General features: G+C 35.2%; 16 protein-coding genes, 2 long non-coding RNA genes and 2 pseudogenes across 48 annotated transcripts; 8 read left to right on the forward strand and 12 right to left on the reverse strand.

The window, feature by feature from the left end:
• Positions 1 to 4,397: 4,397 nt before the first annotated feature.
• On the forward strand, positions 4,398 to 6,215 carry LOC108823323 (peroxidase 67). The gene is made up of 3 exons (XM_018596501.2): positions 4,398 to 4,749; positions 4,867 to 5,058; positions 5,488 to 6,215. The coding sequence occupies exons 1-3, from the start codon at positions 4,522 to 4,524 to the stop codon at positions 6,046 to 6,048; spliced, it is 981 nt and encodes a 326-aa protein (XP_018452003.1). The 5' UTR covers positions 4,398 to 4,521; the 3' UTR covers positions 6,049 to 6,215.
• Positions 6,216 to 7,135: 920 nt separating this feature from the next.
• Positions 7,136 to 10,340, reverse strand: LOC108837411 (pre-mRNA-splicing factor ATP-dependent RNA helicase DEAH10-like). Its single transcript, XM_056992681.1, has 12 exons — positions 10,200 to 10,340; positions 10,065 to 10,114; positions 9,905 to 9,985; positions 9,584 to 9,800; positions 9,155 to 9,500; positions 8,873 to 9,076; positions 8,614 to 8,774; positions 8,306 to 8,491; positions 7,973 to 8,204; positions 7,693 to 7,895; positions 7,465 to 7,599; positions 7,136 to 7,383 (listed from the first exon to the last, which is right to left on the reverse strand). The coding sequence occupies exons 4-12, from the start codon at positions 9,751 to 9,753 to the stop codon at positions 7,203 to 7,205; spliced, it is 1,818 nt and encodes a 605-aa protein (XP_056848661.1). The 5' UTR covers positions 9,754 to 9,800; positions 9,905 to 9,985; positions 10,065 to 10,114; positions 10,200 to 10,340; the 3' UTR covers positions 7,136 to 7,202.
• Positions 10,341 to 14,118: 3,778 nt separating this feature from the next.
• Positions 14,119 to 15,176, forward strand: LOC108837421 (transcription repressor OFP3-like). The gene is made up of 3 exons (XM_018610470.2): positions 14,119 to 14,263; positions 14,599 to 14,643; positions 14,779 to 15,176. The coding sequence occupies exons 1-3, from the start codon at positions 14,119 to 14,121 to the stop codon at positions 15,174 to 15,176; spliced, it is 588 nt and encodes a 195-aa protein (XP_018465972.2).
• A 16-nt stretch (positions 15,177 to 15,192) lies between these two features.
• LOC108842482 (probable serine/threonine-protein kinase WNK4) lies at positions 15,193 to 19,706 on the reverse strand. 2 transcript variants are annotated; one of them, XM_018615403.2, is made up of 9 exons: positions 19,136 to 19,706; positions 18,878 to 19,047; positions 17,436 to 18,733; positions 17,073 to 17,338; positions 16,769 to 16,992; positions 16,541 to 16,698; positions 16,145 to 16,460; positions 15,797 to 16,072; positions 15,193 to 15,723 (listed from the first exon to the last, which is right to left on the reverse strand). In XM_018615403.2, the coding sequence occupies exons 3-9, from the start codon at positions 17,493 to 17,495 to the stop codon at positions 15,341 to 15,343; spliced, it is 1,683 nt and encodes a 560-aa protein (XP_018470905.2). In that variant the 5' UTR covers positions 17,496 to 18,733; positions 18,878 to 19,047; positions 19,136 to 19,706; the 3' UTR covers positions 15,193 to 15,340. The 2 variants fall into 2 exon arrangements, with proteins under 2 accessions (XP_018470905.2, XP_018470904.2); XM_018615402.2 differs by having other exon boundaries at positions 15,797 to 16,078; positions 19,136 to 19,704.
• A 176-nt stretch (positions 19,707 to 19,882) lies between these two features.
• On the forward strand, positions 19,883 to 22,449 carry LOC108842484 (malate dehydrogenase [NADP], chloroplastic). The gene is made up of 12 exons (XM_018615407.2): positions 19,883 to 20,146; positions 20,229 to 20,322; positions 20,446 to 20,532; positions 20,623 to 20,960; positions 21,034 to 21,124; positions 21,202 to 21,276; positions 21,363 to 21,464; positions 21,558 to 21,680; positions 21,768 to 21,836; positions 21,905 to 21,973; positions 22,062 to 22,115; positions 22,199 to 22,449. Exons 1-12 carry the CDS (start codon positions 19,974 to 19,976, stop codon positions 22,253 to 22,255), a joined length of 1,332 nt encoding a protein of 443 aa, XP_018470909.1. The 5' UTR covers positions 19,883 to 19,973; the 3' UTR covers positions 22,256 to 22,449.
• A 51-nt stretch (positions 22,450 to 22,500) lies between these two features.
• Positions 22,501 to 25,675, reverse strand: LOC108842483 (protein NETWORKED 4A-like). Its single transcript, XM_018615406.2, has 4 exons — positions 24,947 to 25,675; positions 24,574 to 24,618; positions 24,432 to 24,486; positions 22,501 to 24,085 (listed from the first exon to the last, which is right to left on the reverse strand). Exons 2-4 carry the CDS (start codon positions 24,586 to 24,588, stop codon positions 22,611 to 22,613), a joined length of 1,545 nt encoding a protein of 514 aa, XP_018470908.2. The 5' UTR covers positions 24,589 to 24,618; positions 24,947 to 25,675; the 3' UTR covers positions 22,501 to 22,610.
• A 1,163-nt stretch (positions 25,676 to 26,838) lies between these two features.
• LOC108842023 (methylesterase 18) lies at positions 26,839 to 27,859 on the forward strand. The gene is made up of 2 exons (XM_018614820.2): positions 26,839 to 27,402; positions 27,495 to 27,859. Exons 1-2 carry the CDS (start codon positions 26,893 to 26,895, stop codon positions 27,774 to 27,776), a joined length of 792 nt encoding a protein of 263 aa, XP_018470322.2. The 5' UTR covers positions 26,839 to 26,892; the 3' UTR covers positions 27,777 to 27,859.
• Positions 27,832 to 30,889, reverse strand: LOC108842019 (probable inactive receptor kinase At5g58300). 3 transcript variants are annotated; one of them, XM_057002586.1, is made up of 4 exons: positions 30,675 to 30,889; positions 30,482 to 30,581; positions 28,702 to 30,062; positions 27,832 to 28,621 (listed from the first exon to the last, which is right to left on the reverse strand). In XM_057002586.1, the coding sequence occupies exons 3-4, from the start codon at positions 30,041 to 30,043 to the stop codon at positions 27,984 to 27,986; spliced, it is 1,980 nt and encodes a 659-aa protein (XP_056858566.1). In that variant the 5' UTR covers positions 30,044 to 30,062; positions 30,482 to 30,581; positions 30,675 to 30,889; the 3' UTR covers positions 27,832 to 27,983. The 3 variants fall into 3 exon arrangements, with proteins under 3 accessions (XP_056858566.1, XP_018470319.1, XP_056858565.1); XM_018614817.2 differs by lacking the exon at positions 30,482 to 30,581 and having other exon boundaries at positions 30,675 to 30,888; XM_057002585.1 differs by lacking the exons at positions 30,482 to 30,581; positions 30,675 to 30,889 and having other exon boundaries at positions 28,702 to 30,401.
• Positions 30,890 to 31,477: 588 nt separating this feature from the next.
• LOC108842021 (26S proteasome regulatory subunit 6B homolog) lies at positions 31,478 to 33,833 on the reverse strand. The gene is made up of 6 exons (XM_018614819.2): positions 33,286 to 33,833; positions 32,946 to 33,176; positions 32,709 to 32,867; positions 32,374 to 32,526; positions 32,143 to 32,226; positions 31,478 to 31,808 (listed from the first exon to the last, which is right to left on the reverse strand). Exons 1-6 carry the CDS (start codon positions 33,736 to 33,738, stop codon positions 31,674 to 31,676), a joined length of 1,215 nt encoding a protein of 404 aa, XP_018470321.1. The 5' UTR covers positions 33,739 to 33,833; the 3' UTR covers positions 31,478 to 31,673.
• A 3,167-nt stretch (positions 33,834 to 37,000) lies between these two features.
• LOC108837578 (agamous-like MADS-box protein AGL62) lies at positions 37,001 to 41,729 on the reverse strand (annotated as a pseudogene).
• A 7,040-nt stretch (positions 41,730 to 48,769) lies between these two features.
• Positions 48,770 to 50,991, reverse strand: LOC108837449 (histone-binding protein MSI1-like; annotated as a pseudogene).
• A 12,218-nt stretch (positions 50,992 to 63,209) lies between these two features.
• LOC108840829 (uncharacterized) lies at positions 63,210 to 65,452 on the forward strand. Of its 8 annotated transcripts, XR_008942902.1 has the most exons (4): positions 63,210 to 63,698; positions 63,787 to 64,171; positions 64,267 to 64,340; positions 64,426 to 65,452. It is a non-coding gene; the product is annotated as an uncharacterized LOC108840829 (long non-coding RNA). The 8 variants fall into 8 exon arrangements; XR_008942897.1 differs by having other exon boundaries at positions 63,787 to 65,289; positions 65,367 to 65,452; XR_001947992.2 differs by having other exon boundaries at positions 63,787 to 64,725; positions 64,998 to 65,452.
• A 6,294-nt stretch (positions 65,453 to 71,746) lies between these two features.
• On the forward strand, positions 71,747 to 73,578 carry LOC108843203 (uric acid degradation bifunctional protein TTL). 3 transcript variants are annotated; one of them, XM_018616330.2, is made up of 4 exons: positions 71,747 to 72,110; positions 72,215 to 72,316; positions 72,685 to 72,823; positions 72,951 to 73,578. In XM_018616330.2, the coding sequence occupies exons 1-4, from the start codon at positions 71,811 to 71,813 to the stop codon at positions 73,376 to 73,378; spliced, it is 969 nt and encodes a 322-aa protein (XP_018471832.1). In that variant the 5' UTR covers positions 71,747 to 71,810; the 3' UTR covers positions 73,379 to 73,578. The 3 variants fall into 3 exon arrangements, with proteins under 3 accessions (XP_018471832.1, XP_018471834.1, XP_018471835.1); XM_018616332.2 differs by having other exon boundaries at positions 72,954 to 73,578; XM_018616333.1 differs by having other exon boundaries at positions 71,748 to 72,110; positions 72,993 to 73,578.
• Positions 73,579 to 73,851: 273 nt separating this feature from the next.
• LOC108843204 (uncharacterized) lies at positions 73,852 to 75,705 on the reverse strand. Its single transcript, XM_018616334.2, has 8 exons — positions 75,580 to 75,705; positions 75,442 to 75,492; positions 75,206 to 75,339; positions 75,079 to 75,117; positions 74,860 to 74,985; positions 74,535 to 74,641; positions 74,362 to 74,433; positions 73,852 to 74,295 (listed from the first exon to the last, which is right to left on the reverse strand). The coding sequence occupies exons 1-8, from the start codon at positions 75,622 to 75,624 to the stop codon at positions 73,949 to 73,951; spliced, it is 921 nt and encodes a 306-aa protein (XP_018471836.2). The 5' UTR covers positions 75,625 to 75,705; the 3' UTR covers positions 73,852 to 73,948.
• A 939-nt stretch (positions 75,706 to 76,644) lies between these two features.
• Positions 76,645 to 79,399, reverse strand: LOC108821998 (YTH domain-containing protein ECT2). Its single transcript, XM_018595015.2, has 7 exons — positions 79,273 to 79,399; positions 78,931 to 79,104; positions 78,762 to 78,841; positions 78,343 to 78,669; positions 77,492 to 77,989; positions 77,153 to 77,365; positions 76,645 to 77,069 (listed from the first exon to the last, which is right to left on the reverse strand). The coding sequence occupies exons 1-7, from the start codon at positions 79,319 to 79,321 to the stop codon at positions 76,821 to 76,823; spliced, it is 1,590 nt and encodes a 529-aa protein (XP_018450517.2). The 5' UTR covers positions 79,322 to 79,399; the 3' UTR covers positions 76,645 to 76,820.
• Positions 79,400 to 81,525: 2,126 nt separating this feature from the next.
• LOC108843375 (uncharacterized) lies at positions 81,526 to 85,019 on the forward strand. Of its 13 annotated transcripts, none has more exons than XR_008942511.1 (13): positions 81,530 to 81,850; positions 82,066 to 82,139; positions 82,280 to 82,465; positions 82,639 to 82,721; positions 82,799 to 82,875; positions 82,965 to 83,041; positions 83,141 to 83,224; positions 83,311 to 83,388; positions 83,616 to 83,697; positions 83,779 to 83,939; positions 84,032 to 84,085; positions 84,221 to 84,357; positions 84,840 to 85,019. It is a non-coding gene; the product is annotated as an uncharacterized LOC108843375 (long non-coding RNA). The 13 variants fall into 13 exon arrangements; XR_008942513.1 differs by having other exon boundaries at positions 84,221 to 84,309; positions 84,730 to 85,019; XR_008942508.1 differs by having other exon boundaries at positions 81,531 to 81,850; positions 84,730 to 85,019.
• Positions 85,020 to 87,717: 2,698 nt separating this feature from the next.
• Positions 87,718 to 89,410, reverse strand: LOC108841243 (VAMP-like protein YKT61). 3 transcript variants are annotated; one of them, XM_056994604.1, is made up of 7 exons: positions 89,285 to 89,410; positions 88,944 to 89,155; positions 88,757 to 88,854; positions 88,512 to 88,616; positions 88,320 to 88,385; positions 87,996 to 88,082; positions 87,718 to 87,870 (listed from the first exon to the last, which is right to left on the reverse strand). In XM_056994604.1, the coding sequence occupies exons 2-7, from the start codon at positions 89,134 to 89,136 to the stop codon at positions 87,820 to 87,822; spliced, it is 600 nt and encodes a 199-aa protein (XP_056850584.1). In that variant the 5' UTR covers positions 89,137 to 89,155; positions 89,285 to 89,410; the 3' UTR covers positions 87,718 to 87,819. The 3 variants fall into 3 exon arrangements, with proteins under 3 accessions (XP_056850584.1, XP_018469521.2, XP_056850590.1); XM_018614019.2 differs by having other exon boundaries at positions 88,944 to 89,186; positions 89,285 to 89,372; XM_056994610.1 differs by having other exon boundaries at positions 88,944 to 89,171; positions 89,285 to 89,361.
• A 194-nt stretch (positions 89,411 to 89,604) lies between these two features.
• On the forward strand, positions 89,605 to 92,913 carry LOC108837467 (glycerophosphodiester phosphodiesterase GDPDL6-like). The gene is made up of 8 exons (XM_018610513.2): positions 89,605 to 90,073; positions 90,185 to 90,481; positions 90,563 to 90,672; positions 90,755 to 91,253; positions 91,336 to 91,656; positions 91,749 to 91,891; positions 91,963 to 92,434; positions 92,530 to 92,913. Exons 1-8 carry the CDS (start codon positions 89,908 to 89,910, stop codon positions 92,832 to 92,834), a joined length of 2,313 nt encoding a protein of 770 aa, XP_018466015.2. The 5' UTR covers positions 89,605 to 89,907; the 3' UTR covers positions 92,835 to 92,913.
• A 343-nt stretch (positions 92,914 to 93,256) lies between these two features.
• On the reverse strand, positions 93,257 to 99,568 carry LOC108839663 (formin-like protein 13). The gene is made up of 17 exons (XM_018612415.2): positions 99,162 to 99,568; positions 98,231 to 98,931; positions 97,846 to 98,067; positions 96,300 to 97,759; positions 96,090 to 96,207; positions 95,934 to 96,005; positions 95,746 to 95,844; positions 95,616 to 95,657; positions 95,445 to 95,525; positions 95,310 to 95,360; positions 95,136 to 95,217; positions 94,968 to 95,062; positions 94,804 to 94,875; positions 94,603 to 94,719; positions 94,190 to 94,258; positions 94,038 to 94,104; positions 93,257 to 93,925 (listed from the first exon to the last, which is right to left on the reverse strand). The coding sequence occupies exons 1-17, from the start codon at positions 99,232 to 99,234 to the stop codon at positions 93,471 to 93,473; spliced, it is 3,876 nt and encodes a 1,291-aa protein (XP_018467917.2). The 5' UTR covers positions 99,235 to 99,568; the 3' UTR covers positions 93,257 to 93,470.
• Positions 99,569 to 105,168: 5,600 nt separating this feature from the next.
• On the reverse strand, positions 105,169 to 110,784 carry LOC108843187 (phototropin-2). 5 transcript variants are annotated; one of them, XM_057002589.1, is made up of 22 exons: positions 110,233 to 110,390; positions 109,572 to 110,104; positions 109,307 to 109,489; positions 109,136 to 109,227; positions 108,896 to 109,049; positions 108,516 to 108,738; positions 108,365 to 108,435; positions 108,138 to 108,244; positions 108,010 to 108,059; positions 107,829 to 107,933; positions 107,700 to 107,759; positions 107,534 to 107,623; positions 107,372 to 107,448; positions 107,185 to 107,269; positions 107,026 to 107,106; positions 106,843 to 106,946; positions 106,686 to 106,735; positions 106,361 to 106,593; positions 106,189 to 106,240; positions 105,994 to 106,106; positions 105,758 to 105,898; positions 105,169 to 105,297 (listed from the first exon to the last, which is right to left on the reverse strand). In XM_057002589.1, the coding sequence occupies exons 2-22, from the start codon at positions 110,054 to 110,056 to the stop codon at positions 105,172 to 105,174; spliced, it is 2,682 nt and encodes an 893-aa protein (XP_056858569.1). In that variant the 5' UTR covers positions 110,057 to 110,104; positions 110,233 to 110,390; the 3' UTR covers positions 105,169 to 105,171. The 5 variants fall into 5 exon arrangements, with proteins under 5 accessions (XP_056858569.1, XP_056858570.1, XP_018471815.2 ...); XM_057002590.1 differs by lacking the exon at positions 105,169 to 105,297 and adding an exon at positions 105,400 to 105,672 and having other exon boundaries at positions 105,763 to 105,898; XM_018616313.2 differs by lacking the exon at positions 105,169 to 105,297 and adding an exon at positions 105,400 to 105,672 and having other exon boundaries at positions 110,233 to 110,389.
• Between the last annotated feature and the right edge of the window lie 12,158 nt (positions 110,785 to 122,942).

The following is a 122,942-nucleotide window of genomic DNA, read 5'->3' on the forward strand; positions in this document are numbered from 1 at the left end:
AGAATTTTGTCATCTCCTTAACGTTGTTGAGATTTAAACATGTCACTAATTAATTATTACATACCCACTCAACGAGTGTGTACATCCTACTTATTGATTTCGAAAACCATAATATATATATCTTCAGGCTCAATATATGGCAACAATCCTTATAAAAAAAAACTATCATCGATGGACAATCTTCAGGCTAATGAAAACTTTTTACAAACTCAATCTACCATTTTTTTTTTTTTTGAGAATTGACATCAATCTACCATGACTTGCCAACAAAATAAAAGCAAACACTCAAAACCTAAAAGTGGACCTCGCATTAACTCAAAACTAAAATCATTTGCATAAAATTACAAACTATTTGTGGTTCAACTTTCAACAATCCACGTGAGAAAATTAGATATGTTTTCCATGTATATCTGAATTAGGCAATTGAGAGATGATGAAAATGTAGAGGAAGGGCACAGTAACTGGAAGACTACTGATAGATCACTTCACCTAATGATTCTTTGTCCGTTAACCTCTCATTATCACTTCCATCTTTCTTATAAGATTTTTTTTTTCTCACCTATCTTTGAAAATTCAACGTCGTCTCAATTTGAGAAGTTTATATTGGATTTGAGTTGTGGTATGTTGATCATTGATATTGTCACGGTAAATTCAATATCAACAATGATTTTTTTTGTTACTTTTCAAACAACATACATGTCATAATCACTATGTTTTTCTTCTTTGGTGGGTGTGGCAACCTCTAACGATAAAACTTACAAAGTATACTAATTAAGTTTAAAGTCAGAGCAGATATATAGTCGCTTAGTCTTCCCATCGATATAGTCTCTATTAACGGTTAATTTATAGGCGGCGTTAGCCATCTTTTGTTTTCTAGGTTTGGTATCTATAATAACAATATTTTTGTTGAAGTAATGTAGTTGTAAACGGATATATGTTTCTACATGAAAAATGAAAGGTGAAAAGACTGAGAAAGTCGTGGTTGCATGCATGGAAGGTCAGCTACTTCTGCCAAACTTGTATTCTTCCCTCGATTAATTATATGATCTCTGCCCCCGACATGGATTGAGATAGACTGAAATCACATACTGATATCAATCAACACTGCGGAAAGATCATAAATCATTTATGCATTCGTAGTTTACATTTATGTCTGTTTGATAAACTTCTTTCAATTTGAACAAGTAAGAGCATTAGTAAACTCGGTCTATTAGGCCATGCGCATTGGTGAACCGCAAAGCTCGAGTTCCTATGCTTCCCATTTAATTATTTTATTCTGTTTTTTCGTTTGATTCTTTAAAAAAAAAAAAATAATAATTTTGGTCTAATCGCGGGCCGCCACGTCATGTGGGGCCCGCGTAACAGTGACGAACCGGGTTCACCAGGAAGGCGCGCGACGAGCGGAGTTCATAACTATTTAATTATTTTAATATTTTTCTTTCTCGGTAATCGTGTGAACTCATCACTCAATCCTTCAATGCAGCTGTCCTTAGCTAGGGTTCTTAACTTATGATTTGAATTTTTTTTTAAAAATATTTTTCAGTTAAGAGACGATTCTTATATCTATTATTTAAGAGATGATTCTTAATTTTTTTAGTTAAAATCTAAGAAAAGTTAAAAACCATCTCTTAGTCGAAGCTAATAACTTCAGTTAAGAAACCGGAGTTAATCATGATCTAAGTGAATGTATTTTTGTAGCTTTATCTTCATAAAAGTGTATTACTATTGTCCTATAACATTTTGTAACGCATCACTCCCTACAGCTAATATGTCTCATATAGAGCTGGATCTCAAATTTTGGGAATTTGGAATATTTTTAAAAAAAAATTAAACTAATTTTAATATAATTTGAGGGCTTAATCTATGTAAAAAGCTTTCAAAAAAATGAAAGACTAGGGTCAATGTTTTATTGGACTGTATTCAGATCCGGGCATCTTATGTGATGGTTTGTTTATCATTTTTAAAGTCTTGAAATATTTATTTACTGATCCTTACAATCATTACATGATCTTTTCATGTAATTTGGTTTTACTCTCACAATATAGAAACCATGTGCTGATATATCTATCACCTATCATTTGACTGTCCCAAGTTAAACACATTTAAATTTGGAGTTTCCAGGTTCGATGTATACCTGGCAAAAATAAATTAATAATATAAATAACCAAATTAATTCTATTAAACCATTCTACATATACTACCATATACCACAAATCAAATATTACAACTTGTTTTGTTCCATCGCATCAGGCATCCTCATCAAGACATCAATTCATACTAGCCCAACCCAACAAAAATCAATAAAACCCAAAAGTGTGCATGACTCATCTGATTTGAAATCGATCAGACCAAACAATCATTTAAAAAAGTGTGATAGGAATGTCAAATTGAAAATCGAGAATAAACTTGATTAATAGACAGTTTTTTTAAAAACTCGATTTAATATACATGGATTTGATTATTTTGCAATTCCCATCAAATTTAATTGGGTTTGTTGGATTTGGAACCAGGTTATCCGTTCTGGTTCTATATATGTCTGAATGTCCGATTAATTAGATTCCAATTCATAATTGTTAGGCCTCGATTGGTACAGCTGATGAATAAGCAGTAGCAGTATGCTGTAGAAACAGTATACTACAGAAGCTGTATGCTCTTATTAAAATTTTTAATAAGATGATTGGTAAAACAGTAGCAGTATATAATTTTAACCGGGCTACTTGTTAAAATTACTTAACTGGATCTGATGTAGAGGGCTGTGAAGGATGCAACATTTTTTTATATATAAAGATTTCTTTTAAAATTATATATATTAAATTATGATATATATATTAATAATATATTTGTTATTAAAATAATGAATCTCAATTAATAACATAACTTAAATTAAATTTTAAATGTGAAATATTATTGTTTAAAAAAATGGTTTTTAAAAATATAAATTTATTTTTGTATATAAAATAATTTTGAATATTATTAAATAAAATAAATAAGATATAAATTTATTTTTGAATATAAATAATTTGAATATTATTAAACAAAATAAATAAATTATCATATATATATATATAATATATATATATATCTTTTTATATTATATATTAATATATAAAAGAGATATAATTAATTTATTTTATTTACTAATTTCAAAAATTATGTTTATGTCGATAATTTTATTTTAAAAAAATAAAATTTACAATTAAAATATATATTTTAAAAATAATATAATTTATATAATTAAATTATATTTTAAATGTGAAATACTATTTTTTAAAAAAATATATTGTAAATTTATTTTATAAATTTCTGGATATAAAAATTATTTTATGATATTATTAAATAAAATAAATGAACTAATTATATTTATTTCTTAAATTTATAAATTGTAAATGCAAATGCTCTTCCAAAAGCTTCATATGAGAGCATTTGCCAGAGAGCATTTGGAGAGCATTAGCATTTAGTAAATGCTATTCTAAATGCTATTCTAACAAATGTTGATTGGATAATGTGGAGCATAATGCTAATGTTAATGCTCTACCAATCAAGGCCTTAGTAGTGGTTAACTGGTGTTTTGAGAACTGAACTGAACTGATCAGATCATGACTCGTTTTTCTAACTGGTTCCGGATTATGCTAAAAACTGGTAAATTTGGTCAAAAACCGGCCAAACTCGCTAAACTGGTGATCCGATTAAATATTAAAATTTGACTTTTTCAAATTTAAATTAAAAATAACTAAAAATTATAAAATTTAAAAAGATTTCATAAAAAATCATATTATTTTATTAAATATATATCTAAATAAATCAATTTTCATCAAATTTTTATATTGTTTTTGAAGTTTTTATTTTATTTGCACATCATTTTTAGATTCTAATAATGAAATATTTTTTTATCAAAATAATTTATAGTTATACACATATACATAGTCACTTATTAAAATTAGATTAAACTTTAAAATATGATTGAATCAGTTACACCGGTGTGACTATTGATCCAACTACAATACCGAATCATTTTCTGGTCTGGTTTTTAAAAAAATATCGTGATTAACTAGATTGAATCTATGCCCCATATTACATGTGTCATTTCATTTCGAAGAAAGATTTATAGAGTTAACCAAATTTAACCATGATGTTGATATGGCGGCCAGTAATAAATTAAAAATGTCTAAATATGCTGAGATTAAATGCGTTATAGCTTAGATTATTCCCCCTCCCCAATAATAAACCCAGCCAGCTAATAGAGAGAGTAAATGATTGGTAAAAGAAATATAACGGATAATGTGGTGAGAAAAGGGAAATGAAAACAAAGGAGTTGGTAGAGGTGGCGTAAAAGGACCAAGTAGATTACATATGTATTTTTGATTGTTAGAAATGAAAAGAGTGATAATATTTGATAAGAAACTTTTCTCCGTAAATAAACAACACCTACGTTTAAGCAAGTGACCTCTATAAAGCCCCAGTCTCTTGCATGCTTTCTTGACCAACAACTTCTAAAACAAAGAAAATTAGAACGCAAACAGAATGGGGTACAATAATAAGCAGATCATTAGTATGCTAAAGGTATGGTTGATGATGGTGCTGATGATAATGGGGACCCAAACCCATGCTCAGCTGAGCAGTGACTTCTACGCAGAGAGCTGTCCTTCACTATTTCCTGCCGTGAGACGGGTGATGCAGCGGGCGGTGGCTAAAGAACGCCGCATGGCTGCTTCTCTCCTCCGTTTGTTCTTCCATGATTGTTTCGTCAATGTAAGTCTTTTTTTTTGAGTAATGAAAAAGGTTGCGTGTGTGACATGTTCCCATGATTATTCCGATAATACCAACTTTGAAAATGCTAAAAAATGTTGGTTTATAATGGTTTTATAGGGCTGTGACGGATCCATATTGTTGGACGACACGTCCTCTTTTAGGGGAGAGAAAACTGCAGGACCCAACAATAACTCTGTCAGAGGATTCGAAGTGATAGACAAAATCAAGTTGAGGGTTGAGAAACTCTGCCCAGGCGTCGTCTCATGTGCAGACATTGTCGCCATCAGTGCTCGTGACTCCGTCCTCCTGGTTAGTACATCTGCATGCATTCACTTTATCACATACATATATATGTACTTACTGATCGTTCAGTGAAAATTTTGTGAATACATTTTAGATAGCTAAACAGCAATATTTATGTTAATTTTTTCAAAAAGAAAAAAAAATATTTATGTTAACGTGACAAGGAAAACTTAGTTTTCCAATAATATGAAATTAAACAATTCATAAAAAAATTCCCATAAACTGTATTGTATGATTGATTCACTATATACTAAAGGAGGTTAGTATATTTTCTCATGTAAATCATGGTCGGATAGAATTGTTTCTCGTAATATTATTTCTACATACTATTTTGGTTTTATGGACTATCAGTTTCGAACTTTAGCCCAGAACTTATTTAATCTTTCAAAACATTAAAATCCTCATCAAGTTAATGTTTACAATCTGATTACGTAGTTAGGTGGGCCTAGATGGAGCGTGAAGCTTGGAAGACGAGACTCCAAGAAGGCAGGCTTCTCAGCTGCCAATTCAGGCGTCATCCCTTCTCCATCCAGTACACTTAACAACCTCATCAACCGATTCAAAGCCCAAGGCTTGTCCGCACGTGACATGGTCGCTCTCTCTGGTGCTCACACCATTGGACAAGCCAACTGTCTCACTTTCAGGAACCGTATCTACAATGAGAGCAACATTAACCGCTCTTTCGCCTTAACCAGACGTAAGAACTGTCCTGCTACCTCTGGCTCTGGCGACAACAAGAAAGCACCTCTTGACATCGGCTCTCCCACAAGATTTGACCATAGCTACTATAATCAGCTTCTCGATAAAAAGGGTCTCCTGACGTCAGATCAGGTCCTTTTCAACGGCGGTGGCACGGACTCATTGGTCAAAACGTACAGCCGCAGTCTGAACACCTTCTACCGTGACTTCGTGAGGGCTATGATCAAGATGGGCGATATCAAGCCCCTTACTGGATCCAATGGTCAGATCCGCAGAAACTGTCGCAGGCCCAATTAAATCTCTTACTATAAAAGCCTGTGAGGATCAATAATCCTTATTTTCCAGCAATTATTTCATCGAACTGTGTTTATTTTTTATTTGTTTTTGTGTGTTTCTTCTTCGTCAACATAAAGCGAATGTTGTCTAAAAGTTTGTTGCTATAAAGTTTTCATTTACTTTCTCAACTTCTCTCACTTTGGCTCTAGAAGAATTATTCAAAGCCATAAACTTTAAATGCAATTGTGTAGTTGATTTGTTCTAAAACGTGATTATTCTCCCAATCATCCTAAGATACCTTAATAATAAATGGACCAAATATATAAGATAACTCTAATCATTTATATATACATACTTACATTAGTTATCTATAATTATACTGTATGAATAAGAGTATATATTAAGTTTTTCCAAAAAAACAATTATGATTTTTAAAATTTTATAGATATTATATTTTAATATTTGTTTTGTTCGGAAAATCTACTAATATTTCATTTAGTTTCTTTGGTTTTTATCGGTTAGATTGCATGTGGATTTTGATGGTGATAGCTGAATTTTCAGATCGTCTCTTGATCTGTCTGGGGTTAGCATGTTTCGAGGTTTTAGATCTCCAAGATGAACTAGTAGTGGTTATCAAGGGTTGTTTAAAGATAAAAGTGTAAAAATACTGTTATCAAGGGCTGTTTAAAAGCAAACCAATTATAGGGCTGTTCCGTCTCTTCTGTTCCATCTCTTCTGTGTCGTTTGTAACCGGATCCAAAATTCCCGGGTTGAAATTAATATATTAATAATTAGACAATGGGCAGATACAGTCATGCAAAACATAGTGTGGTTGGAGACAAATGGTGATATTGGTAGAGTTACCTTTCTACCTTAGAGTATAACAAGATTGCTTCCTTGTTTTCAGAGTGGTCCGGTCCGATTTTTGCTTTACACAAAAACAGAGTAAATGAGGTTTTGGAGTTCTGTAAATTTTCAATCATTCGCTTTGATTAAACAAACACAAAAGGAACATAGCCCCTTTTGCGTTTTGAAGGTTATATATAAACTACAAAAACGGCAATAACTCTTTGTTCAATAAATAAAAAAATAGAACAGAATCACTAATCCACATCACAGAGAAAGCTGGTTGTGTTATTGTAAAATTTATTAGGCTGCAAAACTGAACTCTAGGATCAGTGGTTTCTGTTTTGTAATGATGAGGAGCCAGCCAACCATAAGGGATCAATTCTCGTCAGGTTCATGATGTACTTCTTGCTGGTTTGCACAAGCTCGTTGAAGATAACACACTCTGGATTGGAATGGAACAAAACAGAAGCTGGGTGGATGTGCACAGTCTCACCACTTTCCAAAGCCCTGTCAAAGACATTACATGATTACAAAAAAGTTTTCTTCTCCACATCTTTAAACAACAAATGAACCATTAACTATATATACCTGTATGTACCATCCATTTGTCTCTGAGCTGCTTTAAGGAAAAACGATGCAGCAAGACATCTACGGTACTCGAGCATGTTGTTTCCGCATGAAGACACATTAAAACCCATCCGTTCAACGTTCCTACGAATTTGTCTGCACAACAAAGCATATACGTGCATAACTTTCAAAACTGATCATCACAAGACGGAACCAGAATCATGTGCAAAAAAGAAGACAATGACAAACCTATAAATGTGACGAGCATGTTTCAAGGAACTGCTATTCACGAAGTTGTCCTTACACCAGTCTCTCATAATTTTATCAACTTCGGCTTTACTGTTTTCCGCCTTTATCTGCTCCAAGAAGAACTCATTCGACTCTCGATAAACACTAAGATAAGTTAGATGATCCCCTTCAACGCTAGCAAAGTGGTTTCTTGAAGTTCTTGCCTGGCGAAACAAAGATAAATGAACTTTTATATATATAAAGAAGAAGAAAAATGAGAAGAATCTCTCTACTCACTCACCTCTTCTCTCTTCTCACGAGGATAATAAAATATGGGCTCAACAGAGAGCATTGCAACAGTGATTAACATTTCCTCAAGACAGTTGAACTGATTCGCCAAAACTAGAGCTCTCGAGTAAAGTGGATCTAGTGGGAGCCGTGCCATTTGATGACCAGCTGGTTCTTCTAGTTTGTAATCATCAGTCAAGGCACCAAGCAAGTGCAACTCCGCCAATGCTTTTACAATGGCGCTCCTGTTTAAAAACATCAGATGACAAAATATCTTAGATCAAAGTCTTTTAAAAAAACAAAGCAATTAAAAGAGAATAGATACTTCAGCCAAAAGGAAGTGTACCTGGATGGTTTATCTATAAAATCAAATCCAAAAATATCATCGTATCCCAGACCCTTGAGCTTCAAAATGACATTAGAGAGATTGCATCTCGTGATCTCTGGTTTGGTTGAATCCTCCAGCTTCTCAAATTCCCTCTCAGAATAAAGACGAAAACATTTCCCAGGACCCTCACGTCCTGCAAGTCCACTAAAAGGGAAAGAAAAAAAAGAAAGAAGCTTATAAAAATTTGCATGAAAACTTCAAAACTCTATTAGCTAACCATCAAAAGTGGAAACATAATTAAGCGAATACAGTAACATGGTGGTTACCTTCTTTGACGAGCCTGTGCTTTTGATGCTAAAACAACATCAAACGTCTCCATTCCTTTGCTAGGATCATAGGTTCGTGCCTTAACCCACCCAGGGTCTACCACATATCTTATTCCAGGAATTGCAATCGATGTCTCCGCTATATTTGTGGCCAAAACCACCTATGAAAAAAAATACCTCAAACTGGATTAGTATCAACCGTTTCAACCAACATATACAATGACTAAACCACAATGTTGCTGAACTGAACATTTCTAACCTTACGGAAACCAATAGGCGCAGGAGCAAAAACTCTCATCTGCTGCTCTGATGGACGTGCAGAAAAGATAGCCAGTGGAAGTAGCTTCCTCTCTTCTTCAGGTAAATGCTGAAGCCTTTCTTGGACAAGTCTTTCAACAGATTCAATCTCATCTTCTCCAGTGAGGAAAACAAGTATATCACCTGGCTTCTCCTCCAAATGAATCTTTACAAAAAAAAAACAAATGTAAAATTAGATTTAATGTTTTAAATGCTGGATAGGGTAACAAGCCGATCAATTAACCTGAAATATAGTGATGACCAAAGCTGCATCTGTCACAGGACGAACAGTGTAAAGAATCTCCACAGGAAACTGTCTCCCTTGCACATGAAGAGCTTTGGCACCACCGTAATACTCAGAGTATACACGTGCATCCAAACTTGCAGCAGACATGATTACCAGCTTTAACGGAGATACTTTTCTTCCTTCTTTATTGCCAATCTCACTTCCCTCGTTAACAGCCTTTGACCGATCCAGCTGCACCTTTTTAAGCAAGGCCAGTAGAACATCAGTATGAACGGTCCTCTCGTGGGCTTCATCCACGATAATGACTGAATATCTAGAAAGAAGCGGATCCACCAAGGCTTCTCTGCAAATCAGAAACAACAGTGATGAGAAGAATAATACAGGATTATTACCATCAAAGAGCACCATAAAGTTTATATAATTTACCTCAGCAATAAATCATCAGTAGTGTATATTAACCTCGTGGAGCTAGAAGTAGTATTATCAAACCTAATGGAGTAACCAACCCTTTGGCCTAATTGAACATCACACTCCTCAGCTACCCTTTTAGCAGCAGTCACAGCAGCTATGCACCTCGGCTGTGATATCCCTATCATCTTTCATTCCCGACAGAATCCAGCATTGAACAGAAACTGAGGCAACTCTGTCAACAACAAAAAAAAAAACATATGATGCCAACTTGGTCCAGAAACTACTTGAGAGAGAGAGAGAGATTTGAGATCATAAGGTAACTAAAACAAAACTTACGAGTAGTCTTCCCACTACCGGTTTCACCAACAATAATCAGAATATCATTATTTTGAACCTCCTCAATAAGACGTTTCTCCACTGTTATTGAAAAAAAAAACAATCGTAGTTTAGTCTCCACGGATGCAATTATGAATAGGGTATGTGAAATAACTGGCACCTGAAGCAATAGGAAGAGACTTCCTATGTTCTGCTATCTTCTGCATCATGCTGTGATACGCCCACATTGAAAAATCGTTACTTTTTTTTTGCCTTGGGAATCAAGTAAATTGCTCTAGAAAGTAGAGAGACTAACCTGAAGCGAGAAGCAACTGGAGATTTAGGGTTCTATTAACTGTTTAGTTACTACAGAGCTCTTGTGTTCTCCTTATGCGCCCGTTGGTTCGGGTTTTGATTTGGGACAGCACAGGAAACGGTAAGGCCTGTGCAGGGCCGGCCCTGGGCTAAAGCTCATAAAGCTAGGGCTTTAGGCGCCAAAATATATATAAAAACAAGGGGCGCCAAATAATTGCCATTAGTTATCTTTAGTCAGTTGATTTTTAAACTTCTACTTATTGCATGAGTAGTCAGGTTCGATTACCGAATCCACTTTCTTAATTTCTTTTTTTCTCTTGCAATAAATGAAAGAATATTCTTTCATTTATTGACTGTTTCAAAGTACATTTCGTTATATTTATGAAATATTCATTTAATAATCGGACTTAAAAACAAAACAGAAATCTAGTTTCCTTTTCTAATCAGTGTCATCTCACAAACTCTCATACCATTCCCATTTATTTTTCTGTATTTTGCAAAACTAAGAACATACATGAAATTTATTGGGTCTTATAATCAGCCAACTAGATAATATATAGAAAACAAATTGGTGTAATATGAACCAAAGATTTAAGCAAAAAAAATATATGAACCAGATATATTTTCTGGTGATTTATTAAATAAGAAAAAACTTTTTAGATCAGTATTTTATCGAATATATTAGATCAATCTTAACATATTACCAAAAAAAAAATATTAGATCAGTTTATTAGGTTTCTTAGCAAAATTTAAGCATCATACAAATAAAAACTTTTGGTTTTTCTTGCTGGTCTAAAAAAGTTAAAACAAATAATTTTGTTACTAAAGGGCATCATTTCTCTAATGCGCTTTAGGCGTCCGAGAACTCCGGACCGGCACTGGGCCTGTGTTTGTGTTCTTCTTATACTGGAAAACCGAAACTAGGTTTTGCAACTTCCTATGTTAGTGAAATAAATGATTGATAATGTCCACATATTATTTTAGAATACCAAGAAAAATATGCAAAAAATACCATCTATATTATTAAAATAGAAATACACTTTGAAAATGCTTCTAAGTTTTTGAAGTTATTTACATATGTGACTGAAGTAATAAAAGTTCCCTTAGTTTTAGTTGTCTTTTCTTATTTATAAATGCATTTTACTAACTAAAATTTAAACAAAGAAACACTGCAACAATAACTTAAAGTACTTTTTAAACATTAATGTAGATTTGTTATATTCGTTGGTTTAGATTGAATAGAAATATTTAAGAATATTGTTTTAGATGGTTTGTTTAGATTGAAAAGAGATGAAATATTTACATAAAAGACTTGAAAATACATATATTAATAAAATATTATCACTATCTTTTAAATATGAAATAAAATTTCAAACCATATGATATAAATATTGATTAAAAAAATATAAAATTTTAGACTTATTGTTATACTATAACAATAAAATATTATCACTATCTTCACCATCCATATCCACCAAATCCAGCATATGCATCATCTTCACGATCTGGACCATCGGCTATTTGTTCATCAGTGGCTATCTCTTCTTCATCCTCATCAGTATTCTTTTTTTTTGTCTTTATCTTCATACTTAGAAAAAAAGAAAATCAGCTGCCAGAAGAAATCGAGTATAGACATCCCAACCTCCGCAAGTAAGCTTACCACACTTACGCTTCGCAAGCATGCTTGATCCTCAGATTGTCTAGCCAAATCAGATTGATCCCACGAGACCAACAGATTGATTAATACTCTTGTAAAAAAGTAATAAGAAGAGACAAAAAAACATGAAACAGAGACCAATAGATTGATTCCCACGATGAATCTCCTCATCAGGTATAACAGCAAATCGACAGCCCAGAGTCACGATTTGGTAACGCTTAAAATCAAACCTTTGGTAGAACGGTGAAACTCGATCCTTCTAAAGCCACCTTGAGGGACGTCAGGGATTCCGAGATCTGCTGCATCTGAAATATCTGAGTCGATGTTGTCACTGTCACTGTCCAAGTAAAGGGGAATTCCTGCCAACAATAAGTTAAATGTGAGCATGTTAGTTTTGGATATGAATTCATATTACTTATTTAAAATATGTGACCGTATGTTTTACTATGCAAAAATGCTGTTGTGTATTTTGATAATGTTTTCATCAACTTCCTTTATCATTCACTTTCTTTCATGTTATCAATACTAGGTCCGTATCCGCACATATTTATATTTTCTTCTTTTTAGATAAATATGAATATTGTTACTGTACAAACTTTGTAACATTAGAACTAGGATAAGATTTTGGATTCTATTTTGTTAATGTTTAGTTGATGATTTTGTATGGTCGTAAATTGTATTTTTTTTTTGTCAACTATTTCTTTCATTCAACTTAAAACACAAAAGTTATAACATTCATACATTCAAGGCTAAACTTTGCCAGAGAAAAAACCTGAACATTATCAATACATGGAATGAAACTAAAAGATAGAGGATTGAAGAGAGTAGCAAGGCTTCTACCGTCATGGAGAACACCTGCGATCTCGTTCATGAGATTTTAAATTTTAAATTGATCAATACTTTAATTTTTATATTCAGTTCTCAATACAAAATATATCAAATTATACATAATTTTATCAAATTTACAAATCTAAGAAAAAAATAACTAATAGATATAAAGTTTCAGTTGTGTTGGTACTCAACTTCACTGCTTCGGTGCTGAAAAGTAAAGTTGGCGAATGAGAAGACAAGTGTAAAGGAACATAATGGAGAAGGAGACAGAGGAACAAGTAACCATCTCTGCCTTATTTAGCCATTAGATTGACATTTTTTATGTGCGTAGACGGCCAATGACGTTTAGTTTCCTTTTCATCTTCTTCTTTCTTTCTTTTTGTTCTGTCTTAAAAAGTGAGCAGAAATAAAAAAGAAGATCCTTGAAAGATCTGCATGTCTTCGTTTATAGAAATGGCGGTGTTTGTATTAAAAGGCGGTGTTTTGTTTATACATGTCTTCCTGATTGTCCATCTATGCGGTAACGTGGGAGAAAAGTAAACCAGAATGATCAGTTCTGGTTTAGGGCTCTAGAGTTTGAGAGTTTGTGTTTTGTTTCTGTGAGCAACTTTTTTATACACTGATTGTAGCATAACTGAGATCGCATTCCTTTGTTTATATTTGATTCACAGACTCTTACCACTAAGGCATTCTCATGAGGCCATCACTCATGAGCTACCACAAACTCTCAAGTAGTGTTCTGTCTCTGCCTGCTTAAGTTTTTGTAGATTAGATGGAAAACAAACCAAGCGTCCTGGCCACCAAATACGAAGTCGGGAGAGCTTCGTTGTGGAGCTATACGAGGTCATGGCGACAAAAACAAGGATCTACTTCGTTATGGAGTACTGCAAAGGCGGAGAGCTTTTCAACAAAGTTGCTAAAGGGAAGCTGAGAGATGACGTTTCTTGGAACTACTTTCACCAGCTCATCAACGCTGTTGATTTTTGCAACAGCAGAGAATCTGTTGCTTGATGAGGATGAGAATCTCAAGGTATCTGATTTTGGTTTAAGTGCTCTTGCTGACTGCAAACGTCAAGATGGTCTCTTGCACACTACTTGTGGCACTCCTGCTTATGTTGCTCTTGCACCTTAAGTGATCAATTGAAAGAGATATGATGGGACAAAAGCAGATGTTTGGTCTTGTGGTGTGGTTCTGTTCAGGCCCGGCTCTAGGGTAGTGCTGATGGAGCAAGAGCACTGGGTCCAACAATTTTTTTCAAAAAATTCAGGGGATTTTAGGGTCCTAATTTCAAAAACTAAATGTTTTAAAAGGGTCCAAATTTATAAAATTGATAATTACTGATTTTTTTTCTTTTAGCACCGGGCCTTTAAAAGGTTTGAGCCGGGCCTGGTTCTGTTGGCTGGATATCTCCCTTTCCATGACTCTAACCTGATGGAGATGTATAGGAAGATTGGAAGAGGAGAGTTTAAGTCACCAAGCTGGTTTGCACCTGAAGTAAAGAGACTGTTGTGTAAGATGCTGGACCCTAACCCTGAAACAAGAATCACTATTGCCAAAATCAGAGAGAGAGTTCATGGTTTAGAAAACGGGTTACACATGAAACAGAAAAAGATGGAGAAACGAGTCAAAGAGATGAGATTCAGGGTTTAGCTTGCTGTTGATGCTCTGTTTCTGTCTCTGAGGGGTTTTGGAGTTAAATGTCCCTTATTGGGCTTTTGCTTGACCTTATGGGCTTTTGGTGATCCTATGCTGGATTGTTGAGAGAGAATGATTATTAATAATGTTATGTTAAAAGTTAACGTCATTAGAGGAGAAAGCGTGGAGTTCACGTCAATATGGTTGTGCTATCCACGATTACCCCATCCGACCAGTCTTATTTAACTTTAGAACTTTTTGTTTGTTTCTTTATAGATTCTGGATTGTCAATCGAGGAGAAAGGTGAAATTTGGGAGTTGGGTGAGAGAGAGACAATGATTTGCCCATTTAAAAGAGACAAAACAGAGGAACAGAACAGAACAGAACAGAGATATAGTGGACCCCAAACTGAATCCTCTTTTACTTGTTTTTTTTTGTTTTTGTTTCTACTGACAGAGTTCATAATCCTGTCAGAAATGAATCAGAAAATGGGGACTCACAAGTTCAGATTTTCAAACATTATTCCTCACTCATGGCTCTACAAGCTCAAAGGAATCAGCAGAAGTAACAGAAAATGCCTTCCTTCTTCTCACAAACACCTCTCCTCCACTGATGCTTCTTCCTCAAGAAAGCTCCGTCACACTCTTCGTCTTTCTTCATCAGCTCATCACCCTCAAGGCTCTTCTTCACCTCCAAAATATTCTTTCAAGAGGAAACTCAAACGTAAAACCGTTTACAAGCCATCCTCTGCATATGAAATCTCTGATTCCACCTTTGAAAACTCAAGGGAGTATCATGACATTATCATCAAGGCTTTCGAGAAGACATGGTCTCATATGACTCACCTCACCTGAGAACTCCCTCTCACTGTAAACCAAGCGCAGCCTTTTCACAACTTTATCAAACACACGTGTAACCTTTTATAGTTTTGAAGCAGCAAGCCTTGTTTTTTCACACTACACTAGAGATATTATTACATGAATAAAGATTTACAGTATTTTCAAACTACGGGAAAAACCTAGCGCCTTGAGCTCGGTGGCTTCCGGGAAACCGCATAAGGTGACTGAAACCCAACTGTTTCCACGTCTCCAACAGTTCTGATCAACCTTCTTTTTCTAGCCTCTTCCATCAGCGACCGCTGCAGTAACTGCCCCTGCACGTCTGCAAGCGACCGGTTCCTTGGAAGTGTACGGTTGTCTGAACTGGAACTGGAAGCCGCGTACATGTTGGCTTGCCCTGAATGTAGATGATAGCTTTCTTCGGGGCAAAACCTCGTCACGCTGTGAGTTCTGTTCACAGCAGAAGGTTGGGAGCTGTGTTCATCAACAGATATGTAGTTGAGGTTGGAGTAAGACCCTGTGTCGGTAGAACTTTGAGAATGCGTCTCATCGTGAATATCATCTGCATTTTTAAATGTTCTATCAAAAAAAAAAACATATCAAACACACTTGAATCTGTGCGTTACTTTCCATACCTTGTAGCCAATCTTGACGGCCTCGTGCCATGTAGTTCGAGAGTGAAGCTTGAGAGAATGGTGAGTGGGAGGATGAAGAGTGATAATCATGAGGGGTTTCCTCACCTTCCTCGTACCTCAAACCATGCACCAAAGAAGAGATCTCTCCATCAATCATTTCAGCAATCTCGACTGGATCCCAATCTGTGATCTCCAGTTCTTTTACCAACTCCATTGCAACCTCAATGGAAGTATCATTCATGATGCGAAAGGGGAAAGCCACTTTCTTTGCCATACCTGGAACTAAAAAAAATAAACATTTATGTGACTGAGCGCTAACAAAATGATCAACTAAGTTCCTTTTTTTACCATTTTCATCTGCGATTATTACTTCCAGTGAGATTGTGTTATCTTCAATGTTCAGCTCCCCGGTGATGATCATCTGGGTCCTTCCTAACTCATCATCATCTTCCAGCTTCAGTCTGTCCATTTCGTTCTCATTCAAGAAGGGCTTCAGATTCCCAGCCCCTCTCGCGTACACCATCCAGGACTCGTCAGACGAGAGAAACGGATCTTGCAATAGTTCTCTTGCTGACACTCTCTGTGAGGCAGGCACGAGGCATTTCCTGATGAAAATCTGTGCCTCAGTGTCTTCAACTCTATAAAAGGCGCTTGGTAGCTTTCCCTGGAAAGAAAACATTACAAGGCTCATGCCTGGTTCAAATGATAAGCTTAATCCATATGCTCACAGATCAAAAGACATACCGAAACAACTTTCTTGTAAATGTGCACCGGACTGTTGCACTCACTATACGGGAACTCAGAGGTGATCATCTCCAAAAAACACATACCAAAGGAATAAACGTCAATGAGCTCATTATAGTTCCCCTCATATAATTCTGGAGCCATGAACTCGGGAGTGCCTACGCAAAAGAAGCAATGACCAAGTCTAAAACCATATGATTAGAACGACAAGGGAGAACAAACGATTACCGAGGACACTATGGGCAGAGCGGTCCTCCCGCAGCATTCTTGCAAGACCAAGATCGCCAATTTTTACTTGTCCAAGATGCCCATTAACAAAGATGTTATCACACTTGAGGTCTCTGTGGATAACAGGAGGGTCGTGCTCGTGGAGATAAACAAGCCCTTCCAAGATCTGCCGAGCCCAGGACTTGATTGCTCGGATATCTATCCGCAGGTACTTATTTTTGTACCTGCACAAAACGAGACAGCGTCATAACAATGCAAAGACAGAGCAAATCTTTTCAGAAGAAAAGGTGTAAAAGAGAATTACTGTCGGAGGGTCCCAGAAGTGAACAACTCGGTGATGAAATTGAGAGTATGGGAATCAACATCGATCCAAGAAGTGTAGAAACGAATGATGGATTTGTGGTTGAGAGTGCTGAGAAGATGAACCTCAGAGTAGAGCCTCTGTAGATCAACAGAGGAACGTAGAACCTCTTTTAGCTTCACCTGGCTCCACGCTACTTCTATTCCAAGCTTCTCGTCGATTGCTTTGTACACCGTCTTCATCGCTCCCCTTCCAAGAACTTCTTCAAACTGTTCCAGAATAAAAACCAAGTGTTACAAAAAGGTCTAATTTGTAAACGTTACAGCATAAAACTGTTCCAGCATAGAGTATGTTTCCTCTACTTACACGTCCATATCGACCAGTCGGATCGGTTTCTACATACTCCGAAACCTGATTCATGTTCATGGTTGACCAAAACTCAGATTGATGCTCCCAGAAATGTTTGAGACGACGAGATAACTCTGGTTGCCAAAAGTCGTCCTATAACTTCTTATTATTCTACTTCATCAAAGAAGCGTCGGCAGCTAATATGTAGAACAAGTATACGGCCTGAGTCACCAATGCTTGCATCACTTAATATTATAGAAAACCTTTCATTTTCATTTTTATTGAGCCAGTTGTAATATATACATAACTTTGAAAAATCTTAGTTGCCAATAAAAAATATACTCGAGCATTATTTTAAAATCATCAAACGTGCACCATTTTTGAAAACCACATGGCTAAACAAGCTAAAAAGGAAAAAGAATATGCCCGGGACTGTTTTGTGAACCACAGATACAATATCAACGATGATAAATAGTTAAAAAAAACAAGAGTTTTCTTGCTTGAGGAAACTGCACGATTCAAAAGAACCAATTATTAGTTTGGTGGGCACAAGAAATCCAAAATATTAAAATTAACAAAAATAAAACGACAAAAACGAGGGGAAAAGTCAGAACAGAAGTGGTGAATAAGACAAGAATAGAGTGACAGTGACCTCACCGTTGAACATTTTTTTTTGTTGGCGGCGAATTCCTTCAGCCCTCATGGAGTTCTAGGTTCTGTAATGAACTAGCAACATAGACCAAATATGCATTAACCAATATAAATGCTCATCATCTTACTTCCGAATGTTAACAGACAAACCATAGATCTAAATGGATATGTTATGCATACTTGACTACTGTTTTGTTGTGGTTTGAATGTTACTTGAAACGTGGAAAAGTAGAGACAAACAGAACAGAAAAAAATGAAGAGAAGGATGGAATATATCGCCAAAAAGAACAGCAGTATAAGTTTGACACTGACTACAACAAAAGGTTGCAGCCAGAATTGTCCCACGAGAATATCATTAGTCTGTTCTTTCATCATTACCATTTACAACATAAACTGTGAATGACATGTCATGCAGGCAAAAGTCCACACCAATTATAACCCAATTATCCTTGTAAAAGATATTACTCCTACCGAACTAAGTTCCTCTATTTGTCCTTCAAATCCACCTACCAAGTTACAACCTTGATATCACTCACACTTTCGCATATAACTTAATTCAGACAACTGATGAGTATGAATGTACAAAAAAGGAGATGCTTACCTCAGTACTCTCTGCGAATACTGCAGGGTTTGCATTCTTTATATCTTTCCATGATTTACCATACCTGCACAAAAACAAGAAGAAAATGATAATGCTATAGACATGTAGTGAGCCAAGCGCAGGCTTTTGAAACTTGATTAGGTCCTAGATGTATCAGTGATGAGTATTTGCTAATAGAGTACAAGACTTGGCAAAGCGAGTTGCATACTATTTTACTCCTTCCCTCAGAGGCTTCCACTTATTTCTTTCGCCTTCTAACAGAGGAGTCTGCGTTCTTCAATGGGGATGTATTCAGAGGAACGGGGGTTGTTGGTAGACGAGCCAAACTCTGCCAGAACATGTTCCCCAACTACCCGAACCTTTCTCACTTGCATTATCCTGTTGCTTCACAATTAAACCACAACTTCATGAGCCAAAGAACAAGAAATTAAGAAAGCATCTTGAAGGAAAACTCACAAATACCCACCTGTGTTTCACTATGGTCTTGACCGCTTGTTCCAGTCCTATTAAACAGAGCAGGCTGAAGAGTGACATCTACGGAGTGGTCAATTGCATTGCACATGACTAGTGGAAGGATCGATTTGTAGTTGATTCTCTAACAAACGCTCCTTCAGCTCCATAGCAGCCGTTTTGTCCCCCTTATCAACACTTGGTTCATGCTCCTCGTCTGCATGTTGTTCACTCACCTTATCAATCTCATCATTCTCCAGACTTCCCACTCCTTCAGCATCCATATTGTTCCCGTGACCCTCATTGTCGTGATCACTAGTGTCCCCTCCGTTGCGAACACTATCACCCTCTGCGTTGTTCTCTCAGCTTCATGCGGAAAGGTACCTCGGATCAATGAATCGGAGATGTCTCTTCAGCTTCATGCAGGTCAGGGGAATCTTTAAAATTCGCCAACCAATTCTTTCGATAACCTCCTCCTCCATTTTGAAAGCTTCCACGATCAAAAGTTGTACCTTCCCGCTGATGGCCGGAGAAGACCAATAGCTCTCCGATCAGGGGTTACGGATATTCTTTAATGGGCCTTAAGTTGGGCCTGAAGTTAAAGAAGATATTCAGTGTAGATCGCAAATAGTTGACAGGTGTTATGATCTGAGCTTTATATTCCCAATCTTCTTTCGCCGGCTTCACGCGCTGGGCCTTCCTGAAGTCAACTAACAGACACGTGTCATGATCTGAACCTTAAATTCTCCCAATCCTCCCTCATTTCACTAGCTTGCTTGGCGCGCTCTCTGTCTTCTTCTCCATACTTCCGTTTTCTGACTTCTCACTTTCACACAGTTTGTGTCTGTGCGATAATGGCCATGATGGCAGAGCTTTCAACCCCCAAAACGACGTCGCCTTCCCTCCACTCTTCGTCTCGGCTTCGTCTCTCTTCAAAATCGCATCTTCCAAACCAGTTTCGCCATCTTCTTCTCCCACCGCTCCACACAACTTCTAACTTCAAAGTCTCTTGCTCTGTTTCTCAGAAGTAAGTCTCTTTACGCCTCCTAATTATTCAAGTTTCAACCTTTTATCTGATCAGATGCTTATTTTGAATTTTATAATAAAAGTAACCAAGCACCTGTTGCGGTTCAAGACAATGGATCCGTGAAGACGAAGAAAGAGTGTTATGGAGTGTTCTGTCTCACCTATGACCTTAAAGCTGTAATCTTACCCTCTATCTCTCCCTATCTTCTCGTGAGACTGGAGATATTAGTCTGCTTGTCATCTTAATCTGCAATATGCTTTGGTTTTGAGTTACCATGTGTGATGTGTGTGTGGTTGCAGGAAGAGCAGACGAAGTCATGGAAGAAGATGATCAATATTACAGTCTCAGGTGCTGCAGGCATGATCTCAAACCACCTTCTCTTCAAAGTAAGTTGTTCCTTCTTTCTTTCTTTTTCTTTAATTACTGTTTCATCAGATAGGGTTACTTACCAATCATATGGTCTTTATCTTGTGTAGCTTGCTTCAGGTGCAGTGTTTGGACCAGACCAACCCATTGCTTTGAAACTACTAGGATCAGAGAGATCAATCCAAGCTCTCGAAGGTGTTGCGATGGAACTCGAGGATTCCTTGTTCCCCTTGTTGAGAGAAGTTGATATAGGAACAGATCCATATGAAGTCTTCCAAGATGTGGACTGGGCTCTTCTCATTGGTGCAAAACCTCGAGGCCCTGGAATGGAACGTGCTGCCTTGTTGGACATCAATGGCCAGATCTTTGCTGAGCAGGGCAAAGCTCTTAACGCGGTTGCCTCTCCTAATGTCAAGGTCCTTGTAGTGGGGAATCCTTGCAACACTAAGTAAGCTAACATTCTTCCATTCACCACTCTTAATCATCGCCCAACATCTTAAATCATTTTCTCTTCTACTTAGTGCCTTGATCTGTCTTAAAAATGCTCCCAACATTCCTGCAAAGAACTTCCATGCCCTCACGAGGTTGGACGAGAATCGGGCTAAATGTCAGGTACCACATCTTACTCGCACATATATGTGATTATGTGCATTTTTTTCATTCGTATGATTAGAAATTCTATTTTGTAGCTTGCTCTTAAAGCAGGCGTCTTCTACGACAAAGTATCTAACATGACCATATGGGGAAATCACTCCACGACTCAGGTTTGTCTTAACTTGCTCTGGTGTCCTTTGTTGTTTGTTTATCTGTATCTTGGGGATGTTTCTCTTATCTTTGAGAGGTGAATTAGGTGCCAGACTTCTTAAATGCAAGAATCAATGGTCGGCCGGTGAAGGAGGTTATTACAGATCACAAATGGTTAGAAGAGGGATTCACTGAGAGTGTACAGAAGGTAACATGGCGTTTCCTCTGATATTGTGTTGATTTCTGCAATAGGAGATAACACTATTGGCTGACCAAGATGATTTTGTGTTTGTGTTTACAGAGAGGTGGCTTACTAATTCAGAAATGGGGTCGGTCTTCTGCTGCTTCTACTGCTGTTTCCATTGTTGATGCTATCAAGTCTCTCGTGACTCCTACTCCTGAGGGTGATTGGTTTTCAACTGGGGTACATATTCTCTTACACGCATTTAGATAACAGCAGGGTAGATTGGTTTAGACTTTGATAGGGTTGTTGTGGTAATGTAAATTATAGGTGTACACAAATGGAAATCCTTATGGTATTGCAGAGGACCTCGTCTTCAGCATGCCATGCCGATCAAAGGTATGTTCTATCCTTGTTACTTGCATGCTTTTCTCTAGTGGTAACTCTCAAACCTGGTTTCTTTCCAGGGAGATGGAGATTATGAGCTTGTTAAAGATGTAGAATTTGATGACTACCTTCGCAACCGAATCGCCAAGGTAACAAGCCTTCTTAGATATCAGTCTTTTGAGGGTTTTGTCTCTAAATGCCAGAAGTTAAACTGAGATAAATGACAACATTGTGCAGTCTGAGGCGGAACTGTTGGCTGAGAAGAAATGTGTTGCACACCTCACAGGAGATGTAAGTATTTGTCTTGTTTATTCAAAATAAAACCATTTTGATAGGTAGCTAACTTTCAGTTGCTTCATGGATGTGTACTTCAGGGCATCGCCTTCTGTGATCTTGGTCCGGTAGATACTATGCTTCCTGGTGAAGTTTGATTTTTGAGGGTGGTGAGCATCTCAAGTAAGCACTCTCTTCTGGGTTGTTAGCTTACCCTCATTACTCATGTTGATTGTTCGAATAAGTTAAAAGAAACACTTCTTATTTATATAATGCGTCAAAAGTCATATACAGTAGTGTTTGTAAACTAGATAATGCCCATATCTAATGTCAAACACAAACTGTTCCTAAATCTTTTGATCTTTTATTTTTCTTTTCTTTTAATTAAACAAACAAACCCCCCAAAAAACAGCTCTTTCTATATGTGAAAGAGCAACAAAAACAAAGTTACAAATAGTATTAGATGCTATACATCAGAATCAAAAAAAAAAAAGCGAAAAATGGAGAAAGATCTTAGTGGTCGATGCCCTGAATAGGCATTGTGTGTAGTCTCTTGCACTCGTCTTTGGAGTAGTCCAGTGAAAAACAGAGTTGTCTTATCACTTCCCTCTTCTCTTCTGCTACTTCCTCTAGCTCACTCCTCAGCTTCTCCACCTCCTCCTCCATCTCAATCGTCTTACTCTCTTTTGCTTTCATTTCATATTCAAGCACAGTCAGAGATGATTCAAGCTCACTCATCTTTTGGTTTAAAGTCTCTATGCATCTCTCTTTCTCTTCCTTCTCCACTGTCAGCGCCTCGATTTCTCCCTTCAGCCTCTCCTCCTCTTCCATTTTCTCATTGCTCACCCTTCTTATCTCCTCTTCAAGGTAACGCACTTGTGCTTCCAGCTCGCTAAACTGCTCGTCGCGGTGTGTTTTCTCCTCCAACAGGCTGGATATCTCGTCTTTGAACTGCGCCTTCTCCGGGAATATCTTCTCCTCTGCGTCGGACAGAGCTGTCTTCAGATCCCTGAGCTCATGGTCTCTACCTGCTAAACTATGTTTCAACATGGAGACTCTGTCGTGCAGCTTCGCCACCTCTCTTCTATCTGCGGTAGACTTGCTTTTCCACGCTGCAGTCTCTTTCTGCGCCGACTCCAGCAGGTTCTGGAGGCTCTTGAGCTTAGCGTCATCAGACTTGCTCTTCTCAACTTCTCTTCTCATGATGCCGTTCTCTCTCTCTGCCTCCCGGAGCCTCAGGTTTGCAACTCTCAGCTCTTCAGACAAAGTCTCAACGTCCATCTCTTGTCTGGAATATTCTTCTCCTCCTTCACCACTCTCCTGCTCGTCGTCATCCAACACAGACGGCAAGTACCTAGCGAGCTGATTCTTCAACATGAAGATTTGGTCTTCTGAGTTGAGTATCCTCTCGTTTGCATCTCTCAGCTCTTGCTCACAAGCAGCGAGTTTCGCTGGATAATCAACAATCTTGCTCTCACTCTTCACCCTTGTCAGCGACAAGCCTTCGGTGTTACCTTCGAGCTGCATCTTGAGTCTCTCTTTGGCTTCACGTAGCTCAATCTCGAGATCAGCGACCCTCTTGGTCATGGACTGAAAATCAGAGCCAACGGTCACGTAACCGGGGTAACTAGCCAGAGAAGATGTATCATCCCATTCCTGTTCGGAGTCGGTAACGGAAGCGACATCATCTACATCTTTGTGATAAAGATCAGAGGGAAGGCCTCCTCCGTTATTGCCAAGGAAGTAGTCAAAACCAGGAGCACGGCGGGAAGGAGGACGGCCTAACCTATTGTTGTTAAGCTCAGTAGTGAGGTCAGAGGAGGAGAGGTCCTCGTAACGCTCGGCTAGAGAACGGTACATACGGTGAAACTCATCGACCAGGCTTATAAGCTCAGGTCTCTTCTGGTAATACATCTCTGCCTTCTTGGCTAGCGAATCTGCGTCCTCTTCTATCAACTTCACCATTTTTTTCACGCTCCTGTCCATGTCTGATCATCACCACACATACATACACATTTACATCCTTTTACAAGAAACAAAGTTGGCAGTGTATATATTTTCTTTTATGAAATTGAACATGTTAATAAACGAATGAAGTCTCGCATAATTAACTAATATATAAAGAATTAGAAACAATCCACTACGTTACCAAAAAAAATAATAGAAACAATTCGTTAATAGCTAATTGATTTTAGTTGGAGAACTATGATAAACTTGAATTTAATATGGTATTAGAGCATGAGGGGGGAGTGTTAATGAATGAATGCCCGAATTTAACAGAACACATGCTATATAACAAGATAATGACACCAATTAGATGGACTGACTACTCACCATCGAGATTATGCTCGAGCCACCTGTTGTTTTTCATACTCTTCTTGGAACGAAACTGACAAATCCAAGAATCAAGAATGAGAAACTAAGGTTGATCATTGTGGTATTAAATAAAGGAAAGCTTATATATTTTGGATGTTACCAGATCATAATCCATTGCTGCAAAATAGATGGACCCTAAGCAAAGCTGGAAACACACAAGAAACAGTCATATGAAACAATGGGAAAAGAAGACAAATAATAACCGGGCTTCGTAGCCTGGTGGTAATGGAACCTCGGCTGAGGTGCCCGCCACCCAGCTTCGAAACCCGGCCACAGCGATTTAACATCCTTACTGCTGGGGCGCTGGACCCCTTCGGGGGATATTTGGGAAAGTGGCTGCCCAGACACCAGAGATACCAAAAAAAAAAAAAAAAAGAAGACAAATAATACAAAAAAAAGATAGTGTAACTGTTGAGAAAGAATCATGACAATATATGCAAATACGTATACACAGAAAAGAACAAAAGGAGAACCTGATACTAAGAAGAAGATGCAGAGGCTTGCAGAGGGAGATGTGCAATGCAAGGAGCTTTTTAAAGTCAAAAAGAATGTTTGCACTTAACAAAGATATTGCGGACAGGTCCTAACTTGTAACGTGGCCAAGTGATTTATGTATTAAGTGTATGTAATTTTGAGACTTAATACACAGTGTCCATATGGTGATAGAAGAGGAGTATACTTATAGAGGGGGTTGTAATTTGACCTCTCTCCCACTAATCCAACCGACTATTAATTCATTAAAGTAATAAATGGTCATCCAAGACTATTTCCTCACGTTTTAGTAGTATTTATTATTGTTATGTTGCTATTCACGCATACTCGAAGGTGGATCATCATCCACTCAGAATATCAATTTTGCAGACCTTGAATACTTCGAATGCCTTTTTCTATTCTTTCTAGTCTTAAAATCACGTCTTTTTTTCGAAATGTATTTAAATGGGAAGACTTTTTCAGGGTTTACGGGAAGTAATCGCGTTATCTCTGTGTCTTACTTCAAAAGGCCAATTCAAACTTTCTTTTGTGGCGCTCCACTTCCTTTTAGCTTTTCATTGCACTTCAGATTTAATGCATTAAACATTACGTATTATTTATTTTTAAAAACTAAATTTTCAACTGCTGACATGCACAACTGATTACCCTATATAAAATTTCGACAAATACTTTTTATGTTATCGTTTAAATAAATGTAATTGTTTTGTGATAGCTGCTAGATTTAAGATAGTCTTTTTGATTAGTCAGTGCAAATATACAAGTATAATCTGGCAGATCCTTTTTTTTACCCAAATCTTAATGTGAATAATAAAATCATAAAACAAAGATTGTAACATCATAATACTTGACTATTTTGTTTCATATTTTATTTAAAAGTAATTATAGGAGTATAATGTTATTGTTAAAGAAATGTCAATCTAGTGCTTTTGGTAACGACAGGTAAAATACTAAAATGTTTTAAACTTATATTTAAGAAAACTGGGTCGAGAATATTCTTAGATAAATATAAACTGTACGCATTTTACTTCACCAAACTTCTTTGATAAGTATGAAGCATGCAAAACCCTTGAGTAATTTTAGTTCAGTTTATTTATTTTAATTTAATTATCTATTTTATTTAGTTTTGAAAAAAAAATATCTCTTGGTTAGAAACTTATAGCGTACAAACAAGAAAGGAGAAGAGTGTTTTACCAAAAAAAAGTAAGAAAGGAGAAGAGTCAATAGTGATGTGGGGGACCAAAAGGAGAATACCCATATTCAAACAGAAAGCATATAGATATTTTTCAAAACAGAACAAATTAAAACTGTATTACGGAAGCTTCATCCAACGTACTTCAAATCAGAATCAGAAAATCGTTTCTAAATTAGATAATATTTTTATAAACATAATTTGTAACTATTTTTACAATTATTATATGAAGTTAATTGAACGGATATAAAATTATCAAAAATCAATAAGTTATTTTTATTTTTAATTTGAATATCACAATTTTTAGTCATAAATTTTATAAAATCATTCTTAAATTTTGTATAAATATGTAGTTTGATATACGTTCCTAACACATCTACGTATCATTTTCGATTCTGTGTATCCGCTTCCGATTATGTAATATAGGTTTTGGTTCACTTGTTCTTTGGTTTCGAATAATATGGACCTCCAAAGTTTGCTTCACTACACAACAAGAGTTCAAGATGAGACAGACAGGTAAGGATAATGACGAACGTGATAAACGTTGTTAGTTTTGACAAAGCAGCATTTCACAGTGGTTAGGTAAAGACAAATCAGCATTTCACAGTGGTTAGGTAAAGACAAATTGACATGATGAGTCGATGACAAACACATCTCAGCCATATAAACAGATATTACCTAGCTACAAAAGATACTACTAGGAAGAAATACTAATTGTATTAGAAAAAGATTTTGAAGATGAGTGAACATCATTTTGTGTTTGTGCACGGTGCAGGGCATGGAGGATGGTGTTGGTACAAGCTCGCCAATTCACTGAGGAAGAATGGTCATAAGGCCACTTGCATCGACCTCAAGGGTGCTGGGATCAACATAACTGATCCAAACACTGTGTCCTCTCTTGATGACTACAACCAGCCTCTCTATGACTTCCTCTCCCAACTTCCCCTCGACAAAAAGGTCATTCTGGTGAGCCACAGCGTTGGAGGAGGGAGCATGACGGCTGCCATGTGCCAGTATCCTTCCAAAGTCTCCATGGCTGTTTACGTCGCAGCAGCCATGGTCAAACCTGGTACCGTAATTCCCCCAGTTCTCAAGGAAGTATTGAAGATCTGTTCAGGGCTGATTGAGTCGGAAGCTGAGAAGATATGGGACTTCACTTTTGGAAACGGACCCGAGAACCTCCCAACAAGCATGATGATGAAACCTGAGTATGTCCAGGACAAGTATTACAACGAGAGCCCTATGGAGGTGATCTTTTATTACCAAACTCTATATTATGATCTTTGCTTATAACCTTTTTTTAAAAGAATCTTTATTCATCCATTCATGTATATAATCAGGATTACACACTGGCCACCACACTTCTGCGCCCAGCCCCTGTCATGGCATTTGCAGGCATAGTGGATATCCCAGCAGCACCAGAGGCTGACAAAATCCCAAGGGTCTACGTTAAGACAGGCAAGGACCATATGTTCCAATCAAGTCGTCAGGACTTAATGGTTACCCTCTGGCCTCCTGCTCAATACTTCCTTCTTCAAGAGAGTGATCACTCTGCATTTTTCTCCCAACCTGAAGCTCTCTATAAAATCCTCCTTGAAGCAGCCTCATCTATCTCTCCCTGATTTCTCTTTACACATCTATCTGGAACTCCTCCAATTCTATCTTTTTAATAGCTAATTGAATAAAACTGGATCATATTCATATATATCATGAGACACAAGACAAGATCCAACAATAATTGCTATGTAACGGCGTCTTACTCCAAACAATCAACAGAAAAGACTTACAAACTCAAAAGCATAGAAATAAAAATGGGGCAATAATAATAATCAAGGGGTGGTTTGAACAATAGAGTCCTTGGGTTTGCTATTGTCATCCGAAGATGGCCTTGTCTCAGAAGATTCTGAAACTCTTATCTCTTCAATCATCCTAACCACATCGTCCATGGTTGGTCGTACCTCAGCCACTTGAGCCACACACGCCATAGCAATCTGCAGCATCTGCACCATTTCTTCTTCAATGTTCTGAAACTTCATTAGCTCAACATCAAACACCTCGCTTGTCCATTCCTCTCTCACCACTGACTGCACCCACCTCGGGAGATCAACCATGTCCTCCCTACTTGGCGACTGCACTGGAGACTTCCCAGTCAGCATCTCCAGTATAAGTACACCGAAACTGTAAACATCTGATTTATGAGTGTGTTTCCTTGTTTCTATCACTTCTGGTGCGCGGTAGCCTGCACCTCTCATTGCAGCTACGGGCACAGCCATCAGTGGTGTCAGACCATAATCAGAAACGCACACATCACTCTCCTGCTTCATAATCACATTTGAGGACTTTATGTTTCCATGACTGAACTTTGGACCTCCAACTTGATGGAGGTGAGCTACACCTCTTGCTGCAGCGAGAATGATTCTCAGTCTGGAGTCCCAGTCTGGAGGCCTTCTCTCACTTCCCTGGTTACCTGCCATGACATCAAAAACCAATCTAAACCCAAGGAGGTAAATATAAAACCATTAAACGAAGATGGGTGAGAAGACTAACCGTGAAGGAGTGATGATAAGTTTCCACCAGGGTAATAGTCACAAACCATGAGCTTCTCATCCTTGTTGTAATAATAAGCACGAAGGGGAACAACGTTAGGGTGTTTCCCAACTCCACTGATAATCTCCATCTGCTGTTCAAATTCCTTCTTTCCAACTGCCACTTCCCTCAGTCTTTTCACCACAACGGTAGTGGATTCCTCTAAGACAGCCTTGTATGCTGTTCCATAACTACCTTTTCCTAGTACTTCCGCTGATGCCCTTAACAAATCCTCAAGATCAAAGTTATATGAGCATCCTTCAAAGAACACCAGCTTATTCTTCTCAGGTTCTTGTACCCCACTTCCAAATTCTTGCTTTGCTTTCTCAGTCAGAGTCTTTGTGTTTGCGATGCTGTCTTCCCTCTTGTCCTTTTTCTTGACACAACAGTATAAGATAATTGCGCTGACCAAGAGCAGCAGGGCAGCCCCGCCAGCTGTAATGAGTATGAAAGTGCTCATGTGTAACTTCCTTTTGGGACCTTCTTTGTGAGGAAACGGCGGCAATGGAGGAGGTGAGGAGACGGGAGGGGTGAGAGGAGAAGGGCTAGAGGGAGCGGCACATGGTTTCAGGGGAAGTCCACATAACAGTGAGTTTCCAGCAAAAGATGAACTTGGAAACTTACCAAGTGCAGAGGGTATTGAACCATTAAGATGATTGTTGCTCAAGTTTAAAAGTCTCAGGCTGCTTGTATCCAGATTAGGTATTGGTCCAGAGAGTTTGTTGTTTTGGAGACTCAACTTTGTCAGTTGCTTCTGGTTTTGTAAGGTTGTTGGTATCTTCCCGGTGAAAGAGTTGAATGAGAGATCCACGATACTGAGGTTTTGGGACAAAAAGGTAGGAACCTCACCGGAGAAGTTGTTATGTTGGAGATAGAGGTAACGTAGTGAAAGGAGAGATGAAACATCAGGAGGAAGGTTACCACCAATGAGGTTTGATCTCAAACTGAGAGTTTCGAGTGATTCTAGTTTACCAAGTGTGTTTGGAGGGATGGTTCCCACGAGTCCTATTCCAGGAAGGCGGAGAGCGAGAACACCAGTACCATCAGGAGTGCAAGTGACACCAACCCATGATTTGCAGATATGGTTAGTGGAGTTCCAGTTGAGCTTTCTAAGATGAGGAACAGAACCAGCAAAGGAAAGAAGAGCTTGCCTATCCGAGTTCAAATCAGCAATAGCAGAAGAGTAGAAAGTAGTTGTGACAAACAAGAAAGAGACAAGACAAGTAGACAAGAAGCCTCTTGAGAGTTTCAAGGTGAAGATTTGACCAGCATCAAACTGGAAATGGAGCTGCATCGTCAGCATGACTACTTCCTGTCCCCTCCTGCTTTAAAAGAAAATGAGAAGATGATGAGCAATTCCCAGTCTGATCTTCAAAAAGTAAGTTGAAAACTAATGCTAGAAACTACTATATAGTTCTGAAAGAAGTAATTATATCAGGAAAAACAAATGAAGATGCTATAAATTAGATCTTCAAGAAAAAGTATGACACTGTTTATCTTTATCTTTTATCATTGGGAAATGCAAGAGGCTAAAAATAAGAAACTGAAGCATCCAACTAAAAAGAAAAGGCAAAGCAAAAGGAATAAAGCTAAAGAGCCAAACTTTAACACAAAACTTTGATGAGCATTTAAAAAAAGCAACTTCTTTTTGTCAAAGGTATAGAGAAAGAAGCAGAGGCGTGTCCATCATGTGGACAATGTCGCTAAGTAAATAAAGATGAGTTTGAGTGTTCAGTTTTACCGGAGTTGTTGAACAAACAGCCTTGTATTAAGAGCAAAACAGGGTATTAAACAAAAACCACGTCACTAAGACTATACAGTCTTGAAACTTTCCTACCCACCTAACCGGAGAACATGGAGCGAGTTTCAGTATAATTCCACAACTAGACAATTATAGAAACTTACAAAAGAAGAAGAGAGAGAGAAAGATAAACCTGAGAGAGTAGTACAGTGGGCAATGAGGAACTCAGGAAACCAGAAGAGGAGGCAATGGTGAAATCTTGTGGATACTATACTCGATCTTGAAATGGTGAAAGAGAAGAAAGAAGAAAGGGCAATGCGTGTGGGGGCTAGTGGGAGAGACGGAGAGAAGAAGCCAGAAAAGGAAAACTAAAGTAATGGAAGAAAAGTATAGTGAAGTTAAAGAAAAGAGACGTATTTATTAAGGATAACACAGTTGAGTCGTTAGACTAAATCATGTTAATGTGTTAAGACCGCAACAAACGCTAAGAGTAGAGAGTGACCCAGAGACTGACCAAGTCTAAGATTCTTAAGATATAACAAAATGACAAATACACTCCGCCAAACGCAAAATCTTGTTACCAAAAAAAAAACCTAGATTTTTATATTTATATTCGTAAAGTAATCATTTGGTAATGGTAATAATAGTCCTGACCTGTCCAACTACTCTTGTTACTATTTTCTCTCGATTTGCATCATTCTTGATTGTGAAAACCATGCCAAAGTGAAACTAGTCATGTCATCATCTACCAAATCCCAACAGAAGATAAACCCAGCTCGTTCTTCTTTTGCCAACCACTTCTTGATCATCACTGTTTCTGTCTCTGTCTCTTTAATCAAAACAACACATTATTATTAGTAGTACTTGGTGCTTCATCTTGTACCATGCTTTTCCAATTCTCAGACAACATCATCCACTGTTTTTCTTCTATATGGAACTGTAAGAAGCTGAGAGAGCTCAATGAATTAGAGACGTAACTTAGTTCATAACTTCATATATTGAACTGCCACTTTTTCTTATAAACTGAACTGTAAAAGCTGAGAGGCTAAACACAAACATAATTGAATTTGAGCTTCATACACTAGAGATATGCAACGAAGCTCATACATTAAACTGCATATCCATGTCCATAAAATAAACAAAAGGAATTTTAACAACACAGCATACTCTGATTCCCGACTCCGCTTTCTCCTCACTTGTAGAACTCAAAGTCCGTGTCTGGCTTCTTCACATTTGAGCGGTAACCCTTCTCGAAATCCTTAGGCAATATCACGTATCTGTTCTTACGCACTGCATGCATTCCAGCTTCCTGGCAGATTGCTGCTATCTGCATTGTTCAACATAAAAATTGAATTAATGTGTTGTCTAATATCTATCATCTTTGGCTGCACAATCCTCATCTTTCATACAAGCCTTCTAGGGTCAGTTCTCATGTACATGACCGCCAGACTAGGTAAACCAAACCATCTTATTTTCAAGGTTAGATTCTCAATAATTCAGTTCAGGGCAATGATGTACAAAGACTGGAAGACTCAGCTAACATCCACACATAATGCCCAAAACAGCCCTCATTAGGTGGTGATCTAGAAACTATGGATTCTATATATACATCGAAAAGCAACTCTAGTGGGAAGCGTAGAATATAAGTTAGCAAAACTAACCTCAGCAGCGCTAATTTTATCAGGACGTGAAACATAGTCTTCCAAGTCAACCTCATCGCTGAGGTTCATTTTGGCAGTGCATACCTACACAAGGAGAAGACAGTTATAAGACAGAAACTGTGACAAACATAAATGTGTTGTACTTATTGAGAGATAGAGCAGTGAACACTTTCTTTAAGAAATCTTTTGGTTTCGTATCTCTTTCACAAGTACTTGTGGTAGTTATCTTACCTGGAAAACAAGTCTCTTTTGACGTCTATCGGGAAGGGGGAACTCAATCTTACGATCAAGTCTTCCAGGACGTAAGAGCGCAGGATCAAGAGTGTCTGCCCTGTTGGTTGCCATTATGACCTTGACATTCACGGTCTGGTCAAATCCATCCATCTACATCGAATTCAACAAAACAAGTTTAGAACACAACTCAATCTGAAAGTCAGGCATCATGCCACTTATTAAACGAAGACGAAAAGACAGTTCTTTTCTAGACTCTATCAGTCTACAGCATAAAATCTAAATTAAACTCTAAAAGAATATCAAAGATAAGCTTATTTGTTTACTGTTCACACCTGATTAAGTAGTTCCATGAGAATACGCTGAACTTCCCTATCAGCTCCTGTTTGAGCATCAAACCTAGCAGTAGCGATTGCATCAACCTCATCAATAAAGATAATAGCTGGAGCATTTTCTTTAGCAAGACGGAAGACATCACGAACCATACGAGGTCCCTGCAATAGAAAGGCAAGCAACTCAGACATCCAAACAGAAACACCCACTAAAACCTCAAAACAATTTAAAAAGCTTACCTCGCCGAGGTACTTCTGCACAAACTCAGAGCCAACAACCCTAATAAAAGCAGCGGTTGTATGGTTAGCAACAGCCTTAGCCAACATAGTCTTCCCAGTACCAGGAGGTCCATAGAGCAACACACCTCGCGGAGGGTCAATCCCAATCTGCTTATAAAGATCGTGATGTGTCAACGGCAACTCAACAGCCTCACGAATCTCCTGCTTCTGAATATCACATCCTCCAATGTCCTACACAAACACAAAAAAAGCCAACACCTTTCAATAACCCAAACCCTAAAAATTCGAAAAAGGAGGAAACTTTACCCTAAAAAAATTCAAAAAGGAGGAAACTTTATACATTGTAGGAGACGTCAGGCTTCTCAGACTGGCTAAGAAGCGAGATACTAGAGTCAGCCTCAGGCGGCAAGACGTCGACGAGGGCGTTCGAGTGGCGGTGAAGCGCGACGGAAGCGGAAGGCTTCAGGTCCTCTCTGTTGATGGTGCTGAGAATCCTGACGTAGTAATTGGAGCCCGTGGTGGACCCCACGATGCCGTTGTTCTGATCGACCATCTCCATGAACTGGCCGATCACTAAGGGCACGGACTGGATTCGTTTGACCTCCTCCTGAGCGCGCAGGAGCTCGCGTTTGAGGTTCTTCTGCTCGTCTTTCACGTACTCCTCTTGGATGTCGGTGAATTCTAGCTGACGTTCGAGGGATTTGAGGCGGGAGTAAGGGTCTTCCTCGTCGTGGGTGGAGAGATCCGTTAGGGAGGGAGATGGTTTGGGGTCGAGAACCATCGCCGCGGCCATTTGTCGGAGAGATCTAAACGGAGTTTCTGGAGTGGGAAGGAAGAAAAGTTTCGATTGCGAGAAGAATAAAAATAAATAGTGACGAGCGATTTATCCAAACCCCATTTATGGGTGGTCTCCTTAAGAAGGTATGGGCCTTTGGTTACTAGTTCAGGCCCGATATATACATTTTTTTTTCTTTAAACAAACGATAAATTTTAATGGGCTAATTGGTGAGATAGCTTTTTTTTCAAGTGAAATTAATAATCTAGCTATGATTTTGACGTAATTTAATGTCAGGCTTTTTACACCTATTCTCTACGGTTCTACCCTCTCATTTAATAGGTTACCAGTTACAAATTATAAATTAAGCGACGTCGTAGTTTTTGAAAAAAAAAAACCATCCACGTATAATTTTATTGATCACATACATATACAACAAATTTTCTATTCTATATCATCTAAATAGTATAGGATTATAATCCTACCACAACCACTAAATACTATACATAATCCAATCTAAATCTCTAGATATTAAACCTTATCTCACTCCCACCACAACCCCTAAATAATAAATCTCAAACCCTAATCAGTAAACCATATCATCTAAATAATATAAGATTAACCCAAATATAAACTCTAAATCTAAATAGAATGAAATATAATAAATAATATAACACTAATCCATAACATACCCTCTTAACTTATAAATACTAAACCCTAAATTCTGATCACTAAACCCTAATCTAAATGTAAACCTTAAACTCTAATAAGTAAACCCTAAACCCAAATATAAACCACAAAACCTAAATACAAATCCAAAATCCAAATAAAATAGAACAAAATAAATAACATAGTACATATTAGTGAAGGTATGGAATCTCTATAATTGCATGGAAAAAATTAATTTTAATCCCAACCATACTTTCTCACTTTCTAAATACTAAACCCTAAATTCTAATCACTAAATTCTAATCCAAATGTAAACCCTAATCCAAATGTAAACCTTAAATCCAAATATCAAAATATATTTCTAAACAAATGGAATGAAACATATTATTTTAGACTTCTATTCTATATGCTTATAAATAGAATAGAATACAATAAATAAAACTACTGTTCATCTTCTCCTACACATACGACAGAGATTTATTCAAATTAAGATACATACATGTCTTGGCGTCCTTGCGACTGCCGCTTATAAACTTTGAGAAATCCCCCATTTCCATCATCGAACTTCCTAAACCGTTCTTTTTCTCCACAAACTTTTCCGTAATCGTAGTGGGTAGCATCTTCATCACTCAAATCTGCTTGATCTTTCTATGTTTTACCATTACTTTGTTAGCTATGTGAGAGTAAGTATAGCCACGTCTTTTTTTTAGAATCATTAGTTATTAATTTAGATTATAATTGTTTTGCAGGTTTTACCGGTAAAATAAAAGGGTAGGATGGCAATATTATACAAAAGACACATTGTGTATCATTATATTAGGGAAATTGGTTATCTCATGAATTATGCTTTTTTCTTGGTTATACAGACCAATTTCCCAATTTTAATCTCAGCTCGAGATTACAAAAGAAATTATAGAATAACTGGAAAACAACAAAAGATACGTGGAAACACGTTGGTCCAGTGGTTTGATTAAGGGTTCAATTGCTTTTACATCCGGAGGTCATGGTAGTAGAATTGTCGGCTGTAAAATCGTCTTTGTAATATTTTCATCATTGTAATAGCATAATTAATCGATAATAATCGATTCAGACGTTAAAAAAAGAACTGAAATAATACGATTTAGAAAAAAGAGAAGAGTGAGGAAAATAGTCGGAAGAGACTACATATTGGTCTAGATATTTGATTGAGTTGAATTTATATTTTGATTGATCGATACTCCCAAAACGTAGTTTATACATTTATTGTATGCAGAAATGAGGTCAGTAGATGAATATGTCAGATGCTATTAATGGAATTATGGGACTGTATTAAATGAAATATGATTAAATAATCAGTCAGCATCTTTTTTTTATGAAATAATCCCAAGTGAATCATTTTCTATGGCAGATTTTATCGGGAGCAATAGCAATAAATGAAATACTTTTCAAGAGACATATTGGGAATAATCATAGCTGCCCAAGATGTGGTCATGAAGAGAAAACTATTAATCATATGATTTTTACATGTCCTCCAGCCGTGCAATGCTGGGCCCTCTCAACGATTTCATCGGCTCCAGGGATTTTTCCTTCACAAAATATTTACACCAATATAGATTACCTCCTTTCAAGGAATAATATGGGTGGAGATATGGAGGAATTAACCAGGGTTTTTTCATGGTTTTATTTGGTATATATGGAAATCGAGAAATATGAAACTATTTAATGGTCGCGATTTCTCACCATTGGACACGACAGAACTGGGAATACGAGAATGTAATGCTTAGTTTGTGGCGAAAGCACCACATAATTCATAACAAGGAATCCCCAAACCACAAGTGGAAAGGATGGATTTTACAGCTTCAAGATGGCTCAATAGATCTACTTGGCCTTCAGGGCTGCTACAAGCAAATCTCGCCACTGCAAACTGAACTGAAGAGTTTAGTTTGGGCATTGAAATGTTTATCTCGCCATCAACAGTTTTTTTATTATTTTGTTACTGATTCCCAAGAGTTAGTCAAAATGATAGCGACACCAGAAGACTAGCCGGCCTTTGCAGCTGAACTCAATGAATTCAAATCTCTATGGACGTCCTACCAGGACAGACAAGTGGTTTATCAAGACAGATTCAGTAACACTCAAGCTGACTTCCTTGCAAGGCACGCTCGAACAAGGAATCATGTTTTCTCACATGTTAACACGTCGGTGCCGTACTGGATTGACACTAGCAACTCGTTTCACGGATTTCGTACTAAGATTTATCTTTGTACTCTTATTGTGACAAAAAAACACAAAAATGAATCTATCAAGGTATCAATTTATTAGTAAGAGATATTAATATGATTACGGAGAGAATAATATTGCCTTAGTTGCCGATATTGTATTCAATGTATATGTACTAATATGACTATTAATAATAATGTTGTATAGTTAGAGAGAAAGGTGGAACCAAAAAATATTAATGAATGGGTGCAACAACATTATTTAAGTAGATTTTTTTCAAAATGATTCTCTTGTAAGAGTATAGATAGATGCGACAACATTATTCTTAAAGAAAAAACCAAAATACTTTAGATAAAAATGAGGATAACAACAACATAATTCTGAATAAGCAAAAGAAAGGGAAACAACAGCATTGGATTAAAAGAAAACACAAAAACATAACAAAGGAGAAATGAGTAAGAAGATAAACACAACATACTTAGGAGAAATGAGGATAAACTAGAACATGTTTGTCTAAAGACTTCAACTGAATCACATCAATATTAATCAGATCTAGGCTGAGGAGGGTGGCCATCATGAGGATGTTCATTTCCAGATTCATTTGGATTGGGATGACTGGGGAGAGCCATGTTATGTTTTAATCCAGGGACAAATTCCTCAACATAGTTTCCAAATGGTGATGGATGATTGGGGAGAACCATGTTATGGTCGTTTAAAGCATTCACGTTCACCATTCTTCTTTTCTCAAACGGGTTCAAATTGGGGTCGATATTAATACCACCATCAACCCCAAAAGGAGAATTACTAGAGTTTCCCGCATAAAAGCTTTCGGAAGCTTCATATGTCATTTTTTTCTTCAAATTTTCAAGTTCACCTTTTAATTCTATGGCTTGACCTAAGTCAAGTCCTCCAATGGATTCTTCCAACAAAACCTCTAGTATTTTGGAATTTTCTCTTAGTTTCTTCAACTCCTCACTCGTTTTCTGCTCAGGTTCTAGTTGGTTCATCACCTGCATATATAAAAACTCTTATTAATTTTTTTTTGTAAAACCCTAGTTGGTGATATCTCAGAATATTTTTTCGATGAAATATACCTACACTAAATTAGTACAGAAGAAATATATCAACAAGAATATCGTTTGTGGCATCAAATTCTACAGCATTTTATTAACATTTATTTTCCATATTATGAGTATATCTACTCTAAATAAGGAGAAATATGTATTTTATATAGTATGTACATTATTTATGACAGCTAATATAAGAATAAACTAGATTTCGATCCGTCCTTTCAAAGGGCGGGTATATATTTTACTTTAGTTTTTTGTGAAAAAATAATTTTTATATTTGAGTTTTTTTTGTAATAATATTTATGTTTAATATTAATTTAATTTGATAAAATAATTAAATAAATCAATGAAATATATAGTTGGACATAACATTTATCAATAGGTCATGTTAATGTTTTAGTAGAATATATATTGAAAAATATATATCTGCGCAGATTATAGATTTTATAATTTTCTCAAATGTAATAATATTTCTGAATAACACAATAAAATTACCTCAGTAAGAAGATCTTTCAGATTTCGAATTTTAGAATTTTGGTGGATTTCACCAAGTTGTGTATTGGGTTGTGGGTTGTTATCTGGATGGTCATTATTTTCGAACCGATTTATTATAGTTTCCACCTTCGAATGACCAAAAGAATAAACTTTTACACAAGGTGAAAACTCAATAATAGTGATACGAGCATCACAAAGTGTGCAAAGCTCACTAGCCTTTTTGAAAAGACCATTTTTTCTTTTGGAAATCGTAATTTGAAGGTTATTTTCTTTCTCTATTTTGACCATTTTTGTTTTTTTGACGACCTTTACTTTTTTTTATTGTGTTTTCTATTGATAACTGGAAAATAATATATTGGTTGGTGTTTATATGATGATGAGACTCTGATTATTTATAGCAAATGTCACATACGAGCAGTCGATGTTTGAAATTATCTTAAAATAATTTTATTTTACTTTTGCTAGGTTTTATATTTGAATATATGTTTACCATTTTGATACATTTCAATATCTTTATATTCCATCAATATAAGGTATGCAATTCTTATTTATTTGACTATAATCTTTGATTTTTTGTCAGTTTCCCATTAAAAATATGAAAATGTTAAAGTCAAATAAGAAAGAATTGCATACCTTATATTGATGGAATATAAAGATATTGTAATGTATCAAAATAGCAAATTGATATTCCAATACAATGTATCATAATCTGATATATTTGACTATTTATGATATCTATACTAATATTTTTTTTCTTAGAACAATTATAGTGAAGGTGTTGAATAAAAAATTCAACAATTTAATTATTAAAATTGTCACATTGCAGGAAGAAATTTTAAGATGAAGATTATTTGGCGTTGAAAACATTTAACAAGTTAAATAAGGAAAAAGCGGAGACCACCGACACAACATGTCATATTCTAATGATTTTTGAAAATTTCTTATCATTGTATTATTTAAAAGCAATTATCTGATTATATATTATAATTTATTTTTATATGATATTTTATAGAAAGAAATAAGTTTCATTTAGATTAAGAAAAAATAATAATTATTAATTGATAAAATAGAGTATTTAATTGTATAATTGAATGTGTATTCAGTTGTTAGGTTGAAAAAATGATCTCGAGTAAAAGTAGGGTGTTCGAATCTTAATACCATTATCAATAATATTGAGGGGACAACCTCAGCTAGGGCATTCCTCGTGTTGACAAATAAGCATTCTGAACTTTAATTATCTAACATTGTTTTTAGGCTGAGTTTACATGCTGTGTGCGCTACATTCTAAATGAACGGCTCACATAACCAACAAATGCTGTATGTGTAGGTTATAAGTGACGAAGTCAGTGATTCCAAAGGTGTTACAAACCGTCGAACTATCATAGCCTTTAGTTTCAGAGTATGCTTACGCTTGTTATCGAGGCCAACAAATTGATAAATTGAAAGACTTAAATTTCAAGTGGCTCATAGATAATCAATTAATAATAGATACGTTCAGCCTCAAATAAGGCAGCTTGGTTCCCTCTAAAGCACATATGAATGCTATCTACAACCAAGTTCTCAAATTGTAGCAGACATATTTAGGAGTAATCTAGGAGTCAGACCAATATTTTTATCCCAGGAAAACATTACCCTTGAGACGCCGATATTCCAATTTTCCAAACATATGCATCCTTTCATACCATCCGCTACCAACAGCACCTCTGATTCTGGTAACCACCGCTCCAGAAGGAAAAACCAAGAATCTGCCGAGATCCTTCCTGCATACAAAGCCTTTGACTGCATGCCGAAACTGACATTTTCAATGTAAACCTGCAGTACCAGAAGATGAAAAGAGCAAGACATAGCTATGTGACAAAAACAAAAACAGCACCCCTACAATAGTAGTAGGCTAATGGCTACATATTTAATATATTCTTTGTTCATATTATGTATAAAATACATTTTCTGACACTTCTTTTGTCGTGGACTTAGAACATCTCCAACCCTAATGCATTTTTTACTTCATTTTGCAATAAATTATGTAGTGGGATTAGATATCCTCTTAGTGCTTCAAAATAAAGATGCTTCTGCAAAGAGGGCAAAACGTTTTCCGAGGAAATACTGAGGAAACCAAGTTTCGCGTTTCCTCAGTATTTTCTCGGTGTTTTGTCAAAAATTTCCGAAGAATTCATTTTCCCTCGGAATGTCCCTCAGAATACCGCTGTTTTCTTGTAGTGGACATATACGGAAACAATTGCGTCTGGATAGGAGAAAAACCAAACTAAAACAATGTCGGTGAAACCTAGAAGCATTGTGTTGTAGCCTTACTAAAATCATATTTATGACATGGAATGCATGCTTGAGCATGGCGTCCAGCCTCTTCCCATTGTTTTCATAAACGCAGCTCATAGTAATATTTATAGTTACAATCTTCACATATATATGAGGCCTCAGGTCCAAATAAACCAGCATTACAACATCCACAAAAATCTGCACTACTAAACACTTCAAATCACCCCATCTAAACACTAAAATATACTCGTATGTTTAACATGGAAATAAATATGAAGTCTGTCAGATAGCAACACTTCTTCTACTTCTTCTTCTTTTTTTTGTCGACATTTCCTAACATATACATTAATACATACACAGTTATATGCTTTAACAGTGAAAAAATTAAGAGATTTTAAACGATACTAGACCTTGATCCACGCGACCGTGCGAGTATTTAATGTGTGTTTGTATTTATTGATATATTTGTAATATTGATATATTTGTAATATAGTTGTATTTGTAAATATAAATGTTATATTTGTACTTAATTTTATATTTTAGAATTTTAGCATAAAATGTATCACCAATACATGTCTAAGTTATATAGCGAATTTTTTTTAAAAAAGTACGAAAATAGACAATTATGAGTTAGTGTGCTATTTATAAATGATACATTAGCTATAACATTTTAAGAAAATAAAATAATTGTTAAACTTCTGTCAAATTTATAACATATAAAAATTAAGATTTAGATTTGTAAGAAAATAAAATGAAAATATAAATTTGATGTAACTGATAAGTAATTATAAATGGACTTATGTTTGTGTACATTTAAACCATGCTGTTGCGGATGTTTGTTTTTATTTTTGTAAATAACTATTTATGTTTTCTAAGTGATAATATATATTTTAAAATTTTACCAGTTAAATAATTATTTAATAACATTTATAAGCATAATAAATTTATATTATATATATTGTTTAGTTTTATTTTGTCTTGTAATCCGTCAATTGTATTACCACCATTTTTAAAAATATGATCCGTGCATCCATACATATGTTTCTTTTTGTTTTTTTATAGATCAAAATTTTATGATTATTTCCAATAAACTATTGTATATATATGGTAAGTTGGTAAATAATTATAATGGTGCATGTAATATATTTATATTTGTAATTCTTTAAGATGATGAATTCAAACCTTGTTTCCCACCGAGAAACGTTTCTTCAAATTTTCCCACGATTTTTGAGAATCGGATATAAACGTTACTGTTGAACGAACACGAGCTTCAATGGACGAGCGAATCCAGCCGATAATCATTGAGTGACAGAAGACCAGAGCTCGAACTGAGGATCATCACTGAAAACCGTTCTTACCAAAACGAAAAAATGTGATCGACACCGATTAGGTCACAGAACTTTTATTGCTAAAAGGAAAGTTATGGGCAAGACTTTCTTTTTACCATATTAGAGCAAGATCACTTTCTTTTTACCATATTAGAGCAAGAATATCTCGTATTAAATTAGGGGATGTGGGATTTTAAGACCTGTAATATATAAAGGGTGTTATCAAATTAGGGGATTAGGTCACATAATTTACGACCTATAAATCCGGTCAAGAAGACTTAATTTGATAATGACCTATAAATCCGGTCAGGAAGGGTTAATTAGATAAGAGCATAAGAGCAATCTATCTTATTAAAACAGAAACATTCTGTTGGACCTAACATTTATTTTGTAAATTTTTAAATTAAATACACATTTATACTTTATAGTTAAACATACATTAAGTCACTAATGTTCCTTTCTTTATACTATTATCCATGTTTCCAAACAATATACTTATTTCTTTATACTACTATCAATGTTTCCAAACAATATATTTTTTATACTATTATCAATGTTTCCAAATAATACAATAATTAATCTTAGTTATTTTATATCTATCATTTTCTCTTTAAAATTTTGTAGAAACGTCATAATTTCATAAATTGCAAAATAGTGAACTTTAAAATTTCGATTATAAGATTACAAATTATGAAACTATTACAATTTAATCCAATTAGATTACATATCGATCATCCATCAGTTCAATCGGTTAGTCTCGGGTTTTAGTGATTTTTTAATATGAATATTTTAAAAACATAAATTGAATTGTCAATCTCCGGTTTAACCGGTATAATCACAATCGGGTTGAATTTAAAAATACTGATTTAAATGCAAAAATATTTTAAATACACACTCTTTAAAAATAACCAAAATATTTGTTAAATTATTAGTGAAATTTTTCATCGTAAAATATCCCGCGCTTCAAAAGCGCGGGTCAAAATCTAGTAATATATATAGCGATAACATGGTATAAAATTTGATAACACCATTTATATATTAGTTAATGTCACTTAGAATTTCCGATATGAGATATAATATCCCTGATACCTCTTTTCGAAATGATAGCTCTTATCGGCCAGAGATCTCGGAATTTTAAGACAGTTATATTTAGTCAAGCGAGTTAATTCTAACATTTAACTCTGGCCGGATAGGGTTAATTTACGACCTATAAACTCGGCCAGGAAGAGCTAATTTTAATTAAGGGCTTAAGATATTTAGAATCTGGATTCGGATACCATGTTAGGTCCGGATCTGTTATGTGTTTCTAAATTAAAACAAATCTGTTTTAAGTTAGAAGTCCATAACATATCCGAACCTAACATGGTATCAGAGCATTCGGTCCTAGAGGATCAATTTTTTTAAAAAAGAACTTCCGCATAAAAAAAAGTGTTCTTGCTCTCGTGATCATCATGGTGGCTATAATAATTGGAGACGAGGAAGAGGGGTCTACAGACGATGATGATGAAGACGTGAAGCTGTCAACCTCAACGTGAACCGGTGTTTTCTTGAAGTCAGCCGATTAGTTTTCTATTTTTGTTATTGGGTTTGACTTTTAACTTAATTTCTGGTTTTGGGTTTTTTTTATATTACTTGGTTTGGTCGATGGTTTATTAAGAGATGTTTGTAAAAGTCTTAGGTCAAAAATTGGGTTCTCACGGTTGTTCATTTTTTTGAGACTTATTCTATAGTTTAAAATTTCTCAAAATCCTTGTTTTTTCTCATAATTTGAAATTTATTGGTTATAGTTAATTATTACGGGGGAGTTTTAGTTATGCTTTATGTTCTTAGGTCTAGTTATTTAGTCTGAGTTATGGATTTTCCGAGATAAGAACTATTGTTTATGGAGCTGCAGTTGCACCCACGGGACATATTCTCATTGTCAAGACCAAAAAAGAGTTGAAATTTTCATCCCTTATTATATAAGTCGAAGTTTATTCCCAAAAGAATCTACTGATTTGTGATTGTAGATTTGCGTGTTGCATCCCACATTTTTCGTGCGGGGAAGTATTAGAAATATGTTGGGCCGGAAAATGAAAGATCATCAAGACTAAAATGAAAGACCTGAAAAGCAAGTGAACCTCAAGATATTTTTAGCATATTCCCATTAAATGTTTAGAGATATGAGAGCATTTTGTTCCTTATGGGCATGGATTTGGACTCTGATATCATGTTAAATTTGGGTCTGTTATAGACTTTCAATTTAAAATTAATTGGTGATTAATGAATTGATCTTAAACCACTTACTCTGGCGCGCAAAAGATTTTGGTATTCCGACCTCTATCTTGGAGAACGTGCCATGGATCTTGTGGTACATATGGAAAGATAGAAACAATAAACTCTTTAACGGGAAGGATACTTCCCCTCTGGATACGGTCCAAGTAGCTATCTCGGAAGCAGGTAACTGGAAGCTGGCGCAAATTATACATTCAAATGGAGAAGAAGAAGCCCCGCTACCACTACCGCACGCACAGCCCTCCGGCCCTAGATGCTCGATTGATGCTTCATGGCATAAAGACGACACACTATTTGGTGGAGGTATGGTCCTTCTGAACGAGGAAGGGGACGCGATCACCGGTTTATTCTCTAGTAACGGGGGTCTCACCCCCCTGCACGCAGAGCTTCAAACTCTGTTGTAGGCTATGAAATCCTCACTTCACATGGATCAACTAGATATGACCTTTGAGACAGATTGTCAGCAAATGGTCAAGATCATTACCGACAAAAAAGAAGATGACTGGCCAGCCTTATTGGTCAAATTTGAAGAGTTTCATTACCTTCATTCTTTGTTTAACTTTTGCTCTTTACGTTTTATTCCCCGTTCTTGTAATATCCGAGCCGATGCTCTTGCAAAAGAAGCTCGAGCTCGTGGTATAATCTTTTCCCATGTAATTCAAGAATTCCGAATTGGATGGCTCAAACCAACCATACGGAAATTTCTTAATAAAATATGGAATTTTAGATGTCAAAAAAAAATGTTGATGTTTCTTAAAATTTTTGATATGGGATATAATATCGCTAATAATAACTAAAGCGTTACTAAAAGAACCAAAGGACGTGGTGGTGAGATGTGAAGAATTAAGTCTCTCGAGCTCCAGATGCGCAAAATGAAGAAAACCATGATGCCATATGAACCTTTACAGACCAAACCCAAAAAGCCTTCATGAATCATAAAGGAAAGCATAAGAAAACACAAGAAGTCCATTAGCTTGCGTTGCTTTTTCTTTTGTAGCTGACAGATGGCGCAAAACATCTCACCCTCCTTGCTGATGCGACGGCTTGAGAAGACAGATAAGTCTATTTTATTGTTATAGATAGATATGAACATCGCTTCAGATACTTAAATCATTAAGATCGTGTCTTCAAAATTTTGCTATTTCAGGCTCAACCAGTTTGGTTAACAATAATTCATGTTCAAATCTCCCTATATATTATTTGAAAAGTTACTTTGACAAAAATCCTTATAATTTCATTGGTCGAAATTTTTTTTTTCATTTATTTTTAAATAATACCAAACATTAATAACTTATCTTATTTTGAATATTGATTACTTGCAAGTTGATATTATATTTATTACGTTTCTTTAATGTAATTTATATTAATGATTCTAATTAGTTAATTGGTGATATTAATAATTTACTTTATCTCGAATATGGATTACTTGATATGATACTAATTGCAAACCACTTTATGAAATATAGTTTTAATATCTTTTAAAAAATTTAATATATTTCTTTAAGTTGATATCATATTCACTTTGTAGAAATTATAGCAAAGAATCATGAAACATCATTGAAATGATTTTCGTTAATAAAGAAGTAATGATATTACTAACTTTTTGCAACTTGGAATCATCTTTTATTTTTGGAAAAATGATTGCTAGCTACGTGAAGTATTAGCCATCACATGACTAACCATGCAGAGTATACTAATGTATACATAACTACACGAAGTATATGTTATGCATGACTACATCCCTCAACTTAATGATGTTATGCAATTAACATCATGAGTTTAATTTCATTAATTCAAAAAAGTTATATAGATGTCAGAATCTGTTTAAATCTACCGTTTCATCAATTAAAATATGGTGTATTTGACGGTAATTTAACAAAATTTAGATTTTGATCCTCATTTTAAAAGCGTTAAAATATTTTTAACAAAATCTAATTTATAAAAGCAACATGTTTTATAAAATTTTGATAAGTAGTGTTTTGACATTTTTTATTTTAGTGTATTTGAAAACTATACAATTTTATCATTTTATTTATATTAAATATAAAAGTTATATAAGATATTATTTAATTTTTTAATTAGTTTAGTCTGTTTTGTTATTAAATTTCAATAAAATATATGCAATTCTTTTGATTAATTGTGTGATATATATATATATATATATATATCATTATTTCTTTATTTGATCTTTTTATTATAAAAATCATTTGATGTCGATTTACTAACTCTAATATCTTATTTGTTTAATATAAAAATAATTAAATTACTTAAAATCAATGAATTTTTTTATTTATATTTTCATAAAAATTGCATTCATTTAACTTAATAAACCATATTATATTCTTATATTATTTTATTCTTGAAATCCAATAATTAATAATTATACACTAGATATTATTTTTTGTTTAAATGACATCAAATAAGTTTTAAACAAAAAAATGTTAGAGTCAATGAATTGACGTCAAATAAGTTTTGTAATTAACATTTATCAAATAAGTATATATCATACAATTCATCAAACAAATTACAGAAAATTATTAAAATTTCATAAAAAATATTTAGATAATTAAAAACTAAATTACACAATATCTTATATTACTTTCATATCTAATATAAATAAAATAATATAAATATATAGTTTTCAAATACACTAAAAGAAATGTTAAAACACTACATATCAAAAATGTTAAAATATATTGATTTTGTATATTGGATATGTATAAAAAAAATCTTACGCTTTTAATACATTGTGTTAAAGTCTAATTTTAGTTAAACTATTGTCGGATTGGTCATATTTTAATTAATGAAACGAGATTTTTAAACGGTCTCTGCCATCTACATTAGTTTTTCGATGAATAAAATTGAACTTGTGATGTTAGCTACATAACATCATTAAGTTGAGGGATGTTGTCATACATAACATATACTTCGTGTAGCTAGGTATACATTAATATACTTTGCATGGTTAGCCATGTGATGGCTAATACTTCACGTAGCTAGCAATCATTTTTCCTTTATTTTTATTGTAATCAACTAATATTTACAATTGTAATAATATTTCATAACTATTTATTCTGTTTTGACGCTACTCTTATCATTTATTTTTTAACTCATAACTTTTAAATGTTCTACCAAGAGACAAAAATTCATGCTTTAGTAGGTGAACAGTTCATCAAAAATTTTAAAACGATATAACTCAAAATGATACTATGGTCATAGAGTTATTTAAAGTGTACACAGCTGTTGGTAATAATTAGAAAAACACACGGCACACATCATTTCAAAAGTAGTTTCTATCAAACAACTTTTTTTTGCCAAAATTGATGATTCTCCAAGTGATGGTATCCCAAAAAGTTCTGATCCCAAAATGTGACTTCAAAATTAGCCTATTTTTCCGTATTAGATATTTTAACCTTATGTTTTTATCTATACATAATTTACATCTTTATTAAAAATATCCTCCTCTACCCATCCGGACCAGTCACCTAGTGTAATTTTAAACCATGAATAAAATCTGTTTTTTTGGCATTTAAATAGTTCCAGCCAAAACGACATGGGATCAAAGAAAAGCACAAGATAAAATACAACCAATAGGTGCATGAAATACTCAAAACAGAGAAGAAAAGAGACATCGACCTGCAAGGATGAAGGACAATACTCCGGATAGCGAAAAACAGCCTGCAAGAACCATTGCGTCAAGCCAAGGCTAAAGCTTCCTGTCGAATCCTAGTATCCAACCAAGACGGGCCATTGTTAGCAAATTACGACCATAACCTATGATCCTTTGTTACACAAACAGCAAGCCTCCAATCTGAGAAACGCAGTATGAGTTCTTTGCACCCATCCTCTCAGAGTCTCAGGTGCGGAAAAAGACTCATGGTGATTGAGGATTTGTTGAACAGTTACTGTTGAGACTTCCATTACAATACGACCCCGTTTTAAGTCCACCATTGCTTTTGATGCCCATGCTAAGGCGACCGTAGAAGCTTGCAGCTCAGATCTAATCCCAGAGAAAGCACGTCGACTATGAGAGAGAGAGCTTTACCACTTGAATCTCTCACCAGCCAAGAGGCACCATTCAGCTGAAGGTTAGAAGACCACGAGAAACCAACATTACATTTCACAAAGCCCACTTGAGACGTTCTCCATATCTCGGGAGGAGCTGCATCCACATTCAAACATGTTGGTTCGATTCGATGGCCTCATGAGAGTCCAACGTCAGCCAAACTGATGCTTTCAACAGCACTATGGCTGATTTTATCAAAACACAGAAAGGTTCCCTATATATTTTCCAGATGTGTGCTAGAGTATTCACGGAAGGCTAACCGCAATTTTGGATCCAAACCCCTCTTGTGGCTGCACGAGATCAAGTAGTACGAGTTCAAAAACACCGAGTTGTGAGAGAAACCTGATGTGGGCAAGGGGAGCTTGGACTCGGATAATACAACTTCAGATTCTAACATCTTTACTGATCATATCAAAATAAACATAATCAATAAAATTATTCATCACTATATTTATTTAAGTTTTGAATATTTTTCTGATACTAATTCAGATTTTTTTTTATGACTAGTTATAATCTACGGGTATCCAGTGGCGTTTAAACCATTAACTAAGCGTTTTAGTTTTGGTTTCCATTTTTTAATGATATTCCAACAAACAACTTTTATAACCAACAATGCCACAAGGAATCAATTCATCCCATGTCTAGTTTTACATAACTTACACTAAACACGGGGAGCAGATAAAAAGAAGAGATGTATAAAACAAGACAGGAACCTAACAATAAGCTAGGAACGTCTGAATGGTTCTTCCCCTGGAGCATCATCCTCATCACCATAAATGCTCTCAGCCATTTGCCAGATTTGGAGTATGTTGTCCTCATCTACACTCGCAATAACCCAATCTTGGCAAGGGTTCCATGAGAAATCTGAAATATTTCTGGGGTGACCACCATGGACAAACAGCAGCTCTGGTGGACCCTCCTCTGCATCCTCTACTGTCTGTTCCTCGTCGATCCTGTCATATAGACACCCTCATACATATCAAATATTGTTCCTCCATGAGTAAATATATAAAGCACATTTTATAAACAAGCAACGATGTTTACTGCCCAAAACCTGTTAACGTCCCATACTAAAATCCTTCTACTGAGGCAACTTGAGGCTAAGATAGTCTCTTTCTTCGGGCTCCAACCAACTTGCAAGACCTCCTCTCTGGAGATCAAAGCAAATAATTAAGTTCGGTTAGCAACTTTTACTTGACCTAAAAATGTCTCAAAGCAAAATGTTCTCACTTGCTGTCAAATGTGTGAAGAGCGGTGCTTAGCTTCCGTTGATCGAATAATTTAACAGTCTTATCGCTTGACCCTGTTGCCACAATCCATTCATTAAGTGGATTGAAGGCTAAGCAGTTAACCTGATGCATTTCAAACAACCGAACAATTAGCAAACAACAAAACTAGCTTTAGGCTTAAAGTTTAATCTGTCCGTAAAAACAATATGCACCCTCGTGGAGTGAGCAGCCACAGACTGTGCTGGTTTACTGGCAGATGAAGAACGCAGATCCCATATGAGAAGGTAGTTATCAGCTCCAACGGATCCAAACAGGAATTCACGTCTCAGATGCCATGCAACATCCTCCACGGCGCCTTCATGAGCCTTAAAAATTAAACAAATAGTCAACAACGAAAACCGATCAATAAATATTTATATATACCAACTTTCTAAACCATGCAAAGCAATAGTCAAGACTCAAGAGGAGGGACATGGATCAAAGCATACCTTAAAGATCTGATGAGGGTCAAGGGCCTTGTTTCCAGGAGTGGCGTTAATGTCCCAATAGCAGATCTGAGCGTCATGAGCTCCGCTGAGCAAATGACCCTTCTTGAACTTACTCCAAGACAGGCCATACCCTTCATCGCTGTGACCCCTGAGCCTCAAATCAGGATTGCAAGCACCATCAAGCGGTGGCTTAGACGGGTGCTTGCTGTAATCGAACACATGCACCTCCCCACTAACTGTCTTGGTGGCAATCATGAAAGGGTTCTGAGGCATGTAGCGAGCTCGGTTCACCTCCCCTTCGTGATTTATTTGCTGGATAATTTCCACCTGCGCAAAGTAGTCACATTTTCATGATTCAAACTCACTGAAACCCTAAATCCTATCTTTTTGTTCATTCAATTCACTTAACCCCTAAATTCAAGCTTTTTGTTCATTCACTTAATTGAAACCCTAAGTTCAAGCGTTTGGTTTATTCAATTCACTGAAACCCTAAATTCAAACTTTTAGTTCATTCAATGGACATGAAATCCTAAAATTCAAATTTGTTGCTCATTTTACTCAACGGGAACCCCTAAATTCAAACCTTTTGTTCATTCAGTTAACTGAACCCATAAATTCAAACAACATTTTGTTCATTCAATTCACTGAAACCATAAATTCAAACTTTTTGTTCATTCAATTCAAATGAAACCTTAAATTCAAACGTCTTGTTTCATTCAATTCACTGAAACCCTCAATTCAAACTTTTTGTTCATTCAATCACTAAAACCATCAATTCAAACATTTTATTCAACTCGCTGAAACCCTAAAAATTTTGACATGATAACATAAAACTTCTACCTTTCCGGAGGTCCTCTGACGCGGTGCTTCTTCGCTCTCAGTGTGGTCGTCAAGGGGAAGCTGAACCTGGGCCAGGATCAGGTGATTGCGCTCGTTCACGTTGTTGGTGCCCGTGTGGGTGCCAAGAATCATCTTCTGGACGGAGTAGTCTTTCCCGGAAGGCTTCTCGCGGCCGGGGAGCCATTCGACAGTAAGGGAAGGCCACTCGAGGATGTGGCTGACGACGAGATCGTAGAGGAAAGGAGTGGTCCTCTTCCATATCTCGAACTCTTCGTTGCGTAGTACATCCTCCATCTCTCTTCGCACCTCCTCGTCGTTTCTCTCCATTTTCGTCGATGCTTTGTTGTTCCCGCCACAAGCAGAAGATATTTAAAAAAAACTAAGCAAAGAGATCTCTAGTGATAGGAAAGGAGAGATATAATGAGCCTATTTATACAAAGTCCAGTTAAAAGACATTCATGTAGGTGTCTCCCGGTCATGTATTTTAGAGGGAAACAAATCTCTTCAATAGTTCATTTTAAATTCTTTCCCCCTAAATAGATTTATACAAAAGATTTATACGAAGACCAAGTTGACCAAATTATATTTTACTATATGGATAAATGACAACTATGTATTCATTTACAATTTGGATTAATTATTTATTTCACATATACAAATAAACTAGGATAAGATCCGCGCCTTACGCGGAATGAAGTTATTATTTTATTATATTTTGAAAAATGAATTAATAGTTCGGTTTCATTTGGATTAAGGGTGTTCAATCCGGATATTGGGTGTCGGTTCGGTTCGGTTTTGTCGGTATTTCGGTTATTAAAATATAACTACTATTCTAAATCCATATTTATTTCGGTTTGATTTGGTTTATATACCGTCGGTTTTCAGTTTATTCAGTTTTATACCAGAAAATATAATTATTTAGTTTGAGATCATATTATATATTATACGAATTTTAGAGTCATGCTGTCAAAAAGTTATTTATTATAAAATATTATATATTTAAATAAAATAATAAAAAAACAAAAAGGCTTCTACCATCTAATAAAATAATCAAATCTAGAATTAATATCAAAACTCTAAAATTTTGAAAAAAAAAAAAAAACATAAGCATGAAAGAAAAGTTTTTATATTCTTCCATATTTGGTGTTCATCAAATTAATATGTCTTCTAGTGAACACAACTCTGTTTGTTTAAAGATAAAAAAATTTGTTGAGAATTTCAACTAATTGTTGTCTATCAAATTTATAATCGTAACTTCAATTTAGTTACTGTTAAAATAAGCAAAAAAAATCAAAAAAGCGTAAGAAAATAAGAAATCTTAGTTGCAGTAAATTGTTACTTAATTATAGTTCAAGTGATTCAAGTGATTTACAAAATCCCCTTACTATTATTTGAGGAGACCACTTATGAAAATAACCTTTTGCCCATGTGTTTATTACATGTGTGCCATTTCCTATGTGGCATCTCCACATTTCATCTCACACCAATTTTTCAAAAGCCCATCCTTGCCTAGAACATTTACATCTCATGCCATTGTAGTGCACATATGTTATAATCAATGCTTTTGATGTGCTATACGTGATGTGCATATAGTTAATGTCCAATGCTATATAGTTAATGTCGAACAGATTTTCTCTTATATTAAACTTTTTTATGTTTATAAATTCTTGCTCGCAGGAAATGTTCTACGTATTATAACTTTTATATTATACCAATGCTTTTTTATGCATATATATATTATACCCAATGCTTTTTATGTATATATATAAATTTTATGTTAGTATCAGCATTATAACTTCTATCCAAGAACATCTATATATATATTTTTGATCCTAGAACATATATATTTATATTTTTGATCCAAGAACATATATATATATATATATATATATATATATATATAAAAAAAATATAATGCTCATATTTTCATACACATCCATCATTTCGTGAAAAAAACTAATTTTTATACTTTTGTATTGTTATAATACAATGAAGGCATAATGTAGAGGGATTAAATGATACAATAAATGTCATTATTGAATATGAACGTTTTGGTTATGATTGATTTATGTTAAGTCCGTAATCAGATCGTACATTATTATTGATTTATGTTTCTTGATTGATATGATAAAGCATGATTGATATGATTAGCGATTTTAATTTTAATGTTTCATATTTGAGGTTACCATATTTATAAAAATAATGTAACATCCATCATTTTTTATGTATATATATATATATATATGTATATATATATATGTATATATATATATATATATATATATATATATATATATTTTATGTTAGTATCAGCATTATAACTTCCATCCAAGAACATATATATATATATTAAACTTTTGTATGTTTATAAAATATTCAATCCAAGAACATATATATTTATATTACATACATATATATATATATATATATATATATATATATATATTTGATCCTAGAATATATATATTGTTAATATAATGCTCATATTTTCATACTCATCCATCATTTCGTGAAAATTAATTTTTTTACTTTTGTATTTTGTTATAATACAATGAAGGCATAATTTAGAGGGATTAAATGATACAATAAATGTCATTTTTGGATATGAAATCTCGGTTATGATTGGTTTATGTTAAGTCCATAATCAGATCGTACATTATTATTGATTTATGTTTCTTGATTTTTCTGAATATGAAATCTCGCAAAGCATGATTGATATGATTAGCGATATTTCTTTTAATGTTTCATTTTTGAGGTTACCATATTTATAAAAAAAATTAACATCCATCATTTCGTCATTAACAATTATTTGATGTTACCATAATTAAAAAAATTCTTTGTCAAATTTGTTATAAAAGGAAAGCCAGGTGAGTAAATTATGTCTTATGTTTTCTTATAAACACTCTTTCTCACATTTCGTTCATACCCAACAAAAATGGCTGTCTTTTGTTTTGTGCCTTTCAAAAATATTCTAGATGGATCGCGTAATCCTCATATTCTGATTGGTAATTCAATTTTTTTCTGTTCATGAAGTATCAAATCCCCTTCTTATTATTTGAGGAGACCATTTGACAATAAACCTTTATCTCATGTGGGATTTACAAGTGTGCCATTTCTTAGGTGTCACAACCACAATTCACCTCACAACTTTTTTGAAAAAACCCTCTTCAATCTACGCTAATTACATATCATGCCATTACAATTAATATATAGTATATGTTTCATTTTATGCATATTCACTAAAGACAAACAATGAAATTTAATGAGTTGCTAAATAAGGAAAATATCAATATTGTCACTAATTATATTCTTCGGTTATTATTTAACCATTTTTTTAAAAAAAATTGGATACTCGAGATCAATAAAACAAAATGAATTAGTTGTGGGTGTTTTTTCTGTTTCTTTCAAAAAATGTTTTAAAACAATGGAAACTTTGGATCAATTTCCGAAACGTGAAATTTATTGTTTATATTATATACAATATTTTGAGTACTCTAATCGTTGAGAGTTTGAGTTTACACTATTTTATAAAATGTTAAGTCAATGTATAATGTTTTCAGAACCATGATTACAAAGATAACTTCAAAACTAAAATAATATTCGTAAATTATTAACATTTATAATCGTCAACCACTTTTCGGGATTTCAATTATGTTTGAGTCAATGAATTATATTTACGTGAATCAAAAATAAACTTAATGAAGTAAATCTTGGTGTCAATTCAAATATTAGTCATAAAATTTGAGTCAATCAATCATATATGAGATTTCAATTATGTTTAGTCTATATTGTATTCTTTCCTATTTTAGAGCTAGACTGATGTAGAAACGTAAATCACATGCTGAAAATGATCACAATAACAACAGCAACATTATGACAAGCTTTCACAGTAAAGTAATTTTTATCAATCAATTATATTCGGTATTTCAATTATGGTAGTCTATTATATTCTTACCAATTTTAGATGAAAATATAAGGATTGATTGTGATACATGATAGTAACCTAATAAATTTTCAAAATTAAAAAAAAATATGCGCTTGATTATTGATTTAATTCATTTTTTTCAAAACTTACAGTAATGTCGTCATTAAGTGTGTTGCTTATGGAACACTTACTCATGTTTTCTAAAATTTATGGAATTCGCCAAATGTTAACGTACTTTTTGTTTTACAGTTTTGGCAAATTAATTGGGGAAAAGGTAATTTATTATATTTTTTAAAACCGGTTAAGATAATATTATCTGTATATTTTTTAAAAAAATTTTTTATCATGATAAGGTCGATTCAAGAATTTGACTAACATTTGAGCCTAATGATGTTCTAGAAATTGATGCTTTCAGAAAGAGGTAATATATTTCACTTAATTACTTCCCATTTATAATTCTTTGTAATTTGATAAGTTTATATTCTTTGTTATGTTCTTTATAGGATTGCAAACGGAGAGTTTTGAAGATACTTTCCACATCAGTTGTTGTTATTGATTGATTTTCTGCGAAACTTTTTTTTTAAGTTCTACTTTTCATAATTTATTATTATAATGTCTACGTTTTGTTTTTTTATGGCAGCAATAATTGGATTCTCTATTTTAATCCCTTATATATTAAAATAGAAGCACTTTTAGAGACTAGCCTTATGTTCATGTGTTATTAACAAGAATGTCATTTCCTATGTGGCAACACCATATTCCGTCTCAACCTCTTTGTGTAAAAATCCTCTTCTTACTAGACTTATTAAATTTTTTGCCATTGTGAATTAATAGTAGCTTAACATAATGTTTTAGTCATATTAATTGATATTAATTGGTTATGTGCATTGATATGGACGATAATATCAAATCCGGTAGGGTTTTTATAATGTTATACGAAACTAATATGATAGTAAATGATATCTATATTCACAATTAATAGGGTTTTGACTATATAAATGATTTATATTTTTTATAATATTATATTTCTTTATGACTCTAAATTATAAATGATATTTTTAGGGACTGGAAAATATAAATAATTCATAATTTTGTTTTTCTATAAAACTTTAGTACATGACATTTATTTTGATGAATATTTTTTTGTATTTTATGGGATACATGACATTTATTTTGAGATAGACAATATAAATTGTTTTATATTATAATATCAAAATATCGTATATAAAAATTTATGAGCAATCTTGAAAATTATAAAATACATTCAAAAAGGAATTCCATATTAAATTTATTGCAATCCCTAATTTTTTGCAAAAATACTTTTTGATTACAAAATTATCATAAATGATGACATATATATTGAAAATAGAAATTTATATAATTCTTTTCGCTTAAATTTAAGGCAAATATCAATCTTTAATGTGGACTTCCTTAATTTATGCTATATGCATATAATACTTTCTATGATTATCTGAAAATCTCTGATTATAATCATATACAAAATTAATAGGATAGTCTAATATATATAGTCACAACTGATAGAGTTTTGACTATATATACAATTCATATTATTATAATATTTAACTTCTTTACGATTAATAAATGATACATGACATTTTTTAAGAGATTAGAAAATATACAAGAATCATAATTATGTTCTTCTATAAATATTTAGTACATGACATTTATTTTGAATAATATTTTTTAGTTTATGAGATACATGATATTTATTTTGGGATTGGACAATACAAACTGCTTTATATTGTAAAATCAAAGTCGTATATAAAACATTATGAGCTTACATTCAAAAAGGAATTCCATATTAATTTTTTTGCATTCCCTTAAATTTTGCAATAATACTGTTGATTACAAAATTATCATAAATGGTGATAGACATTTAATTTGGAAATTTATATAATTTTTTTCGACTAAATTTAAAGAACAAACCATTTTTAATGTGTAATTCCTTAATTTTCGCCATATGTTTATAATACTTTCTATTATTATCTTGAAATCTAAAATTATAATCCTAAACGAAATTAATAGGATAGTCTTATATATTAGTCACAACTGATAGAGTTTTGACTATATATATACGATTCATATTTTTATAATATTTAATTTCTTTATGATTCATAACATTCTTTAGGGACTGGAAACTATGATTATAAAACTTTGGTATGTGACTTTATTTTTATTAATATTTTTTGTATTTTATGGGATACATGACATTTATTTTGAGATAATATAAACTGTTTTATATTGTAAAATCAAAATGTTGTATATAAAATTTTTTGAGCAGTCTTGAAATATTATAAAATACATTTCAAAAAAGAATTTCGTATTAAATTTCTTCCAATCTCTTAGTTTTGTGCAATAAATTTTTTTACTAAATTATCATAAATGATGACATACATTAAATTTGGAAATTCATATAATTATTTCCGATTAAATTTAAGAAAAACATCATTTTTAATGTGGACTTCTTTAATTTTCGCTCTATACATATAATACTTTATATAACTGTCTAGAAATCGACGAACAATTAGAGATTTACAACATTACTTTGTGGCAATATCTAAATATATCAGCTGATGAGAAAAGAGATCGAATCCAACATCCGAACCGTAGCCCATGATATCATGTCTCATCAAGATTTTTAGTAAAAACACTCTTTATAAATAAAAGATAAATCAAAAGAAACTCATACGTATTTTGAGTCATAATGGATATTAAGGTTCGATAAAGGGTCTCTTTTACAATTTTGAGTTCTAATAAACCCACTAAATTTACTTCAATTTATTTATATTCTTCTTCCAACTTTTATGTACTTCAAAATCAATATGATTTTAATGAAATATAACGATTTAACTTCGATAATAAGACAATTACGTTTTTCAACCATAATAAAATTATCATTATCCGGATACTTCAATAAATTTTTTGTTGATTGAAAAATTCAATAAACTTCTAATTCCAAATTAGTTTTTCTTACATTAATCTGTATATCAACATTACTTATGCTAATTATACCAAATATAATATGTCATTTTTATGTTTTCAATATCTATAATTAAAATTTATAATTTCTTTTGGTCCGTTCGCCCCGCACAGGGTGCGGGTGATCACCTAGTTATAATTATAGTTCAACTCATGTAACAAATAGGAATTTCATGCGTCGTCATTAATATACATATATTTACATGTTTCAGTTTAATTGGTTATAAATCAAACCATATCCAAATCCTACAGTTTTTATAAAATCACATACATTCGGTTTGTATGGTATATACCAAATTAAAACCATATTATCGATTGTTTAATATCTTTTAATAATATAAAATTATTTTTAAAAAAGAACTAAGATACAAAATTTGTTATCAAATATTTATTTATTCGTAATAATTAATTTTCATATATACGTTAATCATATTAGGTAATTTCGTAGTTTTTATTTAAGGAAAGTGCGAGATTGTTTTTTTGTACATTATTTATCTTTTTTTTTTTTGACAACATTTAACTACTCTATATAGATTCCACCGGATTGGAGAGCCAAGCCGGAGGTATCGAATCAACATATAACATAGCTGATGGTGAAGTCCTTACTCCATGAGCAAGCTTGTCCGCCATTGTGTTTTGCGCCCTTGGAATATATCGAATCTTGAAATTAGGGAAGAAAGTCTTACTTTGGCGAAATTCCTCCATATGCTGGCCATTCTTCAGGTGAGGACACCATCGTCACCAATTGAGAACAATCCGTAGCAAAAACCACATCTGAGAACTGCAGGGTCTTCATGCACTTCATTGCCCAAATCAGCGCTTCACATTCTGCATGTAAAGGAGATAGGCTACGTCGGAGATTCATTGCCCCCATCATCTTGTCCTCTGAATCTATCTTTCGGCAATACCACCCTTGTCCAGTAAAGATATCTTGTTCCTTCCAAGATCCATCAACAAAACATACTCTGGTTGTGCCCAAAGTTTGCCAATCGTTGGTAGTCTGAACATTTTCGTGGGTCTTTGGTATCAATAATTGTGCCTCCGTCCATAGCGTTTCCTCGAGATCCGCTATCCTCAGTATCTCCTGGGGATTCCCATTCTTATTTGTGTAGATCTTACTAAGTTAAGATTATTTATCCTCTATCCTCAGTATCTCATGTACATTATTTATCAATTTGATAGTTAGTTTAATAAAAAGTGTAATATAAGTTAAGATTGACCAACCTATTTTTTTAAGAATAGTATATTTTATAAATAGTATATTTCATATGATTATTTATTAAATAAGATTTCATAATCATACGGTTCTATGACCATTCATATCCTTTTGTAACAAATTATTTAAATCATTGATAACAAAATTTTCAATGTGAAAAATTTAATAAGTTTATAATTTATAAATGTTCTTGAAAATTCATTAAATTTTTTGAAATTAAAATATTTATGTAATCTTATATGGTATATAGTTTAATCTATATATATTTTTGTTTTATTTAAAATGATACTTTTTACTCATATGGTTTTAAAATCATGTGTATCTTTTTATAATAAAAATAATAAACCATTGATCATTAATTTTTAACATAATAATTTTAACAGTTTTAGTAATTTATTGTCGTTTTAAAAAAATTCAAAATATAACATATACGAAAAATCTAAATTTTAATTTTTAGCTAATTTTATAGCTAATTTTATTGTTTAATTTATTTTAATAATATAAAATTAAACAAAAAATTATGGAGGAGATTTAGATTGTTATCAAATCTTTATTATTAGAATCATTAATTGTCATATATATATATATATATATATATTAGTCATATTTTGAAATTCCGTAACTTTTATTTAAGGTAAGAAAATAAAATATTAATTGTACACTTTAATTAATTTTATAATTAGTTTAATGAAAACTATAATATATAAGAGATATCATATAGTTGGTATTAAATGTTCCTAATAAGATATAAAAATTGAATTGGACCAACATGTTTTTCAATTTCATTGTATGGCTGACACGTATGACTAATTAACTATCTAATTGATTGTCACGTAGAAATATGTTATTTTCAATTAATACAAATTTAAGGTTATAACTTTTTAAATGTTTCTTTTTATTATATAGGGGATAAAATATCTAAAAAATATGTCGGAGAAGTTATATATTGAACTGAAGGCGACTCACTATTTTTGGCAACTAAATTTGACGGCGAGAGTTTAATGGCCAAAAGAAGAGGATTACTAGCAGCACAGAAGGAAGAATCTATAAATGCTCATATTTGGATACAATAATACAATATGTAAAAAAAAATACAATTTGTATGGTATAAGAATATGAGCAAAACAGACATTTGAATAGCTATGGAAGAGACAATGGTTTGGAACGAAAGCTTCATTTCTTTTGTTGTATGACGATTTTTTTATAATCATTGAAAATTGATAATTTTAATTTCTATTCCTTTCGAAAGAACCATTATATTGGATTTTTTTTTTGACAAATATATTTGGATCTATATTTAGAGTTGGCCAACATTATACAAGAAAGGAAATTGGTATTTATAATGATTATATTGCGATATAAGTTTTGGAGTTTCATTTTGTTGATGATAATCAAATATGTAAATCGTAAGAGATGAGAGTGAATAAGCAGAGGAAAACTAACAAACTTAATTTGTTTGAAATTTGAAGCATGGATGACAGGTATGGTGTTTAATGAAAAATCATTGTCAAATATTTAGGTGTTCCTTCATATTAATTATGTAATTAATTGTATTCTTGTTATTTTTGTAGTTTATGTAAATTCACATTATGTGAATAAATAAATTTAGTTGTAAAAAAAATAAAAATAAAAATAATGAAAAGTTTTTGTTTTAAAATATTTTTAGGAAATTTTTCTTTAATATATTTAAGAAGATCTTCCTGAATATATACTCCCTCTGTTTTTTAAAGATAGATGTTTTAGAAAAATAAATTGTTTCACAAAGATGTATTTTTTTATGTTTCCTATACAAAATTGCAAATTTCAATAAAATTGATTGAATTTATTGAAAGACTATTGGTTAAAATGCATTGGAATTTGATAATTTCTAAAAATGATGTATAGTTAATGTGTTTTCTTAATATGTGTGAAAACACCAAAACATACATCTTTAAAAAACAGAGGGAGTATAATATATTTTTGAAATTTGTAAAAAAAAATCGAATTTTAGAACTACCTTCATAAACGTGTAATTACATTTCTTCAATGTAATTTGTATGTATATTTATAAAGGTCTTCATAAATGTCTATGACATCTTTTTGAATGCATATACAGTGAAACCTCTATAAATTAATAATGTTGGAACTATACCAAAACTATAAATTTTTATTAATTTATAGAAATTATTAATTTATCGATATACTAATTGAACCAAAAACTCAATTTGGGACTATAATATTATATTAATTTATAGAGATTTTTAGTATATATTAATTTATCGAGTATTAATTTAAAAAGTTTATACTGTATAATCAAAAATATACTAAAAGCCCTTAATCCTCAAAGGAGGAGAGTGTCCACGTGAGCATAGAAAATCCACCAATCATAGAAATTCAGTTCTCCACGTCACTATTGATTTCTATCGACTGAAAATCCAGTCATTAATTTCTTCTACCTCCGTTAATCTCTCTTCGTCTCCTTCTCTGCCATCAATATTCTCTTTACCATATTGATCTCTTCCTCTCCCTACAAATTCGTTTTCAATAAATTAATTGCACAAAGCAATTATTCAACATTCTTACCCTTTCACTTTACTTTTTGATTCAGTCGACTTAAAAGCAGATTTACTTATTGAAACAAAAAAAAGGGAAAATTGCCAAAACGGAACAAAAATTTAGCATGGTTGTCCCTATAGTATAAAACTATCATTTAGTTGTCCTTTTAGTATAATTTCTTTCATAATCCCAAAACTAACCCTTGATTAATCTAATTAAACACATTAAATTAATAGAATTTTAAAAAATAATAATTAAAACGTTTAAAAAGGGAAAATAAAAATAAAAACTATTATTTTTTTTTAATAAAAATAAATTTTGTAAAACTTAATAAAAAAAAATACAATTTTTAAAAAATAAAAAACGTTAAATCAACCTAATAAAAAACAGTTAACAAATTTTATTTTTTATAAAAAGTTTAAAATGTTTGTAAACTTTTTAATTTTATCAAAATTTTTAATGAAAAAAAATTAAATGTATTTTTATAAAGTTTGTTTAAACTTTTTATTAAAAACTTTTTGTAAAGTTTTATTTTATTTTTATAAAATTTACAAATTTATATAGTTTGTTTAAAGTTTTTATTAAACACATTAAACTAAAAGATTTAAGAAAAAATTAAAAACGTTTTAAAAAGGGAAAATAAAATAAAACTTTTAAAATTTTATTTAATAAAAATAAACTTTGTAAAAATAAAAATAATTTACAAATTTTTTTAATAAAAACGTTAAATAAACTTATTAAAAACATTTTACACAGTTTTATTTTTATAAAAAGTTTAAAACTTTTTAAATAAAATTGTAATTAAATAAAAAATTAAAATTTATAAAATAAAAATAAAACTTTACAAAAAAATTAATAAAAACTTTAAACTAACTTTATAAAAAGAAACATTTTACAAAGTTTTATTTTTATAAAAAGTTTAAAACGTTTGTAACCATTTTAATTTTATCAAACTTTTTAATAAAAATATAAAATTTAAAAATGTTTTTAAGAAAAATAAAATTTGTAAACTTTATAAGTAAAAATAAAATTTTACAAAAAAATGCACCTAATTTCAAAACACCACATGTTGTATAGATATGTATCATAATGAACAAGAGTTTGTGAAAAAAAACAAAAGAAAAACTATGGAAAAACCATAGATTAATGAATAAGACAAGGGAAAATCATTTTTTAGAAAAAATTGACAAGCAAAATCAAAAATAACACGTTTTAGGAAGTTAGAATATTTTTAGAAGATTTTTAGAATATTTCCATAACTGAAATTTTCATTAATTTTCGCAAAAATCAGGTAATCTTATCCGTAGAAGGCGCATTCTAAAAGTTTAGAACATTGACAAAAATCCAGAACACGCATTCTACTTTTAGTAGACGGAAGAGTACATTTTAGAAAACACATTCCGCGAAATTTAGAATACTTAATAAAAGTAGAAGATGCTTCCGGACGAAAAGTAGATAGCTTTAGGATTAGTAGAATGCACATTCCACTTTTTTAGAAAATTAGTAAATAGTAGAATGTACGTTCTAAAAATAGTAGATGAACATGTTTATTTTAGAAAACGCTTTCTACTATACCATTTTCCGTAGAAGGCACATTCTACCTTTAGTAGAACGTATTTTCAAATTCTTATTTATCAACTTTTTGAAAACAAAAAAAATATCAGCATGTGTATATTGGTGTTTTATTAATTGTTTGTATTTTTAATATTTTTTTTGATTCACAAAAGTATTTATTTCATTAGTTTTCAGAAATACAAAGGGTAAAAAAGAGAAAAATTGGACAAAAAATGATTTATACCAAAGGGACAACACCCTTGTTTTTTTGTTCTTTATTAGCAATTTTCCCAAAAAAAAACTGCAAATTCAAAGATTCAACTATCAAAGACCAAGCAAAAGCTAAGGAAAACTCATATTACTTCACCGTCACCGTTGACCACCGTATAATCAATCTATACACAACCAAGCACGTCCTCTCTGCCGTGAAGAAGACATTCAAACTAAAACCAGATTCGGCCAAGGGTTATAGCCGGTGCTGATCTTTAGTCTTCAATAAGTGTGAAATGCTTCCAATGAGTATAGTAGGAGCTTGACATCGAAATACTAGGCAGCTTTGAGGATGCTTCTGAGATAATATTCTCGCAATACTTTTCTCTTTCTTTTTTTTCTTCTTTTCTTACTGTTCCCTGAAGAAGTAATGCCTCTTCTGGACAACTCGATTTTGTCATGGGATCACGCTGATGCAATTTTCTCATTGTAGAATGATGGGAACCACACGAAAGAGACTATCCAGATTGAAGCTTTAGTCAGGACAAAGAATACTTTGATGCTGATGGGAACTTTGTTGAATATGTTAGAAACAAGGAAGTCAAGGTTCAAAGTACTCATCTCCCATTCTAAAACTTATACCTAATGTGCTTTTCTGGGTTGTCTTACACTGTTTATTTTGTTTTGTTTTTAGGATGAATGTCCTGACAGTATAGACATAAATCCAATGCTGCAAATGATACTGAGAAACAATGAAGATAGTGGGACTGTAAAGCCAACGGATTAACTTTCTCAAGAAGATATTTGAGTCATAAAGATGCGTATTTCTAAACTCTTCGAACCTGTATAAAAGGCGAGCCATTTAGGGTCGTAACAAGTATTTTTTTTAGGACATAAAACACTGAATAGTTGGAAATATTAGTTTCAGATTAGCATTGTTGATTATGCATACATCACACACTTAAGCTAACTCTGGTTCATTATTACACGTCCTTCTATCTCTAAGGGAAAGGGAACTGGAGTAGGATAAGATGACATCTGAAAAAAAGCTTATCATTAATTTTGCTAAATCCAGAATGGTGATTTCTGTTTAGTCTCATTTTAATTTTGATATATCAAAAGCTTCGCTAAAATGAAAATGGTGCCCTGTTAACATTAGTTTTTCTTTTTCAAGATATTTATAAGGAGGATCAAGAAGTTCTCGAGCGTGAAGCTGGTTACCTATTAATGCTTTATAAATCTCATGAGGTTTCTCTACTCACAAAACTAGGAAACAATGATTTTTTCTTTAACTTTTTCTTCTCTACTGTGGTCTTCATAGTTGAATATGCAGAGACGGCGATGACGAAATACTACTGGAGCGGAAGCCTTGCAATCTGATTATGTATTTGACAAAACTTCAGGGCACGTTTTTATATTCCTTTATCTCTAGCTTTATCGCACTGGACTACAATAAACAAGGTCAACTTTTTTTCACTTGGAGTTTATAATGGCTGATTACCACCGCCTGGTCTCTTCTATCTGAACTTTATTGTTCAAAAGGAAACTCTTCGACAGAGCCTTACATTTCCTCCTACACTATATGTTGCTTGCACACTCTTCTGCGACAAACTTATACAAGAAACAATCCCAGGTTCTTCTCTCTATCTTCCATATGCCCTACTGTGTTTAGCTAAGACAGTATCTCCATTTAATTACACAAAAAAATCAACAGGGATCGGTAGGCATTAGCATATACATATACGGTGCTTTGCTTTGAATTATGTCCCCCTAACTAACTCCAGAAGATAAGCAGGCAACAGCTAGATTCAATGACGTCTTCATTGGATGATAAGCCTAATGAATCAAATGTTGAAGCATCTACTATATTTTATCACTCAGTTTATTTTTTTGGTTTTTTGTAAGGGATTTGCAGGTTTAGCGAGCATCCTGAGCCGATAAAGACCATAGTTGGTCTAGATTACCTGCTTTTACAGAGGATGAGTCAGACCAAGATAAATTACATGACACTTTACGTCAAGGATAGTCTTCTCTCTAAAACAAAATCTCCATGGTTTCAACATATACATGGTTGTGGAACCAACCCGCAAGTTATATGATACTGTGGAAGTCTGGAAGATTAAAGCTAAAGATGTGGCTCACTGATTGCTTCATATTGCCGTCAGTGTTTGGAAACACATCTTCAGGAATGAGATTCGTAAGATATTACATGCATGATCAATTAAAAGAGAAAGAGAGATAGAGACTAATGTTTGGTGATTTTGCTTATTTCAGTATGCAAATACACCATGGAGTTAGTACTGTTGTATACCAAAAAACACTACGGCATATTAAGTATCTGAAGATACGACCAGAACTAACTATCTGAGCCAGTGCCGGTCCGAACTAATGCGGCGCCTAAAGCGTACCGAAAAACAATGCCCTTAATTATAACTAAAGTTTTGATATTTTAAAATATTAAAAATATTAAATTATATTATTTCAAATAAATAAACACAAAATATTATTCTGAAAAGAATGTTCTAGCTTTTTTTTAGAAAATATTTTTCGAATTTCAAATAATTAAGTGTTTTAGTTATGTGGTATATCATTATCCTAGATAATTCTTTATAAATTCTACAAGAATATTATAAAACTAGAATTGACGAAAAGAATTTTTTTGTGTTTAAAAAATACGATTTTCATTAGTATTTTTTACAAATCCAAAAGTTATTATCTATATAGTAGGAAAAAAAGTTATTATCTATACATATAATAGAAAAAAACATAAGAAAAACATATCTATATAACAAATATGGGGCATAGAGAAATAGAAAAGATAGTTTTTTGTCAATTTTTCTCAAAAAAAAACTAGAAAAAAATAAAAAGATATGGAAGGGGCTAATAAATGGTGTTACCAAAACTTCTATGAAAGAGAATCATATATTTAATTAGAAAAAGAAAAGTGTTATAAAAAAAAGAAGAAAACAGGATGTTACCTTTGAGGTTCGAACCTAGTTCCATAAGAACATGAAATTAGGAACAGAAACCACCAGACTAGAACAGACTTTTGCAAAACCTGGCGCCCCTACAAGTAATATATTTTTTGGCGCCCAAAGCCCATGCTTTGCGGGCTTTACCCCAGGGCCGGGCCTGATCTGAGCTCACTCAGGTAACTTCTACAGTAGAAAGTAGCGTAAGTTATGTAGTGTGAGACTCTGAGATTACTTATTCCAAAGAAGGAAATGATCAAACGTAAAAGGGTGTTTTCAGTGGTCAGATTGACTGATATGAGATATCTGGAGGGTATAACATTTTATGGATTATATTACGTGGTTCACCATCGATCGCATTTTTTAGCTCTCTGATCATTGAATTCTATCTATGATTATATGTTCGAAATAATCTCTGAGCTCCAGTGGACATGTGTCTAGCGTCTGATATTCAACATTTATATCACAAAACTTAAATGTTGTCTGAATCAACTTTTATGTCATTGTGATTAATTGATAGTTTCCACTAACATATTATGCCCTTCAATTACTACAAATTCCATACGATGGAAACGAATCCTTCAAACTGGCTTAGAACGGTTAACAAAAAAAAGCCAGATGCAAAATCATAACACTATGTTTGCACATTACAAACAGTATAGCTAGCGATATTTGAACCTTTTAAATTAACATGCAACTGTTTTTTTCATGTATTAACCTGTTACATGTGATCTGAGTAGTTTACATGTCCAACACAGCTTTTGTGAGTGGTAACGGTTGCAGGCGTTTTACAACAATCACAAAAACATGAAACGATATAAATCATTTCAAACCGTTCCAAATTCTTTTTAAACTAAAATTTGATTTCCACTAGGGTTTACGATTGAAGTGCATGTATATAAATAAACGTAAAATATTTTAAAATTTGAATTAGAACTCAGTATGCATTATAGATAAAAATATAAATACATTTAATATTTTAATTTATATTCACTAACAATATCATGATTTATAATATAAAAATTGTAAAACCAAGAATATTCACCATAATTTTTAAACAGTAATATATATACATTTATAAACTTATATACATGTAAACCAAACAAAATATTTTTAAACAGTTCTAAAATAAATTTTCAATTTTTTAAAATTGTAACTGTAACTTTCATCTAAACTAAAACAAATAAATAAATATTATTATTAATATATTATTTAATAATAATTATATTTATCATAATAGTTTGTTTTGATATTTTATAATGTTATAATGTGTTAGTATTGAGTCACCAACTTTAACCATTGTAACAGTTGTACAAATTACTTAATAATAATAATAATAGAAATCACAACCAAATCTACTTAGCATAAATATATGGATTATTAATAGAACTAACCAAACTAAAGTTCAAATAGAAAATATTTAGGATTTTATAAAATAGTCATTAATTTATTTTTTAATAATGTAAATACAAAACTTATATATGAAACATTAGTAACTACTTCATTTTCGTTATATATAAAAAATTTCAAATACTAAATTTGAAACAAAAATTGTGTACTAAAGTCTATATATATATAAAAGTCTATATATATATAAAGAAAATGATTAAAAGTCTATATATATATATATAAAGAGAAAATTTTCAGTTACATTTAAAAATGAAAAACCCTTGCTCAAATAAATATTCTAATTACCGATAATATGTAAATTAAGTCTACAAAATCTGTAAATATGTTCTATATTGCATATATTCTTTCATCAACTAAGACAACAAAAATACAAAATCTAATCTACGAAAAGGCAACGAGTAACCCAATATATGGTTAGCCAAAACAATTAAACTTTTGTTTGCAGATTATAAAATTTTAAGTTTTGAGGATGTTAATCTATTTGATTACTTCAAAGTAATAAAAAAATTTCTAAATGTTACAAAAATAGATTGTGATATTCATTAACAATCGATCGTTTGACAAAGTACATAGTAAGTGATTGGTTGGGTTGTAGCTATAAAAAATAAGACTATACAATTTTATTTGTAAGATTTTATGATATAACTGTAGTTAATGAAGTTGTAAGAATTAAATGATAAGATAATAAAAAAAATAGAAAGATATTCCTAGAACAATAATTTTTTTTCTCTATAACTTACAAAATAATGCTTTTGAAACCAAGGTTGATACATCCATTTTTTTCAATTTTATTTTAAAAAGTTAGATTAAGCATGGTTGGTAATTCTATTATATAAACTAATTCTAACTGTTTATGTATTCTAAACTCAATCTTGGCATTTCAGCAAACTAATAAAACCGTTTCTATTACAGTTTAAAAATGGGATAAAGTAAAACTATATGCAACATTTACATGCATGTCACCTTTTTTATATTGTATCTTAGACCTTTATATATATGCTCGGAATAATTCTACAATATTTGACAATAATACAACAAAGTTCGTTGTAGAAATTAAAGACCAACTATCCGCGCGTAGCGCGGAAGACGACCTAGTATTTATAAAATTTAGATATTTCAATTCAGAAATGGCTTCCTAGAAAGAAAATGTTATTATATTAAAGAATATCTTACTAAATATATATATGTAATAAAATTCAGTAAGATATTGATAATTATATATTCACGAAGGTTTTCGTAAATATAAATATAAATTATATTTTTAAAACACATTATAAAAAGTCATAATCTTATAACTTTATGAAGATATTATCCATATTTATCAATATCTTCATAAGTCTTAAGAAGATATTATATAATATCTTCCTACATATGCATACTAAAAAATTGAGAAAGATATCATACATATTTAGGAAGATGTTCCTAAACTTTTTTAGAAAAATTGTTTCCTAAAAAGGTTGAATTTTTTTTTTGAAAAAGTTCATTAACATATAAGTTTTATTAAATTATTTATTAATATATTTGTAGAAAAACAGACTTGTCATTTATCTTTTAATGAAACTTTTTTGATCACGTTGATCCTTTTTTGCTAATTTTTGAAAAAACATGTTTAAAACTATTTGAGGCAATTTCTCTATTTTATATACCGGAGGAGTGCCTTAAAAAAATATGTTGGAAGAGTCAGTTTAATCAAAATACTTTTTGATTCAGATATACATTTCTAGTCTCAACTAATTTAAAATCGAATAATTTGAGTTTAGGCATTTTTATATATAACATAAAAATACATATATAATTATGTAAATGAGCTTGTTAGTTTCTGAATATTTATTTTAGATACTGATTTAGATTTTCAGGTGTTTTTCTAGATTATTTGGATTATTAAAATTTTAGTTACTCGTTCAGATTTGAATGCATTTTATGCTATCCTACTAAATACCTTTATATATATTTAAGTACCTCTGATCAGATACGCATTCAGGTTTTTCAATCTCATACAGTTTTTAATTTTTTACCGAAGATGTTCCTAAAAGTTTGTAGAAAAATTGTTTCCTAGAAGAAGTTAAAAAAGTTTTGAAAAATCATTAACATATAAGTTTTATTCAATTATTTATTTAATTATTTATTAATATATTTGTAGAAAAACACAATTGTCATTTATCTTTTTAATGAAACTTATTTTGATCACTTTGATCATTCTTTGCTAGTTTGGAAACAAAAACATGTTTCGAAACTTCTTGAGACTAGTTCTCTATTTTATATACTGGAGGAGTGCTGTAAAAAATTAGATGTTGGAAGATTCAGTTAAATTAACATAATTTGGATTTAGATATACATTTCTAGTCTCAACTAATTTAATAATCGATAATTTGAGTTTGGGAATTTTTATATATAACATAAAAATATATATATAGAATTATGTAAAGGAGCTAGTTAGTTTCTGAATATTTATTTTATATATTGATTTAGTTTTTCGGGTGTTTTTCTAGATTATTTATTAAATTTTTAGTTAACTGTTCGGGTTTGAATGCATTTTATACTACCCTACTAGATACCTTCATATATTTAAGTACTTCTTACATATATACATTCAGGTATGATTTTGATATTTTTTCTTTTCAGAATTTCAGATATAATTTTTATTTTTGGAAATATTTTTGACATGTTAAATATTTATAGTTTGTAATAAAATTTTGGATATATTTTGATTGTATATATATCTGATATTATTTTTTCTTATTGTTTTTGAGTTATTCAAATATATATTTGCATGCATATCTTCTTATGAATACCTATTATTTTATGTTTTATTAACTCAAAAATTATCATGGTAAATTATCATTTATGTTCTCAGGAAGTTTAAATCAAACATCAAATTATTTATATATAAAAAAATCATCAAAATATATGTGTTTATTATTGTGTTAAAATTTTTAAAACACTCACATATTAGAAATAGTATTAAAAATATCTTTATACAAATGTTTTACTTGATTAATATTGAATTATAAATTATTTTATATCTAATTTTTTAATTTTTATAATATAAAACTACTAATTTTAGAGAACAACACAATATATAAAAAGAAATATCTTATATTCAAAAATATGTTTTTATTTTTGAAACTTTTATCATATTAATTAATAATACATTATCTAATAAAAATATAAATATACTATTATTAATGTAAAATTCGTTTTCAATTATATATATATATATATATATATATATTATCATTTTCGAAATGATTTTTCGCAACGGAAATCTTACTTTAGAAATTAGAATGGCTAATGTTGTCGATATCTTCAATAAATAATTATATAAAATTTAAAGGATAACTAACAACATTATTCTATTAACAATATATATCCATTTGAAAAAACATTATACATCCCTTATACATATCAATATGTATACAACGATGCCAATAGATAAACATAACTTAGCTTTTTATCATATAAACATAATTTGGTTTTTCTTAACAATTTGAAATATAAACACATCTATAAATAAAACATTATTTTTATCATCAACATGTATGTAAATGTCTTTATTATTTTTCTTTATAAGTTATTATTATGCTTTTCTGTAGAATTATGTTTACTTAATGTTTTTTGTATGAATATTATAAGAATTATTTGTTGTAGTATGTGTACTCTTTAATAACAAATATCATATTAATAGTTTTATATTTATTTATCAGATTATATAATTAATTTTAAAAATAATTCAATAAAAAGTACCCAATTTTTTTAAACTATTTAAAACAAATAAGATCATTTCAATACATATAGTGTTGTTATGCAAAAATCATATTTTTAATAAATAATTGCTTCACCTTAATTGTTATTTAAACAAGTAAAAGTTCTGTTTTGGTTTACATGGGAATATCATTTTTCTTCTGCATGTCAATGGAGTTTTGAATTATTAAAAATTAAGAAATAAAACGATGCATTCTATGTATATATATTGATGTAAAAGTTGTCATGACTTGATGTGCAATTTAAATCTTTTAAAAAATAAATAATAATTTATCATAATTTTCTTTTCATAATATATGTTTTTCAAAGTTGTGAACTCAATAGTTCGTATAATTTATTTTAAAATAAATATTAGTTTAGAATAAAATTGGAATTAACCTTGTAACATCTTACATTAGCCCATTTAACAGAGTTATCTTTCATCAGCCAACTGAGCTAAGCCCAGTTTGTTTTTTTGGTCAAGAACTAAGCCCAGTTATTAGACATTATTACAGAACTAGGCTAGGCCCCTGTTAACAGACTTTCATCTCCCACCAGCTAACAGCAGAACTAGGATCAGTGAAAGAAAGCAAAAATGGCGATGGCGATGACGATGAAGATGATCAGGGAAGAAGACTGGATGGTTTGCTGCGGAAGCTCCGACTTCGCGAAGCTGATGGTGAAAGCTTCTCCCTTTAGCTCACTAGAAGCATCCATCGAATCCGCAAGAGACATCTGGTTCAACCAAGTCAACGTCGCGGCTTGGCTCGAAGCCTTCGCTGCTCATCCTCAGATCGGGAAGTCTCCTTCGCCTTCCAGCAACTCCGATTTCGCTCGCAGGAGCGTGACGGAGCAGTCCACGGCCTTTGCCACGACCTCTGCTTCTGCCTTAGAGGTGATTGGATCGGATCGGATCGGATCGGATCGGATCAGAGCTCCACATCTTTTACAAGTTTACTTCTTCTTCTGATGATGATGAATTGTCTTCTCTTTTCTTAGGAGCTTGCAGAGTGGAATGTACTGTACAGACAAAAGTTTGGCTTTATCTTTATTATTTGCGCTTCCGGCAGGACTCACACCGAGATGCTCGCCGAGTTAAAGGTTTTTTTTCTTCTTGTTAGAATAAACAATTAAGGATGTTTAGATATTTAGATTCATGGAGTTGTTGTGGTTGTTTTGAGAGTAGCTGTTTACATTCTGTGTGAAGAAGATCTAACAAATAGCTGAGACCAACTTTGAAAGATGATTCATTAATCTGCTAAGAGATGTCGAACCACAATGTACCTATCATATAAGCACTGAAGACTTGGTCAAGAGAAAATGTTTTAGTGTATAAAATACAATGATCATCAATATCTCTTTTGACTAATGTAACTTTACGGTCACCTTTATTGCAACTTTTTGAATCTTTGGTCTCGTCTTGTGTACTGTCTTCTACAAAGTTACATGTTGTCCAAAATTATTTACAGGGAAGGTATGCAAACAGACCAATAGTGGAGCTCGAGATTGCTGCTAAGGAGCAGATGAAAATAACTGAGCTCCGCATGGCAAAGCTCTTCTCCGAGAAGGCCAAAGGTGTTTCACAAACTGAGTCCACTAAACCTCAAGGTATTTTTTATTTATTTACCAAATCCTTTACTTGTCAATGTTTATTTTGTGTGGGGCTTGAACTAGTAGGAGTCAAGATTGATATCAAAGTATGTATTTTATTTTTCTATTTTATTGATGGCTTTAGAAGATCGTCTGAGAATCATAGGAGGGCATTTGAATGTTGCAGAAGCTCCCAAGAGAAGTAGGCCACCCATCACCACTCATGTCTTAGACGTCTCACGTGGTGCTCCAGCTGTAGGTGTTGAAGTCCACTTGGAGGTGTGGAATGGTACTACGAGTCCTTCCTTTGGTTATGAAGGCCGTGGGGACTGGTCCACGGTGGGAACTTCAGCTACTGATAAAGATGGGCGTAGCGGGCAACTGATGGATTTGGTCGAGGCTTTGAAGCCAGGGACGTATAGGATAAGCTTCAACACTGGAAAGTATTGCCCAGGAGGCTTCTTCCCTTATGTTTCCATTGCGTTTGAGGTCACTGAATCTCAGAAATGGGAGCATTTCCACGTCCCGCTGTTACTTTCACCCTTTTCTTTCACCACATACCGTGGGAGCTAGAGCTAGAGCTGCTGCTGCAAAGTCTTCAAGACATTTGGTGGTACTGTTATCTATCAAAATTGCTATAAAATAAAAATCTGTATGTGTATTTATTCTCTCCTTTCACTTCACCATCTCGTTTCTGAAACACGTCTGCAAAGAACTCAAACTGCCCCTGTGCCAGTATGATAGGCTTGAGTTGATCTGTTTCCATTACTCAATACACAAGAGAGCCATCAACGTACTAATCTATACATAAGTATCCAACCAGCTAAGGAGAGACCTCGTTTTATGCCCACAACATACGTGGCCTCAGTAGGCAAAACATTGACTGAAGATAGGTCTTGGCTCTTGACTACCTATATGCCCCTCTTCCTCAGTCTCTGAGTTTCTTAAACATTCCTCGGCTATTCTCATTGGTTGGTTAATGGAAGAAAACAACTTGTAGAACTGATTCCACATACAGGAAACCTCAAATAGCACGAGTATTTACATAGTTAAATTAAACTGATCATTAATGAATTAAAGGATGCATAATTGTTGAGCTGACAATTGAACAACACAAGAGAACAACACAGTTTCCCTGATAAATCAAGTTGAATCCTCGAACAATGTAATTTCCTCAACAACCTTGGCCATATTTCCTGTTACTTGTACCCAACTTTCTACTACTTTCTTGATCTTTCCATCTAAAATCTCCACCAATGTAAAAGCTCTTACTGTGCCGCCACTCGCAGACTCCGCCGGTGTTTCATTTGTCTCTTTAACCCTCGGGACTATTGCACCATTCAGATAAACAATCTTGTTGTCACTATCTTTCACAAGCATTTTCCGGTTTCCTTTCCCACCGTCAAGCTCCTTGTGCATGTGACCAAACACAACTAAAGGAACAGACAACTCCGTCGTCTCCTTCAACTGGCGTAACGCCTGCTCTAGATCTGTCACCAAACACAACCATAATCAGCACAGACTCCGGAATTGGAAAAGATGTCAGCTTACTTTACCTGGATCACCATGGTCACCGCCTTCGACAGACCAGTCTTTTCCACATATATCCTCTGCCTGAGAACCAAGACCTGCAACACAGAAAACCCCACTAGTTAGTTAACCTTCTTATGTTGAACCTCACTTGCCAAAGACTAGACCACTCAGAAAGCTTCAAAGGTTGTTGATGCACCTGTTGGCCCGTTATGCGCAAGAATTATAACCCCATGATCTTTCGGTGTTCCAAGTGCAGCTCGACAAATACTCCCAGCACTGGCATTCATGTTACGAACTCCATACCTAGAAAGAGATAAAAAAAAAAAAAGATAAGACTTGTACCTTCACACAGTTATCACCACCACAAATACAAAATGTTCTAAGAGAAACTGCAGTTTCTTTCTATACAAACTAGTATCAATTGTTTCTTCACCAGTACCGAGACCTGTATATGACAAAGATTTGCAATATATTTTGGACAAATAAACATGAAGATGCATTTCCGCAATTTAAAAGCTAACCTCTGGGCAAGCAGTTTTTTCTGAAACAGTTTATCTCCCCCATGTGAAAAGGGGCGACCACCAACAACAGTGAGCTTAAGTGAGGGGAAGTCCATGCGTTGATATCCTACGTGCTCATCACCAAGGCTGTTGGTTGGTTGCAATGCAAAGTGGGAAACAAGAGACTAGTAAGAGGGTATCATAGGTACGATTTAGAGTTAAAAAAAAAAAGAAACTCACATATCAAGTTGCATAAGAACATCGTTATCTTTATCTTTCCTGAAAAGAGGAAACCATAATTAATAAACAAAAGCACAAGACCGACGGTTCAAGAAGAAGGTAAACCAGAGAGAGAGAAAAGGTTTACGAGTCCTGGGCGGTGCTCCAAGCATCATGATTGCCCAATATAACAGCTTTAGGGAAAGGAAGAGCAGCAACGCTCCGCACAAGTGGCGCATTCACCCTCTCACCAAAATCACCTGTGAAGAGCACCAATTGCGGCTGCAAAATCAGGGTTGAGAAGCCACAAGGGGATTGTGTGAGGTGGGAAAATATAAAAGGAGAGGCTTTTATGAAGAAGAAGAAGGAATTGAATCAAATAACCTGTAGTAGCTGAAGAGCCTTTCGATCTTCATCTTGATCCCAGAAGCCATGCTTCAACAGCAGCAGAAGAAGAAGATAAGTAAATACATCCACACTATAAGAAAAAAGGAGAGAGATTAAGAGGGGAAATCACAGTACGATGTCTCCCACGATGGCGATTCGAACAAGAGAAGAGGATGCCATTGGAGACCAGAATCAGAACTTGTCTCTTGCTCGTTTCTTGTGCAAGGAAAAAGACGGATCAATTGCTCTTAAGCCGTAGAATTTTTTTTCTTATATACTCCACCAACTAAAATATTCTTTATTTAATTTAATTCAAAATTAATTTAAAAAAAAACTCTACCATTATATATCAAGTTGTATACTTGGATAATTAAATTTTAAAATAAAAATTAAATTTTGAAATGAAAATTTAATATTCAAGTTTTTATATTTGGAGGCAAACAAAAAAACTTTGTGAGTAAAACTGAAATTCCATTAATTCACTAAAAATAGAAGATTAAATAAGAGTACATAATTCTTTTTGAGGATTTAGATAAAGGTGATCTAAAAATTAGACTGAGATTGAAAAATTTAAAATTTGCATTAAAATCTAGAGTTATTCAATTTTGTAATTCATCAATTCCTTAAAATTCATGTGTTATTAAATTAAATATTTGTAAATCTACTCTACAAATCTTTAAATTTCTTGTATTATTCGATTTAATAATTATCTAATTTTATTAAATATACATGTTATTTATTTTTGGTGAATTCTGTGGTAACTATATTCGAGAAGAATAATGGAAATTTCACAAAAATGTAAAGAACAGATTATATGCTTTAAAACTGAGATTTGAAAGAGTATTATTTGCAGTACAGCAGTAATTTATCCTTTTTTGATAAACCTGCAGTAATCTATCTTGCAGCAATAAAATAAACTTGTCAAATTATTTTCTTTCCAATTTTTTTCAAAATGAATCGCAATAATGTTATTCGTATTTGAATAGAGTGGTTCCTTACATAATGATATAGTTGAATATGTTAGTCAAGTCTTTTTAGCAGACTTTCTTCTCAACTAATTTTATTTATATGGATGATAAAAGACATGATCTCATTTGTTTTGCTTTTGTTATACCACGTTACGTTTCAATCGTTTTGTTACCCGTCTTAGTTGTACTCAAGAGTACAAGTCATATAGTGACAGGCACGTGAGCTGTTCAATGATAGAAAAAAAAAACATAATGCTACAAAAGTTACAAGGAATTGGATTTGTAATTTTTTGGACATTTCAGTATATAGCCCCCACCCAAAAAAAAAGAAGAGAAACAGAGAACCCCTTCCAACTTGTTTACCAAAAAGAATGCTTCTACTTACTATTACTGCATCAATCAGTTATATCAAGTCTTCTCCTTCAAGTCTTCTTTTCCCCCTTCCTTTCCATCTTCTACTGTGACAGCTTGAAGACGCTCTGATAACTGTTCCACAGAAGAGGAGGTCTCTTCTCCCCCGTCTTCTTTCCTCCCGCCATCCTCTCCCACCTTTTGCCTCTCTCTCTCATCATAGTAGCTAAAATCATCCAGGATAGATGTGTGTGCCTCGTATTCTTTGAATATTCTCAGCATCTCAATCCCCTGACGCAGCTTCACCTGTTACAGTTCATCACTCTATTAGTTAACTTCCACCACAAACTTTAAAGCAACACATACAAGGTTACGACATAAATACCCACCTCCTGAGAGTCTCGGCTGTGCGTTACCGGCTTGTTGTCATTGTTTTGTAAAAGAATATGAGAAAACCGGTTATTCGGTACATCTTTCAAAATATGCCATTTCACTGGGAACTGCCCACTCCACCGGTCTTGCTGCCAGTAACCAGCGTCCCTTTCAAAATCTACAGGTCCGACCATTTCCGACACTCCACAGAATTGTCCACTTGCATTTACCTGTAACATTCAGACACTGGTTAAGCTCAATGTATCCTTGTAGCAACAAAGAGTTGCCTTATCATTAGGATTGCTGTAAAACGAAAGATATCAATTACACTGTCACATCGAGAGAATGAGCCATACCGAAAAGAACAGAAAGATTGGGCATTTTCCACCCATCTTCTCAGCATCTCTATAAGCAGTATCAAGTTTTTTGTTGCCATGCGGCGTGCTGGCCCAGACATTATACTTGATGCTTCTGTGGACATTGTCTTCACTAAATGACTTGACGATAAAGAATTTGGCATTCTTATAATCCGTCACAAATTCTGGATTGTTGTACAGACTGGGATTTGGTCCAGCTGTACTTGAATCATTTGCTGGACTACCAGATGAAGAGGAAAGTCTGGAGCTGTTCTTCGTCTCTACCCTGCTGGATGCTCTTGGGCCTCGATTGCCATACAGATCATTGGTGCTGGGTACAGAACTGTACTCTCGCCGTTTACCTATGTCAGGGGCTGATCTGACTGAATTATCAGCTCCATAATATGAAGCAACAGAATTTGGAGTCTGGTACGATCCTACATGATAATATCCTCCCAAAGACGAACTTGAAGCAACCCCACTCCCATGCATCGGTAGCTGATAGAAGGTGCATAAAGAAAAGTTAGTAGCCCATAGAACTGTGAACTAAATTAAGGAGACTTTCATTCTTCGAAACCATTACATGGAAAGAAAGAAAGAAACTGAAGATTCAACACCAAAACAGAACATGACCACTGAATTATATATGGAAAAAAAAGAACTCATTGGTTCATCTAGATTGTGTTTTGTGTGTATCTAGAATCTTTAGAGACACGAACTCACAAAAACGCGCTAGTGAAACTAATAACCAGCGGCAAAACACATTAACTAACCAACTCAAACAAAAGATTTGCACATCAGCCCATTAAAAAAATTAATAAAAAGAGGCAAAAAAAGAAAAGAGGTTTAACCTGAGAAGCATTATGGTCGTAAGGCCCAAGTATACCCATCGTCTGAGGATAGGATGAAGCTAAAGCGTTACCCCCTTGATTACCAGATAAACTGCCACCGCCACCATACCCCGCAAAAGGAACCATATAAGCAGATGCCGGGTCATAACGGGAATTGTCAGCACCACCAAGTTCCGGCTGAGCGAAATGCATAGGTGAATGAGCGCCAAAATGTGGGTAATACGCTGGGGAGAAGGGGACTTGCCCTTCCAACATCATGGACGGTGGGTAAGGGTTGTAAGTAAAACCAGGTTGGTACATGAAAGAAGAGTTTCCATCGTAGACAACCTGAGAGAAACAACAACAACAAAAAAAAAGAACAATGTTAGCAAGAGCAAGATAGTATATAACATCTAATAGGGATAAGTGGGGATGCTAACCTGTGGCACATGCATGCCTTCAGGGGTAGTAGCAGCGTACTGTGGATATCCATCCCAGCTATTGAAGCCTTGTGCATAACCTAAGAGAGAAAAAAACAACAACAATGCAAGTGAACACACTCAACAGAGTCTGTTTAATACCAAAAAGGGGGGAAGGAAGATTATTTACCGGAATGTGCTGCCACATCCCAATCGTAAGGATGATAGAGATTGGTAGGGTTTTGAAGGACGTTGTAATAAGGGTAGGGATCTGAAGAAGACGAAGAAGAAGTAACAATCCTTTCATCTACGGGAGGAACCTGCTGGTGGTCGACGACATTATCGGCCATGACGGATCTTTCCCCTGCGAAGAGTCAACAAACATCGTTAGCGAGAGGGAAACGAACATTTTGGAGAAATCAACGGCTCTGCTCTATAAAATGCTTTCCTAGGGTTTGGAATTGGGGATTTTGTTCATTGGGATATACGAATTAGAGAAGAGGAAATGAAGAGGGGGGAGAGAAGAGTGTACCAGGGACGATTCGGTTGGGCTGATGAGTTCTGGAAGACGCGGGATCCATGGGAAAAGGCAACAAGGAAGGAAGAGAGATCTGAGAGAGCGAGCGAGATCGAAAGGTTTCTGAGAATTTTAAAAGACTTTTTTTTTGGCACTGATGTAGGGCCCCCGTGTTTAATACTAAAAATTATGGATTCGGTTCAGTTTCCGATTTGGTTTGACTTCGGTTCGATTATCCGGTTTTAACTTAACCACCTGGAGATAATTCACTTTGTTTTAGGTTCAGTTCGGTTTATATTGAGTTTGGATTGGTTTTAGTTTGATTTTTTTTTTCTTAACATAAGATTGGTTTTAGTTTGATATATGTGTAATTTGGTAAGAAAATCAATCTATAAATCATAAAACAAAACACTGACTTAAAAGTCTCGTCTCCTTAGTCCAATAGTTTAATTAAGTGTTTATTATTTGCTTAGATGGGGGTGTTGTTGGTGTTGTGAATAATGATTTTAAATCTAGGTGGATTAAATTCAGTTGAATAAGTTCTAACATGTTAAATCTTTTCTCTATGGTAAAACACACGTGTTGCACTAATGATATTGAACAAACAAATGGATTTTTATTATCAAATAAAATACATATGCTGCAATGTTTATTGGTCTTTGAAAATTATAACTTCTAATTATTTGCAGTAAGCTTTTATGATAAATTAATTTATTTTGTTTCAAAATTTATCATTTTTATTATCTATAAAAGAGATTAGTTTTATTAATTTCGGATATAAAATAAATAATTATAAATTCTATTGATATAAATAAAAAAATAAAATATATTTAACACTATGTTATTATAATTATTTAAATTAATTACATTATTATTATTATTATTATTATATAGTTACGAAATTATAAAAATATAAACATAATTAAAATAGTAAAGTAGGATGTTAAATTTTATTAAACAAATTATACTAAAGATTAAAAATAAAGTGGATGTTGAATAATGATATAAAAGAAAACAAATATGTTGTGGAGTGTTAAAAGGAGAGAAAGAATGTGTTGAATTTACAAATGGTCTCATGGAAAAAGGGTTAAATAAATGTAAATCATCTATATAATTTCTACTAAGTGGTTTACTCGTCCATGCGAACAATTTTATTATAATTACTTATCAATACATGCGTTATTAATTAAAATATTAAAATGATAAATTATTATTTATGTTTTTATTTGAAAATCTTATGTATTATAATTTTAAAAAATTATTTCAAAGGTATTCATTATAAATAAATCTTAGAAATCACTTAATATTTTCAATTATATAAAAATAATAATAATACATAGTTAATATTTAGTTATGTGTTTTCTGCTTTTTATTTTTGAAATTTTTATTAAAATATATTTTTGGATAACAACACAATATATATTGGAATTATCTTTTCTATTTTTTAAAATATATATTTAAGATTTTATATAATTCCTATAAGTAATTTTAATCACTTATCTAATAAAAATAATTTCATTTTTTTGTTTTTTGGCTAGTATATATATTATATTCATTAAGTGTATAAACAATACTAACCGCCATAACTTTTAAAATGAGAGATTTGTTGCAAAAAAACCAATTTTCAAATTATTAATAGATGCATTACTAATTAAAATATTAATAATAAATTATTATTTATGTTTTCACTTGAAAATCTTATATATTATAATTTTATATTATATATTCATTAAATGTATAAACGATATCAACCATTTTTATTTTTATTTAGAGTTCTGTTGCGAAAAAATCACTTTGCAAATAATATTATAGATCTAGTTTTTAATAGCATAATGCTAGACGTTAAAAAAACACGGATCATTATTATTTTTTTTTAATATGGAAAATTAATAAAAACATGAGTTTAGGTTAAGTTAATTAGATAAACTCATTAGTCTATTGGTTCAAGATCATCAACCAAATGAAGTAGAAATAGGATTGGTTTGTATTGATTCAATTTGGTTCGGTTAGGATTGGTTTGTATTGATGCAATTTGGTTCTGTTTCCTGTCCATATTACATGTTTCAATGCCCCCTTCCAAGTAACTGCAATACGAATTACTTGCGACGTATCGGCTTTGCTGACAACTGGCATTTCCTCGGACACAAACTTAAAAACAAAACGTCACATTCACAACAATGGCGCGTTGGCTTATCAATATATATATACTATACTAAAAGCTAAATAAGCTTCATAGATAGAGTGTCCACGTCACTCTTTTAATTCCAACCAATGAGAGTTCAGCATACATCCACGTCAAGCCTTCCTTTCCTCTGATGGGCTTGAACCGAAATTCGAGTCTGAGCTCATCTCACGATCATTTCCTCTTTCTGCGATGAACAAACCCTATCTTCGTTAACAATTGTCGATTGGGTTCATTTCACCTCTTCGCTTCCCTTCTGTAACGTTAAAATTGTGACTCATAAAGCTTTATCATTTAGTGCAATCACTATACAATCTATCTCTCCACTTCGAATTTGCTGAGGAGAAGAAGAAATATGACGTATAATCTATCTCTCCCCTGTCATCCCAGTGTCATCAACTCTGGATCAAGGTGATTCTCATCTCCCCCTCCCTCTAAATTTGTGTTATAATCTATATGAAACTGTGTATGTGTTATTTGGATATTGGGTTTTTTGTCAAGACCAAATTAAGTTGTAGTTTAAAGATTGAATGGATCGATATTCGATTTTTTTTGGGTGTTTTAACTGATTTTGAATCGACTTATTATTGAACCTGTCGAGTTGATTTTTGAGTTTGTATTTCCAGCGCTAAATCTCTGTCGTCAAATCTCTGACAAATCTGGAGAGATTACGAGTCTCATAATTCAACTGTCCAGCGAGGTAATTCTCTTGAATCCCTAGAAGAATCAAGCTTTTCGGATGAAACAAATCCACTAGCAATCGCCATTGAGATTTTTCATGTGTATGCCGTCAAACCCACTGCGAGCTTTACGAACCGGATTTGATTTGTGTTGCTGCAGATATGGGACGGAAGCGAGTCGTTGAGTCCATTGGAGGAAATATCTAAGAATTTGCATCTGCAGTGTTTTTAATTTTCCTGGTCGATCTTTTATCTGAAATTCTAATCACTGGATTTTCAAATCATTAGGAGGGACATCCAAGAAGGAGCAAGCGAAAAAGAATTTGTGGGGAAATGTAAAAACGAAGTGAGTAATTTCTTTTGTAAACTTTCTCCTCCTTTTCCCGGAAGGTTTAACGCGTCGCCACACTTTTGAATGGATTACATATTTGCGTTTCATCTTTTTTCGATTTTATTCTTCTTTCATATATATATGAACCTCTATTTTCATGTTATCTAATGCTTGCGGATCCTGAATAGGACAGACAAGAAGTTACTATTGTACATGTTGTCTGCAACAAGTTCAACCGTATCACCATTGTTAAAGGAGTTGGAACTTTTTGGTGAGTTATTTGAAACTTTCGTGAATCATCTTAGTTTTTTTATTTGCTGAAACGAACCTCATTCTTTTCATTTTAAGGTCAAAAGAAATTTACTGCCAGTGCCTAACTCCTTTCATATTTTTAGTGACGACTGTAATCACAAAACTACTTGGTGGTAATCATTTAACTCTTTTGTCTAACCAACTTAATTTTTTTCTAAACATTTACAGTTTCAGACATTAATGTTTGTCAATACTTTCTCAGGTGATTACATGAAGCAGAGGTCCGCCAAAGTAGATTCACAGCTGTAGATAAACCACTGAAAACGACCTGCTGACCATGTAAATTAATTGGTTTTGAACTATCGCAAGAGACGTTTTTTTCTGCATAGCCATGATAGATGATGTTGAACGTGACTCTGCTTGGTACTATATTTCCAGCGGTTGTAAAATAAAGGCCAACAGAGGCTCTAATTCGTTAATGTGTCCAAAATTTGGCAAGGGTTGCGTTGCCGGAGTTGCCAAGTACAGTTCTCCAACCTCGAGAAATCCCTTATGCACTGGGCTATGTTTCAGAGCATGATATATCGAATACATTGATATTGATATAGGTTCCCTTTGGTAAAGTTGTGAGATGTCTGAGCTGTTTGGTTGGCTTTACTGTTGCACAAACCCAACAAGGAGTTCAGGTAATGATCCCCCCATCTGATCGACAGTTACTGATAAGCGTTTGTCTAAATGAGTAATTGTTAAATATGTTTCGTATGTTCCTAGATTGTCTCATGTGATGCAGCTTATTTTGGTTCTAGAGAGTGGTTGTGTTTAGTTATTTGACCTGTAAAAGACTGAGATGTGTTGTCTGTTGGTGCTGAAACATTCACTTTTTAGAAGTAGCTCAATCTTCTTAACGCATCAGATACGTTCCTCCGTGGGACAAAGGGCTAAGCCTAATCCAGATAAAGAAGAACAAAGTCACTTCTTCCATGCACTCTTTAGTGGTAACACTCCCATTGTAGAACAGTTTAATATTAAAAGAATGGAGTTAGATACATGATTTTAACCGTTGCAATGGATTTCAGGTACAAAATTCTTCGGATACAGCACAAGCGTACCAGTTTGGCGCTGAGACAGCTGACCTCCCTGTGCAAGAAGAAGAAAGGTGACAATTTGATTTGATGTTCAATAACATGTTTACAGAGAAGTGGGACCTTTTAAGTTTACTCCCAAACAGAACAAACAAGTGAGCACTGAACAATACCATGAGTTTTTTTCTAACATTTACATATGAATATTTTAGTCTGAGGCTTAAATAGAAACTGGATTATTGCATAGGAAAGCATTTCTCAACTGATAGAGCAGATCATGGAACTCGAAAACCTTGAAGAGGTATACAATTCTAAAATCACCTTACATCTGAATGAGATCTATATTTAGTGCAATCTTTCAGTTCATTTGGGAGAAAAGAAAGCATACTTGCTTTGTGTGTTCATATTATTTTGGTGTTTGTTGTATGTGATGCAGAAATGTAAACTTCAGGCTGAAGCAAAAGATGAGTCAGAGAGAATTCTCAGCTCTCAACCTTAAACCTCTATATCAACAGAAAAAAACTGGTGAGGAAATCATTATCATCAATCATCACAACATAGCTCATCCTCATGGTAAGCAAATCATCTTACGGCGACATATGTATGGCCTTAATAATGTCTGCTGCGGAACTGAAACCTAGATTCTTCAATCTTCAGTGACATAAACCTGTGGAATGTTGAGTTTATGACGATATACATGCATGGTATTATAGAACCACAGGTTTTAAAAAGCGTGCCTTTAGGTTGCTAAGGTGTATTAGAACCTATCTCTCTCTCTTTCTGGGAAGACCAACAGAGCTTGATGCTTTGATGTAATCATAACACGAGAACTCGAGAATGTTTGCTGATTTCTTAAAGCTTGTGTGTTTAGCATGCTTAAGTTTTTTGTTGGACTAATTGTATTTTATTTACGAGCTGATTTCTTCTACTATGTTGTTTGTTCAGTATTTTCAATATTTAGGATTGTACGAGGATAAGGAGGAAACATGTAGAAAGAAGGAGGTTTATGCTACTTTGTAAGTATAAAAAATTGTACTTACAGATATTTCATTTAGGCTATGATGAGGATTGAATGATCAGCTGCTTCATGAGACAATGCAGAGCAGCAAAGATATTTACTTAGGATTAACCATAAAGATCTATAGAAGATTAACTTTGTTTTTTTTTTTCACGCTGGGAAGTGAGAATTCTTTGGTATAAAGTGAAAAGGCATGTAGTGAATTGTTTGAAAGCTATGTGTCTGTTTGCTATTCTAGAATTTCCTCATAACACAAAATAATAGTCTAATCTATAGATTGTATATAAATTTCGAATATTAATATTTTGCTTTACTATAATAAAAATAAATTTACATAAATGTAATTCTATATGTAAAGGAAATAAAAATTGTTTTCACATTACAGATCACGAGATGCAATATAATATAAAATTAAGTGTTTTGCCCGCACATGCGGGCATAATCGTTTTACTAATAGTTATTAATATATGTATTATGATTTAACATCATAATAACTTATTTTTTATATTCTTAATTATTTTAGTTTTTTAGATTTTTATTTCGGTCTACGTCTCCTCAACACAAAAGAAAGTTATAAAACCATGAGACCATAAGAGCATAATTACATATCAAATATTCCACACAATAAAGTAAAGTAAGAATGTGAACTTTTGATAACTCTTAATCTATTTTGTATTTTTGAACCAGAAACATATATTAAATTACAAAAAAACACTAAAATACACAAATCCAAGTAAGAACAAACTAAATAAAAAGTAAATAAAGTTCAATGATAATTCAAAAGAAAACTTAAAAAAAAAACTAATTGAGATAATGACAGTATTTCATTGGTTTACTTAATCAATATATACATTGAAAATTATCTTATTATTTCATAAGTTTACTTTTAATAAAAGAAAAATAGATAATGATAGTTTTATTATTAAAGTTAAATTTATGGTTAATTATATAATGATAAGTTTAATTGTTCATTAAAAATATATTTACTTTTGCCGTTTTAGAAACTGAACCATTAAACACATGTTCATAACATGATTATTACATAGACAACTCTTTAAACTTAATATCAAAGCATATTTGTGTTATAGAATAAACAGTAATAAAACATATACATGAAATAACTTTCAAGTAATTCAGAATACCTAATTCATAATTCCAAACTCCATGTAACAAAACCGATTTGCTCATAGCTTTCAATCATATAAAGTTTAAAACATCTTATATCATATGAAAATAAGAATTGGTCCTAACTTTTTTAAAATAATTATTATTGTAATTCCAGTTAGAAAGTTTAAGATAGTTATATTATTTAAATTAATAAATTAATGATTTAAGCTAAAACTAATAAGAATCTTGTGAAAGTTAAAATAATTATAATCATAATTCCAATTAGAAATTTCAAAATGTTTATATTATTTAAATTAATAAATTAGTTAGAAAGTTCAAAATATTTATATTATCTAAATTAATAAATTGATGATTTAATCTAAAATCTAATAAGAATATGACAAATAAGCAAAGTTAGCTAAAATCATGGAGAATGTGACAAATCAGCAAAATCACTTCATAAATAATAAATTAATTAATAAATTGATGATTTAATCTAAAAATATGACAAATAAGCAAATTTAGCTAAAATCATGGAGAATATGACAAATAAGCAAAATCACTTCATAAATAATAATATAGATATGATTGATTCTTTAATACAAATTTAAAATAAGAGTTTTGTTAAATCAAACATAAATCTAATGTATTATGAATTCTATTAACAAAACAACCATAAATAGTTTCGTAGTAGTTATTATTTCTCATTAGCGAATAAAATTGAAAGTGAAACCCTTCATCCAGTGAACAAAATTTATAGAATTCCATATTTATGTGGATGTCTATATGGGAATCAAACTGTTTTAGATAACTATAGAATATTAAAAAACAATCAAGATAGTCACAAGAATCAATCTTAAAATATATAATTTTTAAAACACCATTTAAACAAAACATCAACAATTTACTTAAAAAGCTCTATAGATATTATTTAAAATTTTACAATTTTTTTTAATATATAGCTAAATAAAAATCATATTGCACCAAATAAGAGGTCACGTTGTATCTGCCCAAACCCGTGTTCTCTCATGGTCAATTTTATGTGAAAAACATTGTCTACAAAGAGATCTTCAAAGAGCTTCTATCCCACACATGTATTATATTTTAATTATAATGCTTTAATTCCAACAATATCAAAATGTTTTCCTATAAAAATGAAAAAATTTCAACAGATTAATAATGTACGATGGAACATTCATTTGAAAACATACCAAGAATTCTTATTCAGCTATAACAAGTACGTATTTACCTCTGATAGCAATTGTTTCATACCCATTTAAATAAAGATAACTGTTTTGATTTTTGTCCATTTCAGGTTGTTCTAATATGAACACATTACAGACTTTATTCTTCAGGATAAATGAAGTTTTTTTTTCCATTATTTACGTTATTTAAGGAACCATTTTTCTCTTTATGTTACTTACTTGCATTCCGTATCTATCAGCACTAAAAATATTACTCTAATCTCATGCAAAATTTAAACTTTTCATCTTAAAAAAAAAATAATTTCAACACTTATCCGCGCGTAGCGCGGAGATCGAATCTAGTTTCTATAATGGAAGGAACGAGCAGTTTCTCAAGTATGGGAGTCAATTAGGATAGGAGGTACTCTCTTAAGTGTGTGTGTTAATATTCCATTGTATGCATTGATAGATTAGCCACCATAACCAAAAAAAAAAAAACAGAAACTAAATTAACACTGGCGACGGTAAATCATAGATTGTTCATAACTTCCATAACACGCTATATTCGTCTTATGAAACCTCTCAACTCTCATAACCGACAAGGAACAGCCTTTTCCTTGTCGTATAAGTTAATTATATAAATGCACATTTGAAACCCGTTTCAAGTCAAGTAGACCCCTATTCTATATAGCAGAGGGAGATCCAAGAGAGTTGCATTTGCCAGCTTCAGAGAATTGTGCAACATCCGTTTCTTTTCTTTGCTTTCTTGTAAAACATCTGCTTCCAGCATCCAAAAAAAAACACCATAAAACCAATTTTCTCATATCATAAACTACTTCCTCTCTCACCTAAAGAAAACACTAGTAAGTACACTAGGGTGGGAATCTTATAAAGTTATATACCTTTGATGCAACGTTCAAATCTGAACTCTTCTCCACCAAGCTGTCCAGCTTTTCACCTCGGGCTAGGAGATCATCAATGCTTTTATGCTGTTGCACAAAAAAAAGTGTCAGTTTTGGATAATTAGCTCCAGTAAATGCATGAGTTTGAGGCTGCTTTATATAATAAATAGATACTCATTGACAAGTGTTTACATGTTTAAGAAAACCTTGAAAACAAGTGACCATGTAAACGTATATGGTTTAGTGGAATGTAAAAGGGATGCAAATCACGCAAGTGTTAATAGAATGGCGTCTATAAAATCAAGAACAGGGGACTGCACTTACAATTATAATACTGGTCTCATCCAGCTCCTTCTGGATTTTCAACAGCTTATCAGCTTCCGCCGGGTCCTGATGATGCAGACAGAGAGAATATTAATGATTCCATAATAAAGTAAAGAAAAATTGAAGTTAGTTTAGTTCCTAAAGTTTCTAACAAGTTTCACAAAGGTAGAAAGTAAAGTATGTAGAGAGTACCTTAAATTTTTCTAAAGCTTCTACTAAGTATGGCCACTTCTGCTTAGAGGCTTCCTTTGCTGTCCTCCACGTCTCACCAAAAATCTTTTGGTACTCATCAAGAACCTACCAAAAAGAACAATGTCAAAACACAAACCATAAACATTCTTTTCAAACAATAATTAGCTACATGCATCAACCAGGTGTACGTAGGTAGGATTTTTTTCTTGTTGTCAAAAAAAAAAAGGTAGGATTTTTCACAGTACCTGATTGAGAAGAGAAAAAGCACATCGAACGGGATAACGATCATCCATGAATCCCACGGCGCAGAGGCCGTTTCTGTTGTAAGAATGCACTACATCATCTATATATCAAACACACATCAAGTTCAGTTACAAAACTAAGAAAAAGAAAGAGGACATAGATCCAAAGAGACAAAGAAGAAACAAGAACCTTTGTGTTTACAAGATTGTCGCTGAGAAGAAGGGGTTCGGCCAGCGACAGTACTACCGAAGAAGCGAACGAACTCTGTGATGTTAGGGTAGTAGAAATAGTTGAATCCAGAGAAGTCGAAGGCCTCAGCGAGTATAACAGGTTTTGGAGTATCGGGAGTGCACTTAAGAACAAGCAAAGCGGTGATACTCATAATTAACTCTGGTGGATCACTGAAACAATGAAGTTCTATTGAGGTATGAGCTAGAAAGTCATAGAGAGACAGAAATTAGGTCATAGTTTGCAAGAGACAGATTTTGTCACAACACAAACATATATAGAAACTAGAATGAAAACACAACCTTTTTAACCAAGTTTGAGAGACAGAGCGTTGGAGCAGAGAGGTTTAAGCAGAGAAGAGTCAAACCAGAAGGGTACACATTATATAAGCAGAGAGAAGAGGATATAATCTATTAGTAAAAAGGATATTAAGTCGAAAAAAATTAATCTCCTTTTTAAGGGATAATCTTTAAAATAGTTAAATACGCTCAACGAGTATTTATCTGATATTTTAATTTTTTTTTAAAAAAAAAATAGTGCAAAACATGTGAAGAATGGAGGGACTAATTTTATTTTATTTTTTATCAAGTTTATTTATTTTCTTTTACGACATGGAGTGAGAGTAACAAGGTAAATTGCAAAAATAGAATGTAAAAAAAAAAAGGTTCAGAGCCATACATGGCTTTAACCACTAATTAAACTTTTTTTTTCCTTAATCCAATTTGAAAACATTTCTCTTTCTTCGGCACCAAGCTATTGTATTTTCTTCATCTTCTCTTTCACAATCTCAAACCGGAAAGAAGCACAAGGAGGCACAATAGGAAGGGGCACATGTTCTTGGTTTCACGTTGTAATTATCCCTCATCACTTTTACATTTTCTTAATTGTAACATTATGTTTATGTAGTTTCAAAAAAAAAAACATTATGCTAATCAATGTATCTCATAATAGCTACAACAACACACATGCAGGATCAATGATGCTGAGATTTTTCATCCTTTTCTCTCTTCTGGTACACGCTTGTGTTGCGGCCCCCAAAACTCCGGCTGCTGCCAGAGCTGTTCCTGCCAAGAAATGGCTCACCCTTAGCGGTATACTTTTCCATAACATGTCTCTGTTCTTAGGTGCTAGCACCTGCCCATGTTACATAACATGTTTGTGTTCTTTGTTTGTGTTTAAGAACCCACACATGTTTTTTTCAGGAAAAGAGCCTGGGGTTGTAGCGAGAGGCGGCTTCTCAGGACTTTTCCCTGAGTCTAGTGCCACTGCAAACGACTTGGCAATTAGCGCCAGCTCTCCTGGTCTCACATTGCTGTGCAGCCTTCAGATGACAAAAGACGGCGCGGGGATTTGCTTGTCTGATATCAGGCTTGACAATGCAACCACCATCTCTACCCTCTTCCCCAAAGGCCAGAAGACCTACAAGGTCAATGGTCAAACCCTCAACGGATGGTTTGCTCTTGACTACTCGGCAGACACAATCTTTTCCAATGTCTCTCGTATGTCTTTCTCTCTTTTTCTCCCCTTCAAAAGCTCCCCCACCACCACTACACCTTTTCATGTTTTGTATTATTGAGCAGTTGTTCAAAACATCTACTCTCGGCCTAGCATTTTCGATGGCCAGATGGCAATTGCAGCCGTGGAGGAAGTCCTCGAATCCAAGCCTCCAAAGTTCTGGTTAAGCGTTCAGGTTTCTCTTCTTCCCATCTTTGACAATATGATTACAAACCTAAGGAAGATTCTTACTGATTCATAACAATAAAAATGTGCAGTACGACGCATTCTACATGGAACACAAGCTGAGCCCAGCCGAGTACCTAAGAAGCTTACGTTTCCGTGGCATCAACATCATCTCCTCTCCGGAGATTGGTTTCTTGAAGAGCATTGGCAAGGATGCACGCAAGGCCAAGACAAAGCTCATATTCGAGTTCAAAGACCCCGAGGCAAACGAGCCTACCACCAACAAAAAGTACAGCGAGATTCTGCTGAACCTCGCAGCCATCAAGTCCTTTGCCACAGGCATTATTGTCCCCAAAGACTACATTTGGTCCCTTGACTCGGCTAAGTACCTTAAGCCCGCCTCCACAATTGTAACCGATGCTCACAAGGCCGGTCTAGAGGTCTACGCTTCCGGTTTTGCCAATGATCTGAGCACCAGTTACAACTACAGCTATGATCCTTCCGCTGAGTATCTCCAGTTTGTGGATAATGGCCAGTTCTCTGTTGATGGTTTCATCACCGATTTCCCGCCAACAGCATCACAAGCCATCAGTGAGATGACTTTTCATCCTCACATATACATGTCTCCTCATAAACTTGAAGCTAACGGCAACACGATTCTGTTCTCTTGCAGCTTGTTTTGCTCACCAAAAGAGAAATCTCCCCAAAATAGGCAGCACGTTGGTCATAACACACAATGGTGCAAGCGGAGATTATCCAGGCTGCACTGACATGGCTTATCAGAAGGCGGTGGACGATGGAGCAGATGTGATAGACTGTTCTGTCCAGATGTCCAAAGACGGAATGGCTTTCTGCCTTGCTTCTGCAGACCTCATACCAACCACAACTGCAGCGACCACTCTCATGAGCCGAGCCACCACCGTTCCTGAGATCCAGTCCAAAAATGGCATTTTCTCTTTTGATCTCACTTGGACCGAGATCCAGTCTCTAAAGCGTAAGAAACTGGTTTCCTTTTTCTTTTCCTTTTTACAACCCTTCTGCAACTATTAGCTAAGTTACTAAGATTGGTTTGTCTTTTGTCTCCAGCTCAAATTCAGAGCCCCTTCTCCACTTCTGGGGGGTTCCAGAGAAACCCAGCAAACAAGAATGCAGGGAAGTTCATGACTCTCGCTGACTTTCTTAAGTTCAGTAAAGCAAAGACGGTCACTGGAGTTCTCATCAACATCCAGGCAACTCTTTTTTCACTTTTAACTCTTCAACTTACTCAAGGCATCTCCACTAACGCCTTGTTTGTTGACAGAATGCTGCTTATTTAGCATCAAAGAAAGGCCTAGGAATCGTAGATGCAGTCAAGTCCGCTCTGACTAATTCCAAACTAGACAAGAAGGTTTTGATTCAGTCAGATGACAGTTCTGTTCTGGACAGTTTCAAGGCTGTCCCTAAGTACACTAGAGTCTTGAGCATCGACAAGGAGATAGGAGATGCTCCCAAACCAACCATTGAAGAAATCAAGAAGCATGCAGATGCTGTCAATATCCTGAGAAGTTCTCTTGTCACCATCTCCCAAAGCTTCGCCACAGGGAAGACTAAAGTAGTGGAGGAAATGCACAAGGGGAATATCTCTGTGTACGTCTCTGTGATGAGAAACGAGTACCTCTCCATAACGTTCGATTACTTCTCTGATCCTACAGTAGAGCTTGCTACGTTTATTGCAGGGAATGGCGTTGATGGAGTCATCACAGAGTTCCCTGCTACAGCCACCAGATACTTGAGTAAGTTCTAAAACCTCTACAAGATCATGAAACAAACAACAGTGTACACATAATCAAGACAAGGGTGGTAATATATATATTTGATGCAAACGCAGGGAGTCCATGCTCAGATCTAAACAGAGATCTGCCCTTTGCCATATTACCTGCAGATGCAGGGACTCTAATATCCGTGGCAGCCAAGGAAGCACAGCCACCAGCTAGTGCCCCAAACCCACCTCTTGACGCTAAAGACGTGATTGATCCGCCTCTGCCCCCGGTTGCAAACTTGGCCACCAACAATGCCAGTGGAGGATCTCCACCAGGTTCTCGTCGTTCAGGCTCCATAGCCACCACTGCTAATCTCAGCCTTTCCTTCATGGCTATGTTGGCCTTGCGACTACTACTCTGTGCTGCTGCCTAATAAAGATTGAAGGAAATTTTGTAATACCTTCCTCTCCGCGTAGTACTAGTCCACACTCTTCTTTCTCCGTAGACACAATGCCATAGGTCTGTATCATAATATACATACATATGTATAGGCACACACACACACAGCAATTAAAGGTCTTAAGAAGCCTTCTTAATTGTGTAGGACTATTGATTAGATCAGAGATTTTTATAATCTACCAATATGACTTTTCTTTCTCTTTGTCTACCACACTTCCTGCAGCTGATGCTCTCTTAAAACAGTAAAGCTGCAAAAGACAAGCATTAGTTATCAAATCACCAATAGTTTTTTTTTTTTTTTTGGCCTCTTGTATAGTCCTGAAGAGAGGTGAACCAAATGACACTGCTTATTGCAGGCAGCTACACAGCCCAGAAAGAGATTTGACCAGACATGTATGTTGTATTTGTGTTTATTGCTTTATAATTACAATGTTTTACAAGCTAACTTTGTTGTTAGGTAGACAAGTCAAAAGAAGATAAAATATTGCTGCCCTTAACACCCCACTTCTCCATGCGTCTTAAAATCCCATGGCCTTAGGCCACACAGCCTCACCTTCACCGATCGATTGACTTTCCTTTGTCATCTAAGAAAAATGAAAGCAGCGGTTATTCATGCAACTGTTCTCTCCTCCAGTGGCTCCTTCGTTTCTTTATCTAATCCACTTATTTTGGTTTTCTGTTGCCTAACTTGTTCATCCAGGGACAATGGCTTCTTGCTTTCTTGATCTAATCCACTTATCTTTGTTCTCTCCTCCTTAACTTGTTCCTCCAAGGACAAGGGCTTCCTGCTTTCTTTATCTAGTCCACTTATTTTTGCTTTCTCCATCTTAACTTGTTCATCCAAGGACAAGGGTTTGCTGCTTTCTTTATCTAGTCGATCTATTTTTGCTTTCTCCTTCTTAACTTGTTCCTCCAAGGATAAGGGCTTCCTGCTTTCTTTATCTAACCGACCTATTTTTGATTTCTCCTCTTCAGCCTTCTTCTTAGCTTCAGCTTCGAGTTGTTTTACGTTTTCTTCATGCGCACGATTGAACAGTCTTACAAAGTTTAGAAGAGTCGACACCCCTGCAATTTGCAACCATTAGCCAGATTCAGACAACTTCGAATCACCATGTTTGGCATAAAAACTATATATATATGTTCAGTCTTGTACATGATTGGTCTTGTATATGCATACCTTGTTCAAAAGGGCACTTAGCAGGGTCTTCACCAAAGTAGAAAATTAAGCCATCAACGTTTCTTCCCTGCAATACATAATTTATTTATTCTGAAAATAGAGCATAGCAGGTAATATATCTATTGCACATTGGTGGACTTTTGTGGACATACCACTCCTGAATAGAGTGAAGCCAATGTCCTTACTTCTGCTTCCGCATAATGAAGGAACTCCTTCAATATCTTCAAAACAAAAAAAAAGACGATATATATATGATCCAACAAGAATGAAACGAATCAACTATCGACAGCTGCGTTTTCAACACATGTTTTGCATTGTTTGTTAGTTAGTACTCATCTAGCTGGCCTATTAGTTGTAATAGAGCACCTTCCATTCAAAATTTACTAGCCACATGATTCCGGGATCACATTTCATCTCATACTGACTACACTACCTGGCTTACTTCTCTTTCTTATGAAACTTTGTTGTTCTCCCTGTAAATAGTCCGCTTTTTTTTTTATAGACATGTTTTCTGTTCTCTTTGAAAAAAGCATTGAAGAGGGAACTAGTGATCAAACAGAGATACCTTGTTAAACTTGTGTGAAATTGGGCCATCATTTTCGGACAAGGACAGTTCCTGTACGATTTTCTCTAGTCCCTTGTTTATAGCTTGCATCTCCTCAGCCAAAAACTTCAGTTGAATCTGTATCGAAGTTAAGGAAATAAGCACGGTTTAAATTTTCCTTACTGATGTAAGCAGAAACTGCACATGAGATGTGAAAGGTACCTTTGTTGCAGGTTCCAGAGAGGAAAAATCTTTTGCGAAATCTAAGACTTCTGGCATTTTCTCAGCAAGAATCTGCAGTGAATCCATCGTACTTTATTTTTCTCTTTATCTAGTATTAGTACATCCTGAAAGGCTCTATAGAAGCGCAGACAATAGTAGTTTACCTTGCATAGATAATGCATCAGAGTCATACGATTATTGCGTGCCCGTGTTTCACTGAGTTTTGGCAGACTATCCAGTTTAAACCCAACCGCAGCACCTAGACAGAAACTATTGTCAGAGCAGGATAGAAGATAGGACCCAGAGTTTATGCGTTCCATTTCCAAACTCACCCCTGGCAGTCCCCTGGTTTAGGGCGTTCCCGAGGGACAAAACTGTCTGCATTATTCTTTTGAATTTTTCTGAATTCTTTACCTGATGATGACAAGAGGACGAATATAGCATTGGTGATGTATGTTTCAATCATGTTGTGAGGTCACATAGACCACAAGTTGAGTCTGACTTACTTGCTCTGCTGCGGAGTTGACAATGCTTAGACTATTCCTGAGTTCAGAAATCTAAAAACGTGTTCACTAGTGACCATGAGTACCAAAACAAAAGCTCTTCAAAATCGGTAATTAGCAGGGTATCAGTTTTCATACCTGGGAACGAAACTGAATTTTGAAAGAGAACACTCTTAGCTTTGTCTCCACTCGTGGGACTTTCATCATCTCTAAGAGGAACTGTTCAAACAATTTCAAGAAGCATATTTGTTGTTATCAGCTCTAATGGCTTCTCTTGATCACTAAAAGTTTTTTTCTCAATTTTTTTACCAGTTCGCATTTTCCAAGCTTGTCTTTGTCACCATTGTAACCCTGTAACATAAAATGAAGATAAATCAAAGGAAACGGTGGATCATATGATACCCAAAATTATTCTACGAATTACTGGCACTTCTTATACCTTTAGTAATTCCATTTCTTCTCTGGTTGGACAAAACTTAATTAGGTTCTCAACCTGGTCAGCATCAAGAGCCGATTCCTCCAGGTTAAGTACTGAGTGCTGCCAATATTTTGAGAGAGAAATCAACTTTTAATTGCCATTGACATTTTACCAGATCAAACTGCCACGATTACAGAGCTTGAGATTACCATCAAATCCTGCAGAGGTACTTTCACTTTTGAAAGCATAATCTCGCAATTGTATGCTCGCCTGTGTTCAATCTGCAAGATAAGAGTTTCCCATAGTATTAACAGAGTCGACAGAAAAAAGGGACACACATGTTAACTATTAAACACAAGGTTTACCAGTTGAACTTTCTCCGGTTTAGGTCCACGACAGCTATTTAGTTTTAACTTTCCTGCACCTTCTGGAGCTGCTGCGGAGAAAAGACTTTCAAGCTCTGTCATGTCAATCTCAGGAGCCCTAAAGCAACAGGTAAGAATTATTGGCTTAGTTTAAACAAGAACCGGAGGCATCAGAGAAATAACTAACGACAAGATGAAAACAATGCATACTTCGAAGCTTCGCTAGACATTTGTGTTTCAGCCCATAAGCTCCCATTGACAGCTCTTGTCAGTTTCAACCAGTGGTATGGCTTCAACTTTTTGGCTGTGTTATTCTTTGAATTTACAGGTAACATTCTCCCTTTTCCTGATGAAAGAGGTCCAGCTGGTAAAGCAGGTGTTGGAGGCACACTAGTACCAGACTTTGGAGGAGGAGGAGGACGTGGTGCTGATGGTGATGCTGACCTCATCTGACCCAACGGTGGTGGAGGTGGTGCCTTTGGAGGGGGGGGAGGAGGAGAAGAGCTAGGAGGCCTTGGAGGAGCTGGGGGAGGAGGAGGAGGACGAGGGGAAGAAGAGGTAGGAAGCCGTGGAGGTGTTGGAGGAGCTGGGGGAGGTGGTGGTGGTGGTGGTCGAGGTAACACAACTGTTTTGTCTGAGTTAGAAATTGAAGGAGGTGACCTGGCCGGTTGTCCAAGAGGTGAAGCTACGTCATTGGGAGATCCGATTGGAGGTGAACCAGCAAGACATAAAGAACCTGATGTCTCAGTTTGGGATGGTTTGGCTGGAGTAGCAGCTGATGATGTAGGAGATGTCAGAACTGAAGATGGTTCTGTTATTTTAGAAGACTCCTGAGTAGGAACATCAGATGTACGAGGAATGGGAAGAGATGTTGAAGGAAGTGTTATGGGACGTTTTTCGTTTGGAGTTGTTCCATGAAATGTAGAGCCAGCTAATGACACCCATGCATTTCCCTGTGAAAGTGTCTCTGCCGGTTGGACAGCAGAGTGATCCAATTTCTCGGTAGGCTGAGAAGCAGCAGTTGAAACTGGAGGAGGTGGGGGAGGTGCTCCTGTTGGAGCCGACGACGTTCTTGCAGGGTGAGGCGGTGACAGTGTGCTCCTGTTTTCCAGAGGAGGATTCAAGATATTCTCCTCAGCATTTTCAGAAAGGTTAGATGCTTCCACAAAAGGTTTAACTGTTGCAGAATGATGCACAAGCTTGAGAGTAGGGGACTCATGACCTGACAACTTTGTTGCATCCTTACTGGTGGTGTTTGCCTGGCTACTTATCTGAAGGACAGAGTGCTTATCTTCTGCTACAAGCTTCTTGACTGAACCGGAAGGTCCCTTTTCAGGTGTGTCGATCGTTTCAACCTCAGACATTGACGACAACTTTAGTTTTGCATTATTCTCAATTGCTGCCTGTTTCACTACATCATGGATATATTTGGGGCTTAACCCTTGTGGCCTTGGACTTGAAATCCCATCTGGTCTTTCCTGGGCAGCATTTGCAATAGCTAAATGCTGAAGCATATTGCGAGTGGCATCCGTCTGATCATCCCAGTCAACTTGATTGAAGAAATCATGGACTTTGGAAAAAACCTCTATTGGAAGTCCATCTTTCTCCTCCAAACACGAAAAATCCATCGAATCAACTGACGAGGCAGTATCCATATCTGAGAAGAGAAGCTTCACAAAAGAAAGTACTCTTTGTGAGTACAAAGCTATATACCATGTGAAGAGAAAATTTGAACCCCATGAAATGAGTACATTACCTCAACTCTGAACCCCTTTGGGAATTGTTCTTTTACATCCCACAATGTGTCAACTTCGTCACGGTTGAGCATCAAAATATTTGATCTGATGAAAGCTGTGTTGAAAACCGCTCGAAACATCATGACCTCTCTCTCCATGTCATCGTTCAAACTGAGGCATTCAATCACTATATCACCTTGCACATGACAGTTGATATCAACCTTGACTAGTTCACATTCTGCCTGCAAACACACAATGGTCCAGAAAACAAAACAGAAAAAAAAAACCACTGAATCACAATCCAAACAATGACAAATAAAAGCTAAAACGTAACAGAAGACTAGTTAGTGATCAAAACTATCTCTTTTGCCAAGACCTTAAGATGATGATGCAATCTAAAGTTACCTGCTTGTAGATCCTAAGGTGTTTCCCTTTCTTAGGAGTTGAGTACAGAAGCTTAGGCTTTTTATCATCAACAAAAAGAGGATCCTGACCATATACTCGGAAGATTGGGCGACACCCTCCTTGTCCACTAACATCAGGAACACATCTCAAAATAACGCAATCCATGGTGAGTGCCCTATCCAGGGGAGGCCATTCAGAGACCACATTCCTTCTCGACACATACTGCAGATACCGAAGCTGAGAAGGAATCGGGTTCAAAGGCGAGAACAAATGCATAAGCTCGCGGGGAGCCTGCTTGCAGATCATGTCCAAGGTCTTGTACTCACCGCTGTACTGCTTCCGGTAAATAAGAAGAGCAGCCAGCATGAAAGCTAGAACCGGCCAAGCCCCTCGCTCGCAGTGCATCAACAACAAGTTGTTTGGGCCGAGGGAGAGCCAGCTTTCACTCGAGCGAAGAAAATGGTGCATGACTTCCACAGGCAACAACGAGCAGCCTTCGTAGTGGCGAGGATAGTCCATGATGGTCAAGCCGTGTTCTGACAAGACGTCAGCCATCACGCTACGAGTGCCCACTTCACGGAAGTTAAAGACGAGAGAGGATGCGTCTGGGAAGTGCTCCTGTAGCTGGTTGACAACTCCAGACATGTAAGTTTTGTAGTTTTCTTCTTCCCAAGAATCGTCGGAGAAGCAGCAGTCGAACACTGCAAAGTAAAGACAGAACCTTTTGCTTTTAAAGCAATCATATCATAAAAATGAAAAAAATAAATAAAATAAAAACAAAAAAAGCTATCAAATATCTCAGACAAATGCAAGAATGCAAGACCTAGATTAAAGATAAAGCACCCTAATTTCACAGAAAGGCTCGTTTTTTTTTTTGCAGACACTCAAATTCAGAACAGAGTAATGAAGCAGAGGATAGGAAGAAACAGACCGAAAACTCTGTCGCATATCTCGAGCAAGCCATCTGGAGGTTTGCGGTAGAACAATTTACGGAACAAGGCCATTTCATTAAACTCCTAAACCCCCTTTCCTCTCGTTTTACAAACCTTGTGTTTATGTTTGGATTCCAGAATCTGAAACTGAAACTGAAAGTTGCCTCTTTTTGAATCTGTTTTAAGATGATGATGTCAAAAGGTGGTGGTGTTAGCTTTTACTTAACGTAGGAAAAAAGAAGGGCTTTTGATGTCGTGTGTTGTTTGTTTCCTAGGAAAGGAAAAAGTCACACTGGCAGAGTTCGATGACGTGGAGCCGCCATCTCTCCACGGACCTGACGTGTGTCTTCTCATTCACGGACGAACCGGCATTCATCTCTCGGGCCAGTTTTCTTGTTAATGGGCTTTGTAGTTAGGCTTGTTAGTAAAGCCCGCCTGTAGAAAAGAGCAAACTCGTATTCTGCTGTTTTGTTCAGGTTGTATATAGATCCATCTTGCACTGTTTTTTCTTTTTTCCCTTCAAATTCTTTAGTGGAAGATTGTGTGATACTCTCTAGTAACATGATAGAGTAGAGTGTTTATTTCTCATGCATTATAAACGTAACAACACCTTTGCTTTATTGGTTTTGTGATAGAGCACTAGATACTAGATTCGTATTACTTCCTCTCAATGTACAATACTCAGTTTGCAATATACAAACTAAGTCCTATCTCATAAGCTAAAGCTTAAAAGCCCCAAAGAATCATCCAAATACAAGCCAAGTTCTCAATGATTATAATTGTTTATTATTTATACTAATCTCCAATGAGCTACGATCTTGACGGTTACGTAACCAACTCTTGCCAAGGCCGTTATGATAACCAATGCTCAAGATCACTCTTCACTCTGATCAGCATGTCTGCTTCTCACTCCTTCCTTAGCCTTCTTCCGGTAATATACTCTCCAGCACTTATCATTACCCCCCTTGGTAAGACCGAGCTTGTCCTCAAGCTCGAAGGTAGGGTAATCTCTCGCAATATCCCTCACACGAATCCATGTCTTCTCATGGTTCGCTAAGCCCTTCCATTGAACCAAAGCCTCAAGATGTCCTTCCGCATCATATCGAGTGCTTTGTATATGTTCTGGCTGTAGGATAAACTCTTCATTCTCTTCCAACATCTCCGGTAAAGCAGTCACCTCGTGACTCTTCCCCAGTACCGGTTTCAGTTGGGAAACGTGAAACACCAGGTGGATTTTACTCTCTTCAGGTAACTTCAATCGATAAGCCACACTTCCAATTCGCTCCAGTACAGTAAATGGTCCATAGTACTTCGCCGCTAATTTCTGACAAAACGCCTTGCTCACTGACGTTGCCTATAGGGTCGAAGCTTCAGAAAGACAGAAGAACCCACTGAAAACTTCAAGTCTCTCCTCTTCTTATCAGCGTTGTTCTTCATCTGTTCCTGAGCTTTGAGCAAATGCATCTTCGCATCACGTAATATAGCATCACACTCTTTCATCATATCCTCGAGCTCCCCATTAGAAGTTGATCCCTCTTCAAACCACAGCAGACCAGGAGGATCGCGACCATAAACCATCTTGAAAGGGGTGGTTCAAGTCGCTGTATGATATGATGAATTATACCAAAACTCGGCCCAAGCTAAATATTTGTGCCATTGCTTAGGATGAGAACTGGTAAAGCATCGTAGATAAGCCTCTAAGCATCTGTTGAGTACTTCAGTTTGACCATCACTCTCTGGATGATAAGCGGTACTGAACTTCAATGTTGTACCAGCCAAACGAAAGCATTCTCGCCAGAACTTGCTTAAGAAGATCCTATCACGATCTGATATGATCGAAGTTGGGTAGCCGTGTAGTCTTACTATCTCTCTTACAAACTTCTCTGCAACCACCGAAGCTGTAAAAGGATGACGTAAACTGAGGAAATGAGCATATTTGCTCAATCTGTCTACCACAACAAGGATCACATTAACACCTTCAGACTTTGGAAGTCCCTCAATAAAGTCCATCGAAATCTCTGACCATATAGTAGTTGGGAGTTCGATGGGTTGAAGGAGTCCAGCAGGTCGTAGTGTCGAGTATTTGTGCTTCTGACATACAAAGCATTCAGCTACATATTTCTTTACATCATCTTTCATCTTTGGCCAATAGAATAGTTGCTGAATGCGTTTGATAGTCTTTAAAATACCCGAATGGCCTCCTATTACGCCATCATGATACTCACGAAGTATCTGTTGAATAAACTGGGAAGTCCTTGATAAGAACAACCTGCCCTTGTAGAATAACCTTCCTCCTACAACGGTATACCCCACTTTAGGCATTGTATCCAACATTACTTCCTTGATCATGCGCTGAATATCTTCATTTGCATCTATTTCATCGAAGATACTCTGCATTTGTATTGATGAAGAGACCGTCAATGCACACAACACTCCATCAGCATTTACTTGGCGATCAATCATCACACGAGAAAGCCCATCAGCCACTTTATTTTCTACTCCAGCTTTGTACACAATCTCAAACTCATACCCCAAAAGCTTGGTTAACCACTTCTGATAGTCTAACGAGATGTCACGTTGCTCCAACAGAAATTTCAGGCTTTTCTGATCTGTGTGTACGATGAATTTCTTCCCCATTAAGTAGTGTTTCCACTTCTGAACCGCCGTAACTATCGCCATTAGTTCCCTTTCATAGATTGGTTTCAGTTGCTCTCTATCCGTCAAGCCATTACTGAAATAAGCTATCGGTCTCTGTCGTTGCATCAGGACTGCCCCCAACCCGTAACCTGAGGCATCCGATTCCACTACAAAAGGAATAGTGAAATCTGGGAGTGCTAAGACCGGAGCTGTAACCATGGCATTTTTCAAGTTTTCAAACGCTTTTTTGTGTTAACCCTGTCCAATCAAAGTTGCCAGACTTGAGAAGATCTGTCAACGAACGTGCTATAACTCCATAGCTCTTAACAAAGTTGCGATAATATCCTGTCAAACCCAGAAAGCTTCTTAACTCTTTCACAGTCCTTGGTGTTGGCCAATTCTGCATCGCTGCTATCTTACTGGGGTCTGTGGCAACTCCCTCTGCTGAAATAATATGCCCCAAGTACTCCACTTGTGCTTGCCCAAATAGACACTTTTTCTGATTTGTAAACAACTGATGTTGAATGAGAGTCTGAATCACAATCGTTAGATGCATTGTATGTTCCTCCACTGATTTGCTGTAGACCAATATGTCGTCAAAGAAGACCAGAACAAACTTGCGGAGAAATGGTTTGAAGATCTCATTCATCAAGGATTGAAATGTCGCCGGTGCATTACTCAAACCAAATGGCATGACGACAAACTCATACTGCCTTGATGTGTTCTGAATGCCGTTTTCTCAATATCGGTTTCCTCCATTCGGATCTGATGGTAACCTGACCTGAGGTCCATTTTCGAGAAGATTACTGCCCCAGTTAGCTCATCCAATAACTGATCTATCACTGGTATCGGAAACTTGTCTGGTACTGTTGCCTTGTTAACTGCTCTGTAATCTACACAAAAGCGCCAACCCCCATCTTTCTTCTTAACCAGTAGTACCGGACTGGAGTAAGGGCTTCTACTGTTCCGAATAACTCCCGACTCCAACATTTGCTGAACCATGGTTTCAATGGCTTCCATCTGCGTATGAGGATACTTGTATGGTCTGATAGACATCGGTTTAGTGCCTTCCCAGAACCGTATATCATGCTCATACCCTCTCTTTGGTGGTAAACCCTTTGGTTCTGCAAAAACTTCGTTATGAGCCTCCAAAACTTCTTTAATCCCTTCTGGTATTGATGTCTCTGTGAGTACTGTTGATGAAAACAGTTTGACATCTTTACCGTACCAGTCAACACCCTCAGAACATTCAAGACTATTGTTTGAAGACTGAGAGTTCTCTACGTCTCCTTTCAATGTAATCCTTCCGTCTTTGGTCATGAACGATAAGATTTGTTTCTCCCAATCTACTTCGCAGGGACCCAACGTTCTCAACCATTGAACTCCTAGAATAATATATGCACTTCCCGGTTCCAAAACAATGAAATCTGATGTAATCTTCACTGCTTGTAGCTGCAAATTCACTCATTTCCAAATCAGTGAACCCTTCACTTATATCCCCGTTCCCACTAGCACTGTAAAATTGTTGTGAGCTGATGTTTGAAGTTGAGCTTTCTCCACAATAGCTGGTGAGATAAAGTTATGTGTAGCGCCACTGTCAATCAACACCACCACTGTAGTCTTTCCCACTTTGCCTCTGATTTTTGTTGTTGTAGGCGAGGACCATCCCATAAATGAGTGTAAAGATAATTCTATCACTTCTGTGCTCTCTACTCCTTCAGAAGCTTCATGGAACTCCTCGTCTACTATCTCCAATTCACAATCTTGAGCAACCACCATCACTTGTAACTGTTTATTTTTACAAGTATGTGTCTTTGACCAACGCTCAGGACACTTGAAACACAACACATTCTTCTTCTTGTACTCGTATTCTGCGTCTGACAACTTAATAGGGGGGCCATTCTTCTCGTTCATACGCGTTTGTGTTGGTTTGTCTCCTTGTTTCTGTCCTGTATCTGCACTCGGTTGTTTTGGTTTCCACGATTGTGCAGTGTACGGTGAAGCTACTTTGCTCGTCGTGTTGCTTGACAGTCGGCCACTTTTCTGTTCTTGAGATTTCATCGTTGCTAACAGTTTGCAGAAATCATTGTCCTCCATCTTTAGTATCATTTCGATGTGATCAGGTAATGTCCGAGGCTCCTTCATCTTGATTACTTCTTTCAGTTCTTGCTTCAAACCGTTGAAGAAAATATCAATTAGGTTCTCTTCAGCCAAATGAACTTGTGAAGCCAATTCCTGAAACTCCTTAATGTACTATGCTGCTGATCCCAACTGTTGAATGCCAAATAACCTTTTTCCCGGAGTTCTTTCAAACGATTCAGCAAAACGTGACAGCAATCTCCTTTTGAACTCAGTCCAATCTCTGAACGGCCTGAAATCTAACTCATAATTGAACCAGCACAGAGCATCCTCTGCTAAACTCAATGACACCAGTTCCATCTTATACTCCTCACTGCTCTGAGTTACTCGAAAGTATCTCTCAGCTCTGGCAATCCAATCAAACGGATTCTGACCTGAAAAAGTAGGCATCTCGACTTTCTTGTACAAACCTTTATGCATCTCATCATTCCGATCTACATTCCGATAACCTAGCTCATTCTCACCCCGGTTACGTTCCAGATTAGGATTCGATACCTGAATCGGTTGTTGAGGTCTAGGTTGTAACTGACTCAGTCCACTCGATTCAGCGTGATGTGTATTAGGTTGATTGTGCTGCAAAGATGCGATCAGAGCTTGCATCGATGCCTCCAGTCTATCGATCTTTGCATCGGAAGCCTTCATCGACGCTTGAATCGTTTGGGTGTTTGTTTGCGACGTCGCGACGATCGTATTGACTCGTTCATCCAATCGATCGATCTTGCGATTCAACTCCGCCACCGTCGTATCGAGAACTTCGATTCGTTGAGCTGATTCGCCGAGCTGCTGCTCCACCGCCGCGGCTGATCTCGTCGTCATCGTCAGGATCGCGTACTCCGAAGTGCTCACCGCACCAAATGATAGAGCACAAGATACTAGATTCATATTACTTCCTCTCAATGTACAATACTCAGTTTGCAATATACAAACTAAGTCCTATCTCATAAGCTAAAGCTTAAGAGCCCCAAAGAATCATCCAAATACAAGCCAAGTTCTCAATGATTACAATTGCTTATTATTTATACTAATCTCCAATGAGCTACGATCTTAACAGTTACGTAACCAACTCTTGCCAAGGCCGTTATGATAACCAATGCTCAAGATCACTCTTCACTCTGATCAGCAGGTCCCCTTCTCACTCCTTCTTTAACCTTCTTCCGGTAATATACTCTCCAGCACTTATCATTTTGCATCAAAATGAAATTCAAAGGCAGAAGAAAATAAAAGAGAGGGTTTTCAGAAGAGATCAATGTCAATGTTCATAGAGTTCACAAGCAAAGAGGCATCATCTTCCCATTTTATATCTATGGAATTCGGATCTTTCTCTGTTATACGCAACGGTGTATCCAATGGTGGAGGCTCCTGCAATCATTCTACATACGTTAGCCAACAAAACACAAGTGTACTATCACTTGGTCATCAAGAACATGTGACCAACATTCCTACTATTTTCAGTCATCAATCGACCAAAAAGTTGCAATCGCTGCTTTTTACATTCACAAATGGACTAACAATGTCAACTAGAATACAACACCTTTTCTTTATTGACAAGAGTTTTTATTTTTTTGCATTAAAATGAGACTCAGAGGCAGAATAAAGTAAAAGAGTGAGTGTTTAGAAGAGATCAATGTCAATGTCCATTGAATTCACAAGCACTCCATCATCTTCCCACTTTATATCTTTGGCATTCGGATCTTTCTCTGTTATACGCAACGGTGTATCCAATGGTGGAGGCTCCTGCAATCACTCTACACAGGTTAGCCCAACAAAACACAAGTGTCTGTGTCTCAGGAGCTGATATATATATTAGTTATAGTCATACCATGCCCCGTATGAGAGGCCAATTGATCCCGCGGAAGAAGGCATGCTGCTTTATCTCATTGGCCCCTCCTTTGGATCCTAACCGACTGCTCGGATCTCTGTTTAACAACATGTTAATCAGTTGTCTACCTACAAGACTTACCTGCACCAATACAATGAATGGCATGGTTACATTATTACTTTTTTTTTTACTTTGGAAGACACAACAGGTTGTTACAAAATAGATAGATAGCTCACAGGGATACTGCTGGGGAAAGTGAGATCTTTGTGCAAGATGTTGGCAAATGTCTTCTGTCTATTCTTACCCCTGAAAGGTGTGCGACCATAAAGCATCTCATACAACAAGATACCTATGACAAACAAACTTACATCAGCAATTAACAACAGACTGTGACCTTTGTTACCATAATGAGTTGGGGGAACTGAATTTACCTAGTGCCCACCAATCAATAGCACTCGTATGACCAGAACCCGTGATTATCTCCTGAGAATGATAAAACCATCAATAGAATACTCAAAACCTGGCTCACACACTGAAGATAACAGATGCAAACCAAATATTTCAAGAGGTAAAAACATCAAAACATCAAGTGCATCACCGTACAGGCGCAATGTATTCTTCAGTCCCTACAAACGAGTTTGACTGAGTGGCTGGTTCTGCAACAAACGTGGGTAATGGTTGACTCTTGGATGATCTCCTCCGTTTTTTAGGTGCAGGTGGAATAATAAGCTGGGGTGTGCAGGACGTCATGAAAGATAGATCAAAGTCGGCTAATACAATGTGTCCATCCTTCTTGAGCAGTATGTTTTCAGGCTTCAGGTCTCGGTATACTATTCCTGTTTTATGGAACATACATACAAATCTTAAAACGGAAAACCAACTAAACTTGTAAAGCAAGGAACAATAGTTTGCTCTGTTATTTATTTACCTAAGCAGTGAAGATATTCTAATCCGATAACGACCTCTGCTGCATAGAACCTGATGACAAAAATAGATTGATTAGACTAACTTATTTAGTTATTACACCACACTGAATATTTGCTTCTGACCAGTGGATCTTGTGTTACACAGGGAAAACAAGGTACCTTGCTGATTCTCCTGACAAAAACTTCATAGGTTGTATGTCAAGTAGTGCAAACAACTCTCCACCAGGGCAGAAGTCTGTGATCAAACAAACGTGCGTAGATGTCTGGGGACAGAACATAACGCTTTATCAAAGAGACCCCAAGAACTGATATGATACAAACAAAAAACAGAAAGAACTATACCTGAAAGGAAGTGTATAGAGTGGGAAGGAAAGGATGATCCAGAAGGGAAATGATTTCCCTTTCAATGCATGCTCGGTGCGCCTGTATAACGCTGCACGTTGTCAATGAGAGATAAAATAATATAATATGAAAAGGGAACTCAATTCTCCATCATATTACCTTGTTACGATTCAACATCATGCTTTTCTCCATTGCCTTCATGGCATACAACTCACCTGTGCCTTTTAGCTCAACCAAATGCACACTTTGTAGCCAATAAAAAGAAGTAAATAATATATTTAATATCGAAAGTAAAGAAGCTAAGGACAGTTTTGACTCCAAGTTTACTGTTTTTAGGAAATGGTACCTGCCAGTATCACCAGAGCCTAATGGTTTTATTGGCTTGAAATGATGAAGTCCTACTGTCTCTCCACTCGCTTGGATCTACTAAGAAGACTTATCACAATCAAAAACAGCATATGACTGAGAACTAAACAAAGTAAAAAAAGTAATAAGGTTTGATACATGCCTTTTGTATTGCCTTCCAGGACGTACTCTCCTTCTTGTGAGGCAGAGGATACACTGGCTTTGAGTATGCAGCCCACAGGTCTTCAGGCCGCTAAAACACAATGAAAAATCAAATGCATTTATACCTTTATATCTTTGTTAAGTCACCAGGAATTAATATACCTTACCATATTAGCATCTGGAAGTTCTCTGACAGCTTCATCTACATTTGTTGCTGTAGCTTTCACCTGAAATATAATATAATCAATGTGATAATTATCCTTTGATGGAAAAGAGAAGTAGATGAAACAACGCACCAGTTTAGAACTCTGCATCTCTGTTCTCTCAGACAAACGATTTCTGAGGGGTTCCACATGATCACTTCCATCAAGCTGCACACCGATAAAGTACTGAAGCTCTCCCTAATAATATAAAAATAATGTAGTCAGCAACAATGCACGGTTCTGAATCTAGATATGATAAGAATCTCATGGCCACCTTCTGATCACGCATAGGCTGCAAGTGGAATAAGTTCCAGAACTTCTTTCCTGCAATGATTTAATGGTTTGATGAGCATTATAATCAGAAAATGTGGTCACTGGAAATGCTCATTATCAGATAACTACCGCTCTTAGTGTAGTTTATCAACTGGACAGTTATCTCCCTTTGATCTCTAATTGCATCTCTTATCTTCTGGACAGTAGCTTGATCTGTCTCTGGCCCTTGAAGAAATCTGAGGCCAACCACTTTGCACAGTTTCATATCACAAAAGCAATAAAAACACAGCCAAGAAAGACTGCATAGTTACCACAAAACATGAGTAAAAGATACAAGGATAAGAATAGTCACATACCGACAGTTTCTTCCCAATATTTCCTCACGTGTATACTCAGTTAATTCAAGAAAGCTGTCTGATGCAAATATCTGCAAAGCATTATCATTCAAGGTTATATGCTTACCCACATATCAATACCAAACATAGTAGCACACTTGACTTAACGTACAATGGGATTATCAGGAAGACGAGGATCACTGATGACGAAGTTCTTCTCTATGCGCTCAAGAGTGGTAGCTAGATCAATCCCTTGGCGTATATCCCTTTCTCTTTCTAAACGTTCCCAACTCTCCCTCGGTTCTATTACTTCTGTGCTCAACATTAATTCTTCAGGCTCCACACTAGGTACATCATCATGCTTTTTATTCCAGCTAAGTGATTTGCTCTTTGACCTGCACATTGCATGAGGATTGATCACAAGTCAGTTACAGCTTCAGAATTAACTAACCAAACAATGTCAGTGTCACTTCCAACACACTTTTGCGAGAAAGAGACATGTCTTTAAGGATTACGATGTCACCATGGATCTGGTGGTGAAAAAAGACTCACCTCGCTGATTGTATAGCTTGTCCACCAGGTGTAGTAGCACTATCAGGCTTCACCAAAATATCATTGCTCACGGAGTTCCGAACTTGAGACTTGCGATATTTTATTGTTTGCACAACCTCTGTGATAGAATCCAAAGCTTGCTCCTTCTGGCGAGCTGATACCAACAACATCAAAGAGTATGAAATGTTAAAACATTTCTGAAACCTTGTCAGAAAAAAAAATGACGAGAGATGTAGAAACCATCATATCGGATGAGGGATTTGGAGAGTCCATTAGGCCTCAGTTCTTTATCGTTTACGCCTTCTGTGTATTTGCTTACTTCAACCTGCATCCTGCATAAAAGCAATGAACAATCATATAAGAAGTGTGAAAATGAGACAGTCCACTGGAAAGAAGAAGTAAGGAACGTACCCAATGAACTTAATGGTGTTGCGTTGGTCGTCCTTGATAGGAGTGAGTGTGAGAAGATTCCAGAAGGGTGTTCCACCCTTCTTGTAGTTTAAGAGCCTTCCACAGTAGCTTTTCCCATTTTTGACACAATCTCTGATCTTGACAACCTCTTTCTTGTCTGTCTCTGGCCCTTGCAGAAACCGGCTGTCATGGGGTTCCAAAAGCTAAGTATGAATTTGTGGACTGAAACTAGAAGAAGATATATATAAGAGAGGAGAGACTGTACCAGTTTCTTCCAACAATCTCCTTGGAAGAATAGCCTGTCATGGTGAAGAATCCACTGCTGGCATAAACTATGGGACAGTCTGGCTGTGTGGCGTCAGAGACAACAAAGGTCTGCTGCAACGTGGAAAGAGCGGTTTTGAGCTCCTGGGATACTCTAGGGAAGGCTCCAGATTCAGAAGCTGATGATTCTTCGGATGACCTCCTAGACATCTTGCTTCGGTCCACTTCACTGGACACCTTGAAACTGATGCCATCTTCTCCTGTGTCCGGCTTAACAGCTGATAATCCCCACTCAGCAGTTCTCTCTACTATCTTTGCAGAATCATGAAACTCCATCCACTTACTACTGCTACCTTTGTTGTTGTTGCCATGGTGAGGCTTTGACGAAGATGACCCGTTTAGTGGGCTAAAGATCTCAAGGGACCTACGTTCGCTTAATGGCTCCAGATCAGTCAAGGGAGACGGAGAAGCTCTTGGCCTCTCCATATCGTTTCTTTATTCTTTTTCTTTAGGTGAAACACAGAAATAAACTGGCTGCAAATCAAAACAACAGACAAGTTTATCAAAAGTTAAATAGATTAGATGGATGAGGCAATCAATCACACCTGTAGGTTCATGGAACAGCTAACATTAATACAATAAACAAAAAAAATATGTAATACCAGAATAGCTTTTTTTTATCAGATGTGTATACAGTACATGGCTTTAAAAGGAGCAAAGACTATGAGAAAACTCTGAGAGTTTGAACAAAAAAAACTGTACTGAACTCAATTATAATGTTTTATTTTGGGACAATCATTCATGTTTCTGAGGCTGCAAATGAGCTAAGATAGATAGACATCGCCATCTGTATTCAAAGCTCACAGGGACCCATTTCTCACCCCTAACAAGGGACCACACACAAGCTAACTCTGTTTCACCATAAATACGTGCAATCTTGTTCATCATTCCCTCTTTAATTTCTTCATCATCGTGAATTTATTACACACACTCTTTCACTTCTTGTTCCATTTGCAATAATAATTGATTGAAAACAACGACACATTCTTTCTCAGTTGGGTAAATGTAATTAAAAGTCAGTAGTTAACTTACGAGTGTTGGAATAGTAGTACACGCGCCATGGAAGACGAACACGTTTGAGAAAGCGACTTGTATCTTCTTCTTTCTCTCCCAGATAAACAGACGACGAAACAAGAGTTTGTCTTTAGTCTCCTCACCTCTCTCTTTCAAAATGATAATGCTCAAGAAATTAATACAGGGGACCCACCAGAGCAAAACACCTTATCAGGATTGACAAAAGAAAAAAACACCTTATCAGGATATTAATGAGCCCGGGCCTTAATTTTCCCGCTGAAAGCCCATTAGTGGCGGTAAAAATGGGCCTTATATTAAGGGAGACGTGGGAAGAAAGAAACTTGAATCTAAAATTTTTCAGTTTTCGTGCCCGATAATGTGTGAACAAAGGGCAATCAATCATATTCCAGAGGGAAGTGGGAAGTCAGGAAAGCTTCACAGGCTAAGAAGAAACCTTCTGAAGTAAGCAGAGAGAGCAACAGGTATCAAGAGGTCGAATGATGCTATTTCTTGGTCCCAAAAGTCTTCATGGAAAAGCACTTGTGGCCAGTAGAAACAGCCGAGTGATTTTAGCGTGTCCAGTTTCTTGCCAGGTGTTAGCTCCAGTAAAGCAGTGCAACCAGGGGAGGATCTACACTGCGAAGAAGCCAATTATGAGAAGGATTGAGTCGGGGAGACTTGCACTTTTATGAGAAGTGGGACTTTTTGGGAATGAACCAAAAACAAAGGCTAACTAGAATTTGATGTATATGTCCGTGCGAATATTTTTATTTTTATAAATGAATAATTTTGATATCATTTTTAAATATATAATTTACATGTTAGTGTTATATATTGTGTAATTCTATAATTTTATTGTTTAAGTTTTTATTTGGCACTATTGATATATAGTGATCTGTTTTATAAATTTTACTTTGTTATTTTACCAAAAAAAAAAATTACTTTGTTATTATTTGTTATTATATACAATACATTTTTCAAATTAACTTAGTTATACAACAGAAAGATTATTTTTAGGGTAGTTTATACATGTTGTATTTTAAAATATATATACCTAAACATATATCATTTAGTATTTGGGATTTTATATTAAATACATTTTCTGTTTAAATAATCTAATCCTATTAGTTTAATAAATTTTATATTTTAATAAATTTTAGGGATACAGGATTTTTTTGGGTGTCATGGTATTAAGTTTTCTGATTTTTTTTCTTGTTAAGTTAAGATTTCAAAATATTATATTATTCTGATTTTTACAACAAATATGTTTCTTCGTATTGTATTTCAAAAAACTAAACTTTAACATCTTTGATTTTATCTTTTGTAAAATATGGAATATTATTATTCTGCTTTTGGAATATTTATTTTTTAAATTATATATTTGGTCCGGTGAAATTTGAAAAATTACACAAATATTTTTGGTACTAAATTATACTATAAAAATATTTTAATTTTTGGTAAATATTTTTAAAAAATATTTCTATACATAATTAAAGTAAACACTAATTTAAATTTAAAATTGATTTTTATTAATATATCTACTGAATTACGGAAGTTTCAACGGTTTTCAATAGCATATTTTGTAAATAATACATAACTAAATCTTAGTTAAATACTATTACATTTTTTATATAATCATTTTTGATAATATATTTTGTGAGTTTTAAAATAAATAAAAAAATAATATATAGTTGTAGATATGTAAGTTTAGCAAATGCTAATAATTTTATTTTTTTGTATAAACATATTCCCTAGTTTATAAATTTAAAATTTTTATCAGTGAATGATAAATATTTATTTAAATAAAATCATTTAAAATGAAATAGGTTAATTTACCAATTTGATATATTTTAGGGCTTATTGCAAAAGTGACTCAAAACTTGAATTCAAACAGAAAACTAACCTTTTCTTTTGACTCATTTTTTTTTGAGTTTTTAACCCCACATCTGCATTTTATCTACGAAAATGCCATTAACCCTTTTTTTTTTTTTTCGAAAATGGCTTCTTTACTGTCTCAACCTCATTTTCTTCAAGTATTTACAATATTGCCACTGCCATGAATAGTGGGAACAACCTTGTACGAACTGTTTGGAGCTTTTAATGCCCTTTAATGCACGTAAATCTCTTTACACTCTCTCTGTTTCAATTGTTATGAACTAAAAACAACATTTCTTTCACTTTCTCTCCATATTCATCCAAAAAACTGAAGCTTTTGATTCAAAATTGTTTGGAGCCATATTTCTTTCGTTTTGACTTACGGTTGCTTTCGTTTGAGGTTCTGGGTGGTTGGAGAAGACCCTGTGTGCAAACAAAGTCATCTCACCTAGTTGAAGGTACGAATTTGAATTTTTTTCAAAATCTGTTCGCGTAGAAGACTTACAAGTAAGTCATCTGTATGTAGAAGACTTACTGATGAGTCTTCTAGTCAAACGGACGACTTAAACTAAGTCGTCCAGCTTTGTTTGGTGAAAAAAAACAGTCCAGACGACTTATATATAAGTCGTCTACGAGAAACAGGCTAGTTTTGCATTTGACCGAATCGTGTCAGATCTTTGACTATTTCTGGACGACTTATAATTCAGTCGTCTCTCGGAAAGTTAAAATTTCAATATTTTATTAAACTAGACGACTTACGTGTAAGTCGTCTTAGGTTAGTTTTGTAGTTGAAAAATAAAACTTCATAATTTAATTTTTACCAGACGACATAATATAAAGTCGTCCCGTCAGAAGACTTAATTTAAAGTCGTCCGGGGAAAGCAAAGTCGTCCAGAATTTTTCCCAATTAAGTCGTCCAAACCTTGCTTATCCCGGACGACCTTAAATTAAGTCGTCTAGCTGGACGACTTTTAGTTAAGTCGTCTGGAGAAAGTTAAATTTCAAGTTTTATTTTTCAATTACAAAACTAACCTGGGACGACTTACGTGTAAGTCGTCTAGTTTGAATAAAATATTGAAATTTTTACTTTCCAGAGACGACTGATTTATAAGTCGTCCAGAAATAGTCAAAGATCTGACACGATTCGGTCAAATGCAAAACTAGCCCGTTTTTCGTAGACGACTTATATATAAGTCGTCTGAAATTTTTTTTTTAACAAACAAAGCCGGACGACTTAGAATTAAGTCGTCCCTTTTAATTTTCAATTGCAAAAGTGACCTCTTTAGACGACTTACCTTTAAGTCTTCTGGACGACTTAAATCTAAGTCGTCTGCGATAATGTTTGTTGAACTTCTTCATTTTCTCTATGTTTACTAATGTGTTTTATTTTGAATATTTGCAGATGATTTTTAAGTTACATGCAGTGTATGGAGAATGGTTGTTGAGAGATTTCCGTTGGGATTTTGTGGTTGATGATCTCAAAGGAGCAAGATTGTTTTTATTGAATGAAGATTCAACACATGCTGAACTTGTTGCAATGGCTCAAGAAGATTATAACCTGGACATGAGATCAGTGACTGTGGAGATTAGCTACTCATTACCAGCAGAAATGATGATGACTCCAAGCAGTCCTCCCATTCATGTTACAAGTGATAGACAAGTTCGAAACTTGCTCGAGATACTCAAAACGCATAGAGTATGTCTTTGTGTATCAAGCCGCAGCAAGGTGGAAACGGTTTCAGAGAAAAGAGAAGAAGCTGGTGATAATGATGAAGCTGGTGAATGGGAAGAAGATGTTGGTGATAATGATGAAGCTGGTGAATGGGAAGAAGATGTTGGTGATAATGATGAGGCTGATGAATGTTTTGAAGATGTTGGTGATAATGAGTCTGTTGAAGATGAAAATCAAGATGGGGAGGAGGAAAATGGGGAGGAGGAAAATGGGGAGGAGGATGCTGATAACACTATTGTTGGTGAAACGGATCAGAATGGTGGGGATTACAGTCTTTATGGAAAGGTTCTAGATGAGGACGAGGAAGATGATGATAATATTTGTTTTGAAGAAATTGAAAAGACATATGCTAAGACAAATGCTATTGAAGGAGGAAAATCGGATTGTACCAGCATCTATGTCAACCAGAGTTTTGTTAGCAAGGATGCACTGCTTTCAGAGCTGCGGTTGACAGCAGTGAGGGGTAGGTTTTCTTTCAGAATATACAAATCAACAAAAACTCTCCTTGTGGCAATATGTCGGGTTAGCGGTTGTGGATGGAAGATCAGAGCGAGTGTGAAACATGGGTCAAACACGTTTTGGGTAACAAAGTATGTGGAAAAACATTTATGCTCAATTGGAGACCGAATCGCTCAGCGGAGACACTGTACTCCAAAGTATGTTGGTAGTCTTTTCATTGATCGTGTTGGGATCATTGATGGGATAACTCCACAGCATATCACTGATGCAATGAAGAACATGTTTGGCATGACGCTTGATTACACCACTTCATACAGAGCACTGTTATATGCACAGAAATTGGTGAGAGGATCAGCAGAAGAAGGGTATTCGCGTCTGCCTTCATATCTCGAGCAAATCTCCATTGCAAATCCTGATTCTATCACGGCTATAGAACTTGATTCTGAGAAAAGATTTAAGTATCTATTTCTCTCTTTTGGAGCTTCTATCAAAGGTTTTAAGTATCAGAGAAGGGTCATTGTGGTGGATGGAACTCACCTAAGTGGAAAGTATGGAGGTGTTATGTTAGTTGCAGCCGCACAAGATGGCAATTTTCAGATATTCCCATTGGCTTTTGGGATCGTGGATGCTGAAGATGAACCTTCTTGGGAATGGTTTTTCACAAAATTGGCTAGTTGTATATCTCATGACAAGCCTCTGGTGATAGTCTCTGACCGGCACGCGGCCATTAAAAGTGCGTGTGAGAAGGTGTTTCCTTGGGCAACCCGAGGAATATGTTATTATCACCTTCAAGATAACATTGTCAAAAAGTTTAAAGGGAAACATCTCATGTACTTGGTGAAAGGGGCTGCTTATGCGCACACGGTTCACGATTTTAACCGGTACATGGCTGAGATACGGAGTGCAAACCCGGAACTTGCAACGTATTTGGAGAAGGCCGACGCCAAGCTATGGTCAAGGGTTTATTGTAAGGGGAACAGGTTCAACATAAAAACAAGCAACATCGCTGAATCTATTAATTCCGCACTGAAGCGAGCAAGAGGATTTCCGATTCCGTTCCTGCTGGAGTTCATAAGGCAGAAGTTAGGAAAATGGTATTGGAAAAGGAGACAAGATGCTTTGAGTCTCCCAACTGTACATAGCCGGGGTGTTGAATACTTGCTTGCTGTTCGATCAGAGATAGCGGATACGATGACGGTCGAACCAATTGATGGATGGCGTTTCTTTGTCAAAGGTGGCAAAATGGACTGTGCGGTTGATTTGGAACATGTAAAGTGTGGTTGTGGTGTCTATGGAGTGGAGAAAATACCTTGCTCTCATGCTATAGCAGCTGGAACACATGCTGGTGTGCATATCGACACACTTGTATGTCCACTTTACTCAAAGAATCATCTGTATGCAGGATACTCAGAGAATATATATCCTATCGTGTCACAACATATTGAGGAACGAGAATGCTTTCCTCCAAACGTAAAGCGTGGTCCGGGGAGACAGAAGAAATCAAGATGGCAATCTTGGTTGGAGCTATCTAGGATGAGGGGACACAAACCCAGGAAGAAACACAGGGCACGGAGATGCTCAAACTGCAAGGAAACTGGCCATACGAAACCACAATGTACACAACCAGTTGACTAGTTGTCCAGACGACCTAAATATAAGTCGTCCAGTCTTGATTACCCGTCCAGACGACTAATTTCTAAGTCGTCCAGTGTTTCGTCTACCTTCTACGAAGTCGTCCAGTGTATTAGACTACCTTCTACTATCCCTTCAAGTGTATTTTTTTAGACGACCTTTTACGAAGTCGTCCAGTGTATTTAAGTCGTCCAGTGTATTTAAGTCGTCCAGTGTTTAGACTACCTTCTACTATCCCTTCAAGTGTATTTTTTTTTAGACGACCTTTTACGAAGTCGTCCAGTGTATTTTATTTTTAGACTACCTTATTTTTTTTAGACGACCTTATTTGTAAGTCGTCCAGTGTATTTTATTTTTAGACTACCTTTATTTTTTTAGACGACCTTATTTGTAAGTCGTCCAGCTGGAAAACCTTCCAGACGACTTATTTGTAAGTCGTCCAGCTGGAAAACCTTCCAGACGACTTATTTGTAAGTCGTCCAGCTGGAAAACCTTCCAGACGACTTATTTGTAAGTCGTCCAGCTGGAAAACCTTCCAGACGACTTATTTGTAAGTCGTCCAGCTGGAAAACCTTCCAGACGACTTATTTGTAAGTTAGAAAATCTATACAAGTTAGAAAATCAAATAAATCATACATGCCCACAAACATACAAATAGATTTGTGTAAACAAATAGTTCAAATATACAAATAGATTTGTGTATACAAATAGTTCAAATATACAAATTGATTTGTGTATCTATACAAGTTAAAAAATCTATACAAGTTAAAAAATCTATACAAGTTAAAAAATCTATACAAATTGATTTGTGTATCTAATCATACATGCCTACAAACATACCACCATCCTCATTATCTTTCAGATGCTGATCAACAAGCTCCGTCCATATAGCCAAAGCCATAGTATCCCTCATAGTCTTCGCATTGGACCTAGCAAAGTCTTTAGGGCTAAAGGGGACCCCAAGAGCATGACATTCAATGTACTTTGCAGCGTACACGCCACAATCACCATTGTTGGCCGTGGGTACATCTTTGAGGAGTCTCTCATAAGTGTATCGCTCCAACCCATGCATCTGGTCTCCGCACTCCACAATCAGATAAGGGACCATCTCGAGAAAAGGCTCCATTATCTCATCCCATCTTTCTGGTATGGTAGTTGAAGGTATGCTGTCCCAGACGACTATGTGCCTCTTAGGGATCGATATCCAAATAGCCACCCAATGTTTGTTGTCCAAGTTCAGTGGCGCATAGATATCATCAATGTCCTCCCCCCACTTCTTGTTTGATTGGCAAAATGAAGGCATTGATCCGTCATACAAACTCGCCGCCCCACTAGGTAGCATTTTTCCTAAACCATTGTGATCAGACGACGATGTTTTGAAGACCAGATACTGTTCTCTCCAAGACTGGGTAAAGTTGTGATCCAGGAAGCACATTCGCTCGCTCCGGAAACATTGTGGGTTCTCCTTATACCTCTGCCTCAGCACATTCATCCAAGCATCTATATGCTGCATATAAAATAATACAAGTTAGAACCTTCCAGACGACTTACAAATAAGTCGTCTGGAAGGTTTTCCAGCTGGACGACTTACAAATAAGTCGTCTGGAAGGTTTTCCAGCTCGAAAACCTTCCAGACGACTTATTTGTAAGTCGTCCAGCTGGAAAACCTTCCAGACGACTTATATATTTACAAATCTATACAAAGACAAGTTACCAGACGACTTATTTGTAAGTCTTCTGGAAGGTTTTCCAGCTGGACGACTTACAAATAAGTCGTCCAGCTGGAAAACCTTCCAGACGACTTATATATTTACAAATCTATACAAAGACAAGTTACCAGACGACTTAAAGATAAGCAGAAGACTTACTACGTCTTCCAGCCATGCTTTGGATGTCCGGAGTTTTTGATACCACCAAGTTGGTGATGTACGTGGTTTGTCCTCTTCCTTAGTGAAATAATCACTGCAAACAAAAAAGCAATCAGTTTTGGTAGACTAAATCAAGCTATTATGGGTAAAGCAATCACTTACGGATCAGTTTTCAACCAATCAGCGAGCTCCTTCATCTTAGGTCTGTTTAGTGTGGGAAATGGATTATACTTTCCCACTCTAAGGAGTTTCCTTCTCTCTGCCGTATAAGGAGATATCTGCGTGGGAGCAGGTTTCTTCGTTCGTTCACTCCTTGCACGCACAGAAGCAGTGGGAGCTGTTTGGTCCAATACAACCAGGCTCGGTTCTGAAGCTGAAGCTGGATCGGTGGAAGCGAAGCTCGGTTGTTGATCGTTGGAAGCGAAGCTCGGTTGGTCAGTGGAAGTGAGAGGAACAATCTCTTTGGAGGTGACACCATCTGCTTTATCCTCCGGCAAGATCTTATATACCGAGATCGCCTCATCTGCTGTATCCTCCGGCAACAATCTCTGCAATAAAAGAGAACAAGTTAACCCTGGACGACTTAAATAAAAGTTGGGAGAGGATTTGGTTCCTGCTGGAGTTCAGACGACTTATTTGTAAGTCTTCTGGAAGGTTTTCCAGCTGGACGACTTACAAATAAGTCGTCTGGAAGGTTTTCCAGCTGGAAAACCTTCCAGACGACTTATTTGTAAGTCGTCCAGCTGGAAAACCTTCCAGACGACTTATATATTTACAAATCTATACAAAGACCAGACGACTTAAAGATTTGATACTAACCTCTTTGGGCAGAGGAGAAGGCTGTTTCTTTTGTGGAGAAGGCTTTTTCGTTTGAGGAGCAGGCTGTTTCGTCTGAGGAGCAGGCTGTTTAGTTTGAGGAGCAGGCTGTTTCGTTTGAGGAGCAGGCTGTTTAGTTTGAGGAGCAGGCTGTTTAGTTTGAGGAGCAGGCTGTTTCGCCTTTTGAGGAGTAGGCTTTGCCTTTTGAGGAGCAGGCTGTCTGGTGGGGGAGTAGGATGATTGGTTTGAAGTGGAGGCTGATCCTTTTGAGGAGTAGTCTGTTTGTTACTAGCCCCGGTTTCTGGGGCTTGTGGGGTAGGGTGTTTTTTACTAACCCCGGTTTCTGGGGCTTGAGGGGTAGCCTGATTGGTGACACCAACCTTCTTCTCCACAGCTTCCAATCTATCGGAGATCTTCCTAATCTCCCTGATGCACTTCTTAAACCCCTCTTTCATCATGTCACCTAAGTCCTTGAACATGTTTTCTAACTCCTCTCTGGTCACCCAACTAGCCTCTTCTCTAGCCTCTTCTGTAGCCTCTTCTGTAGCCTCTGTAGGAGCCTCTTCTCTAGCCTCTTTAGGAGCCTCTTTAGGAGCCTCTTTACGAGCTTTCTTCCGAGGTCTCTGATTGTCTTCCTCCACCTCCTCCACAACCATCTCTTTGGCTCTTTTCGATGGAGTCACAAACTTGGGTTTTGTACCAGTGACTTCCCAGCAATCCATGGTCCACTTCCACGGTCTCCGATCATACATCACTTTAATGATGTTCTCCGCGGGCACGTCATCAACCTCAGAGTCCCATTTTGGCCACATTTCACTAATGTCCTTCTCAACAAAGTTGATCACGCGGGTCTGCAGTAAATAGAAGAAGAATCGAGTTAGATATTTGAAACAAAATACTAAATAGACGACTTAATTATAAGTCGTCAACTAAGTCGTCCAGCTGGACGACCTTCCAGACGACTTATTATAAGTCGTCTACTAAGTCGTCCAGCTGGACGACCTTCCAGACGACTTATAATAAGTCGTCTACTAAGTCGTCCAGCTGGAAGACCTTCCAGACGACTTATAATAAGTCGTCTACTAAGTCGTCCAGTTGGAAGACCTTCCAGACGACTTATAATAAGTCGTCTACTAAGTCGTCCAGCTGGAAGACCTTCCAGACGACTTATAATAAGTCGTCTACTAAGTCGTCCAGCTGGAAGACCTTCCAGACGACTTATAATAAGTCGTCTACTAAGTCGTCCAGATGGAAGACCTTCCGGACGACTTAATTAAGTGAAGATGGAAAGGTACCTGACTCAAGATAGCAGCTTTCATGAATCTGCGGCCTCTGCTGCCGTCGTAAGCCAGAATCGGTGGAGACGGACTGTTTGCTCTGGGTAGACCAATACTAGCACCCAATCCCGGAATAGCTTCGTACGCCCAGACCTGAAGAACTTGTATAAAGCCATCCACGGTGTAACAGCCAGTAATATCTTTGTTCCACAAAGAGTCCATCAGCACCTTAAACGCGACTCTCCCCCATGGATAATTCTCAAACCTTTCTAAATCCATCACTAGCCTTGCGAGAGTAGCTCGTGTAGCGCTTGAGAACTTTTTCCCTTCAATGAATCCAGTGAAGATGGAAAGGTACGCGAGTCGCTTGCGATCTTCCCTGGACCAATCCCCGCATCTCTTCAGTGCTGCTATTATCTGATCAGTACTTGGCCCAGCTTCCCGATGAACTCCCATCATCTCCCAGAAAGAAACCATCTGTGGGGTAACTTCACATTCTGGTGTCTCAAGGTCCTCGATGTAGTCGCAGTTTAGACCAGTGATGTTTTCAAACTCTAACAGTGAAAACCTCGCAGGTTCTGGACCAACGAGACACCACATCTCGTACTTCTTCTTAATGTCCAGCTTTAAACCGAGCAAGTGGTGAACCAGCCTTGAAGCCCAACCAAATCCCTGCTCCTTGAACTTGATGAAAACTCCCAATCTCGACTCCTTGAGCTCTTCAAATTCAGCATCAGTGAGAGCTTCCCTAAGAGCAGTATGCAACTTCGTGTTATCCGTATGATACGAAATGCTATTGTGGGGTTCTGGCTCTTCCCCTAATGTGTATAACCTACGGGGGAGTTCTGGAATATCCATCCTTTTTGTCTGCAAAATAATCAAAGACAACAATAGAAGTCAGAACACAAGCTAAATCAATCACGCCTTAATTGTTACTCCAGACGACTTAGTAGACGACTTAAATATAAGTCGTCTAGAAAGTCGTCCAACTGGACGACTTAGTTGACGACTTATATTTAAGTCGTCTGGAAAGTCTTCCAAATGGACGTACTAAGTCGTCCAGGTTGAAGACTTTCCAGACGACTTACTTACAAGTCTTCCAGTAGAAAAATTTCAAGCGGACCTGATTAGTCGCAGAAGGAGTTCGAGTACTCGTCATTGTGGTTATAGATCTGAAAAAATAAACGTGAAACGGTGAGAATGAGTAAATTGAAAGAGACAACGTTTTATGTTCATCTTTTCCACGAGTTTGATGACTTACCGGCGTTAGGGTTTACAGAGAAACGGCGCTACGGTTTACAGAGAAGAAGCGGCGGCGCTAGGGTTTAGAAGAAGCGGCGGCGCTAGGGTTTAGAAGAAACGGCGGTGCTAGCTAGTGTTTAGAGTAAGCGGCGGTGAGAACGTTGGTGAGCACAGTGGCGAGGGCGACGGTTTGTTCGGAAATAGTGGAAGCGGGGGCGCTAGGGTTTAGAGGAATCGGCGGCGCTAGGGTTAGAAGAAGCTGCGGCGACAACGGTGAGAATGAAGTGAGATAGATAGCCGACGTTGAGAACGATGGTTGTTCGGAAATAGTGGGAATTCGAATCGCCTTTGATATCGCCGGTGAGAGAGAACTGTTAGGGTTTCTGTTCGCGGAAAATGAAAAAAAAAAAAAAAAAATCACCTTATATATTGGGTAAATAATCCGGTTAGCTTTAAAAGTACATTGGTAAACTTTAAGGTTTGGTCCGGTTTAGACGACTTATTCTGGCTGATAATGTACATCAGACGACCTAATATTTAGTCGTCTGGGAACAGAAGACTAAATATTAAGTCGTCCAATACCCTAAAATGAACCCCTAAACTAAAATGACTAAATTAACTTACTAACCACGTTATAAAATCAAATTATACTTCAATAGTGTTTACTATACACAGAAATGAACACGCCTAGGTAATTTTAAAAATTTTCAAAAACGGTTTTAATGCTTTCCAAAATCTAACCCTAAGAACACATACAATACTACAACATATGTTGATGAAACATAAACTAAAGAATATCATGACTCACTACTTTCACTCATCTGGGCTGAAAACAATTGAAATTTGTTATATATTAATTTATATCTCTTAAGACATATGTTAATTACATAATTCCAATTTTTCACTTATCAAAATATTTTTTACAAAATTTTTAAATTATGTTTAAGAATAACTGTCCAGACGACTTAACTTAAAGTCGTCTGGACGACTTATTTTCAAGTCGTCTGTTTACAGACGACTTGCGAGGGGTAGAAACGTAAAAAAAAATCCGTTTTTTTGTTTGTTCACAAGGAGATAGTTGTAATTTCAATAGCCTTTTAAGTTACTTTTGCCTTTGACCCAAGTTGGGGTACTCTTTTGGGTTTGACTCCAAGTTTTGAGTCACAATTGGTAATTCTCCCTATATTTTAAGTCATAAAGTACTATTATTTTAATATAATATAGAATATAATTATAAAATTTCTAAAAATAGCATATATTTTAGTTACATTAATTTTAGAGATATCATAACTTTATAATGGTTTTATAAATATGAAATATATTTTTAAATGATAGACTTTTTCTAAAATAATCAAAAGAAGATGATTTGTTTGGTCGTTAATCTTACAATTGATTGA

The sequence above is a fragment of the Raphanus sativus genome, chromosome 2, assembly GCF_000801105.2.
Source record: "Raphanus sativus cultivar WK10039 chromosome 2, ASM80110v3, whole genome shotgun sequence".
Taxonomy (NCBI): domain Eukaryota; kingdom Viridiplantae; phylum Streptophyta; class Magnoliopsida; order Brassicales; family Brassicaceae; genus Raphanus; species Raphanus sativus.

What these genes read in the sequence shown, in the direction of transcription:
- LOC108842023 (XM_018614820.2), top strand. Translation starts at nt 26,893, where the DNA reads ATGAGTGAACATCATTTTGTGTTTGTGCACGGTGCAGGGCATGGAGGA. An exon ending in ACAACGAGAGCCCTATGGAG is followed by an intron (nt 27,403 to 27,494) that starts GTGATCTTTTAT and finishes GTATATAATCAG; the next exon opens with GATTACACACTGGCCACCAC.
- LOC108837467 (XM_018610513.2), top strand. Translation starts at nt 89,908, where the DNA reads ATGCTAATCAATGTATCTCATAATAGCTACAACAACACACATGCAGGA. An exon ending in CGAGATCCAGTCTCTAAAGC is followed by an intron (nt 91,657 to 91,748) that starts GTAAGAAACTGG and finishes TTTTGTCTCCAG; the next exon opens with CTCAAATTCAGAGCCCCTTC. An exon ending in GAGTTCTCATCAACATCCAG is followed by an intron (nt 91,892 to 91,962) that starts GCAACTCTTTTT and finishes GTTTGTTGACAG; the next exon opens with AATGCTGCTTATTTAGCATC.
- LOC108842483 (XM_018615406.2), bottom strand. An exon ending in GCTCGAGCATAATCTCGATG is followed by an intron (nt 24,086 to 24,431) that starts GTGAGTAGTCAG and finishes GGTGATGATCAG; the next exon opens with ACATGGACAGGAGCGTGAAA.
- LOC108843204 (XM_018616334.2), bottom strand. Translation starts at nt 75,624, where the DNA reads ATGGCATCCTCTTCTCTTGTTCGAATCGCCATCGTGGGAGACATC. An exon ending in TCGCCATCGTGGGAGACATC is followed by an intron (nt 75,493 to 75,579) that starts GTACTGTGATTT and finishes CTGCTGTTGAAG; the next exon opens with CATGGCTTCTGGGATCAAGA. An exon ending in CGGTGACCATGGTGATCCAG is followed by an intron (nt 74,296 to 74,361) that starts GTAAAGTAAGCT and finishes GTTTGGTGACAG; the next exon opens with ATCTAGAGCAGGCGTTACGC.
- LOC108843187 (XM_057002588.1), bottom strand. Translation starts at nt 110,056, where the DNA reads ATGGAGAGGCCAAGAGCTTCTCCGTCTCCCTTGACTGATCTGGAGCCA. An exon ending in GAGATTGTTGGAAGAAACTG is followed by an intron (nt 109,490 to 109,571) that starts GTACAGTCTCTC and finishes ACCCCATGACAG; the next exon opens with CCGGTTTCTGCAAGGGCCAG. An exon ending in AACTTCCAGATGCTAATATG is followed by an intron (nt 107,624 to 107,699) that starts GTAAGGTATATT and finishes ATTGTGTTTTAG; the next exon opens with CGGCCTGAAGACCTGTGGGC.
- LOC108843203 (XM_018616330.2), top strand. Translation starts at nt 71,811, where the DNA reads ATGGCGATGGCGATGACGATGAAGATGATCAGGGAAGAAGACTGGATG. An exon ending in CCTCTGCTTCTGCCTTAGAG is followed by an intron (nt 72,111 to 72,214) that starts GTGATTGGATCG and finishes CTCTTTTCTTAG; the next exon opens with GAGCTTGCAGAGTGGAATGT. An exon ending in AGATGCTCGCCGAGTTAAAG is followed by an intron (nt 72,317 to 72,684) that starts GTTTTTTTTCTT and finishes AATTATTTACAG; the next exon opens with GGAAGGTATGCAAACAGACC.
- LOC108837411 (XM_056992681.1), bottom strand. Translation starts at nt 9,753, where the DNA reads ATGATAGGGATATCACAGCCGAGGTGCATAGCTGCTGTGACTGCTGCT. An exon ending in GCACAGGCTCGTCAAAGAAG is followed by an intron (nt 8,492 to 8,613) that starts GTAACCACCATG and finishes TTTCCCTTTTAG; the next exon opens with TGGACTTGCAGGACGTGAGG. An exon ending in CAAATGGATGGTACATACAG is followed by an intron (nt 7,384 to 7,464) that starts GTATATATAGTT and finishes TGTCTTTGACAG; the next exon opens with GGCTTTGGAAAGTGGTGAGA.
- LOC108823323 (XM_018596501.2), top strand. Translation starts at nt 4,522, where the DNA reads ATGGGGTACAATAATAAGCAGATCATTAGTATGCTAAAGGTATGGTTG. An exon ending in TCCATGATTGTTTCGTCAAT is followed by an intron (nt 4,750 to 4,866) that starts GTAAGTCTTTTT and finishes ATGGTTTTATAG; the next exon opens with GGCTGTGACGGATCCATATT. An exon ending in CTCGTGACTCCGTCCTCCTG is followed by an intron (nt 5,059 to 5,487) that starts GTTAGTACATCT and finishes CTGATTACGTAG; the next exon opens with TTAGGTGGGCCTAGATGGAG.
- LOC108837421 (XM_018610470.2), top strand. Translation starts at nt 14,119, where the DNA reads ATGGAGATGTATAGGAAGATTGGAAGAGGAGAGTTTAAGTCACCAAGC. An exon ending in AATCAGAGAGAGAGTTCATG is followed by an intron (nt 14,264 to 14,598) that starts GTTTAGAAAACG and finishes GTTTCTTTATAG; the next exon opens with ATTCTGGATTGTCAATCGAG. An exon ending in AGGTGAAATTTGGGAGTTGG is followed by an intron (nt 14,644 to 14,778) that starts GTGAGAGAGAGA and finishes TTCTACTGACAG; the next exon opens with AGTTCATAATCCTGTCAGAA.
- LOC108842484 (XM_018615407.2), top strand. Translation starts at nt 19,974, where the DNA reads ATGGCCATGATGGCAGAGCTTTCAACCCCCAAAACGACGTCGCCTTCC. An exon ending in CAAACCACCTTCTCTTCAAA is followed by an intron (nt 20,533 to 20,622) that starts GTAAGTTGTTCC and finishes TATCTTGTGTAG; the next exon opens with CTTGCTTCAGGTGCAGTGTT. An exon ending in AGAATCGGGCTAAATGTCAG is followed by an intron (nt 21,125 to 21,201) that starts GTACCACATCTT and finishes TCTATTTTGTAG; the next exon opens with CTTGCTCTTAAAGCAGGCGT.
- LOC108842021 (XM_018614819.2), bottom strand. Translation starts at nt 33,738, where the DNA reads ATGGCCGCGGCGATGGTTCTCGACCCCAAACCATCTCCCTCCCTAACG. An exon ending in AGCCTGACGTCTCCTACAAT is followed by an intron (nt 33,177 to 33,285) that starts GTATAAAGTTTC and finishes GTGTTTGTGTAG; the next exon opens with GACATTGGAGGATGTGATAT. An exon ending in AAAAGAGACTTGTTTTCCAG is followed by an intron (nt 32,227 to 32,373) that starts GTAAGATAACTA and finishes CTCCTTGTGTAG; the next exon opens with GTATGCACTGCCAAAATGAA.
- LOC108842482 (XM_018615402.2), bottom strand. Translation starts at nt 17,495, where the DNA reads ATGAACATGAATCAGGTTTCGGAGTATGTAGAAACCGATCCGACTGGT. An exon ending in CGACTGGTCGATATGGACGT is followed by an intron (nt 17,339 to 17,435) that starts GTAAGTAGAGGA and finishes ATTCTGGAACAG; the next exon opens with TTTGAAGAAGTTCTTGGAAG. An exon ending in TTTACAAGAAAGTTGTTTCG is followed by an intron (nt 16,461 to 16,540) that starts GTATGTCTTTTG and finishes TTTTCTTTCCAG; the next exon opens with GGAAAGCTACCAAGCGCCTT.
- LOC108841243 (XM_056994604.1), bottom strand. Translation starts at nt 89,136, where the DNA reads ATGAGTATCACCGCTTTGCTTGTTCTTAAGTGCACTCCCGATACTCCA. An exon ending in CTTTTTCTCTTCTCAATCAG is followed by an intron (nt 88,617 to 88,756) that starts GTACTGTGAAAA and finishes TCTTTTTGGTAG; the next exon opens with GTTCTTGATGAGTACCAAAA. An exon ending in ATTTGAACGTTGCATCAAAG is followed by an intron (nt 87,871 to 87,995) that starts GTATATAACTTT and finishes TGCTGGAAGCAG; the next exon opens with ATGTTTTACAAGAAAGCAAA.
- LOC108839663 (XM_018612415.2), bottom strand. Translation starts at nt 99,234, where the DNA reads ATGGCCTTGTTCCGTAAATTGTTCTACCGCAAACCTCCAGATGGCTTG. An exon ending in TACCTCTGCAGGATTTGATG is followed by an intron (nt 95,845 to 95,933) that starts GTAATCTCAAGC and finishes AAATATTGGCAG; the next exon opens with CACTCAGTACTTAACCTGGA. An exon ending in TCAACTCCGCAGCAGAGCAA is followed by an intron (nt 95,218 to 95,309) that starts GTAAGTCAGACT and finishes TGTCATCATCAG; the next exon opens with GTAAAGAATTCAGAAAAATT.
- LOC108842019 (XM_057002586.1), bottom strand. Translation starts at nt 30,043, where the DNA reads ATGCTGACGATGCAGCTCCATTTCCAGTTTGATGCTGGTCAAATCTTC. An exon ending in CTTATCATCACTCCTTCACG is followed by an intron (nt 28,622 to 28,701) that starts GTTAGTCTTCTC and finishes ATGTCATGGCAG; the next exon opens with GTAACCAGGGAAGTGAGAGA.
- LOC108821998 (XM_018595015.2), bottom strand. Translation starts at nt 79,321, where the DNA reads ATGGATCCCGCGTCTTCCAGAACTCATCAGCCCAACCGAATCGTCCCT. An exon ending in GCCCAACCGAATCGTCCCTG is followed by an intron (nt 79,105 to 79,272) that starts GTACACTCTTCT and finishes GACTCTTCGCAG; the next exon opens with GGGAAAGATCCGTCATGGCC. An exon ending in ACGACCATAATGCTTCTCAG is followed by an intron (nt 77,990 to 78,342) that starts GTTAAACCTCTT and finishes ACCTTCTATCAG; the next exon opens with CTACCGATGCATGGGAGTGG.